Below are 144,179 nucleotides of genomic sequence, written 5' to 3' on the forward strand. Positions count from 1 at the left end.
TGTAGGGCTACTTATAGGAAAATCCTTCATGGGTATGAAATAAAGAAGGCACGAGCAGTAATTTTCTGTAGGTGTTCTGTAATGGCTCTTAGAAAGAGATAATGCGTTCCAAGTACGCCGCAGATCTTGCCTCCAAGTGCAAGAGTTTTAAATCATTGTTGTTCTACAGCCGAATTCACAGCCCAGTGTCAGAAAATTATATCAAATGGAGCCCACTACAGCACACCCACCACCCAGCACCAGCAGCTGCCATCCGCATCTATCACCTCAAAGTTTTCATCACAACGATTACCATGTTTCTGTCCTGGTGCTTTGTCTTTTTCAAGCGATGTAAAGACCTTGTGAAGAGATGGATGTAGTTTTGCTGGGCACAAGGCGGTTGAAATATTGGCATGAGTTCACCTCTGCTGATTGCTATAACTTCGCCGTATGCATACTCCAGCAAGGTATTTCTCCAGGATGAAAAGGAAGAAGCATTTTCAGCGCACTCTAGAGGGATGAGCATTAACATTAAAGGTTTAAGAGAATTTGGTAATCCTGTCTGACCATTCAGCAGTTTTACCTGGACAGTTATCATGCTTCTTGTCTCCTCAATCTCATTCAGTGATAAGAGACGACATAAGTATTTTAACATTTGTATCATATACCAATATTAAAGGCAGAAGAACATCTACCGTTTTCTGAGCTGTAGTCATTTTAGAGGAATCTGCTTGACATTATTTCACAATCTGCTGTCTGGAACATTATGCTGTGTATTTAACAATCTTTAAGACTTTCTAGAGCAGGCCATTATTTTATTAATTTAAATTCCAACAATGAAAGCTGGAATATCAATCTGTCCTCAACCACCATTGGCGCCGCCTCCCTTTCTGGCTTGGGAAATCCCCTCAGGTCGGCCAGCGCCTCATGCAGATATGCCAGGTGCTCATTAGTCACCGCAAAAACAAATAGACATACACAGACAAAATAAACGCCTAGCTCCTTGTTGAGCCTACCTAAACATAAAACAGATTAAACCCTAAATAGATAGGTCTAACTAATAAATAACACAACATACAGCAAACAATGCAGTCTGTAATCTGTATCTGTTATCCAAAAGCTAAGTCCGAGTTCGTACCGTTATTGCAATCCTTCACGTGGCCTTAAAAGCCGTATCTGATATCTGATCTGATATGTCATTTGTAGGCTGTCATCCAAACAGTTGTCCATAAAGGAAATTGCACATTGGATCCATTAAAACCACACCAGATACACAGCCGTTCCACTGGTTCTTTACCTCCTCAACAAAAAAAAATACACCTCACCATAAAGACCCAAAAGCAGAATGCATGGTTCAACATTAAACTATTTATTTGAAAGAGCAAATCTTTGTAAATAATGTAAGTCATATGTCTGTTAAACTGTCCTTAACCACCTTCAAGGATAATTTTAGCTACAGCAATAGGCCTACCATTCGTGCCCAGCTTGAAATGCAATCAAATTGATGCATCACTGTTGTACGACACTGACAAAGATACACACACTCGTCTTTTCACGTATGATGCATCAGATGCTCTTTTAGTGCGCCTCTTCAACAAATTGCACAAATCAAATTGTCACTGCCTCTCATGACAGATATATGTACTAAAATCACTCCAATATTCTGCTTAAAAGTTTAATTATTATAAATGATTAAAATTAAACTGTACCACACTTCATAATCTAATTGTTCTCCTGCTAATTACCAGTTTCCCATTGAATAGGTGCAGTTTTCCAGCTTCATCCTGCATCTATTGTTACAGAAAGTATTACAACAATAATGTATACAATTATTGTACCACACATGCTATGAACATTATGTTTATTTCATTATTTTATTTTATGTTTAGGTCACTAAAGAAAATGTATATATGCAGTTAATATATCATAATATCCATAAAATAATTAATACCATCAATCCTTGTTTTTCAGGTTCTTAATTTCACATGCATATATCTGCTTTCCATGTACAAATGGAGTTGGTATCAAATATAGAGAAGAACTAACCTGTTTATTTAAAGTAAGCTTATTTCAGAAACATCAATGCCTGTCAAAGAAACAAAGCTGGCAAATATATACAGAGCTAAAATTCCCAGCAAAACTAATCTAATCAAAAAAAGACAAAAAAAATTATTTGTTGCAACAGAATTAAAACTGTCACTCAGCGTCTTCAGAAAATTATGATAATTATAATCATCATTATAATCATTTTCACAAGAGCCGTAAGTGAACATCTCCCAAACATGGCGAGATGTTGCCATTGTAGCGTAAGCACTCAGACCTCAGAATGCTAACCACTGTCTCAGCCACTTCCCCCCCAACATTCAACACACACAGCGAACAATCCTACTTCAATAAAAGACTGATCCCCAGATGTATTTTCTCATCTCAGGAGGGTGACGTTACTGTAACAGACTTAGTTCTTAGAGTTTAAGCATTCTGATAGACTGTGGAGGAGTAATGTGTAATTACTTATTAATTGAGCTGTTTCAGTTCAAGGGATCTGGAACACATTGATTCAGACCACATTACTAACAAAGACATCTGAAGCTTAGAACTGAATTAAGTGGAGACATAAAATAAGTTAAAATGAAAGTGCTAATCACACTTAGAACAAGTAGGGTGTGCTGTTGTTTTGTTTGCCTTTTTTGGCTGTTATCATTAGTTGGAATCCTGAGGAGACTACAAAACCCCTCCTCCAAGACTCCAAACCCCAGAAGCCAGCAGGGCTCCTGATGGCCATAGCCCCGCCCACCACTTCCCCTATAAAAGGAAGAAGGAAACGAAACAGGGGGTGCATGCTTGGCTGGGGTAGCAAGGTGCACAGGAGGGTGAGAAGACAACGGAGAGAGGTGAGAGCGAGAGAGTGGAAGAGCAGGAGAAAGAAGGGTGAAGTTCAGAGTTGACGGATTCATTCTCCCTCTTGAACACCGAACTGTCTGACAACCCCCCACTGGTAACAAACTTTGATTACGGACTGTGACTACGAACCTGCCTTATCCCTTTATACTTCTGTCTGCCCGGTGTTCGGCTCTGCCGTCCCGGGCATTTACTGTTATTGTTAGTGTTTCTTTTGTAGTTAGGGATTATTTGTTTAGTTAGTGCTCGGACAGAGCTAGGTTTTGTTTTGCCTTTTTGACACTGTGCCTTCCATTAAGGGAAGCAATAAAACAGCAAGCCTGTTTTGTACCCTCTGCCTGCCTCCCTACTGTGTGTTTCAAGACCAAACCCCGCCTACATACAGCACTTTCTTGTGACGGGCCCCCCAAACCCGTTACAATATATATATACCGATCAGCCATAACATTATGACTACTGATAGGTGAAGTGAATAACACTGATAATCTAGTTATCATGGCACCTGTCAGTGGGTGGGATATATTAGGCAGCAAGTGAACATTTTGTCCTCAATTTGATGTGTTGGAAGCAGGAAAAATGGGCAAGTGTAAGGATCTGAGCGATTTTGATAAGGGCCACATTGTGATGGCTAGATGACTGGGTCAGAGTATCTCCAAAACTGCAGCTCTTGTGGGGTGTTCCCAGTCTGCTGTGGTCAGTACCTATCAAAAGTGGTCCAAGGAAGGAAAAGCGGTGAACCGGCGACAGGGTCATGGGCAGCCAAGGCTCACTGATGCACGTGGGGAGCAAAGGCTGGCCCGTGTGGTCTGATCCAACAGACAAGCTACTGTAGCTCAAATTGATGAAAATGTTCATGCTGGTTCTTATAGAAAGGTGTCAGAACACACAGTGCATCGCAGTTTGATGTGTATGGAGCTGCGTACCCGCAGACCAGTCAGGGTGCCCATGCTGACCCCTGTCCACAGCCGAAAGTGCCTACAATGGGCACGTGAGCATCAGAACTGGACCACGGAGCAAAGGAAGAAGGTGGTCTGGTCTGATTAATCACGTTTTCTTTTACATCATGTGGATGGCCGGGTGCGTGTGTGTCGCTTACCTGGAGAACACATGGCACCAGGATGCAATATGGGAAGAAGGCAAGCTGGCGGAGGATGTTACTTTGACACGTACCAACTACCTAAGCATTGTTGCAGACCATGTACACCCTTTCATGGAAACGGTATTCCCTGATGGCATTGGCCTCTTTCAGCAGGATAATGTGCCCTGCCACAAAGCAAAAATGGTACAGGAATGGTTTGAGGAACACAACGACGAGTTCAAGGTGTTGACTTGGCCTCCAAATTCCCCAGATCTCAATCCAATCAAGCATCTGTGGGATGTGCTGGACAAACAAGTCCAATCCATGGAGGCCCCACCTCGCAACTTACATGACAAAGGATCTGCTGCTAACGTCTTGGTGCCAGATACCACAGCACACCTTCAGAGGTCTAGTGGAGTCCATGCCTCGACGGGTCAGGGCTGTTTTGGCGGCAAAAGGGGGACCTACACAATATTGGGCAGGTGGTCATAATATTATGGCCGATCGGTATATATATATATATACACTCACCTAAAGGATTATTAGGAACACCATACTAATACTGTGTTTGACCCCCTTTTGCCTTCAGAACTGCCTTAATTCTACATGGCATTGATTCAACAAGGTGCTGAAAGCATTCTTTAGAAATGTTGGCCCATATTGATAGGATAGCATCTTGCAGTTGATGGAGATTTGTGGGATGCACATCCAGGGCACGAAGCTCCCGTTCCACCACATCCCAAAGATGCTCTATTGGGTTGAGATCTGGTGACTGTGGGGGCCAGTTTAGTACAGTGAACTCATTGTCATGTTCAAGAAACCAATTTGAAATGATTTGACCTTTGTGACATGGTGCATTATCCTGCTGGAAGTAGCCATCAGAGGATGGGTACATAGTGGTCATAAAGGGATGGACATGGTCAGAAACAATGCTCAGGTAGGCCGTGGCATTTAAACAATGCCCAATTGGCACTAAGGGGCCTAAAGTATGCCAAGAAAACATCCCCCACACCATTACACCACCACCACCAGCCTGCACAGTGGTAACAAGGCATGATGGATCCATGTTCTCATTCTGTTTACGCCAAATTCTGACTCTACCATCTGAATGTCTCAACAGAAATCGAGACTCATCAGACCAGGCAACATTTTTCCAGTCTTCAACTGTCCAATTTTGGTGAGCTTGTGCAAATTGTAGCCTCTTTTTCCTATTTGTAGTGGAGATGAGTGGTACCCGGTGGGGTCTTCTGCTGTTGTAGCCCATCCGCCTTTAGGTTGTATGTGTTGTGGCTTCACAAATGCTTTGCTGCATACCTCGGTTGTAACGAGTGGTTATTTCAGTCAACGTTGCTCTTCTATCAGCTTGAACCAGTCGGCCCATTCTCCTCTGACCTCTAGCATCAACAAGGCATTTTCGCCCACAGGACTGCCGCATACTGGATGTTTTTCCCTTTTCACACCATTCTTTGTAAACCCTAGAAATGGTTGTGCGTGAAAATCCCAGTAACTGAGCAGATTGTGAAATACTCAGACCGGCCCATCTGGCACCAACAACCATGCCACGCTCAAAATTGCTTAAATCACCTTTCTTTCCCATTCAGACATTCAGTTTGGAGTTCAGGAGATTGTCTTGACCAGGACCACACCCCTAAATGCATTGAAGCAACTGCCATGTGATTGGTTGGTTAGATAATTGCATTCATGAGAAATTGAACAGGTGTTCCTAATAATCCTTTAGGTGAGTGTATATATATATATATATATATATATATATATATATATATATATATATATATAGTACTGTACAAAAGTTTTAGGCAGGTGTGAAAAAAATGCTGTAAAGTAAGAATGCTTTCAATAGATTATGATAGATTATATTTAACAATAAACAAAATGCAAAGTGAGTGAACAGAAGAAAAATCTAAATCAAATCCATATTTTGTGTGAACACCCTTTGCCTTCAAAACAGCATCAATTCCTCTAAGGACACTTGCACAAAGTCAGGGATTTTGTAGGCATATAGTTAGGTGTATGATTAAACAATTATACAAAACAGGTGCTAATGATCATCAATTCAATATGTAGGTTGAAACACAATCATTAACTAAAACAGAAACAGCTGTGTTGGAGGAATAAAACTGGGTGAGGAACAGCCAAACTCAGCTAACAAGGTGAGGTTGCTGAAGACAGTTTACCATCAAAAGTCATACACCATGGCAAGAGCAACAAGACACAAGGTAGTTATACTGCATCTCTCCCAGGCTGAAATTTCAAGGCAGATAGGGGTTTCCAGATGTGCTGTCCAAGCTCTTTTGAAGAAGCACATAGAAACGACTTACAACATACATGCAAAACAAATGCGAAAATACAGTTCATTAAAGGCATCAACCATTACAAATTCAATTTACATAAAACATAGCAATTCAAAATATAATACATTTTACAACTTCCAATTTACACAGGCAAGTACAGTAAGTGAGGTCATACATCCTGGACAGTAAAAGCTAAGGGAAAAGGAGGAGATGAAGTGGTGGTCTAAGTCATGGAAGACTTGCGGCCGAAAAGCCATACCTCCGACATGGAAACTAGGCCAAGCGACTCAACTATGCATGAAAACACAGGAACTGGGGTGCAGAAAAATGGCAGCAGGTGCTCTGGACTGATGAGTCAAAATTTGAAATATCTGGCCTTAGCAGAAAGCAGTTTGTTCGCCAAAGGGCTGGAGAGTGGTACACAAATGAGTGTCTGCAGGCATGGTGGAGGTTCCTTGCAAGTTTGAGGCAAATGGAATTGGGGATTTGATCAGAATTAATGGTCTCCTCAATGCTGAGAAGTACAGGCAGATACTTATCCATCATGCAATATCATCAGGGAGGCATCTGATTGGCCCCAAATTTATTTTGCAGCATGACAACGACCCCAAACATACAGCGACAGTCATTAAGAACTATATTCAGCGTAAAGAAGAACAAGGAGTCCTGGAAGTGATGGTATGGCCCCCACAGAGCCCTGATCTCAACATCATCGAGTCTGTCTGGGATTACATGAAGAGAGAGAAGCAACTGAGGCTGCCTAAATCCACAGAAGAACTGTGGTTAGTTCTACAAGATGTTTGGGCCAACCTACCTGCCGAGTTCCTTCAAAAACTGTGTGCAAGTGTACCGAGAAGAATTTATGCTGTTTTGAAGGCAAAGGGTGGTCACACCAAATATTTATTTGATATAGATTTTTCTTCTGTTCACTCACTTTGCATTTAGTTAATTGATAAATATAATCTATTAACATGTCTATTTTTGAAAGCATTCTTATTTTACTTGCCTAAAACTTTTGCACAGTACTGTATATATATTCAAGGTTAAATTATTTTATTCTATACAAACAGAACAACCCTACCAATCAGGAGAAAATAAACAATGCAATCATTTATAAAGTAGTCTATTTTTCATTCATTCAAGCCACAGATCACAAAACAAACATCTTGTACAACACTATCTACCTTCTGCAGTACAATCACTGTTTGAAAAGCACAGTAGGGGGCAAAAACTAGCGCAATATGAATTGGAAGAACAGATATGCAACTACAAGGCGCATATATATATATATATATATTGATGGGAGGCAAGTAAACACTGCTTTATATATATAAAAAAGCTGGATGTAACTTACATGACTGTGACAAAAACAAAAAATGCTGTTGACAATGTACATAAATTTGACACTTGTCATTTCACAGATCTAACATCATTTGGGGCTCAGAATGCAAAACTGTCAATTTCTCATTTTAGGGATTGTTTAAAAAACAATTGATCGTCATTGCCCGTAAATCATCATTTGGAAATCTGTAAACCAAACCTTTAAACATGTTGCTTGACAGCAAAGATTTTCTCTAAGCAAAGGGTTGCTGCAGAAGTTAAAAGTTTGGGTCCCCAAAGGTCAATTTTTAAATACAGTGAGGGAAAAAGTATTTGATCCCCTGCTAATTTTGTACGTTTGCCCACTGACAAAGAAATGATCAGTCTATAATTTTAATGGTAGTTGTATTTTCACAGTGAGAGACAAAATAACAACAAAAAAATCCAGAAAAACGCATTTCAAAAAAGTTACACATTGATTTGCATGTTAATGAGGGAAATAAGTATTTGACCCCTTCGACTTAGTACTTGGTGGCAAAACCCTTGTTGGCAATCACAGAGGTCAGACGTTTCTTGTAGTTGGCCACCAGGTTTGCACACATCTCAGGAGTGATTTTGTCCCACTCCTCTTTGCAGATCATCTCCAAGTCATTAAGGTTTCGAGGCTGACGTTTGGCAACTCGAACCTTCAGCTCCCTCCACAGATTTTCTATGGGATTAAGGTCTGGAGACTGGCTAGGCCACTCCAGGACCTTAATGTGCTTCTTCTTGAGCCACTCCTTTGTTGCCTTGGCTGTGTGTTTTGGGTCATTGTCATGCTGGAATACCCATCCACAACCCATTTTCAATGCCCTGGCTGAGGGAAGGAGGTTCTCACCCAAGATTTGACGGTACATGGCCCCATCCATCGTCCCTTTGATGCAGTGCAGTTGTCCTGTCCCCTTAGCAGAAAAACACCCCCATGTTTGACGGTGGGGATGGTGTTCTTGGGGTCATAGGCAGCATTCCTCCTCCTCCAAACACGGCGAGTTGAGTTGATGCCAAAGAGCTCGATTTTGGTCTCATCTGACCACAACACTTTCACCCAGTTCTCCTCTGAATCATTCATATATTCATTGGCAAACTTCAGACGGGTCTGTACATGTGCTTTCTTGAGCAGGGGGACCTTGTGGGCGCTGCAGGATTTCAGTCCTTCACGGCGTAGTGTGTTACCAATTGTTTTCTTGGTGACTATGGTCCCAGCTGCCTTGAGATCATTAACAAGATCCTCCCGTGTAGTTCTGTGCTGATTCCTCACCGTTCTCATGATCATTGAAACTCCACGAGGTGAGATCTTGCAATGAGCCCCAGACCGAGGGAGACTGACAGTTATTTTGTGTTTCTTCCATTTGCGAATAATCGCACCAACTGTTGTCACCGTCTCACCAAGCTGCTTGGTGATGGTCTTGTAGCACATTCCAGCCTTGTGTAGGTCTACAATCTTGACCCTGACATCCTTGGACAGCTCTTTGGTCTTGGCCATGGTGGAGAGTTTGGAATCTGATTGATTGATTGCTTCTGTGGACAGGTGTCTTTTAAGAGAGTGCTCCTAATCTCAGCTCGTTACCTGTATAAAAGACACCTGGGAGCCAGAAATCTTGCTGATTGATAGGGGATCAAATACTTATTTCCCTCATTAACATGCAAATCAATTGATAACTTTTTGGAAATGCATTTTTCTGGATTTTTTTGCTGTTATTCTGTCTCTCACTGTTAAAATACACCTACCATTAAAATTATAGACTGATCATTTCTTTGTCAGTGGGCAAACGTACAAAATCATTAGGGGATCAAATACTTTTTTCCCTCACTGTATAATACTTTATAGAGTTAATTCATATAATCTATTGTTAAATAAACTCTTAAGAGTTGTCTTGCAAACAGTGTTGACTAGTGTTGATTTTTACATCCAGACTGCAATGTCAACAATTACATTGTTTCTGTATGGACTATTATGTGTGATACATTATTTTGAATTTTATGTAATTACGAAGGCATCACATCAGATTCGAGTCCTGCATGTTGTAATATGAATAGAACAGTTTTGCAGATATTCTGACATAAAGGCATGATCTGGACAATTCAAAGATCACAGATCCTTGTAATGACAAAAGAGCCAACATTTTTGATGTAGCAGTGGTGTATGTGGACTTGTGTTCCTAGGCTGCTGGGATCCCAGCTCCGGCACAGTGGAGCTGCAACTCATCATTACAACCTGTAAGTCCTTCTGTAATGTCTGAATGTATGTTAGCTAGCGCATGTTCTAAGCCACTGGTTCTCAATCCTGGTCCTCGGAGACCCCATGCCCTGGTGGTTTTCGTTCCAACCGAGCTCTCAATTACTTAATTGAACCCTCAATTTAACTAATTTGCTTCATTTGACTTTTTAAATTGTGTAGGTTATAAAAAGTCGGAGATTTCAAGTTCCATCTACGGTTACATGAAATCTACAACTGTTTAAAATAATGTAAGATCTAAGCTATGGCAAATTATTAGTTCAATTAGGGTTACATTAAGTACCCTACTATCAATGACATAATTGAGAGCTCAGCTAGAACAAAAAACAGCAGGGAAGATTGTCCCCAGGACCACAATTTTCTGACTTCTTGAAATGGAAACAAATTTAACTCCATGTCATCTAGTAGTGCCATATGAACCAGAAAGAAAAGCCAAATAGTCCAGTGGACCAGATGATGGATTCTGTGCCACCATTTTTAGAAAGGAAGAAATCAAATGGCATCACTATCTGTTCAGACCTGTTAATACTGCCTGGGAAAATCCTCTTCCCCCAATTGGATACTTCAAACATGACGTGCCCGCTGAGATGTTTGATCTGATGTCATACATGAATGACTGAAATGCCTGACAGAAACATAAAGAGGTTACACATGTGCATCAGTGTATAAAATCTATGACTGACATAGCCTGCATTTGGTAATCGGGGCACTGAAGTTACCTGGAGTATAGAAGTCCTGGAACTCCAATATGATTATTGTTCTTTTTAAAGGACACCCTTTCCCACAAGACATTGTTGCAACTTTGCTCAGACTTACATTTTGTCAGTAACGTGGAGTAACCAGTAGGGGGGGGGGGCAAATAAATATATGAAGATCAAGCTTCCAGAGGCTGAAGAAGTACAGTGAGGACATGGGTAGGATGGACAAGCTTCTCCAGCTAATCAGCATATACAAGCATAAAGTCCCATAAGTGGACAATACGTTTGATCTCTCACAGTTTGAGCTTGCTGTAGTTGACAGCTGAAGTCATGACAAGATGTAGGTTGTTATGGTAATCTATAAAAACAAGTGTTGGACCTTCTGCACCTCAGAATGACTGCGTCTTTATATGACATGGAAAAAGCTTTTATACTGTGACAAATGCAAAAAGCACACCAAAAGTATTGTTTCAATGCTGATCAGTGCAAATAAAACTCCAGCCCAACTTGGCTGCTTCATATTACTACCATTACTACCACTACCACTACTACTACTAGAACTAGAAGATTTACAGTCACGGTCAGTTGGCACAGTCAAGCTCCCAGTCTACTGTTTCACCAGTTGGATAAAGCAGGTCTGAGGCTTATCAAACCTTTCAGAGTTTAATGGAGACTGAACATCTGATGCATTCAAATGTAAATGTAACCAATTTTTTTCCTTCGGGTATGGGAGTTAAAAAAACTAAAGATAGCTCTGAATCTACGATGAGTGTAATTTTCTCTCCACTGCCAAACACCAGTTTGACCAGTTTCAAAATGTTGTGGGCTTCACAGTTTAATGATGATTTTTCAGCCAGTGACTTGAATAGTGACAACGAAGCCAGACTTAAAAAAGTTAGGTCAAAAGGTGACTTGTCTTTAGCAACACTAATTTCTCTTAATATTACCACTCTACACTCACCTAAAGGATTATTAGGAACACCTGTTCAATTTCTCATTAATGCAATTATCTAACCAACCAATCACATGGCAGTTGCTTCAATGCATTTAGGGGTGTGGTCCTGGTCAAGACAATCTCCTGAACTCCAAACTGAATGTCTGAATGGGAAAGAAAGGTGATTTAAGCAATTTTGAGCGTGGCATGGTTGTTGGTGCCAGACGGGCCGGTCTGAGTATTTCACAATCTGCTCAGTTACTGGGATTTTCACGCACACCCATTTCTAGGGTTTACAAAGAATGGTGTGAAAAGGGAAAAACATCCAGTATGCGGCAGTCCTGTGGGCGAAAATGCCTTTTTGATGCTAGAGGTCAGAGGAGAATGGGCCGACTGATTCAAGCTGATAGAAGAGCAACTTTGACTGAAATAACCACTCGTTACAACCGAGGTATGCAGCAAAGCATTTGTGAAGCCACAACACGTACAACCTTGAGGCGGATGGGCTACAACAGCAGAAGACCCCACCGGGTACCACTCATCTCCACTACAAATAGGAAAAAGAGGCTACAATTTGCACAAGCTCACCAAAATTGGACAGTTGAAGACTGGAAAAATGTTGCCTGGTCTGATGATTCTCGATTTCTGTTGAGACATTCAGATGGTAGAGTCACAATTCAATAATGATTGTGTTGATACCCAGACATCTGGGGTACAATGGGATGATTTAGAGCAGCGTGTCACATCTTTAGATAAGTCTGTCCCTGAGTGTCAATCCAGGTTTCTTTAACGATGGTTATGGCAGAAGATGCAATTAAAAAATGGGAAATGAAACATTCAAGACCCGCTAATTTTAAGGTGTAGCATTATGTTGGGTGTATTTTGATAAGAGCATTTTAGCTCTGAGCTGAAGCACTGATCTAAAGAAGACCTCTCCCCCCAAAGTTATCAGATTTCCTTAAAGTGTGGAACTGGTTTACATCAAAGTGACAGTTTTGGGTGGATGGCACCGAGAATAGGCCAAATAGTATGGAATCCTGCTGTGAGATGTCTGGGGAAGGGGGCCTGTAGGTAATAAAACTCTTTGAAATGGATGAGAGACGAAATCCCGACACAGAGCTACGAACCCGGGCCAACCGGCATTTCCAAAAGATGGCATGGATTGGCATCAGTCATAAATCAACCCCCCCTCCAATAGGACACTGGGGGCTGAAACCGAAATCCAATCTGAAAAACTCAAGAACCAATCACCTATTGATCTGACAGGCGTATAAAAAACAGCGCACGGTCTCTCTCTCTCTCTCTCTCTTTCACCTGAACCAGAAACTCGCTGCCACAGTTCAACCTGTAGCTCTGTTGCCCGAACCGGAACCAGAAACCAACCAAGTCTTTGCCGGCAACAGAAGAGTTAAACTGGGAGAAGGAGATTGAGCCGTACGAAGAATTCTTTTAAAGGACTTAATTAAATAAAGAACTTTACAGACTGCGCCTGCCCGCCTGTGCCCACCTGATCAGTGGAGTTTTACAGCTGGACAATTGACTATGTCGACTGTATACGAAAGTGTCAGTCATTTAAATAGCTTTTTGAGTCTTAAGAAACTCGACCCTTGGAACCAAACAGGGCCCTGCATTCCTCAAAGACTTTGTCTTCAAATAAGTATGGTGAGAGACCCTGCTTGCCCAGAAAATTTTGTGCACAACCTTGGAGCCTTCAAACCAGTGGAAAACCTGTTTGGAAAAGACTCTGTTTCGCGAAACCCCAACTTCCAGGTGCATCGACTGAGTGGAAGTTCTTGGACAAAGCCGAACCGGACTGCCTTTGTTCCAAACCACACGGACCTCGTGCCGTGTGCTGTTATCTGAGCCCGAAGACAGAGAGGCCTCTCTGCGACGAAGTTCAGATAAGTTTAACAGTTTGGAGTTTGTGATTCATGACATTTGAGAAATCAATGAGAAATGTTAATCTGTGATTCATAACTCTAGAATGTGTAATATCATTTAGTTTTGCTTAAATATAAATGTGTGTTGCATTAAACTGTTTTGTTGATAATTTTAGAAATAAAATCTGTCAACGCCGAGAAATATCTTCTCATTCCTGTTTAACTGTTTAGTCTGAAATTGACACACGTTAATAGACATTAGATTATTGGTGGCCCTGCCTATCCTTAATCATTGAATAATAATCAGTTAAGGGAAATTGTGGTAACAAGTAATGATAGGATCTTTCTCGGCACCTAAACGTAAATGAGACTGATATATATATATAACGAGAAGTTACCTGACATAAATACTAACCTGCGTAGTTATTTAATGTCCAACTAACAATACTAATGAGAGACTCACCTTCGTCTTACTAACCGGTAAGTCATATGTGATCCCATGGTCTTTGATTTGGTCACGGAAGTGATTTTTTTTTTATCTAGAGTTGAATTTTAATTAGTTTTTTCCTTTTGTATAATTAGTGTAGTGCTACATTTAGTCTTTAATTTTGAATAAATTTGACAATTTATATCTTTGGAATTGGTGTCTGCGTCCAATTATTACAGAAATTGAGTTCTACAAGATTCCAGGATTCATGATAAGGTGATACTATAAATTCACTTCTTTAATTTAAATTTATAAGTGTACCTTATGCTACAAAGATGTTAAGAAACAAACTAAAGTGAAGGTTGCAATGGTCAAGGTTGGCAAGAACTGTTCAGACTACTGACATTCATGTTCATAATGTAGGTTTACTCACTTCTAGTTTCTCTGCTATGCCTGCATTAGCCCAGGCTTCAGTCCAGGCAACCTGTAATTCCAAAGCACAAAAGCCAAAAGATTTATTGATAATAGCTAATGATGCTATTGCTCAAGGTGCACAAGCTCGTTTGCAGTGAGATTTACACAGGATAGACCTCATCAAAGCGCACTTGGCACAGTCATTCAGGCAGCTGTGCTCGCCCAGTACGCCTATAATAAAAAATATTGTTTCAAGGCTGATCACAGCAAATAAAACTCCAACCCAATTTGACAGGGATTTTTCTTTTGTTCACATTAATCTTTTTTTATTATTTTATATACAGTCATCCCCCTATTTACATTGTCTCTTCTTACATAGTTATACACTGACGTCAGCAACATTGCACTGAGCAGGTGCATGGGAGGGGACCCAGAGCTTCATTCTCCAATCCAATCCAATTTTCATGATGGCTTCGAGTAACTTTTTTATGAAACTTTATGAAAGTTGCTCATTTTTTCGAATAAAAATAGCAATGTAAAAGATTAGGACAAAACAACCACTCTACTATAATAAACAATTAACAAATTCATTTAATTTGTAAATTTCTGTATCACTTAGCCTTACTCCTCTGTGAACCATTTTAACAATGTCTGCATCATTCTCTGGTATCTCATCGATCTGGATATCGTTTTTTTATGTTTTCAGCAACAGATTCAAACTGAAACCTAAGGCATTTCATGTTGTACTTTTGAAAAACATGCAGCTGTATGGCTTAATTAGCATTATGCATAGTTTTAGGAAACAAAGACAAAACCCAAAGTTTTGGTTTATCCACAACATTTATATAATAAGGAAAACGTGTACCTAAAGCATTTTAATTAATCCATTAATGATTTCACTTGCAAACTGTGTTTCTATTTTACAGTGGGCTTCAGTCCCACATCAAAATGGGACTTTCCTCATAAGGTAAGGCCACTTTCAGAAGCTTTTCCTTCCATTGTGAGAATTACATAAAACATTACAAACAATTTTGAAGACTTTCTGTTGGGAGAGGGTGGATGGATCAGTGGTGGCATCACATTGGGCTTTACTGCAAAAACAGGAGAGTGGAACATGTGGCTAATTTGAAAGGCACTGCCTTTTCCCTTTGCATCATGTCAGGAGTCCATAGAAACACATTTGGGTTTCTGGCCATTTTTCATTGAGCTCCACACCAAACCTAGTAATAGAAAAGCTTATATACATTGGTTAAAGTTATTTTTCCAAATACCCACTGTTTTTAATTAATACCTATAACACCAACACATCTAAGTCATATGAATCTCTAATCCTAAAAAAAAAAAATGTAGGTCGCCACGGCTTGTTATATGCCTTTATATGTGGTTTATTACACAAAAGAAAAACAATCACTATTAGCTGACAGATTGTGAAGGAAAATGTTGCCTTCCTCATCTGAGTACTAAGTCTTGCACACCATGTCCTGAATTATGTTTGTTACATATCACACACTCACTCATCCCTGTGTCCTTCACAAGCAAAGCAAATAACGTTGCTGAAACAGATGTATTTTCTTTAATTAATAGAAGAGAAGGAATTTATTCTTACTCCACATGCCTTCATTTTCCAACTACAGCTTGTCCAAGGGATTAATCATAATTGTATGGTAGAACATGAGTCAGAGGCACATGTGTTGCCAGATTGTGTCCCATCCTTTTATTTGTTTGCATTTAACTATAGAACATAACCCCGGTCAGCCATGGCATTACCAATGTCATAATTTAATTACAGGTACAGGTGTTGCTACGTTCCTCCTTCTGGTCTTCGTGAAAGATGTTTCCACATGAAAGTCATTATTTTGTTATAGGCTATGGGTCCTGCAGACCTAACCTCTGAAGCAGTTTTTGACAGTTCCAACTTTGGGTTGGTCACTTTACATTTTAAAAGGTGAAGTGGGGTTTCAGATACTGCATTCCTATATTTCCTATAGGAATGCAGTATAATAAAAGTCATTGTTAGCTTACTGACATCTAAAAATTGTATAACCGTTCTTATCATTCATCTTCCCCAGTTCTTCTTCCATTTTTTTTATTTTAAACTATCCCTCATATTAACCCCACAAGCCATGAACAGAAACTGCTGTGTTTGTATCCTACAGATGCAGCATACTGGTTAAGCTTCCCCTCTCAGAGTCTTAGCTGTGCAGAAGGTGATATTATAGGCTGAAAAAAAAAAAAACTACCCACATACCAGGTGGAAAAAAACATGTAGTTAAAGGCTGTAGCATGGTAAGCCTGTAACACAAAGATCTGCAATAAACTGATGAAGCGTTATAAGTGTCAATCTATAGAATATGGTCCCTCTTGCTGAAATAATCTCCTTTAATGTAAGAAGGCTTTTTCTGTAGCTATTCTTGCTGGAATCTTTAACACTGTACACTGTTTTATTTAAAAATTTAAACATTTAAACCAACCAACCAATAAGAATGATTGTATTTCCGTAAGCATTCAAAATGTTGAGTCTCCTTTTTGTATGCAATCAATTTGGGTCAAGCAAAAACAGGACCTCCAGTGGTGTTTGGGGTTCCTGATTTGTTTGTGTCATTAACTTGCATGAAGGTTAGCCTGAACCAACATATATCAAGAAAAAATGTATGTTAAGTATCCCGCTGGGAGTCATAGAATATCATTTTACCAGAGGCTAAAGATTACAGGGTTTGCTGTTTCTGAACACTGATCTGAATTTATTAATAGTGCTTGACATAAACCTCCTGCCGGTGTTTGAAGTTATGGCATCAACCTCAAAAATCAAACTCCACAAATGGCAAGAGTGTAACTTTGACCAAATTAAATGTTAAATACAACAGGAAAATTGCATAAAAATAAACAAACAAACAAACAAGAAATATTATACACACACACACATATATATATATATATATATATATATATATATATATATATATATATATATACTGTATAAACTAGATAGGTAGATGGGTAAATATTGTAATGGTTAAATGTTGACAACCATACAAAAGATGTATGTATTTATTCATTCATTCTTTCTCATGTAACAGATTCATAAACCTTTCTCTTGATGCTACTGTTTAAAATATCCTTGCTGTAACTGTTTAAAGAAACATAAAAACAATGTCTGTAATATTGTATACTGTATTCTGAAAAGGGTACACAACAATACAATATAAAATTACAATTTTTAATATATAAAATATAATATTACATTAATTTTAAATTAAAGCAGTAAAACAAATGTGTCTCTGCAAGATTTAAATAATTGTTCAATGAAAACTGTAAATGAAGGAGTAAGATGTATGCAATTTATGTCCCCACACAGCATGATGCTGCAGAACATGCCTTTGCGAGCATGTGTACAGTCATTAATATCGAAATCTTTTGAATTAATGATCTGCGATCATTCACAGGGATAGCGAAAGCACTCAACAGTGGAAGGTACCTGGCACTCATCACGAGCAAAAGAATGAATCCGAATGTGGCGACTCAGAATCATATTAAATGGATCACATTCCCAGCACACACTCTTTGAAGACGAGCAGGCTACTTAGCATGAACTGCTTATGGCAACAATGCTGAACGGCTGCCGGGAGTTTTCCAATGGAAAAAGGCAAAAAGATTAGAAGTGCCTTTAATCCAACAAAAGGGATTATATGAAAAGAAAGTATCCTGTGGAGGTGCAGAAATAAATGATTAAAACTCTCTTTAGAACATTGATCTCAGTCTTTAACCTAAAATCACTACGATTACAGCGGACAGACATAGGCGGGACTGCTATAGGTGAGATGAAACCACTGTTTCACAGGATTTCAGAGGTATTCCAGTTGGGAAGAAATGCAAATCAATGTTAACAGAATGCAGATCAGCACCTACAGACACCTACTGTGTCTAATTCACCTTTGCTCTTGAACTTAAAAACATGTATATATGGTCTGTTGCTGTACAAGCTCTATTAGGCTTGTAACTAAATTCCTTAAAATCCACTTTGTTTTTAAACTTTAAATGCAAAGCAGGGCTAAGCCCGATAAAGTTTACTCTCTCCCACCACATATATAGCGAACACTAAAACCACGATTTCACAGTGAAAAACACGAGAATATAACAAAATAATTCCAGAACCCCTGTCATAAAATGCCATTGCCCTGACCCCAAAACCCATTAATATGGCCTTCAGGCAAAGAGATATTAGCAACCCTAATTGAGGCTATCTAGGTTAACTCTTTAATGCTTTTCTTAGAGACCTGCTCTGTTTTGTGTATAATTAAGATACACAGGTTTTAGAAAAGGCTGAGGAACAGAACCAAGATTGTTTAAAACACACATGAGAGTTCAGCTTTAAGCAAGCAAACACATTTTATATAAATCATGTAAAGGGAGTTGAGGGGGCTGGAAAAACATCACAATCAAACCATACCATATAGATTAGGATTAGACTTTTATCACTTACCACCCTTCCAGTGCCTTCCCTTAGTTCTACTCTGCTTGGCAAGAGTTGGTCCACAAAACAGGAGAAAGAGAAACAAAAGAAGTTCAAATACAGAAAAAAATCCAGTTTTTGCCCTCGAAAACATTTCCAAGAGTTACTTGCACGAGATCTTCACATCTTTATTTTCCCCAACTCCACTCCACATTCTCTTTGGAAGATGTCATTAATCACTGAGAAATAAGAGCAGGGACTTGCTTTGCCATCCTCAGCTGTTGAGGTAATATCTCACTGATGTAGCCTGAAGGAAAGCCACATTTCTCACTGATCCAGCATCGCCCACATAACATCCAGCCGGTGTGCTACTGTGACTGCTGCTGCTGCTGCTGCTGCAAAATTATTTCCTGCTCTCTACTTCGGGTTTCAGTGGGAATACATCCTTCAGCTTTCGCTGTGAGCAGGATTGAAAACATCCACTGTTTATGTCCAGAAGTGGAAAAAAAGGAAAGCAAAATAAATAAGGGAGAGGACGTCAGGATTGTAAGGAAAAAGAAGAGACGCAGTTGCAATGACAGCTTTAATCCTCACTGCCTGATCCTAATAGCTGTGCAACCAACCAAATTGCTCTTTAAAGAGTAATAAGGCTTGAGCAAAAGCCAGTGTCAATGACACTTAGGTAGGTAGCGCTGGCTTAAAAAAAGGATATAGGAAACTGTGAGAGAGAGCCTACACATGCTGCCACATGGTCCCAGTTCAGACTGTGATGTGCTGAACTGAATGTGCACTCAAGAGTTTTTCATGTTAATCACGGCTGAGAATTACTAAGAGGATAGACTCTCTAGCTGGGATGCTCCCACTTTTAACTGTGTCAGTGCTTTCTTGTTGCTGTCAGTAAAAGCTTTCCCCAGGAAGTGTTTAACCCTAACAATACCGGTTGTTTCAAAACCTATAATAAAAAAAGCTTCTAATTCCTTTTGGAACCATTTATGATTTCCTGATGGTTATATTTTCCCCTTCATAAGGCAGTTTTCTTTTTTTGTCCTCTCCTGAACACTTCATGTTCATGAGTAAAGCATGACAAATAAATAGAGTGAAGTTTGCAGTCAGAGGGTACCAAGCAAGCTTCTCTCTTCACCTTCACCAATTCTGAATACCCAATTAAGTCCATCTAATTTCTTACCCAGGTAGGGTCGTTATGTTTCAGGTTAAATTGATGCCACAATCGTCTTTCCTCAAAAACATGCATTTACTGGAATCGACACATAAAACAGAATCTAGTGAGCCCTAGCTTTTCCACAGCCCCGCTGGAAAGGTGTTTTTAATCTTTAAATGCTTCCTTCATTTAAACCTTTAACAGCTGGCAAAATTGGAAAGCAGGGTGTGTGACAACACACACACATCCCCTGAGACACGTGCCTTATCAAATTTTATCTAATTCTGTCTGTATTGAAATCCTGTTTTCATGTCCCCAGGAGGACAGACACAGTCTTTACTGGTGATGCGCAGGTTCACAGTTGCATAGTACACGGATGGTCATCCAACCTAATCCACCGCACAGCTAGGCGGTTGGGCACAGTCTATAAGAGCAGTGGATTATTCCAGATTAACCACTAAGGAGCGCAGAAATTATTTTTATATCTACAGTAAGAACAGCTCCCTATTGCTCTAAGTAGTAAACCATGTATGTGTATTATAGAATCCCATGTGATATTGAGCACAGTTTAATATAAGGATTAGTTTCATATGGATGCTATCTTCCAAAATAGAGTTGAATAAAATAAATATTCTGCAGTTCTTCAAAAATTAAATAAATTCTACTTTCTACTTTGATGGTCTGCAGCACCTATAAGGTAAGCAATGGAAATGATATTATTTAGCTCCTAACCAGTCATTTAAACCCAAACCTGTCCATGACAGAGAAAATGAAATTGCTTCCATTCTCTTTTATGCTAAATCAAGGGTGTAGGTTTGGTTTGAACATTGGTGGGGACACAATATTTCACTCACAGGTGAAGTCGGGAGCAATATGCCGTTGAATCGTCCACTGTGCCCCAGTTTCAGAACCTAAAGCCAAAGACAATCAAATTAGCGTTTTGGTTTTCAGGCAGTACAAGCAACAATCTGGATAGAGTTAACTCTTTCTGGAGTGGATACAATCACTCGTCATTTCAGATTCATCACAATTATTGTTAGGGACAATTCAACATTCCCTTAATATTGGTAAGGACATGTCCCTACCCTCCCTACTTAAATCTACGCCGTTGTGCTAAACTAAGCCACATACCATACATACAGTAGGCTACTTGTTTAGATGTATTTATCCAAAGAACAATGTTATAAAACTTTGCATAGCAATAGTAACAGTACTACATATTCAAAATTCAGAAACAACTTTAAGGTGTTGAATTGAAAAGCAATAAAATAGAATTAGAGGAATATTTTTAAATGTTGAAATACATTGGAGATTTGTAAAGCTAATGGGTGATCATTTTTCAAACAAGTTCAGAGACATCCATGATTTAATGTAAATCAATCTGCATTACACCTTTAGTGCTGCCAATGCCTTCCCTTTCTCCTGCATGACAGGAGAAATGACTCTTAGATAGCACTAAGTAATCGCTAAACAGCTTCACTAAATTAGCTTTCTCTCTTTCACATATTTTGTGTGTTTTTTAATGTGTGTGTGACATATTTGACTGATATTTTTCCCTTTCATTTAATCTCCTTCCCTTTGTATCTGGAGAAGTTGTAGCTCTTTTTTTAGTTTTGTTATAGCAGGTGTCTAAAAACATGTTAGAATACTGTGAAGTCATTATGTAGAGTTCATAAACCAAATGCCTCACAAGGGTGCAGCTTGTGCTGGCTGCCTAATACACATGCTGTAGCTTTAATGTCCTAATTACAGCTTCTAAAGGAATCCATGATTAAGTCCATAATTTTCATACGCTGTGCAAATTAATAATCAGAATCCACACAGAATTTTGATACATTCTCTTCCAGTTAGCCGCACACAACAGGAGACATCACCATAACCAGACTCCAGGTTTAAACAACAACACAAAAAAGCAGCTATGCTTTCTTTTACATTTTGTATATCAGTATGCTGATATACAAAAAGAGAAATATGGCAGCACATAGGCCTACACCATTTTCAAAATCTGATCTGATTGGTCAATATAATCCACGTGTATTAACATTACTAATGTAACCACTTTTCAATGCATCAATGTTTGTAAAGTTAGAAGTAATATATCTATATATGATATATCTATTTTAATTAATGATCTTGATATTGAAGATCAGTACTATTTTCAACAATGTTATATCGCTCACAGAGCTGTGCATTTTCCTAAATTTAAAGTAAACAGGGACAGGGAAAGTAAACATTACAAATTAAATCTGATATCTTGACTTGGATTAAAATATTGCCCAAATCATTAAAAAGAGTAATACAAAAGTGATTTACACTATGGATAACCAATGTACATATAACTAGGCAATGAAATACAACCACTCATAAGAGAATTGTTCCCCTTAAATAAATACAAATCTACAATTTTATATAAATCATATCATAAATCATAACGTGATACATATAGGACAAAAGTTGGAGTGGTATAAATCATTTACTTTTCATGTAGTGTTCCAGTTAACATTTAATGGTTCTCAGTACCATAACTGAAGTACTATTGCGGCTGTATGGCATTTTCTCCCATGATACTGCTCTTCATATGTACAAGGGAAATCAAATCTGTATTTAGAGTTAATTTCTAACAAATGTCAGTATTGTGACTGGCCCAGTTTCATATTTAAATGTCAAGTATATGCAACAAATGCTACATTTATATTTGCATGCATGTTTGCACTGTATGTATATATCAGGACCAAGAAGGTGATCATCATCTTACTACATAATGGCATTTTTAGAAACACAGCAGTTCATGCTGTAGCTTTGAGTTTGATAGGGCATGCAGTTTTTCATATTAGAGGAAGTCTAAAGGGCCTTAAAGGAATCATTTCCCCACTTGGCTTAAGGTAATGTCATGTATACCCGGGTTTTGCTTAAAATTGCATATTTACATTGGTATGTAAACTAGTATTTTTTTTTAAGATGATCTGATCTATAGCAGAGTCACTTCTCAGTTCATTGTAGCAAGGGAGGCTCACAGAGATGGAGATCCACCTTCCTGCTCGATTATCAGGTCACTCTACAGCATTGTACCGTTATTTCCCTTAGCAAGGGTTCTGTGGGATTCTCTCTTCCCTCTTCTGTTGTAACTTACCATTCTCACTAAATATCCCATCAAAAACACCTGAAAAGATTGCTCAAAGCTTATTGCTCGGAAATGAACAAAGGAAGGTAGAGTCCCAGACTGCTGTAAAAGCCTGTTGGTGGAGCGTTGTTCCCTAAGGCATGTGAAACAGTGCTGAACATCATTTCTTCTCATCTTACTTCGCAAAGTCTTTCCAGAGGGTGTTTTTTGCAGGAATAGTTAGCATAGCCAATCTTTTAAGGAGAAACCACACAAGAAAATCTTGTCGAACATGGATTTGAAACAAGCTTAGAAATAAAATATCAGGGAAAGACATGAATTACACCGAATATATGCACTATGTGGGTTTATTTTATGGTGTCAAATGACTGAAATTATTGCAGAACTGATGTGATTGAATACATGAAATATCAACAGTTAAGTCACAAAAGTATTTGTGCAGGTGGTTATGATTATTTGTATTCATAATTTTCATATGGAAAACATTGTCATGTCCACAGTTTTTGGTGTACATGAGATTGCTTCATACAGTCCTTGGTTTAAATGCAATAGTTCATACTGAACCGAATTGTATTACATGAAGTTATTAAATTAAACAAAAAAAAGTATATTCTTCTTTGAATTAAGATTATTATTATAAAACACGAGACACGACAGCAGAGAAGGAATTGAACACATCATGTTGTTTTATACAAAGATATATATAAAAAATTGAAGCACTAGCACAGAAATCAGTGGAGTAAGCAGACTCTTGGTCAGGGTTCAAAACAATGAGGTGACCAGGGGCAGGGTCCTCTTTCTGTCGGGGTCAACATCACCATCTGGGAGGTATAGTCATTCTGGGCAGGAATGTAGCATCCTTTCGTCACCCTGTCCCAAGCAGTATTACACTCTATATATTTTTCAAGCAGTAGATCACCCTTACACTCTTCTGTCAGGTCAATACTAAACCTGTTGCAATATTCAGAGACAACATAGCTGAGGACTGGGACACAACACTTTGGGAACATGGTCATGTTCACACTGAATCACACTGGAGAGCTTTCAGGGATGCTATACAAAAGGAGAAATTACCTTTCAAGTGTAACAGGGATTAAAATTTTTACACACACATTTCAGATACAGGGAAATTAAAATGACCTAAATTACTAGAAGTTCAATTGGATACCTAATGGAACTGCTTTAGCAAAGCCAGTACAACTGCTTCAAAATATAATTTAAAATCTTAAAACATTAGCTAATAATTCCTGTCCATCTTCCAACATTAACTAAGTTGTTCCCACACATCAGGCAACTCATCAAAGTCCATGCAAAATTGAGATGCAATAATAATAATAATAATGGCAATAATAAAACACAAATAATTAAGAGAACATAAAATAGATAGACCACTTCAAAGCAAATCTATTACAATTCAATTAGTTTTTATTAGTTGTTACCTCCAAACCCAATTTCTCCAGGAAAAACGTAGACAGATTAAGAATCGCTTGGCACATCGAATAAACAGAGCATTTTAAAATGTTTAAACACACTTGAGGTGGATAGTGACAGTGAATCTTTTCCTTTACAATGCCAGTTATATTAACAAGGCTTACAAAAATATTGTCTTAAAAAACAACTCAACCAATGAGATTTTCACTCAACGAGCGTCTCACATGCAGAATTCTGCCACCGCACGCTGACTGAGTAGTATATTACTCTTAAAATGTGCGTTGCTCTGTATTAACCCATTGCACTTGAAAAAGTGTTCTTTTATTGGAAGGCATTTATTGTAAAATCATCAGCGTCAATAGATCTCCAAGATTAAATTGTGAAATGGACATGGATTAACAAGGCTTTTTGCAGTTTTAAAGGAAGGTAAAAACAGCAGAAATAAACAATGAAAGTAAGCAAGCCTGTTCATACACAATGCAATGGTCTGAAACCCTAATGCAAGAGTAAATACAGTTACTGTATTAATACCTCAAACTGGAATAACAATGTGAGTGAATGACAAGATAATGTCTGAGAACAGGATAACATTCTTCACAAGTGTGTTCTATGCAGAATCTTATCGTGTTTCAGTAATTGAATGTCTATTGCTACTTGAAACTTTAGTGTACTGTTCTCAGACAATACTGTTCACAGGATATGTTTATTGTGTTACCGTTCCTTGATCACAGCCAATACAATTGACGGACAATTCCTTTGAATTAGATTCTAGTCAAATTTAAAAGTATTACAGTGACTGTGTGTATTTTAGTAGTAGTAGTACAGGAGAAGTAGTAGAGGCTACAGGAGAAGCTAAATGTTGCTACAAGTAAGATTTATGTATTGTAGATATTGTTTTCATTTTGGGCTGCCAAGTCAATGTTTTCCTGTTTATTTAAGGTATTGAATTTTGTTTGATTTTACTTGAGAGCCTTCTGCCTATTTAATCTATTTGTCTTCGATCATGATTAAACACGAAACTGTCACGTTACATGACTAAACGTTTAACTGTGAAGCCAATGTGATGTCTGGTTTGTAGAATTAAAACAAATGCACAACATGCCATATAGCTGGCTCTGGGTTGGGAGCCATACTGTGGGAGACAGAATTGGGTGTCGTAGTGAAATTCCCATTTTTACAGAGTGTGTGGAAGCATTAAAAAATTTAAATAAACGGGTGCCTGGCTAGGTTTAAGAGGACAGGATTCAAGTGCAGGAAGTTTTAATAAATCTGTGCATGTCTTATTTAAACCCCATCTGGAACACAATTCAGCGCTCCCAGGCATAGAAAGGATATAGTTGCCGTAGAAAAGGTTCAGGGAAAGGCAGCTAATCTAATACCTGGTTTAGAAAGCCATGAATTATGATGATAGATTAAAAGAACCAAATCGCTTTATCCTAAGCAGTCAGGATGTGAAGAGGGATCTAATTGTAGGCTTTATGAAATTAAAACGAATAAATAAAGTCGAAGGCTGGGTATTCCTTCAGAGTTACTTCTTTAAATAGAACGGGATAAAAGTAAGCTTTAAAAAGTAGATTTAGGACAGATGTAAAGAAGTACTTTATCATTCAAAGAGTTCTTAATGTTTGGTATAGTTTACTCAACCGTGGGGTTGTTAATATATATATATATATATATATATATATATATATATATATATATATATATATATATATATATATATATATATATATTACTATTACTAGTATTACTACTACTAAAGCCTCTCACTGGGAGTCAGAACCGATCTCCACAAGCACAAGGTGCTGGACATGTATACAGCAAAGACATATTTTACATGCAATTGTATCTAGTTTTAATCTAATGGATGTACTATATAATGCTTCTAAAATATGTCTGTCAAAATAGCAAGGTCATGTAAAATATTTTTGAAGAGTTTGGGAAACTAAAATAAAAATAAAAAAGAACCAAATTACACATATAGAATTAGTGAAATAACAAAGAAAAAATAATAAACCTTCGATTCTGATTCATATCCTGAAGAGCCCAGTACACAATTTTTTTAAAGTTACATCAGATATGGGCCTGTGTTGCTGAAGCTTCTCTAGAGAAATACCCAATTCAAGGACCGCTACATAAATATAGGCTGATCTTGAAAATGGACCTGTAGAAAACTGTTATTTTGTATCACTGATGAAAGAACTTAAATGTATAATTCAGAAAAAAATGGATATTTCAATTCAGGCAGAATAACCTTCGTTTGCAACTTAAGTTATATAATACAAAAATGAATTTAATTGAAAATTATTGTGAAGGGTCATGTGTTGTTATGGTGTTTCTAGTAGAAATCCAGCATTATTCTCCATAGTGGAGACAATTGTGTACAGTCCCCTTGGGTGCTAAGAAAATTATATTTCCCATAATCTCCTCTTAAAGTTCTTTATTCCCCCTTTCTATTGCTCCATTATTGACATTTACAACAAGAAGACATTCGTTTTTTCAGTCAATTAATGAAATTCTGTTAGTCTTTTCCTCCAACATGCTAGTGTAGATATATAAAAAAATGCCTAAATCTATTTCTTTCATTACTTTTTGTCTCTGTGGAACAACTGTGCTAATATGTTATTGGAACAAATTAATGTATACATTCCAGCCAATAATTGACTGTGTTTTAGGTTTTGAATAAACAATGAAAAGCCTAATTAATATCAGATTGTGTGAAGGAATATAACTGTGCTATGATTATATCCTTCAACCTGCCAATTAATTGTAGGGGGAAATAATTATTTCTGTTTCATTTTATATTGTATTGTTAGTTGCCATGTCTGACTAGCCTTTTGCACTTCTAAAGGAATTGTCTATTTATATATTTATATATTTCCAGAAGAAGATTATACTTGCATTAAAAAAGTATACTTGCAAAAAGAAAAACTACTTTAAAGGACTACTTTAAACTGGTTTTCAGCAGTCATTCAAGTCATCACACTTGATGTTGTCTAAGTTAGGTCAGGGCTTACAAATGTCCCAATGTATCTCATAGTTGCTAGCTCAGATTAACTGAACTGCAATATGCAAGAAGCTTTTGGGTCATTATACTTACATAGAATGGCACTAACTGTAAGACACTCCATTATTCTTATTACTGGATTGCAATGCATTCCATTAAGAGGAAATCAATGCTGTCAGGTGACATATTATAAAAATACTATTAACAGATGTGTCTCCTAATAAAAAAATACTATTTTATTTATCAATGAGGGACAATGTATTCAAAACCTCTGTGCTGAGAGAGATATACGAGACAAATTCACTACAGGCTTTTAGCTGACAGTGGATGAATAAGAACTGAAGCCTCCCAAACTTGTCGTAGATCCAGCAGTGAGTCAAGTAGAGGCATAGGAGAGAGGCAAATCGGCACTTCACTCGGCCCTTCTGGGGAGCTTCATCTGCTTATCAGCGCAAGACAACAGCTTTGGCTGAACCAAGCAGCAAACTTACTTCATCACTGCTGTGAATCTGGATGCCGTCTGACTCACTTGAATGTTAACTCCTGATAACCACTGAGCGCAGTATGCATCTAGGGCACAGGCTCGGGGCTGCAGCACTTAGAGACGCACAAGGGTTTCTGGCAGACCCTTTTAAAAATTAACATGGAGCCCATAAGCAGCACTGATGTATTCTAGAGGATGCCTTTTTAAACTGGGAGCATTTTCAAGGACCGTGCTTAAACAGGACTCTCACAAATGTGCCATAAAATACTGCACCAGTTCTTTGTACAATCAAGTAGTATTAAATCCAGTCCGTAACAAAGGTAGAGTTAATTGCTTCATGGCTTACGTTTTGTTGCTGGTGATACTGCCTCTAAAGGTATAATTCATACTTTTTTTATGCACCTCAACTAAAAAATTATCTCTAATTTGTCCTGAACCTATTTTGTAAGTCCTGTGTACAGATTACCATGAGTTAAACTGATAAAAAATACATGATGCCATGGGGGGAAGGGTGGACTAGAAACCGTACCTTAGTGCAAGAAACCTGATGTTCAGATTGAGAAACTGAGCTTAGATAAAGGGACATGTTACTGTTGAAAGATACAAGTGCCTGATTCCAAGACACTAAATCATACCTTATTTTCTTGCAATACTGGTAGTTTAAGAATTGGGTATTTAATGCAATATGTCCCAATTCAGTACAAAATTATAATCAATAACAGGAGCAAATTGTTTATAAAAATAGAATGCGAAAAAGACTTGACATTTAAAAAATCAAAAATAAAACACGTGTTTCTATTCTACTTGAGGCATTTTGCTCCAGTCAAATGTACCAGTTTTTTTCTCACTCTCTCATTTGCATGAGAGAAAAATGATTTTCATGAGAAACTCTACTGTCCACACAACCCCAAGACTGGGACTGATATGTATATTAGCCATGTGTAGCGTTTGTGTGCTGTTTTTGCGACAATGTGATTTTTAGGTACAGAGGATTTACACAAGAGAGTCTTGGCAAGATATTCATGGCTGACATTTTGTGAACATCATTTTATAAAGCTGTGATGTGGCTGGTAGTTTAATAATTTGTTTTCCAAAATGTCATGGATAGGTAGACTTTGATAGTAGTGAATCATATTTCAACAAATGTATAATTATATTTGAATAAGCAATAATAATTCACGTGGGTGTATATATAATAGAATTGTCCAACAAAGCTTTTATATTTTTTCATGGTTGAAAACTGGCAGACATGTAATTATACAGAACTGTGCTTTGACATTCCTTGTGTGTGCTGTCACAACTGTTTTGATTGGGAACTCTGGATGTTTTGCTTTTCTTTGCATAGTTGAGGTCACAGGAAATGTTCAGTTGATCGGGTAAACAGGGTGTCAAAGGGCAATCCAGGAGTCGTGGTCAAAAGGAATCAGATGTCATGGAAACAGGCAATCAAAACAAATGGAACTGCTCAGAAATGAAACACAAGGAATACAAGACTCCATGATGAGTGTGAGCCAGGGAGGGGTTTAAATAGAGAGGCAGATGACCAGAAGATGGGAAGCAGGTGTGTGGTAAGTGATTGGGGTGATCAAGATGTGCTTTAAGTGTAGACTTTCATGTTTAATTTGAGGGTAGTTACATCCAAATTGGGTGAACGGTGTTGGAATTACACCCATTTTTATATGTGGTCCCCTCAATTTTAGGGGCACAAAAGTAACTGGCAGCACTGTGTAGTAGTGGTTAGGGCTCTGGACTCATAACTGGAAGGTTGTGGGTTTGAATCCTGGGTGGGGCAGGATTAGATTGCTCCAGTAAAATGCCCAGCTGTATAAATGTAAATCACCCTGAATAAGAGTCTCTGCTAAATGGCAAATAATGTAATCTAACTGGACAAACTAACATAATCATGAATAAAATTGGTGGCAAATAATTTGCAGTCATTGAGTCTGGGTTTCTTCCCTGGTGATGCTCTGTCTTTAGTTCCTGCTTGTTCTTGGGGTGTTTTGCAAGTGAAATGCTGCTCAATTGGATTCAGGTCAGGTGATTGACTTGGCCATTGCAGAACATTCCACTTCTTTACCTTAAAAAACTCTTGGGTTGCTTTCACAGTATGATTCAGGTCATTGTCCATCTGCACTGTGAAGCGCCATCCAATGAGTTTTGAAGCATTTGGCTAAATCCGAGCAGATAATATTGCCCTTGTTTCCTTTCAAATCCATTGTGGTGGCGTACAGAGCCAAAATGATGACAATTGTGTCACTGTCCAAATATTTATGGACATTGCTGAAACACAGTATCTAGACTAAACATTGAATACAACGTTGGCCTGAATTATTTGAAAGAAAATAAGTAATTTAATGCACAGGCGGAGGTTCGGACCCAGCACCTCCAACACCGCAACACTGCTCCACTGTATATCTCCCAACTGAAATAGTATTATTATAATTAGTAGTAATAATATTTAAATTTGGAGATACCATGTGATTTATGACATGAACAACTGAATGACTGACAAATGTGTGCAAGTTAAAATATCCCTTTGTTGCTGCTCATTGAAGGAGTTTGCTTATGAATTTAGAAATGGACAATAATGGGAAGATAATAACATTTGCCATGATAATTATTTCACAGTTGTTGATAATACTGCTAAATTAAATGGATTTGGACTAGTCCATGGACTATGCACTTTTCTATATATAATCAAGGTTAAAGAGTGAAAAATATACAGCTCTGGAAAAAATTAAGAGACCACTTAACATTGATTTCTAAGTGGTCTCTTATTTTTTTCCAGAGCTGTATATTGCAACCGACTGTGTTTTAGGAATGCTGTACACTGGAGTGATGTCAGTGACTTCCTGTGATGTCACATTTGACCTTTTACATAGTTTACAGACTTCTGGTTTAACTTTAATTATTAGCTCTTAGAACTTTTAAATCCTCAAGCAGCCTACTGACCTGCAATGTATAGTCGGTGAAGCCACCTACATTACTGTACTAGTTAGCTAATCAGTGTGTGCTGGAAGGTCAGGTGAGGTCATGGTAGTTACAAAGATACAGAGTAGCTAGTATGGTATTTTTTTGAGGATCACCTGCAGGAGTGGATTAAATCTGTTCCTGCTGTTACAAAGATGGGCATCAGCTGACCTTCAGTTGCAGCAGAGGATCAAAACCTTCTGCAAACCTCATGTGCAAGTGTATTACACAAAGAGATTGATTCCAGCTCATAAATCAATTGTAGAAATAGCACTGGAGCTGATGCACAAATATCTGAAGTAACATTAACTTTAAGGAAATATATTATTATTTATTGACACCATTAACCTAATAATATTACAAAAGTCAACTTGATAAGCGTAAGTTTATTGGTAAAACAAACCTATCATTATTTTGCTATATATCAATTCAATGTTATTTTATAAATAAATGAACCCTGGGTCAATTGCAATGAACTGAAAGCAGCATACTATCAAGCATTGGACTAATTAGTCTAACTCTTTCTACAGTCCAATCATTTTCATACCATAATAAGTGGAACAACTAAACATTTGAAAATAGTCAATACTTGGTAGAACCACTTTTGTCAGTAATGACAGCAATGCATCTTTTGGGGTAAGTCTCACCAGGTTTGCACATCTAGATTATACAATACTTGGCCATTCTTCTTGGCAACATTGTTCAAGATCAAGTTGGACAGGGATCGTTGGTGGACAGCAATCTTCAGGTTTTTCCACAGATTCTTAATCGGAATCAAATCTGGGCTATTACCCGGATGATGTGCCAAATAGTTTCATCGGACCACAGCATCTTTTGCCAACACATCTTAAGAGTCTCACACAAGCCTTTTTGCAAATTCCAAGCGGGATTTGACATGAGCTTTTTTCCCCACTCAGTCCATTGCTGGGGAACTCACATACAGGGCATTTTACATAGGCCAATTAACCTAACGTCTTTGGGCGGTGGGAGGAAACCAGAGTGCCCAGAGATAACCCACGCAGACACAGGGAGAACATGCAAACTCCACACAGACAGGCACCATGAGCCCGAACTCAAACCCTGGACCCTGGAGCTGTGAGGCAGCAGCACTAACCACCACGTTACCATGCCACCCATTCATCTTATTCATCTGTAAGTAAAATGAGTAATTGGTATTGTAGTAATATTGGAAAACAAACCAGAAACAAAGTATTGTTTTCATATTCGATAACAAATTACATAACTGTACCTCTTGAAGAACAAGGGTAATGTAAAAATGTTTTTCAGATATGTTGTCTCACTCAGAAATTAACATTTTTCAACCATTGATGCCATCTGGAATCTGCAATTAACAGTCAATTTACATTTCACTGCAGTGACAGCTCAAATCTCAATTAGGCCACTTTTCAGGTTTATATTATGATTAGGTCTTATTGTAAGCAATCTCTGTTATGGAAATAAAAGTATAGCCTATCACCTTTTAATGTATTTCTTTATAATATATAAATAATCTAAGAATGTAATCATTAAGGATTTAATATCAATCCACATAACAGTACATTCCAAGTCACATGTTGCAATACATTTTAATTTTAATTCATGAGGACTTGTATATTATTATATTTTTTATTTGTTTACTTATTTGTTTACATTTTTTATTTTATTTATTTGTCCTTCATGCCACATGATAAATAAGTGATGAGAGTTAATTTAATATTTTTATTGAGGAAGACAAGTGTTAGTGTTTTTGCCTGAAAGAGGTTTAAAAAATACATTATAAAAAATATACATATCATGAATCATTAACCAAGTTACTATTTAAGTAAACCCAGACTTGAGTGAAATACATTAAACTTTAACCACAAGACTCATGAAGGCTTCCCCTAGTGCTTGTGTAATTTGACAATATTAGCATGTTATCAAGGTGTTCATACACAATTAGCCTTGATGACTATTTTAATGGTAATGGTTTAAAGGGCAATGAGGCACTGATTAAAAAGTCTATATAGTGATTGAAGTCCACTAGCATTGTAATTTGATGAAAAGAGATACAACACAGACCTATGCAACATTTCCAAGATATGCTGTGTCTGAACTCAATTTGCAAGTTAACCCTGATAAATAGTTATGAAGGACATCTCAGTTCTGTCTGGTAGATTTTTTCTAGAAAACACACACGTATGCCGTGTTAAAAGGAAGGGCAATAGCATACAATACCTTAAAAATTATTACTACCTGAGAGGTCAAGGCATTTGCTTCTATCTCGGTCACCAAAGCCAAGCTTTGATCCAAATTAAGTGACACTTTGCAATAGAAACAAGACAGAACTGGGATTAATTAAAAATAAAAATAATGATGAGGAACCGTAAAAATGTATTCGGACAAATGTTATGAAAAATTATTGTTTTTGTTTCATGCCTTTGTTTTGCTTCGTGATGAATTACACTACGGCACTGCAAAGGTATCTGCTTTTATATTCTAATCTACACTTATATGCTTGTAGACACATTGCACACTGGATGTCTTCATTATTAATAATAATACGTGGACAAAAGTTAAGCCCCTGAAAATAACTCACTCTCGCTGATTCAGATCCCAACAGTTAAAGGTAGGGTATGCAATCTTTTCCTGAAACATTTTTTGTTATACTGGTTGAAAGTCTCTTCACATCCTGATAGCAATCAATAATTTCAGTGGCCTAAATGTCGCAGCTACTATTTTTAAAAACATAATAACCGTAAATAAGATGTTTACGTTCGTTATTATTGTAATGTCTAACCTATGAATGAGACATGCATTAATCTGAAACTGTTGCGATCGATTCCACCCACACGTCTCTCCTCCTGGCGCTGAGACTCTGCTCTGTGTGTGTGTGCGCATGTGTGATAGAGGGGGCGTGGCTTTGGAGACGTCTCTGAAGCGAGGGCGGGCTCTATGCTTTCAAAACAAGCTGCTGACTGCTGGCCTCTCAGGATTGCATACCCTGGCTTTAACAGCTCAAATAAGCTGAGGTGGAACTTCCAGAAAGCTTATTGGATAAAATACAGTGATACTCTGAATCGCAGAATTCCAAGAATCCCACTACATAATGTCACTTTTCTCTCTCTACTGCTTCTCAGCACTATTTTGTATGAGGCTGATCTCCACTAATGAGGGTCAGGGAACAGGTGACTCTACAGGCAGAGTGTGGGGAGGGGGCAATGCCCTATTTGATGTAGGTACCCCAAATTCAGTGATTAGGCTCAAAAGAAAAAAATCATACGTGAATAATAAAACCAACAATTCAAACCAAACCACAGGCATTCAAACAATAATCATAAAATAATAATGATAACAATATGAATAATAATAATAATAATAATAATAATAATAATAATAATAATAATAATAATAATAATGACAACAGAAAACCAAATGGAAAAACAAACAAAAAGAACAAGCAATTAAATAATTAAATAATTATGTGATGAAAATTAGCCTTGTCACCTCTGTGACACTAATATCACTGTGGAGCCATCAACAAAGCCACCTGCTTGACAGTTTCCCATGGCTACCAACCCACCTATATACAATGCTTGGACAAAGAGAGTGCCACACTCTTAAAAGAGTACAAAGCATCAGGGGACCCTGCCATAGCAGACCATCTCATTGAGTGCCTGAACGCTGCCTGCTGCTCTAAATAAGAAGAGACCGCAGCAAAGTTTGACTTCAAAGTTTTCCTCAACCTAACAGCAGCTTCTTCCTAAAGTTGTCACGGTCCCTCCCCAGCTGGCCAACCAAAATCTTCATCACATTATTGTGCAATAGACATTTCGGAGTTCACCTCAGAGAGGCAAAAAGGCTCATGGAAGAGACAGACCAATGGTCTCCTTCAAGGCTACACTGTTCAACCTCTACACAAATGATCTCCCAAAAACCACCACCAAATTCATAGACAAGAATACAGCAAAACTCGAACAATACTGTTACATAGGGCAACTCGAACCAAACTCCACAGAAACTTTCAGCTTCATGGAGCACCTGAGGACAACTGCAGCCAAGGTCAAATCCAGAAAGAACCTTATTTCCAAACTACCGGGCTCAACACAGGGCGCTGCTACCAACACCCTCTATACACCATCACTCACACTTTCTTCATTAGTAGCAGAATAATGTGCACCTGTCTGCACACAAAGTCAACACAAAGATAAAACCTGTGATCACACACTGTGATCCACCCTGCTGCCCTGGCTCCCTTTCCATTGCAAACATTACCCCCCTTACATATCTGCTATAACCCACAAAATGATTGAAAACATCTACAATGTTCCACACCTTCCACTTCATGAGGAACTAGAAATAAATATGTTTTTTTGTTACCCAAAATAAAACAATGTAAGAGATGGCATTACTTAAAATATTCACAATATTGGCACATTCCTGCATAAAAAGTTCAGTGCCTGTTTGGTCCCAATGGTCATAAGCTTATTTACCTGCTCTCCTAAAATATCTGAATTGTCAGACTCTTTGCTATTATTACCAGCATTTAAGTGGGGATAATCTGTTTTTAGCAGCTAACCAGCAATTTGTGTTTCAGGATAAATATTTAATTAATTAATTTAATTAATTGTAAATTAGAAGCCAGAATTTTTATCTTGCTCCCTTTCTCAAATGCATCCATTTGCATTGGTTTTATTAATTTCGACTATATATCCCGGCTATGCGGTATCCCAAAATGGTCCGGTACAGGGTACTGGCAATAAAGTACCTGATACCTCTTGCCACAACACACTCTTCTGAAACTTGACTGTCTGTGCTTGCAAGTTGTGTTGACTTACAATTATTATTATTATTATTATTATTATTATTATTATTATTATTATTATTATTATTATTATTATTAATAATAATAATAATAATTTTAATATTATTTCTTGTCAGAAGAATTGCAAATCAAAAAATACAATTACAGTTTCAAAATTACAGAAAAACATAAGTAAAATATACAGTTCATATAAAATGCAAGTCATACATCCTAGTTCTAATAGCTAAGTGCAGATACAAGATGCACTGAAGTCATGAGAGCTAAAGGGAAGGGGGCATACGAGAATTCACGCTTTGAAGTCGCTGAAATGGCAACAGCCAGCTCATTAGGTGAGTTTGTATGTATCATTGACCGTGTTTTGGGCATTACAAATTATTCTGTGCTGCATATTATTATTTCTGTGTTGTTCCATCAATCAGTTTTCCATATGCACATAAAAGAGTTTGTAAATATTAATTAGCAAAATGTGGTGATTCGTTAAACTTTTGAAAGTCCATAGACCCAATAGGTCGGGAAATCTTTACCTGAGAGCATTAATGTTAGTATTTTGGGATTAAAGAAGCATATGCATTGATGTGTGGAGGAACTGCATTCAAGTCAATGGCAAGCAGAAAATAAAATCTTCCTATTGCAAGTGATGGCTTACCAGATGCTGAAATAAATAAGAGACCAATTAACATTGATTTCTGAACTTGGAGTGGTCTTTACATTTTTTCCAGAGGTGTATATTTTTTAAAGCAAACCATATTTAGCAAACAATGCAGCAGCATTTGGCAGACTCTGTTGCCACATGACACAAACAGTAAGTTGCGAGAGACAGAACATTATATCCATATCCTTAAAATGCAGAGTAAGCCTCTTCCTGTACAAATACCTCAGCCGGTATGTTGCATTTCCCATGCAATTTTTAATTTTAGTCTGGTTTAATTACTGATTTGCACTTCTTAATTTAATGATATCAAAAGACCAGCTGTTCATCCTACATCATGCAGATGAAAGAGAAGTTCAGGGGTTGATATGCAAGTAAGCCATGTGTACACTTCTTCTGTTGCTTTTGAAGAAAAAAGAAATAAAATGTAGTGTACAGGGAGTATAAATGAAACTACACAACACAGATATTGTATATCACCAGGGCAGACATGTAGGATCATAGAGATCTAATTGTATGTATAGATTACCAAAGCCATCTGCATTTCCCTATGTTTCAAGAGATTGACCCTCCAATGTTAAGTGCTCCAAACTGCATTATATATATATATATTAGCATTACATATATGTTCAAACTAAATTAGCTAAATTCACTTTTCTGTGAATTATTATAACAAGACCGATCATAGTTTTGATGACAACTAATTCTAATGAAATTAGATGTTTGTGTTCAACAATACTAAAAATGTAAAAAAAAAAAAAAAAAAAAAGTATTGTAATCACTTAACCTTAAAAGTATTGTATTCACTTAACCTTGAAATTATTCAAAATATTCAGGTTACATGGCATTACAGATAAACGAAGACTTCATGGTGCGTCATATTTCAGCGTGGAAAATAACCAAATGCCATTTACGGTGGAAGTGCAATAACCATGCCAACTTTTACAGCCTGGACAAAAACTAGCACATGCCACATATAGAGCAGTACCATCACCTTACAGAGTTTTACAGCTCAGACAAAAACAGATAATGTCAAATACAGCACTTTGCCAACTGCACGGCAACAATAACAGTAGCTGTCCTATGGTCATCCCATTGCAGCACATTAACTCTATTAAGACCCAACAACCATATGAAAAAGGATACATTCCTATTGAGTTTTTTCATGTGTGTTTTGTTTAACAGAAGTTGCTTTTGACCTGCCTGGTGTACTGCATAGCAGTTAACTCACTGTTGAAATAGTAGTATCTGAGTGTTTACATACATTACATAAACCTTGGGCTTTGCTTTTCTCTTTTCAGAAAAGCCATCTTTTCCCTACAATGCTTCAATAAAGGATTCTTCAGGCCAAATGTATTAATTCAGAAGATCTAAGGATTGGCTAACATTTGTATTTCACTTTGCTAAGAGGTTAAGAATAGCAATGGGCAATAATTTGGCATGAGTGTTCCATTTTCAACCTATCCATATAATTCTGTCAGAATCAACCTTTTGGTCAATTTTATCAATCAGTCAAACCTAGCACTAACTAATATTGTTCCTATATCTTGGCATTTTCCATTATGCAAACTGCAGCCTTCTCTGATCTCACTGGGTTCCACTGTACACAGTCACTCATATCAACTTTTATAATTTTCACACTTTATTAAAATGATTGTATGTGTTAAACTAATTTCTTCTGAAATTCAGTTAATTCACAGACGAACATATCAATGTGCGTTGGAAAGGGTTTAAGTTGTAGGCCTCTTTTAGGGTTATTTTATCATATTTATTATTATGGTGCTAAAAGAGAGAGAGTGTGAATTACCTACCTGTGCTTTGTGTAGAAGGACATTAGATCACCAGGCTATTGAAGAACACACACAAGGTGTTTGCACACAAGGTTCCCTTTCATCATTTATTGAAAATAGAAAAACGCATATTTACTACAGCTCTGTTCCTTTTTAAAACCATATTTATAGGCATTTATATTTCAAATATATTTTTGTATATTACCCATAGAAATGTGATACTATTACCCTTCATGCATATAAAAAGGTATTGATGACAATATTGCATGTTAAATGTGTAATTGCATTACACATAAATCCCTTTAAAATACTGATTTTACACAAATATAAATGAACAAAGAATTCTGGGAAGGGTCCCAGTAGTTAGAGAGTGCAGAGTAATAAGAAGCTGAATGACTTAGTGATGGATGTCGTAAAATGTGGCAGGGTGCTCTATTTACAATATGTAATAAAACTGCCACAGGCAGAATTTATAATGGCATTTGCCCTAGGAAGCTAAACCCTTTTGCCAAGGGCAAGTTAATAACCTCCAGTCCATTTGAATACATTGACAGACAGATATTTCGGCTAATAGCAAATTTCAAGCATCAGCATCAGAGACCAAAAACATCACAATAGGTAATTCTACAATTGTACCCTTAATCTCAAACAATACAAATCCAACTCTCCACTCTCCAACAGGAAAGAGATTCAGCATCTTCAGTAAACAAGATACAGATAAAAGTTAACATGCTTCTTGTTTTAAGGTATTGTTTGAATGATAAGACAACCTTGGACAGTTTCATGAATATGTTTTCTGGTGTGTTTGTATTGTATTGTATTTTTAACTCAGAAAATTACATTAAATACAAACAAATAAACAGGGAACAACCTGAAGCCCCATACATATTTCAGACCCTGAGGATCTATTTTTAAAGAATCCCTGCTACTGGACATCTATGGTAATATCTACAAAAAGCAGTGCACAATTTACCATTTTACATAAACTAAAACATGCACATGATACCCTGTGAAAGTCACACATATGAAGCCACAGGCAAAGCAAAATTATTCAGAAGTGTTAAAGTTAGCTAATATGTTCATCATGCACTAGACACTTTCACATATCTTCTTTGATATATGCCTAATTTATATAATGCCAATTTCATTTTTGTTATATGTTTTTGTTATCACATTCTTCTTTCAATTTCTGTGGCATTATGTTGTAAACAAAATATTTCAGTATAAATCTTAGTTTAGTTTGTGCCTATAATTTTAGAACTATATAATATTTGATGTTTTCATCCATACCACTTTCTGTAAAGTTATACAACTTTTCAACCTCAACTGGGTAGACAGAAGGGCATTCAAATACCATATACTTATCACCCTCTTTTAAATACAAATTGAATAATTTTACAAAGAATTACAAAATTATTTTGTAATACAGTTGGCATGTTATAACATTGTTATAATTGCAAGATGTGATTTAAAATAATGACATTTTAATTGGAAAGCAAAGCAACTAAAACAACATCTAAAATAAAATAATAAAATAAATGAAAAACATAAATGATTGTACTTCACTTCTTAAAAATATGATTCACTGTATTAGATGTTTTGAGGTCAAAATTAGATTGAATTGTTTGCCAATACTTCAAACTGAATTTCTAAGAAGTACTTAAATGCTGGGCTTTGTGTTGCTGTAAGTGGAAGCGGTCACCAAGGAGTAATTGTTTGGAAAAATTACAATTGCCACTTAGAGAGCAGACTAAAGACCATATGTTGAGGACAGATCCCTGAAGGTCATTGTATTCATCAGTCTGAAGTGCTGGAAATGTCACTGTGACTTAAGCATGTCACAGCCATTATAAAATGAAGACTGGAAGTGGGAAGGAATTTAGAAATCAGATTCCAACAGTTATTAGGGTTTACTTTGGACATGCAAGGACTAAACATCAAACACACACCAAAGATGTCATATCAATCACTTTGTCTATAGATGTAGGCAAGACACAAATGGCACTATTTATGTTTGGAAACCCTAACACATTTGTTTAAACAGTAAGAGGTACCACAAACAGACTTTGCCCACATATATGATTTAGTGCCCACCCTGCTGTGCTGGACATGGGCTGAACTTTAGGGGTGTATCCTCATAAATGTACAACTGTAGCAATTTGGCAAACCATCAGCGTGTGCTAGCATTTGCGTTCAGCAGCTGTCAACCAATCCAATGCTGATCTTTTACAGCTTTTGAAGGCTTGGAAAAACTGTGAAAAAAGCTGCAAAAAACAGAAGGCCACAAAGAGAGATGCCAAATATATTTGCATTTGTGGATTTCTCTACACTTCACATCTTTTTAAATGTTCCACATCCCCTATAATTTTACTGCTAGTAATGATACAAAATAATATTGGCACTTGCTTCAAAGTAAAATAATGTGTAGCTGTATGGTTGTTTTTTATATTAATATTTTGCTTCTAAGAGTTATCCATATTTACACAAGCAGGGGCAACACAAACATGTTTAATCCAAAATAAGTATAATTATACAGTAGAAATGTTATTAGTAACAGTTAATGAAGCTGTAATATGTAAAATCATCCTAATCTATATAACACATAAATCCTCCATTTAAAGTAGCCTGTCTAACAACAAATATAGGCTTGCATAATGGTATGAGTGAGTAGGTTATACACACATAACGACATCTGCAATGCAATGTGATGTGCATTATACACTAAATACTGACACATTACCATCTGGGTGAAGTTCTGAATGTGCCTGAGTGTTAGATATGATATCTCCTTTGTAGAACAGCTTAATATTTTGTATGTATTTATTTATTTGGGGTGATATATGCTGTTGAAGTTGGTCAGATTTATTGACAGTACTAAGTAATCAATTTACTCACGCATCTGCACATCTGATCTTCTCAGAGACAGTGGTGGGGGGGTAGATATGTATCCATTGAAACTGTCTTAGAATTATATTCATAGATGTAAATATACAAATTGTGATGTTTGGCTTTCCAGTATGTGGTAATGTTGCAGTAAACAGCACGTTTACAGGCTACTATCACTTTAAAAATGTACTGAACCTTTGAGGAAGGAATGAAAATATATATGAATTACTATGGCAAAACTATCAGATTTTATGGTATGTTTGGAATGTAACTCAGTGTGATGTTTATTATACTATTGTACTCCCATAATTTTACACTTTATTGCATGACTGCTGCCTGTTTTGCCACACAATCAGATATAATCTGTCTGCACAATCAAATGTAGCACAATCAGAGTTATTATAGTTATATATTATATATTATAGTTTTCACAATTTTCATAATGTATTTATATTCACAGATCACAAATGTAAAGTTGTAAATGTGCTCTATCATTTTAATGTATTTAATGTCAACAGCAAAATAGGAATATTACTTTAATTATCAATGGTGATATTTTTTCATGATGTTAAGGAAATGCCTTGAGACATTTATAATTTTTCAGGAATGCTTTTGTACTTATTATTGCAGTATGATGACTTTGGTTTGGTCTGAGTCTTTGAGGCAAATTCTGTCTGAAGTGGAGGCTGCTAAGTGACTAAACTGGATAAAAGCCTTGATTGGGATTAGAGTTTAAACTCTCCAGAGAACTCTGGTTTGAATGTAGATTTTATCGTTTTTAAAATTGGACAATTGATATGATTGGATTGATGTAAAATGGGCATGTATAAACTTTTGAGTGCCAGTCTGAATGAATCCATGGGGTGGCAGTCAAATCTGTACTTGCACCCTTCCTTAACTCAATGCCATCAACTGGAATCTTCAGTTCTCTGTCGGCTGAATCAGTGTTCAGCAAATTCTGAAAAGCTCTCAGAAACAAATAACAAATGCATTCCAAAGTATAAAAAATTTCCAGTGAGAAACACTGTTTCAAGTAAAGGGTGTGAATATGTTTTGTATGTATACAGTATATATATGAAACAATTGATATGGTATTGCATTGTGTACTGTACATTATATGGCAAACAGTTAACACCTCCACTAAGGTTAAAATACTCAGAAGGTGATTCAATTTTCTCAGCAATTGAACCCCATGTGTTCTTTTTTGGTCCTAGTAATATGCTCTGTCAATGTAATAAATGCAGGGATTCAAGCTTATTAAACTTAGTAGCTGCTCAACAAGCCATCATCCATTTTAGCAACCCAGTAACCACAGCAATGTAGAGAGTGTTTGGGTCAAAGTTCTTCCAAGTATACAGCGTGAAAGCAAAGATCTCAAGTCATTTTTCCCTTTTACGATAGTTGAGCAACAGAGTACAAACCAGCTTTTCGATGCACCTTAAGATATATGTGTGTAATCTGTAGGTCTTACAGAACTCTATAGATTGGAAATAATGATTGCTTGTCAAATTTGGTTTTCACTCTTAAAATATTTTGGTGTCTAAGCCTAATAGGTTGTGTCTCTCATTGTATAAGATATGTTTGGGTGAGAGGAACGGTCCTGCCTGTACAAACTGCGTGACATTATTTCTTATAAAATAAGAGAAAACCTCCACATGACTTTAATTTATTTTAAATCACACACATAAGGATTAGACTCATACATATCTTTACAGTGGTAAAAAAAAATTATATATATATATATACATATACAGGTCTGGAAAAAATTAAGAGACCACTGCAATTTTTACTTAAATCAGCATCTCTACATGTACGGCAGCCATTCCATTCCATTCATATTTGTATTTGGAATTTGGGAGAAATGTCAGTAGTTTATAGAATAAAACAAAAATGTTCATTTTACCCAAACACATACCTATAAATAGTAAAAACAGAGAAACTGATAATTTTGCAGTGGTCTCTTTTTCAATTTTTTTCCAGAGCTGTATATTTTCATTAAATATGACAATCAACCCCTCTACTCCCCATCTAAAAATGTTTTGGTCCAGGATCCGCTGTAACTGACCTACAACAGTTGATCTGTGTTGTGTTTTCATGAAACTATTAAAATCAAATGTACTTCCTGTGTTACATCACTGATAACGGAAGACATGTTAAATCCTAATCATTCTATGAATAGCATGACATTCTGCTGCAATTGTACTTCAAAGTTTTCATACCAGTTAAATGTAATTAGTATGTGCATTGCACAGTATTAAGTGCATTCCTCACATAGTATATACAAATATACTCCCCATATGAGGCTGATTCAACCTAAAATAAGCAGCATTAGTGGTTGCTGGGGGGGCAAACAGTGAGACAAAGCTTTTTCCAGGGAGGCTAACTGCCTCCAACACCCTCACAAATGTTCTCCATTGTTAATTAACAACCTTGTTCTAACCCATCTATACTTAGAGCCCTTGTAATTAAATGTTTCTACTAACCAACAACAGGAACTCCTCTGAGAAGAAAATACCCTGTTAAATTACCACATCTGGTGATATTGTAGTGTGATCCCGGGAGACACAGCCATCGGACAGCCAGGTGGGTTCTGGCCTGCTGACCTCACTCCGGCCCACAAAGCCATCCACCAGGGCATTAATTTCACTGGTGGAGAAAGTGATCTCCAGCAGGAAGAATGACCAGGTTCAGAACAGTACAGCTCCTGTCTTCTGCCTGGTGAAGAGGCTAGAAGCCAACAGGAGACCAACAAGGAGCAGCTGAGAGTGTTCCTCCTAATTAGGGGGAGGCTGATATAAGCAGCCCCTGTGGTCTTCTAGTCAGTTGGGCTTCAGTGCTGATTGCCTTTCTACAGTGTTGGGCCACCTGGGAGGTGCTGAGGCTGGTCATTCTTCCTACTGGAGATTGCTTTCTCCACCAGTGGTGCCCTGGCGGATGGCTTTGTGGGCCTAAAACTAAAAACCCTATACTCACACACAAGTGAAGCTCAGCAGAGACACCAGAGAGAGTGCATTCATACACCCTAACCCAAAGACTATTTATTAACAACCTCTCAAATGGTTGTCGAGGAAGGGTAGAGTGGGGAGGGGAGTTCACCTGGTGAACAAACACAATTAATTAAATTGAGCATTAATTCAAACAAAAAATGCAATAATCTGTAAAGTGAATAACATAATAAATATAAACACTACACAAATTAAATGATTAAAATCCCAATTGTAACCCAGTTACAAAATCAAGATAATGTAGAAGAGTAGGACTTTAATGACCCTTTGGAATTGTTTAGAGTTGCATTCCATTATTGATTTCCTTATATATGTTGCTTTATTTTCATTTTTCTAAATGTTTTATATCATTTCAATTTCAGACCATCCTCCCCTGTAATTCTAACTGAACCACAGTATCATTAACAATCATATGAAGGAGAAGAATGAGATTTGACTCTTTGATTTCAGTGAACTACTACAATACATCAATGCCACCAAGTGGCTTCAGGTTGTGAGTCATTCTCGTTAATTTGAATATTTTCACTTACTACTTTGTTGCCAGCCAATTAATCAATAAATACCTTCTAGCACCTGTTTTTCCTGACTGTGTGTTTTTACAAAGGAGTGTTATTAATTACAAAGATAGATGATCCCCTTTCCTATTTTTTCAGTTTATTTCTAAATCAATTTTTTTAACACATACAAACTAATGAAAAGCACTCTTTCAAAAAGGACATTCCCTTAACTTTAGACTATTTGTAAAAAAAGTTTATACAATGGCTTAGCAAAAGTTGTTTTTAGCAGAACTCTGCCTTCATCAGGAAAGTACACTATCTGAGCTCAGATTATTGTTATTTTTTCTGAATTGGAATTCCAATATACGTAATTTCTCAAATTTACATCAAAACAGAAAAATATTATCACCAACTATATATAATGAATCATAACTATATATGATTTGGCTCTGGCTTCCCCGTGACCCTCACCAGGATAAGCGGTTTCAAAGATGGATGGATGGATGGATGGGTATATATGATTTACTTTGTGCAGTAATGAAGTGAATATATAACATGAAAATACACCTTCTTGAATTTTACACAATAATCACCTGAAACAATATCTAGCAGAGGTTCCTTAAGTGTAGCTCCACAGCATTGCTTGTTATACAGTCAAAGGTGTGACATACCAAACTGTCTTAACTCAGTTCATCTGGAATCTCACAAATATTTTAGTTTTCTCTAGGGTGAAAGGGTGTTCAACAAACTCTCAAAAGATTTTCATATGTAAGTATAGTTAAAATAACACCAAATGAGATTGTTTCATAACATTTATTCTATTTCCAATTACACTATATTTATTCCATAACAGATATACACCTTCACCAGTTAATTAGTGTCGACATTCAAGCATAAAGTCACACTCCTTCTGTTGTGCTTGACACTTCAATAGCACTTTTGATCACTACAAATTGAATAAGCATAATAACTCAGTCAATATCTAATTTACTGGCTCACAGCAGGTGAAAGATATGATTTGTAGGACTAACAATATGAAAGAGCCAGGCATAAATGTAGTATATTTTTCTTTCTTTCTTTTAAAAATACAGCTATTGCCCTCAAAAAGCAGAAATATGTTTTTGTATAAGGCTAACTTCTTTACTGACACTATCAATGATATGTGCATTAAGCATAATATGTTTTGTTTTCTGTTTGCATTAAATTCACATATGGATATGAAACTGAGTCAAATTGATTATAATTATGATTATGATTTTCTATGATGGAGTAGCACAGGTATCAGAGTGCTCTCAGGGGTCACCATATACTGTGAATTGGATTTAATATGCTATAGCATCTGAAATGAAGAGCATAATTTACAAAATTTAAGAAATGGAGAAATGTGACTCTACATCCCTTCACGCCTAATTCAGATCTAAACCTTACAACTGAAGTTACAGAGCAATTAATTTGTATAATACATTATTTTATAGAACACAGGATCATTCCATGTAGAACCTCTCCTATACATTCTATACATTCCCTTCTGTTCCTCCTGAATGCCTTATTGTATGTAGAGCATAGTGATAATTATAATAATAATATAAGGGAGTCTTAGGTTGCTACAAAATTATAAAAATTAAACACAAAAAAACAAACAGACCTTACACAATTGTCTGATTCAAAAGCTATCCTGGTATTCTCACCTAGAGAAGCAATTCTATCCCCAAAATATTCAGTTTCTTGTTCACCCTGTATTACATTTCTTTTGAGATCTCTCCACTGTGGCATCAACAAATATTTGAACTGTTGCTTCTCATTTTATATATAAAAAAAATCCCCTATAGTACCTAAGGCGCAATGTATACTTTGCAAACTCTCATAACGAAGATGCAAACTGTGCTATGTTTGCACTCTGACTGAGTCAGCTTAATACGTCCTGCCCTCAGAGTAATCCAGCTGTTTATTTATTGATGTTTTTTTTTTTTACAGAATTATTTGGAATAACTATTCCACACTGCCTCTCTCCTATATATCTAACTACATAATGGATACATCCTGATGGCAATCAGTACATACAAGTGTGAAGTTGACCAAACTCACCTGTATTGCCTAAGAATCCATAGGCATAGGTTTAAGTGGAGAAGAGGGGGACAATATTGGAATGAGCATCATTAATTTGCCTATAGGTGTAATTTAAGGGTGCTACATGTCTCCCCCACTTCAAAGATGCATTAATTCATATCCTTTATTAAAGACTATGAATGTAATGTGTAATTTGCTGTTTATAGCAATTTATAGGAATTTGTGGCCCGCTTTTTTATGCTTTCTTTTGTGTGTTTTTTTTAATACCAGGAATCCTGTTTAAATGGCTGGCAAAAGCAAGTCCGTGCCTGAATTATTCATTCTTTCATTTGTAAAAAAAAACATAAACAAGTTATTTCACTTTGACAAGAGTACATATTCTTCATTTCCATCAGTGTTACTCACAATACTATCAGAACATAAAGTAATTTGAAGAAATACAACTGACTGTTCTAAACAGAGGGCTGGTTGGCAGAGAAGACAAATTTTAATCGAATGGTTTATGTAGCTGTCTGCTCTGACTGCAAAAAAGAGCAGAATAAACAATGAATCAAGAGAAACATCATTAAGTCTTCTACACCATTTAATATATAAAATGCCAGCTGCTAAGAAAGCCCTTTCTGACTGCAAGCTAATCAGTGACACCAACATGCTGTAGTCATATGCCAGCTGCAGATGAAGCCTGCAGAAAACCCAGTCCATATTAACATATTTCTTTCTTAAAGGTTTAAAGGGCTAACCATAAAAACAGTAAATATCTTTACCGCTCTTGATTTCATCTCATGAATTTGTGTACAGATTTAATTTTGTCTTTATTCTGAAGTAGATTCTTTGTCTAATGCTACATGTTTGTGGTTAATTAGAAGGTAGGGATGAGATCCAGAGACATAATTGTCATGTATTCACCAATTCTCCACCAGAGCTCGTCATCACCTGAGTACTAAACCCTATCTCTCACATTCCCCAGCACCATGATCAATCATCCTATTAAAATTCCTCAACACCCATGTGCACTTGTTCCATTCTCTTCCTCCTCCCATTCACTCCCACCAGCACTCACAGCCTCTGTAACCTGCTTCCCCCTGCTCAGCCTATATATACCACTTGTTCCCACATACACTCTGTGAGGTCTTTGTATTCTCTTTGAGCTGTATTGTGTAGTGGTTCTAGCCTGTGCCAGTTTATTTGTGTTTTGATCCTTGCCTCCTTCTTTGACCTGTGTTTTGGATTTCCTGTCCTACTACTTGTGCTTGTGACCTTGGCTACGTGTCCTGGATCCCCTTCTTGACACTGTTTGCCAGCTCTTGACCCCTTGCCTTTGTCCCTCTGTGCAGCCGCACTTGGGTTTACTCATGCCCACAGTCATGTGTTACAATAATGATAGTCTAATTTTTTTCAGGTTTGCCACCATGCAAGTAATGTAATTATAGCATCTTTTTGAACTACTTGATGTGGCATCCTTATCTGACTATTTCATTTGTTTTGGATATGATTCTGAATCAGTATCACACCTAAAATGTACCTCTAGATTTCTTACCTAATATTCTGTATTCTTTGTCTATTCTATCTTCTGTCTGCATTAAGATCCTAAGTGTCTGTTTTGAAGGGAATTCCACCAGAGCCCTTTGGGAAGGCTATGTTCTTTAGACTGAATTTTACTAAAACTCCCAAAATACAAGCAGAATACATTTGGCTACTTGTCATCTCACATTTAAGATATGCATTTCTGCTGTAGTAAACAGATTTTCATCTGTTCTTAAATAACATTCAACCACAATAGGAAGATAGGATATCATGTTTGACTTTGGACCCAATACCAGACCTACAGTAGGTTGATAAAAAGCAGTTTTCCACTTAGTATGTGTACACTCAAAGAAACCTTTCACTATGTTTGCTGTACCGAGAATGTAGAAAAACCTTCTATATTAAAGGAAGCTGGTTTTTTTTTTGTTTTTTTTTGGGGGGGGGGTGTTGATACTGCTGCATTCCAGCTAAATAAGATTTGTGATGCTTTGTACAGTAACTCACAGCTGTTGACCTAATGGTGTTTTCTGTGCTCTCACTTTACTGGTCATGAATTTTATGCAGTCAAAAGGTTAGCATCCCAATCACAAAGAGCTGCCAGTGCGAAGCTGACAGATTCAAGTGCTGCAGTAATTTCTGAAATACAGTCAATTTCCTCCTCGGTGAACTATACTTCCAGCTCCTAATGAATCAATCCCTCGTGTTTGTTCTCCCAGCTCTAGGTCCAAGCCAGCTAACCACTTGATCAACATTACACTAAGTTCAATCACCTTCTTCTTCCACATGCCATCCACTGCAAGGGACAGTTCTTGGCCAGGTAAAGAGACGTTGTTAGGAATTTCCACAGACACATATAGGCTTGGCTTGCAAGCTTTCTTTACAGCACAACTGAAAGTCTGGTCTGATGTTATCCAGGACTTCAGCACCACAAGCCAAGTAGCATTTAGCTTTTTGAGATGTGGGTCTTTTAAGTGCTTCATGGATTTGTATGCTTTCCTACATGTGTATAAACTGCCTGGACTACAATGTCTTCACACCGTTCTTATGAATTGCTGTCAAGATGACTGATCATTTAGTCATGTCTGGACTTCCCCTTGTGGAAGACAATTTCCTTGTAGGATGCTGATGATTTTGTTGCCAGCCTATTTTAAAATAGGCTCTGCCCCTTTTAGGAATAGCTTTCTGTTCTGCCTTTGCTGCTCTCCTCACGCAGGTCTTACTTAAAACTCTCTAGATAGTCCTCAGGACCATCAGCTTGTCTTGTGTATTTGTTGGCGAGTGGCTGAACACTAATAGTCATATTTTCACTGCTCCAAACCCCTGCTGTATCTCATGCTCATGGACTTTCTCTTTATCATTTTCTAAGCATTTGATTTTTTTGTTTTTGTTTGTAAAATATTAAGCTCATCCACCTGCACCTAAAGTGACTAAAGTTGTGCTTAAAAGCATACATTATAACTAATGTCTTCATTAACGTGATGAGTGGGTCAACTTACTTTCACAGGATTTATTTTTGTTTTGTTGTGCATTTGTTTGTGTGGGCATTTTGCAGAGGTAATAGTATGCCATTATGATTCAATACCTTATTGATACAAGGTTAAGATTTGGTACAAAATAGGTCACTATTAATTGTTTTAGCCATTTCATAGTTTGAATCATGTATGACATACAAATAGTTGTAGTAATATAAATATTATTTTTGATAATTAAGTGAATGTTAAATAAATTATGTACTGAAGGCTTCAGTAGGTATATCAGTATGGTTATGCTTGTTTGATTAGTATTGAATCAGTCTAGAAGATGTGCTGTATCTGTTATGTGATTTCTGGTTAGTAAAGGGATTTAAAAATGAAAGCCACAGCCTATTTCATTTAATCTGTATAAGCTTTACAAGAGTAAGGGTTGTCTCAAGAGTCCCTCTTTATGTATTACATTGCAGACTACAAAATATATGTGGTACTTTATTAATTTATTTGGTATTGTGAATTTACGTGCTGTGAAAGACATGCCACTGCATTATGTCTCATTTTAATGAGGGGGCTGCAAGCAGTACAGCGGCTATGGTTGAGATGGGAAAGTTACCTTTAGCTGAGGGTGACGGAGGGTGAGACTTGAACGGATCTGAGAATGCCCTTGAATGGACACTAGAAGTGATTGTCCATGTCCCTTAAAGAGCCAATACCTGATCATCATGCGTGCTTAACATGTCAAGTATATGACAAGTTCATGTAAACCAGCAACAGTTGTCAGAAAATGTTTTTTTCAGGTATTGTAACAACCACACAATCATGCCCCAAGCAGTCAACTGCAATCCATTTTAATATTCATGTAAAGTTTGCTTTAGTCAGCGTCTAAATAAACAGCCATCTACATTAACTTAGTTTGTTGTGAAAGTCTTCAATTACATTATTGTCAACTTTATTGCGGGTCTCCGGAACTATATTTAGAATCCAGATGGTGGTCTGGCTTTAAACTCTTCTTACACTGGGTGAGGTGCACTTTCAGTGGCAAGACAGGCTGTTATAAATGGGCAACAGATTATTATTTTTTTCTGTACATGAGCAGGTCTTTTTTAAAATATATGTATTTTGGGATTTTCAAACTGTATTTCAGTCAAGCAAAATGCAGGGCACTACTGATCATCAGTGCCGAAACAGTCAGGTGATGATACAGTGGTGAAGAAATACAAGAGGCAATCATTTATATTTTGATTTTACATTACCTTTTCTTTACCCTTGCATGTGAGCACTACAGTGCTGACCTACATTTAACTATGCTTTGATCTTAGGTAAATTGCAGTTCTAGTATTCCTACAGCTAATCAATTTTTATTTATTTTTACAATATTAAACAAGTTTACACTCTGCTCTGCCACATCCCTTAGAGGGAAAACTTGTATCTGTAACATACTATTTGGAGGTGCAAATACTATGTAAATAGAAGGGGGATCAAAAACAAGATCAGCTGATGCAGCAGAGTCTTTCTGGTCAAGCTTCTGTCCCGCAGCCAGTACCGCTGTAATGAAAATGCAGTAAACCCCCACAACCAGGATTCCCTTTCTTAGAACCGAATTCCCAAGCTGCAAACACTACTTGTAGGTTCATTTCAGACAGAGATCAATTGCTGAACACAATGGTAATATACTCCTTTAAAAAAAGAAAAAAAAGAAAGGTTCCAGAATTCCAAATATGCCCCTGTGTTGTGTTTTTTTTTTTTTTAAGTTCAATCAATATCTACACAGCTGACAATTTGTTGCATGAGCAATAATTTGATCCCAGATTAAATGTCAGGGAAGGAAAAGAAATTAGTAAAGAAGGATGAAAATGAATATTCCACAATGCTTTCACAGGTTGATAATTGTAATGTAATTACAGACAGCATTACAAATTGGCTTCTGCTGGAAGGTAACTAGCAGATGATAAATCACAAGCAGTACAGCATATTATTTGCTATGTAAGCCCTTCACCATCAGCTAGCTAAAGGATCTGCACATCTCAAGGATAGAACTAATCTGTTAATACAGCGGAGAGAAAGCCCCTTGACTTTTGTAGCTGACTTACAAAGAAACGCATATCTATGGCTAACTTCAATTGTATGAAGTTCTGTCACAGATAACATATGTGGATTCAGTGCTTAGAATTAAAAACCGAAGGAAAATCTGCATTAATTTGTTTGCTATAGGTATTTCGCTACAGACTAATTAAACAATAATGTCAACATAAAAATGTGGCCCCTACTGCTCATCTACGTTTTTCTTCTAACTTCTCTTTATTGTTACTACCCAATAATGCATATACATGCACCTCTCTCATGAGCTGCTGCTTCCATATGAATAGCTCCCCTCTCTTATAAGAGAGAGAGAGAGAGAGATTAATGAACTTTGATTTTGGATATCAGATTGGATTAGTTGCTGTCTGTCATGTTGTCTTATATGTGTTGTGAGGGACCTGTTTTTATGTTTTAGGTAGCCTCAAATAAGAGTTAAGGATTTGTTTACATTTTGACTGTCGTTGGTTTAGCACAAGGAGCGCCATACATAAGAAATATTCGCATTTTTGCACCGCCCCCAGCTTTGTGTTTCCTATTCCCCATCTTATGAGCCCCAGGGACTGCCGCACCCTAGGGGACATAGGCAATTTTGCTGCCGTTGGTCTGTGGAGGCCGATGAGATGTGACACCTCTGGTCCCTCTCTGGTATGGGATGTGTCACCAAAGGCAAGTGTTCACAGCTGGCAATTTACACCAGGTTGTGGCAGATAGCTCTCTCAACAGAGCCCGGGTGGGATCAGTGGCTGCTGGAAGGGGTCCTGGCTCAGTATCAGGATCAGGGGGACTTACAGAGAGTCAGCCACCTCCTGAAATGCTTCAAGTGATAGAGCTTCATCCCCTCAGTCCTCCAAGCATGCCAGGACCAGGGCAAGTGTCTCCAGAGCAGAGACAGAGGAAGGCAGGGCCAGAGGAAGTTGAAGCAGAAGTGGAAACTTTTACTTTTTATATATAACCTTTTCACATGTACAGCATATCTACAAGCATATATAAATGTACAATCTAATAATAAGTTGCTTTTTGAACATTTTGCATTAGAATCAGCTGCCATCTGATTTGTTACGGATTGACACTTATTATTGCGAAACACCATTAAAACCTGGCACATACTGGCAAAAATACGTAATGAGGAATTGAAAGGTAATTGAGATAAGTGAGTATTTCTAAGAGGATGATTTTGATTTTATGGTTTGTTTTTGTTCTGTTTGGCTTCTGTGCTGCTTTATACGAGTGCTGAGTTACATCTCATATTTGTTCCTGTAATAAGGTGTTCAGTGAATCCACGCAAAAAACTAAATAAAACTGAGCTTCTGAATCGATCACTGTAAATGAAATACAGGCATAATACAAATGTATTGATAACACTTACATTACAAGAAAGATAGATAGATCAAATAAGCTTTTTCCCCCCCAAACTTGAACAGCAATAAACACACTGGAAGAACAAATGCCACTGAGAGAGAGATACTGATACCTTTGCAGTGTAATTCAGCACTAAACTAAATAAACTAAATCAGAGACAAAACTAAATAAGAGCTCCTATAAGGTGCTCATTGAACACCAACATAACATATAAAAATGAGCTTCTTGGGTCTCATGATGTTATTGTTGAACATTTTGCATATGTGCTGAGTTACTCTAAACGCTGTGAGGTTATCTTTCAAGTCGGAAGCACTGCCCAAGGGGGAGGGGTTTCTGCGCACTTCCGTAGGAACCCGATTGAAACATCACTCCATCAAAGCTGCCATTGGCCCCTGCGCTTGTCACTCAGAACAGGTCCCTTCCACTTCCTGTTCTATAAAACGTGATGTCAGCGCAGGTTCGTCCTCTTTTGCCATTTTGCTGGACTCAGGAACATAAGCTCTCTGTGTCTGTGTTTGTAACAAACATTCAAACTGCTTATTTCAGCTGGCTGGCTCACTTTATAGTGTTGTTCACCACCGTTTTCGCTACACATCGTCTCTGTCTTGTGTGTGTTTAGTTATTATTGATAGCTACTCCTGATTCTGTCCCATCCGCACACCGGAGGTCCGGCTGCGCTTTCGGTTTCAGTTTCGTTCACAAGAAGAGCCTTTTAAAACTGATAGTCGTGTTTATATAGTGATATATATATTCTGACTGCTTGCTGTGTTGGTTTTTTATCCACAGGGCTTTTTCCTCAACAGCAGGAGCGCTAGCAACGGCAGTAAAATCCGTGGCCCAGAGCCGTGGTGTGTCATAAGAGATCTTGCCCACGTGAGGTGCTCCTCCGCCGGCTTGCACCCGCACTATAGCCCGCAGCTGCGGCTGTAGGAGATCTCGCTCTCTCAGTTCGCTGAGAACGAGCACTGCTAGCCCTCCCAGTCTGTGCATGCATGCCTCGGTTTTAGATCCCGCTACGGCTGGTGGTCCACTACCCTCGGCCCCCGGGGACCCTGGACTCCGCGCCACCCTAACCCTTTTAAGCCTACAGGCCTTTGTGGCGCTTGTATCCAGCACCTGGTGCTTGGTATACACAGTGTTCAGTCCGGCAGCAGCAAGGTTGCGTGTGGTTGGTGTCGCAGCGCCCCCGTGTAAATAAACATTGCTGGGTGGAGACGCACTTACAGCGGCGGGCCCGCTAGGCGCTCCACTTGTTGCAGAGGCGTTCCAGGCATCCTGCACTGGCGTCCCCACCTACTCCCGCGGCTGCGCCGCTGTCGCTCCCGCACCTGCCACGGCAGCTGCCCCCCGCGGCAGCTGCCCCCCGCGACAGCTGCGCTGCCCTTGTCTGACGTGCCCGTGGTGCGTGCTGCCATGGCCACGTGTGCCCCTGCACGTACACACGAATGACAGGGAAGAGCGGTAGAGCGACACCCACAGGTTCCCTCCCCCTCTTCTGAGTCTTCGCTGGCCTCCCGTGCCATTGGCGAAGGAGGTCAGGCTCAGCGGACAGGGAGCGCGATGAGGCCATCCTCGCTCTCAATAGCAGGATGGACCGAATCTGTGCTCTCCTGCCACCCCCCCCCACACCATGACACTCCACCATCGGCTAAAGCCACGCTGGTGGAGACTGAGGGGAGTCTGTCTGCCCCAACCCAGGAGGACCTGGGAGGAGGACCGCCTGTCTCTGGGTCCTCACGAGGACTCAGAGCTCGAGGCGGAGCTCATGGAGGAGGAGCTGGTCGCTCCCACCCCTCCTCCTCCGTTGAGCGTGGACACCCCTCCTGCTATCACGGGACAGGACAGGGAGTCTCTCCAGCTCCCCTGGCCATCTGATCCTGCCCCGCCGCACTCCAGACGGGGAAAGGGCAACTGGGCAATCCCTGGCAGCCATTGTGGCAGCGCGCCGCCAGCTTTGGCTGTCCCAGGCACGGCGGGTCCGTGAGGCGGACAGGACTCGCCTCATGAATGCCCCTATTTCACCAGGCTTTACCTTCGGCCTCTCTGTGGAGGAGATGCTCACACGCACCCTTCAGGAGAGGGAGCAGTCACTGCAGCTGGCCCAGGTCTACCCTGTAGCACCCCAGGCCCAGCAGCACAGGCAGTCTGCGGCAGCTCACTGGTAGGGAGGTCCCCCGATCGTGGTTCCCAGGCCACAGCCCAGGTCAAAGCCCAGACCACCTGCCGATCTCCGCCAGCGCATCACCGTCAGGCAGGTGCCCCCCCAGGCTCACCGCCCTGGCCCCCAGGGGCCCACGGCGGCTCGTGATAGGAGGGGACCGACCCGACCCCACCCCCTCCACCACCCAAGCCCTATCCCTGAGGCATTCCAGCAGCCTCTGGCCCACCCCCACAGTTCCGCTCCATCAGAGCAGTTCACCTCCCAGGCCTGTCCAATACGGTGGCAGACCTCCTCTCTCGAGGAGGCCCCCCGGTCTCAGAATGGCGCCGACAACTGTGGAGCCGGTTCGGCAGGGCGGACGTGGATCTCTTTGCCTTAGCAGAGTCCACCCACTGCCCACTATGGTTCTCCGTCTGAGACAGCTCAAAAACCCTAGGGATCAACGTGCTAGCCCACACATGGCCGTGCTGTCTCCTTTATGCGTTCCCACCATTTCCCCTTCTCCCGGTGGTCCTGGAGAAGGTCAGGAGAGAATGAGCGACAGTCCTGCTGATAGCCCCACGGTGGCCTCACAGATTCTGGTTCGCAGACCTGATCGCCCTCCTCCATGGAGAGCCTTGGCAGCTCCCAGTGAGAGCGGACTTGTTGTCCCAGGTGCAGGGCACGCTTTGGCACCCCAATCTGGGCCTCATCCAGCTCTGGGCCTGGCCCCTGAGCGAGAGAGATTGATTGCCTGTGGTCTGTCAGACACGGTAGTTGCCATTATTCAGTTGGTGAAAGCTTCCTCTACGAGGTTGCAGTATCCCTACCACTGGCGGACGTTTAACACCTGGTGCCAAGACGGTGGTCAAGACCCAATTAATTTCCCCATCGGGGTCATATTGCAATTTCTACAAGAGCTGTTGGACCAGGGCAAGTCCCCGCCCACGCTCAAAGTGTATCTGGTGGCCATCTCCACATGTCATGTTCGGATTGATGGCGAGCCTCCTGGGTCTCATTTTCTGGCTGCGCTTCGGCCTCCTCGAACCCTTTCAATACCCACATGGCATCTTGATGTAGTGCTGGACGTACTTTCACAAACCCCATTTGAGCCACTGAACTCAGCTGAGCTGAAGCTGGTGTCACTTAAGACTGCATTTCTGCTGGCAATCACCTCTGCAAAACGCGTAAGCAAGTTACACGCCCTGTCCGTACACCCATCGTGTGTCCGTTTTGCAGGAGATGGCTCCAGGGTCACGCTACGGCCTAACCCTGCGTTCCTCCCAAAAGTGCTGTCTCCATTTCATGTCAACAGGCCTATTGAGTTGATGGCTTTTCATCCTCCTCCCTTCGCTTCAGCGCAAGAGAGTCGGCTTCACCTGCTCTGCCCTGTGTGGGCCCTCAGGTGGTATTTGGAATGCACCAGTAGCGGCTCCTGACCATAAATTTAGGTGGGGCAGATTCTGCTATATGATTAACCTACGATTGATTGACAAATGACTGAACACATGTAGAACACTTTGGGCAGAGATCTAGTGTCCTTGCGTAATTCAGCCTGCGGGTGATGCTCTAATGTTGATTAGCAGGCTTGACATACATACATAGAATGTTATCTCAGAATGCACACATTAATGTAGTATTTATTGTGTTTGAATATTAATTTAAATGGTTATGAGGGGGAAAACTTCAGGAGAAGAAAACAAAGCCAATTCTCAGAACAATTATCAAGTAGCCTAACCATTAGCGCATGGGGAACTGGGCTATTTAACAAAATAAACACAAACAAACTATTTACAGGCTATTTTTTTACCTATCTTTTTTTTTTAATTGATTGTTCTTTTGCAATTGTTTCCCTTCTGGAATGCAGAAATGTCGTACAGTGAGGGAAAAAAGTATTTGATCCCCTGCTGATTTTGTATGTTTGCCCACTGACAAAGAAATGATCAGTCTATAATTTTAATGGTAGGTGTATTTTAACAGTGAGAGACAGAATAACAACAAAAAAATCCAGAAAAATGCATTTCAAAAAAGTTATAAATTGCTTTGCATGTTAATGAGGGAAATAAGTATTTGACCCCTTCGACTTAGTACTTGATGGCAAAACCCATGTTGGCAATCACAGAGGTCAGACGTTTCTTGTAGTTGGCCACCAGGTTTGCACACATCTCAGGAGGGATTTTGTCCCACTCCTATTTGGAGATCCTCTCCAAGTCATTAAGGTTTCGAGGCTGACGTTTGGCAACTCGAACCTTCAGCTCCCTCCACAGATTTTCTGTGGGATTAAGGTATGGAGACTGGCTAGGCCACTCCAGGACCTTAATGTGCTTCTTCTTGAGCCACTCCTTTGTTGCCTTGGCTGTGTGTTGTGGGTCATTGTCATGCTGGAATACCCATCCACGACCCATTTTCAATGCCCTGGCTGAGGGAAGGAGGTTCTCACCCAAGATTTGACGGTACATGGCCCTGTCTATCATCCCTTTGATGCGGTGCAGTTGTCCTGTCCCCTTAGCAGAAAAACACCCCCAAAGCATAATGTTTCCACCTCCATGTTTGACGGTGGGGATGGTGTTCTTGGGGTCATTCCTCCTCCTCCAAACACGGCGAGTTGAGTTGATGCCAAAGAGCTCGATTTTGGTCTCATCTGACCACAACACTTTCACCCAGTTCTCCTCTGAATCATTCAGATGTTCATTGGCAAACTTCAGACGGGCCTGTACATGTGCTTTCTTGAGAAGGGGGACCTTGCGGGCGCTACAGGATTTCAGTCCTTCACGGCATGGTGTGTTACCAATTGTTTTCTTGTTGACTATGGTCCCAGCTGCCTTGAGATCATTAACAAGATCCTCCTGTGTAGTTCTGGGCTGATTCCTCACCGTTCTCATGATCATTGAAACTCCACGAGGTGAGATCTTGCATGGAGCCCCAGACCGAGGGAGACTGACAGTTATTTTGTGTTTCTTCCATTTGCGAATAATCACACCAACTGTTGTCACCTTCTCACCAAGCTGCTTGGCGATGGTCTTGTAGCCCATTCCAGCCTTGTGTAGGTCTACAATCTTGTCCCTGACATCTTTGGACAGCTCTTTGGTCTTGGCCATGGTGGAGAGTTTGGAATCTGATTGATTGATTGCTTCTGTGGACAGGTGTCTTTTATACAGGTAACGAGCTGAGATTAGGAGCACTCCCTTTAAGAGAGTGCTCCTAATCTCAGCTCGTTACCTGTATAAAAGACACCTGGGAGCCAGAAATCTTGCTGATTGATAGGGGATCAAATACTTATTTCCCTCATTAACATGCAAATCAATTTATAACTTTTTTGAAATGCATTTTTCTGGATTTTTTTGTTGTTATTCTGTCTCTCACTGTTAAAATACACCTACCATTAAAATTATAGACTGATCATTTCTTTGTCAGTGGGCAAACGTACAAAATCAGCAGGGGATCAAATACTTTTTTCCCTCACTGTAGCTTGTAAGCAGGGCCAAACCCCCAGAATTTTTATAAATCAGTTGTGCTTGCCATCTTCTGGGTGACGTTCGTTTCATTTCTCCCCTCTCTTGTGACACTGGCACATCAAAAACGCAGCCCCTCCCATAGAACTATATTCATCCAATCTGTTTAATATGGACTGTGTTGGCTCAGAAATGCGAGCACCTCAACTCACTATCCACATGCGCTAGTCGTCAGCCTTGACTGGTTCTGTTGGTTATGGTTATGGTTTAAAATGGTCTGGAAGGAGCATAGCCTGGTAGCAAACATGGTGATCATTTGTGTCACGGTAACACAACTCACATTGTTTGCCCATCTTGACAACTCTGCATCGACTGTGATGACAAGTAGCTTGGTCGGGGCCCGTGCCCAGTAGCAATGAGCATGTAGTGTGAGCAGGTAGGTGATACAATCGTCTCTGCCACTACTGCCCGTTTGTATAAATCGGTTGATAAATATAAAATTCTAGTGATCCGTGTCATGTTGCTACAGGTTGTTTGAGAAATAAACACAAGTCAGCGTCCTGGACCTTACCCCCACAAAACCCATCCTGTCAGCTACATCTGAGGTGTGAACCTGAAAAAAGTTTGGCCATCAGCTGCCACTGCTTGTCTAAGGATAAGCAGACTAGACTTTGCAGGTGCCTCAAGGTCAATTCTAGCAGCTCACTTAATAAATAAATTAAATTATATTTTAATTATTATTTAATAAATAAATGAAAAAAAACACATAAAACTTGTTTCAAACAACACTATTGCTTTCACAAGCTGCAAATGTACACCATCTTGGAACAGGAAACATTTGTTCACATGAATTAATTTGGACAAAGCCTGAAAAAAATGGCTACTGCTGTTAGATGGAGGTTGAAGAAGAAATGTTGATGAATTAGAAAATTAAATGGCACTTTAACAGTGACACATTTTCAACAAGCCATGCATTTCTCAAGATTAGCGTGCACTTCTATTGTGAATTAAGCTTTTAGCAGGAGCAAAGGAACATTTGCGTATTCCTTTACCTTCTTTTTCCTGAGTATTTTTAATTACAAGGCTTACAGAAAACAGGCTGCAGAATTGTCTTTCATCTGTCTTTTAATATGTTAATATTCTTAAAAATCTACTACAACAAAAACAAAAAATAATGACTTTGTAACATCTGTAACACTTACAGGTATATACTTTTAAATTTAATTATAGCACTTTTACCTGATTAACACAAACAATATAAAAAATGGCATATACCTACTCTTGTTCAAATTGTTTATTTGGATTGGTAAACTAAATTAAAATGGGCAGTTATTCAACTCAACCAAACCATTAACAGGCTGGGAGACTGCTATTTGGGAGATTGAATATGCTGCCTCTTTCTCTCACTCTGCTTGGAGGGCTTGAGTCTCCTATTGGCAGCAATACACCTATCAGTAAATTATTTTGTCTGCATCAGTAACTAGACTGTCCTGTATAGTAATTTGTCTGGTGACTTAAAGAAATGAGATTGGGGAAATATATACTATCAACTTCTAGATGACTACATTGTCTTTATTAAAGCTCTTTTACAACATGTTGCAGGAAAATGCAGTTACCTGTTGTGGCAGAATTAGGTTCACTGGTTGAGTAGTGCATGATACAGAGAATGTGTGTGCTTCAGAAAGAAAGAGTAAAGCTTTTTTCATATCAGAATTGATAAACAATGTGTCGCTGTGTGTCACTGCACTATTGCTTGTCACTTGAATGTCCTCAATCTGCTCAGAAAATGTTAAAATGCATTTTAAGAATTTTAAAATACCAAAGGAGTTTCTTTAATTTGTTCATGATCCATTTAATGTCTCTGCTGATGTGCTTTTGTCTTCTGATTAAGGTGCCTAGAAAATGTGTGTAGGTTAACATCCTAGCAGGAGTCAAATATTCACAGAACCAGTCTAAAAATATAGGGGTTATTTTAATATTTCCATTTGAGAAACATTCCAGTTGGTCTTCTTTAAAAACATTTTCCAGGGCAAAATTGTCTTTTATCGTAGCATTAATGAACAGGACAGAGAATTCAAAGCATTGGTATTTTCCAAATATTCACAGGATTCAAAATGTGTCTGTACAAGTGCATTACATGGTTTTAACATTTTAACATTTCAGCTTTTTCATGCTGACTGGTGAGCAGGGGGAAAAATGCTTTGATTAAACAGTTCTCTAAACCTGGAGCAGCAGCAAATTTGACTGCATCGATTGCACATGATTGATATTAGCATGGAAGGTGGGGATCAATTTTGTATTAGAAATTTATGTTCACAGGTGGTATTGAGCAGTACGCTATAGAAATCGATGTATTAACTGTGATAATTTAAGTATAACATTAACTAACCAGGAAATATATTTTTATCAGCCAGGGAAGGACAGAGGATTGCTGGAAGTGTTCCACAGGCATGAATCGGACCAAAAACAGATTGAGATATTGCTCACCCTGCCCATCTGTGTCAGGCAGCACTAAGACCAATAAAGAAGATGGATGGCATGTGGTCAAAATCAGCTGACCCAACAGAACCACACGGATGGGAGATTATCCTGTTTGAACACGTTATTATAAAACCTACTGCTTTTCTGGGCAAGTTACACCCAAACACAACTGGAAGCGCTGCCATTGGTTAGAAGCGTTCAATTTGATGCAGACCCTGAAATCAGACAGCTTGTGTAACATTCAAAATCATCGTAATTCCATGATTGTAAAAATAACATACAAGTTATAAAACCTGTGCGATTATAAATATAGTACGCTACTTTAAAAGCAGTTGAGGCAGGACCTCAAAACTAATTCCTATCCATTTACTAGCAGCAACTACAACTCTTCAATAGTAACACCACCGAAAAGCATTGACAAATATTTCCTGCAAAGTGATTGGCTGCATAAACTATGATTGACAGTAACTCAATGACCTTTGAATCCTGTGTGGGCATAGCTTACCCAGAAAAGCAGTGGGTTTCAAAATAACAAAACAGACTCAGAATCAAATATTAGGCTAATAACAGAGTACATTATAATATAAGTGGGCTCACTGCCACAATCTAAGTTCTCTCACTCTCTTCCTCTGTAAGATTGTAACACTATATAGCCAAACAATAAGTACTAAGTACTAATACAATATAAAATACAAAATACAAGTACAATTGTGGACACATTAATATGAAACATGTCATTTGTGATGTGTTTTTTAGATATTCTAGATGACAAATACTCAAAAAATAGTGATTCTTTATCAACACGTTCTTTCTTCATATGGATGTTTGGTAACACTTTACAAAATTACAGTGTATTAACATAGTAGGTACATTAACATAAGAACAGTGTAATTATGCATTTGTTAACATGTACATTGAGGGGGATGTATCCCCCTGTCCCGTCCTAAACCTACGCCTATGAGTAACTAAGATGTAGTTACTGAGAACCTACCATGTTAATACACTATAACTAGAGAGACCTATTGTAAAGTGTTACCAGATTTTCTTATTTTTATTTTTATATTTATTTTTAGGTCTATCAAAGGAAGAGCAAAAGGATGCTGGTGATTGCAAAAGATCTTGGGCTCCACCCTCCATCCTTCATCCTCCATCCTCAAGTAAAGCTCTTCAAACTATGTATGTAATCTGTTAACAATACTTACTAATGTTTTCCAGAAAACATTGTAAAATGTATATTTAGATTATATACAAAGGTTGCCCCTTCAGGTGTCTTTCACATAATTTAACCTTTTCATATATTGGAGAGACAACTGTGTAATTGAGCTCTCCCATGGCTGTTTATGTATTGACTCGGTCACCGTTCTCATTGAAATTTAAATACTGCTAGAAATGTAAAATAAATATATAATCCTATAGCAGTAATGATTGTGTCATGGGTGGTCTGCGACTCTGCCTCCCACCAATAGTCAATGCCACCCCAGTATTTAGGAAGAGTTTCTACCTACTCCCCCACAAGTGTGGCACATAGCTCAAGCACAACCACGCAGCAAACACAAGTAACGTATGAAAACATAGTTAATTTCCCTTTTTTCTTTTACAGATAAATTATTTGTAAAAAGGGTCTCGGTACAAAGTCTACATTTAATCTGTGAGGCTTAAACCCCTAAAACTAGTAGAAAATCAACCCCTTTATTACAAAGAGACAGATAAGAATACCTGTTTAAAATGCCTCAATGTGATGGGATACAATAGTCATAAACTCACTATCTTATATTAAGAAATGCAGTCAAACCGAAAATAAATAAATTGTTAACACACCTCGTTTCTTAACTTCAGCAAACTGAAATCTTAAATTTTCCCCCGGGTTTAACAATCTCTGATAATATGTAAGCATTTTGTAATTCACAAAATCATTATGAATGGTGTGAACACTTTCAAATACAATGTTATTTGCAATAGATTTGCTGTTCAGTACTCATACAAAGCAAAGTGGGATCACTAATGTGAAGCACATAGGAATTCATTGTGATCAAAATGATGGCTGGAGATTGTTTAGCTTTTGTTCTGTCGGAATGAAGGATTGTTTTTTTTTTTAAATAACCTTCACTATAGAAGAATAGCTTCCATTGCTGGATTACATAAAACAGTTACTCTGTCTTGACTTGTTTACCCACAGTCATGTTGTATGGCAGTCAAACGACTCCTGTCCAATGTTCGATTAGCATATCCTGCAACCCTGTCACCGTCCTAAGCTGCCTTACCAAAGACATGCTTTTAAAGTCAAATTATTAGCAACCATGATTGTTGTCCTTTTTAAGTAAGTTAGCGTAACAATAATGCTATTTAAAAAGTTGTATACCAACAGTTATTAGAAAAATAAGGGAATTATCCCAAACACAAGTAGGTGAATGTGTATTGTAAAAACAATGAATGATAAAAAAAAAAACAATACTGATGTGAAAACTAAAACAGGCTAACTGAAGGATAATTTATAACTAAAAGTTATATATACAGTGAGGGAAAAAATAATTTGATCCCCTGCTGATTTTGTACGTTTGCCCACTGACAAAGAAATGATCAGTCTATAATTTTAATGGTAGGTGTATTTTAACAGTGAGATACAGAATAACAACAAAAAAATCCAGAAAAACGCATTTCAAAAAAGTTATAAATTGCTTTGCATGTTAATGAGGGAAATAAGTATTTGACCCCTTCGACTTAGTACTTGGTGGCAAAACCCTTGTTGGCATTCACAGAGGTCAGACGTTTCTTGTAGTTGGCCACCAGGTTTGCACACATCTCAGGAGGGATTTTGTCCCACTCCTCTTTGCAGATCATCTCCAAGTCAGCTCCCTCCACAGATGGGATTAAGGTCTGGAGACTGGCTAGGCCACTCCAGGACCTTAATGTGCTTCTTCTTGAGCCACTCCTTTGTTGCCTTGGCTGTGTGTTTTGGGTCATTGCCATGCTGGAATACCCATCCACGACCCATTTTCAATGCCCTGGTTGAGGGAAGGAGGTTCTCACCCAAGATTTGACGGTACATGGCCCTGTCCATCGTCCCTTTGATGCGGTGCAGTTGTCCTGTCCCCTTAGCAGAAAAACACCCCCAAAGCATAATGTTTCCACCTCCATGTTTGACGGTGGGGATGGTGTTCTTGGGGTCATTCCTCCTCCTCCAAACACGGCGAGTTGAGTTGATGCCAAAGAGCTCGATTTTGGTCTCATCTGACCACAACAATTTCACCCAGTTCTCCTCTGAATCATTCAGATGTTCATTGGCAAACTTCAGACGGGCCTGTACATTTGCTTTCTTGAGCAGGGGGACCTTGTGGGTGCTGCAGGATTTCAGTCCTTCATGGCGTAGTGTGTTACCAATTGGTTTCTTGGTGACTATGGTCCCAGCTGCCTTGAGATCATTAACAAGATCCTCCTGTGTAGTTCTGGGCTGATTCCTCACCGTTCTCATGATCATTGAAACTCCACGAGGTGAGATCTTGCATGGAGCCCCAGAATGAGAGAGATTGACAGTTATTTTGTGTTTCTTCCATTTGCGTATAATCTCAACAACAGTTGTCACCTTCTCACCAAGCTGCTTGGTGATGGTCTTGTAGCCCATTCCAGCCTTGTGTAGGTCTACAATCTTGTCCCTGACATCCTTGGACAGCTCTTTGGTCTTGGCCATGGTGGAGAGTTTGGAATCTGATTGATTGATTGCTTCTGTGGACAGGTGTCTTTTATACAGGTAACGAGCTGAGATTAGGAGCACTCCCTTTAAGAGAGTGCTCCTAATCTCAGCTCGTTACCTGTATAAAAGACACCTGGGAGCCAGAAATCTCGCTGATTGATAGGGGATCAAAGACTTATTTCACTCATTAACATGTAAATCAATGTATGAATTTTTTGAAATGCGTTTTTCTGGATTTTTTTGTTGTTATTCTGTCTCTCACTGTTAAAATACACCTACCATTAAATTTATAGACTGATCATTTCTTTGTCAGTGGGCAAACGTACAAAATTAGCAGGGGATCAAATACTTTTTTCCCTCACTGTATTTTCAGAAGATAATGCTGTTCTCTTATTACTGTTGCCATACAGTGCCTTGACTAGCACTTTGAACATTAGCATCTTTGGCTTTTAGTTGATGTGCTTCTATTATACAGACATTCACCTTCACAGAGATTATATATCACTTTGTTTTTGTCTGTAGAACCATCGGAAAGTGTTTTTAAACGGAAACAGACATTCATTAATCCACCTTTTTTCTCCATCATGATCACATCTGTGGATCAACTACGGATGCTCATAGCATTCAAAATAGTGAAATGTGATTGATTGCATTATAAAACATGAACAAGTTATTCATTTTAAATGAATCGCATGCATTAATGCTTTAACGCTGACAGCCCTTATATATACTGTATAGTTATATATATATATATATATCTTTCTTTCAAATAATAGAACATTGTGTTTCTTGTATAATGTAGTTTCCATGTAAACTAATGAACTTTCAATAAGGAACAAGCACAGATAAATGAAAATGTCCACTTAAGCACCATGGCCAACTGAATAATTACTAGTGGGCTCACCTGTGAAATTTGCTGCTCTCCTGTGGTGCTGTGATTTATTGTTAGTGTTATATAGATAGTTACGATGAGTGAGTGCTAGGAATTGACAGACAGATCACCATATGAGGCGATTTGGATTCTGAAGGCTGTACGCTTAGTGCTGGGGCCTGGTATGTATTTGGCAGAATGACAGAGCAATTAAACTTGCGTTAATCTTACCCTCTTGTCTCGTCAATCAAAAGGAAGGTGATTTTCCAAGTTCTGTTTCCTTGCAGAGGCTTTCCACTGCATGAACATTGCAGTCACTGAAAACCTGCAATCCCGAAGCATGCTGCTGCTAAAAACCGAGAAACTCAATCTCTAGTCACACCACAGAAAGATCCCAATATCAGACTGAAAATGTTAAGAAATTAATCTAATTTTGGAAGACAAAGAAGAGCCATTATTTCCAGGGTAAATACTCCGGGTATGCATTTAACAAAGTGGAAATAGTTATTCTTGTTCTTACTGCAATTGTGTGTATGTATACACACCTCTGAAAGTGTCTTGCTAAATTACTCAACTAAGAACAATCTCAAATTAAAAACAAAATACTTCCCATTAGTCAGAAGGAATGTTCCTGTCAAATGAGAACACTGTCAAGTAATGTAGTTGTAATTTGAGATTAGTGGGAGAATCAAAGTTGTGATTTGGTTGAGGATTAAAGGTTAATAAAGCAGACTGTGGAGATTGCAATATTGCCTCATGTTCTTCCTTCATCCTCTGTACTATGGTAGCTTTACTTTCCAGGATGTATGTCTGCACTTACTGTACTTAACTGTATAAATTGGAAGTGGTAACATTTATTATATCTTGAATTGCTTTGTTTAATGTAAATTTGAATTTGTAATGTTTGATGCCTTGTACTTAACTATATTCTTGCACTTTGTACTGCACTTATGTTGGAAGTCACCCTGGATAAGGGCATCTGCCAATAAATAATAATAATAATAATAATAATAATAATAATAATAATAAAATAATAATAATAATAATAATAATAATAATAATAATAATAATAATAATAATAACATATTTGACATGCAAAAATGCAGGATTTTCCTTGGCTCTGCATTTGTGTTTCTATTTGTAGCCTCTATTAAGTCCACAGCAAAAAGTGCACTCCAGTTTGGTTACAGTTTTGATTTAGTCTAGGCATTTATCAAATTTTGGTTTCCTAGAGAAGCCACCCTATCACTAGTCACTGACAGGCAGGCCATGGGAAACTTCTGTTCTTACTTCCTTCGCAATTCCACTTATCTTTCAGATCGAAAAAGCCTCGCTTCATTCAGTCTTCATTAATAGACTCAGACTGGTAAAATCCAATCCAAGCTTCTGCACTGATATGAGATATGTTTTGGGGGGTGTATTTCAGTGACTGATGAGCTCTATAGTAAACAATTGACAGAGGAATTGTCTCAGTAAACGCTCAATATCTGCACGTAATAACCAGAGCACGACCCCCTTGCAAAATTAGTTTTGATTAAAGGGGGGGTGTATACTCACTCGGACATGTCTCTCAGTATTTTTCTTGATTTCTGTACACCCCTCAGGTGTCCTCTCTGGCTTTTAAGTTTTTCTCTTGTTCCGCACACTTAATAATTGAAATGCAGCAAAATTTCATACACACCCTTGAATAGACATGCCAAGAGTTTGCATTTTAGTGGCTTTATCATGTAGATCATGAGTGGGCAACCCTGTTCCTGAGGGAATCCAGCAAATTGTACAGGTATCTCAAAATCACCAATCACTGGACACCTTCAGCACATGGAAGTTTTACTAATTAAGTAAATTACCCACCATTGGCTCAATTAAGCAATTCATTATCAAAAACCAGAAGGCACTGCGGCCCTCCAGGACCAGAGCTGGCCACCCCTGGTATACAATAAATAAGTATAAAAGTATAAAATATTCAGTAAAATTGTGATCCATACATATTTAAGATAGAACAATATTAATTTCCAGTAATACATATGTACACTGGTCAATATAGAAAACATACAGCATAATTAAATATAGGCTTAAACTAAATGTTAAATAAATTATGAGTATACATTCCTTTCAAGGGACTAAGGTTTATATTCAACACACACTTGTTACTAATTTATAACATCTCAACTGAGATAAATGAAATGACTGTGCTTTAAAATGGTACTTCCTGCTGCTTTTACCAGTAAACATAAATAAACTGCACAGGAGTGGTTCTAAGTATTAGGTAGATCAGGATAGTCTGGGCATTTTTACTAATTGACTAATGGATGTAAAAAGTTAAAAGGAGCCGACTGTTTTAATCACTTTTAATTGCAGGTGGGATATTTCATTACTGCCTTGAGACTTAAATACAACAGACAAGGCTTGTTTTGGTTTGTTTTTATATAACTTACCCCACTAAACAATTTTAATCAGACAATAAAAAACATACATTCAGGCCCTGTTTGTTTAAAGGCAATAATGGCACCTACAAAGACATGACAAAACACACTAAACGAAAAACTCAAAGAACTGAGACTGAGGTTACAATGCTGATATACAATGTCACCAAACACTATTCTGTACTATTTAAGATTAGTATAGTTCATTATTATTGTTATTGTTGCTGTTGTTAGATGGATAGATAGACAGACAGACAGACAGATAGCCTTATGTTAAACTAAAATGTTTTTTTCCTAATATTCATCAATAGGATAAAGCCCTTATGTGCCTCTGACACCACAAAAGGTAAAAGTATTTTTTTTTCAGTCAGAATGCGTGCACCTTTGGGAATGCATTTTGTTTTCTTTTTTTCCTAAACCTATCCAACTGACCAAGATGTGCGTAACTCCGACATTGTTCCCCACCTGCTCTCTGTCAGAGTGTACATAACAGTTAAAGGGTGAGTAACCCCTTCACCAGTGTGTAAATCCAATTTAGAAGCCCATAAACTAAGTTAGAATAGACCCCCAAGTGTGTGACTACAAATAGTTCAACTTTTTGACTTTATTTATTTAGTTTTGTTGAGCTGATATAATTTAGCTGTCATAATACCTTTTATAGCATTAGGCTATATTTGAAGTCAGAGTTCTCCTTTAAAGACTTAGTTGTTTTTTTTGTGTTCCCCTGAAGTGGTGAATATTTAATGGGCTTGAATTAGCATTATTATTTCCACACAAAAGACACGAGAGTTACAAGCTCTACTTTCAAAATATAAACCCTGTGCTTCTCCTCAGTAAGCATACATGTACCGTTCCCCTTCTCTCATTTTTCAGAGCATCTACAAATGTAAAGATTAGATGCCATTCTTTTAAAGGTTTCAGCTAGCAAAACACCTTGACATGCCTTGCAGCGCTAAAGGTCAGAACCATTTCAAAGAATTCAACCTTATTCACATAAACAATGCAGCATTTCTTCTTTGTTTTCAGATGTTACCCTTTCGGCTTATTTTTCCAGTAGCAAAGGCAAAAGAGAAAATGTAAGGTCTCGTCTCAAGTGCTGCATCGACATTATCAATCATCCACACAACCTATTTCACAGTAAGTTATACACAGTGCTTATATTATTTTTGTTGCCTGCATATTCAGCTTAGCTGATTTGGATTGCAGTATACTGCAATGCAGATGGCTTTAGAACTCTAGATAATTGTTGCATCATCCCTTAAAGATGATAATCACAGGTACGTCAGTAATGTTATTATTCTTTATTACAATTAGTGTATTTCTTAAATTATGGAGGGAGATCATTGTTAACATATGAATATGTGTAAAATGAATTTGTACTGGTAAAAGCAGGTACAAATAACAAATACAAGTACAAATCAGAAAATTATGAGTACAAATTGCATATTTGTAAGTTACCATTAGCATATCTGTGAGTTGGACAGAGTGTTAAATCACTGTCAAAAATACGTCACAAGGTTCACAGGCAGAGATTGTGGATTTAATCGATGAGGATTTTAACAGCGCATGCAATCGGCAATGGAACATCAGTGTTGTGACATTTGAATGCTCATGTGAAATACCAATGCTAATGTTGTTTTCCTTAGTGTATTCATAATTCTTTACAACCAGTTAGCAACATAGCCTATAGGCTGCGACTGTATATTTCATACTGATATGCTAACACACATGGCTACACAGGACAGATTTAAACAACACAAATTGGCACTTTTAATTATGGAACTACAAGTTTATTTCTCCTGCAGAGAAATAGTAAAGGAAAATATCTGGGATACTTATTGTCAGTGTAATCAGGAAGTCATACACATTTGTCATTTTTGTTATCACGCTGCTCAAAAAAGAAAGGTAACTGATTTAACGGCAGCAGATATCTAGAAATTAACACTTTTTTTAACAAATACCACCAAGTGATGTAATTGTTTTATAAAGAAAAAATATGCAATATGTCCTGATTTCTAATTTTGAAAATCTGGTCAGCCTATCAAGCGGAAATCTTGCAGACATTTTGTAGAAACTTATGGAAAAAAATATGGAATAACAAACAAAAAACAAATAACAAAAATTACAAACTAGCCTACACAAACAAAAATATTAATTGGATGCATAAAAAGTATTACACTGACTATTAGGCTAAATGTCGATTGTAAAATACAATAATTTTGGAGTAGAAATTTTTAAAGTTTCTACAAAATGTTTGCAATGTTTCCACATGAGAAAGTAAAATTCCCTAGAAGACTGGAATGTTCAATTTGTATGCCCTGTACAGTATTATACTGTTGTTTTACAATTAGCATATAGAATTGGCATTTTGACGAGATTTAAAAGCACACAAAACTGCATTAGCATCAGCATATTGTATAAGCATTCACATGTCAAAACACTGGTGTTCCATAGCTGAACGCATGTGCTGCTAAATCCTCATCGATTGTTCCACAATCCACAATTTCTTCCTGTGACCTTTGTGACGTATTTATGACAGTGATTTAACGCTCTAACCAACTCCAACTATCCAAATATGTGAGTTGTACTCATAATTTGGGGATTTGTACTTGTATTTGTGACCTGCATTTACAAGTACACATAGATACATCTTTTTATGCATATTAATATTTTTGACAGAGATCTCCCTCTATATTAAATTGTCTGAACTGTTGGCAAATGTAGACAAAATACCATTCAGTTATCACATGATTAAACCCATTTCAAGTTTCAAAAAAGTACCAATGGAAACCAATTTTAGGCTTCTAAGCACAAAGTGCTTTTCTAATCTGAAAAGTTGCATGCAACTTCTAGTTATCTATATTTTCTTCTTGTAGGGGTTGACTATAGGCTGGTTCTGCACTGACAGCAAATACTATGTTTTCTCTGCTTTTAAATATGAACTGTGTAATTGCATCCCAGTGTCCATCAGTTGAGCATGTCCATAATAAAATCACAAGACATGGCTATATAGCAATGGTGGCCAATCCAGTTCTGAGAGATAAACAATCTCACAGGTTTTGTATGGCTTTCTAAACCATCAACCATTGAAAACCTTGAAGACATTCCAAAGCAGGAATATATTTTGTAATTGTTTACCCAAATATATGGCAAGCCAAATTATCATTTAGAGATATCTTCAAATATTTAGAGATATCCTGTTTATTTAGAGATATCTGCAAATCATTTAGAGATATCTTCAAATGCCTTCCTGTTTATTTAGAGATATCTGCAAATCATTTAGAGATATCTTCAAATGCCTTCCTGTTCATTTAGAGATATCTGCAAATCATTTAGAGGTATCTTCAAATGCCTTCCTGTTCATTTAGAGATATCTGCAAATCATTTAGAGATATCTTCAAATCTGTGGGTTAATGACAATTCGTCGTCCCCATCAATATATATTATCCACACACACAAATACACACACACACCTATTTTGTATTATTTATTATAATTAATGTTTTTACTTGATACATTTATTTGAAACAATAACCCCAATAACTACATTTTATACAATTAGTCACGACAGCTACACGCTATATAAAATAGGGTTAATGCAAAAGCCATATGTCAGGTGGTGCAGTGGCTAGGGAAAGGCACTGTAAACCTAGTAATCTGGGTTAAATTCTCATTAGGTATATATAATTTTCCTACATGTACATTATTATTATTAAAATATATAACTTCCTGCAATTAAACAGTATCAAAGTAGAAATAACAATTGAAAGGCGATTAATAAGGATTTTAAATAATCCTAATTAGAATTGCGTTTCAATAACATGGTTGAGGGAACATGAACTAGTAGCAAATCAGACAGCAAGGCAAATCCACTCATTGATATCCAGTTAGAGTGAATATCTCTAAATGATTTGCAGATATCTCTAAATGATTTGCAGATATCTTGAAATGATTTGTAGATATCTTGAAATGATTTGCAGATATCTTGAAATGATTTGCAGATATCTCGAAATGATTTACGTGTAATTTTAAGTCAAATATATGTATATGTTAGTGACAGTTTGGCAGATTTGGTTTACCAAATTAACATTTAGAGATATCTCTAAATGATTTAGAGATATCTGCAAATTATTTAGAGATATCTTTAAAAAGCACCATATTAAGATATCTCTAAATGATTTGCAGATATCTATAAATTATTTAAAGATATCTTGAAATGATTTAGAGATATCTCTAAATATTTGAAGATATCTTGAAATGCATTTAGAGATATCTCTAAATGATAATTTGGCTTGCCATACAAATTGCATTGAGGGTGGCACAACGTTAACGAAGTGTCAACAGGAGGGTGCTTATGAAGTGCAGACCAGGTCGGGGGGCGCTGGTGAAGTGCCAACTGCGGGAATCTACACTACACGAGTGCGATGTACGGTTTGCCAGCTTTGTCAGGTTTATTCAGCTGCTTGACAGCGAAGCGATTCCATTCCCTTTTTTTTTCATGAAAGTTGGAGAGACAAGGGGGGGGTGCAGTGGGGTGGCCACTCCTTCCCACCCTGGTCCCCCCCTTGCCAAATAATACACAATATTATAAGCGGAATTTGACCTCACTGTACAACTTTAGCATTACTTCCCTTGATTTCAGTCCTACACTTTTAAGTATCCTGAAACACAAGCCACCATCTTTTTTATTTTTTATTTTAACAAAAGCATGTTTGACTTGGCATTAATTGGCACCCTCAGATCTCTTTCTTCATTGAACCAATTTCTCTTCTTTAAACATGGCCATGGCCGGCACTTTTAAAACCTGTTTCTCTGTTTTAGAATCTTATGGAAGAAGCCAAATTGTCTTTATAAAGGAAACTTATCATATTGGTTAAAGATACATCCATACATCCCCTCCAGACCACTGCGCTCCTCCAGTGCCAGAAGACTAACTCTGCCTCCTCTCCACTTCCTCCAGAGCTGCTCCTTTTCATCAATGGTCCCTAAGTGGTGGAACGACCTGCCCACCGAAGTAAAAACAGCAGAGTCCTTGACCTCAGTCCGGCGCTTACTCAAGACGCATCTTTTCCGACAGTACTTGTAATATTAGTCCTTTTATCCCTGCTAGATAGCACTAGATAGTTTAATTATGCTTCTTGTGTTTTCGATTTTGTTTCCCTCCTTGCTTCCTTTCCCGTAGCCCTTGACTGTGACCCTACATCTTGACAGCACTTAGCTTTTACCATCTAGGATGTAGGACCTCACTTACTGTACTTACCTGTGTAAATTGTAAATTGTAAATATTTTGAATTGCTATGTTTTAGTTCAATTGAATTTGTAATGATTGATGCCTTTTACCTGTATTTTTGCACTTTGTTTTGCACTTATGTTGTAAGTCGCCCTGGATAAGGGCGTCTGCCAAGAAATAAAAATAATAATAATAATAATAATAACAAACAGCACAAATTACAAAACACAAGACCAACCAAAACCTTTGAAGTGGGAGAGAAATTGACTAATTGACTAAGATCAAATATACTGAGGCACTTTAGAAACACCCCCACAGATTTAAGATGCACATTAGAAAAGACTGTGTTATTTGTGTTGTACTCATTTCAGTATTTGAAAACAAGCTACAAGTTAAAAAGTCACATAAGTCACAATCTGTAGGTCACTTAGTGCAATCAGTTGATATAAACTTATGCAAGTTATCTGTATCCTTTTGTGTCCACCATTACCTTCAAAACATGGAACATGCACAGTTTAGACTGCCAAAGATGTTCACATCAACTTAAAGGGATTTCCTCCATTCAATCTGCAAAGCACATTTCAATAGTAATTTTGTATTTGCAATTTGTGATTGTCTGGTGTGTCAAAGGTTTTACTTAATCCAGGCAAAGATCTACTTAAATTGTAAATCTGAACCCATGCTGACTGCCTCCTACAATGCTTCAGCTTTTCGCATTCATATTTTATTGAAACCTTTATTAAAGTTAACATAATGGTTCAGGTAATAGATGTTAGAATATAATGATTCTTAATAACCAGGTCCAGTTTAGTCCTTTGTTTATGACATTTGCAATTTTCCAGTTGGTTGGTGCAACTCTAGCATTTGGTTCCAGTTGAAACACCCTAGCTGGTAGCCTATAAATAACATTGCTAATTTCTTTGAGTATCATTATGATAATAACATCTATTAATTTATTTTAACACACTAGCTACTTTAATATAGACAGAGCATAGTCTTTTATGAAGGATACCAGTGTAGTGGTATACCATTAATGTCATACAATGTCTGTTACAAAAAAGCAGAAATGCAGATCACCCATCATTCATTGGTCCTGAAATGGGAAACACCAATGAGTAAGCTTCATTATGGATGTAGATGACAACCCATGAAACTGACCTGTCCAATCACCACAGGCAAGGCAAGCGTGAAGAGAACTGACAGGAGTGTGTAGGCTGCGTCCTTACCACTCTCTTGCCCTCCCTGAGTGGCACCTTGATATAGCGCTGGATGCCCTTTCCAAGGCCCCCTTTGAGTTGCTGGTTTGTATGAAGTTTGTGTTTCTGCTGGCTATGTGTCTACATGCCGGTTTATCTGGGCTAACGCTACGCACATTTGCCTCACAAATACGCAGAAAGATGTCTCCTGGATGGCTGTGAGTCGGTGTCTCCCCACCCGAGTGTTCATGCACAGAAGGGGCCTAGCCCCACCTCCGGGGACGGCCATCTCCCCCTGCTGGAGCCCGAGTCCAAGATCTTTTAACTATTTTTATGAAAGATTGTTTTTAAAAAATGACTTTTAAACAATGAATTTTAACTGTTTTTAAAGAATTAGTTCATTTTAAATGCACTTGTTTTGTTTGGGTATTTGGTTGGTTTTGTTCTGTTTTTTTCTTTTGTCAAATACATTGGCCGTTTGGTTATAATTTTAAATGCATCGGACTGTTTTGGTTTGTTTTTTATTTTATCGTTTTATTTGTTTTTTGGTTTGTCCGGTGCATTTTCAGTTATTTTCAATTTATGTGACCATATTGTTTATTGTTTATTTGTTTAATGGATTTATTTGGCAGTATTGCCCTAATCACAAGTTTATTTGATTTATTGCACATGTTTATTTGAGTTCATGTATTTTGTTTATCACTGTTAGATTTTAAATGTTTTAAGTGATTGATTTAAAAAAAAAAAATCATAAGTATTAAAATTTGTTTTGAATGTTTTTATTATTGATTGTAAAATACTTAACCCAATAAAACAGTATGTGTCTACAACTTTGGCGACAGTTGGAAAACAGATAAAGTGGAAATCTTCCTAGATTTCATGCAGCTCAGATGCAGTTCCCTGTGTAATATGCAGAGCTGTGTGCAATGGATCTGCCCATGCCTTGCTAATACTACATTTAATAGTATTGAACTGCAGTGTAGTGCAAGGGAGTTACAAACTATACATATTTACGTATTCTTTTTTTTTTTTTTTACAATTGATAGTTTCATGTTTAAACTTGTTTTTGTTGTGTGAGATATTAGTAAAAAAAAAAATCTGCAGGGTTGAAAAGAGTTTATTCTGGGTCTTGTTTTGCACAGCAATGCCATGGGATTGTCGTTAATCCCAAGTGTATTACATCTAAAAACAACCCACAAGAATCTGGCTCCATTATTTGATTTCACTTCTAAACTGTTGAAAATCCGCTCCATGTTTTACCACAACATAAACAACGTATTGCAATCAAAATACTGCAGTGTGCCACTGCATCTAAATTTAAGTTAAAAAGGGTTAATACAGGGGACCAGGTTGGGGAAAGGCCATGCTGAAGGACGGAGCACAGATAGGGTATAACAGGTGGAGGTAGAGGAGGGGGGTCTCTGAAGCGGGAAAGCAAGGCCTGTTGTAACAATAAGAGGGAATAATTATAAGTTCATCAGTTCTGTTCTACTGGCAAACCCAGTGATCACTACAATATATTTCAAATGAAAAATAAATGAATACAAACTTGTCCTGGGTGTACATCCACACACCTCTGTGCCTCCTTGGTGTGTATTATGACAAGCTATAATGTTTATAGTTGAAAATGAAACCTACACTGTATCTTTGGCTCATGATATTCATTCAAAAATGTATATATTAGCCAAGCACAGAGAGAGAATATTTATGTGATGGCTCAGAAAAATACTTAAAGGAAAATTAATCAAAACGGTTGGACTCCTGACAGTCCTAGTATGTAAAATAGGGACACGGCAATGAGGAATTTGATTCATATGCATTTCAGGGGTAAGGGTAAGAATGAAAAAAAAAATCAAAGCTAGAACAATGATGTTGTTTATGGATTATGTAAATGTATTTTTATGTTAAATTGATTCAGTTTGGAGACCTAGGCTGTTTGTTTTAATTTTTCCTTTCTACACTGTGCTATTTTAAGAAAAGAAAAAGTATTTCACAGCTGATGTTATTATTATTATTATTATTATTATTGTTATCATTATTACTATAAACATCAATGGCTTTAAAGACATTAAAGAGCACCACTAAACATAACCTGAATTTTCTATCTCCTCTGTTTTGGTATCCAGGAAGTGATCGAGCTAAATTGTGTAATTTGTGTAAGAAAGCAGCACTCTGTTTAGCCTTTTCACAGCTGTCATTTATTTTTTATTTTTTTATGGTGAGTGTTAAAGTATTATAAGCTGCTAATATGAAAACAATAAGCACACACACTCTCCTTACCCTTATGGACAAATGTATATTGTTAATCTATGGTAGATGATTTCACCATTTCACAGCAAAATATGTTCTAGGAAGCAAGTTAGATTGTGACAACACTGTGCAGGGCTTGTTTACATTCATTTCTAGATTTTAATTTGGGATGTTATCATTTTAAGAATACGAATATATACAACCATGTTGTGCAAATGGTGGAAAAAAATTGTGAAGCCTTTTCATGCAGTGTATGAATTGACACTCTATGCTCAGTAAACAATAAAACTCGCGGATAAGAAGCCGTGTCTACTAAACAAACTGTAGTCAGGGAGCTAAATAAATAATTCAGAAACCCTCTCAAGCTTTCCATCATGGGTATTTTATATGATTTTGCAATATATAAGACATCATCTGACTCTACAGACTTGAGTCCCTCAGAGAAATAATCTTAATAGTGTATAGTAAAGTTCTATAGGCGTGCAACAATGCTATCTGTGGTAGTGTGTCTGAGGTGACTGCAATGTTTGGAGTCTTTGAAATCCTGTGTGGAAAAAAAAAGAGCATTGAGGATGAAAGTGAAAACATAGCTGCAGCAGCACATATATATATATATATATATATATTTATGTACAATGTCACTTGTTAAAAAATGGTGAAGTGAGCACTTGCCTCCTTAAGATGTCACTTCAATTTCAAGAAGTTTGGATCTGCCAAAAAGCACCTTTTTGAATACATTGATGGTATATTTGGCACAAATAAGTGAAACTTGTCTGGAAAACAACATCATACCCACCAGTCCTGTTGCCCTAGATAGATTCCAAATGGATATTTTAGGCATATACTTTATGGCACCCTATGTCTAAGAAATAAAATAATAATGTCTAGCAGCTCAACTTTGGTCGGAAATGGACTTTCCAGCAGAATAATGATCCAAAACACACATCCACATTTATTACCAAATTGTTAAGGGAGACCAAAATCAATGTTTTGATTGGCCATCACAATCGCCAGACCTCAAGCCAATGAAAAATGTGTGTTAAGACCTGATGACAACAGATCATCAGTGGAAGTTACACAACCTGGAGGATTTGAAGAGGTTCTGTGTGGAGAAGTGATTGAATATGCCTCCTAACTAAAATTAAAAGTACTGAAAGCCTCCTGATATGTAGATGAAGGTATTATAAGGTTTAACAAAGCACCTCTTCCATGTCATCAAAGAGACTGGATTAAAATCCATTGTTGGGGAATGACTAAAGTTGAAGACCAGATATTTTGTAAAAATATATGCAATGAACAAGAAGGAACATGCCGCAAATCGTATATTTTATGGCAAAAGAGGATATCCTGTCTATGTAACAATAATAGACAGATATCCTGTAAATACACACAATATTTTCAGTTATAAAATTAATCACATTTTGATCTTGCTAAATCAACTTTAGTTACATTACAACAGGCTTACGATGGTCATAACAAGCACTCTGAACCTTCATTTTTCTTATGATGAAAGCACATAATTTGAAGGCTGCAGTACCTATAAAATCCATTGTGTTCATCTTTTCAGCTATGACCCATCACAGTGATCTCCCGATGTCTGAAGTGCCATTTAGTAATTATATTTATTTTTACATTCCTGTAAATCATGAGTATCTTTTTCTTCAACCCTCTGTAATGTCTCTATCTATCTACTTGACAGGCTTCCATTTTTTATTTGTTTGTTGTAATTCCATTGATAGGTACATAAAACTGTATATACTGTAACACTGTCATTATTTTATAGCTGTCTGCATGTATATTTAATGAGTATGATGGGACATCTTTAAAATTGATCCAATTGGTTCAAGATTTACAGAATATTCAATGGAGAATTTTATTTAAAGTCCTGGGAAGGATAGATAGATAGATCCATCTCCTTTCAAGGTGCTCTGCCAGAGAATATTCATCCACTCAAATATAGTTCTGCTAGCCAAAATGTTTTATAGTTTATAGTCTGCATAGTTACTATCCTCTAACCATAAGATGGTAATAACCTATGACCTTGTCTGAATGCCTTGTTATCAAATGCTAATTTAATAAATGTGTGGAAATTGAATGGATATTGATGTGCTCATAATTATATATACATGTTCCTATTTTAATAGATTTATCTGCTGAATACCACAAAAAAATAGGTCTCCTCAAGCTGATGCAGATAAAGAAATATTATACACATTACATAATTACAATGAATATAAACTACATAACATAATTCAATTAATACTTATACAGCCTGCAATGCTAATCCTGACACTGAAGGAGAAATGGCTTTGTGATGTGTATGAAATAAAAAATATCTTGTTAAATACTAGGCCTGCTGCAAACAAGAGTCAAGAAATGAGAAGACTGGCATGGAGAACAGAAAAAGAAACTTAAGTACAAGTAAGGGGATGTAATGTTAACTACAGAGAGCTTTAGCCTTGCACTGCAACTTTTTAAGGTCTTCTGGGGGAGTGCAGAGTGACGGGTGCACACAGGCTGAGAACCTGCCAAAGCAGATTTAGATAGCGCTGGGAGATGCATCCTGACAGGTGCACCCTGGGGGATTCTACAGGCAGGCACAAGCTGTCATCACAAACTCCAGTGTATTCCTTTAAGAATCAGCGATATTAACAGACTGGTGAAGAGAAAAGTCATTTAAATCTGATTCTTCATAACCTTTTGTACATATACATATATATGTGTGTGTGTATATATACACACGCACACACACATAATACATTTTAATAAAGTATTGCTTAGTTTGAATATATATTAAATGTCTGAAAAGACAATGCAACATTTTACTGAATACTGATATCAACCCCCCCATCCCCCCTGCCCCCCCCCACCTGTTAGCAGTCACATCTGCACATACTCTGCATAGTTGGTATAGTTAATAGTATGTCACATCTGTTGTTGCACAATTGTTCCTAATTATCTCCTAGAGCTTATTTATGCTGGTAACAATCTTAATTTTAAAGTTTCTGTGAACCCTACAGTATTTCAGTGGGCTTAACATCAGAAGTCAATTTAAAGCCATCATGTAAACAGCGTGCAATTCAGTATTGACTCAGAGGCACAGTTTTTGGTTAGAGAAAGGACTGTTTAATTGAAAACAAAAAACAGGGGACAAAAAACAAAACAGATACCATGTATAGCTAAGTAGAACCAGGGTAATCTACTTGCCCTGTCGGAGTGTTTTTCATTCTGCAATGTCATGTTATAGCATCCGGGACACAATTTGTCTATGTTTTTTTGTTGAACATGATCACGACTGTAAACAGACAATGGTTTAATTAAAAAACAACAACAACAACAACAACATCAATTCTATGGTCTCACCACTTCCATGACCTTGGGCCGGATGAAATCAAAACTTTGACCCACCCGCTAATAGAGAACTACAGAACTGTACTCAGTTGCGGCTTCATTTTTAGTAACATGCCACTTTCTTCTAATCATAAATGTAACCGCTATGATGTACAGGTTTGTATTTTGCTGTTAGCAGGTGGGTCAAAGTTTTGATTTAATCCGTCCCCTTAACTCATTGGAAGGATTATAGTAGTTTGATAGGAGATTAAAAAAAAGTGCAATAAGCATTTATGTGTTCTTGCAGATCATCAGAACCAAAACAAACAACAATATACACTATACTTGTGTGACAGAATTCCCAGGCTATGCTGAGGTATGGGAGCTAACAATGAAAAATATTTTGTTGAAAACACTTTACAGTAAACTTATAGAAGCTGTTTAATACAGACTTCCACAATCAATTACAGTTAAGACATTTGTCTGATGTCAGGTGGACTAGTAATTTTATAACCATATTCATTCATTGATATTAATATGAAAAAGAGGACAAAGAAGACCATAAAATAATAGATTAGACTTCCTTGAATTTAACAAAAACATCTATATATTGTTTGTATTACATGTATGTATTATTATATTCACATATTAGAAAATCACTTAGATATGAAAATGCAAACGTTGTTTAAAATGTCAACCGTTATTCATTAAGAGCCAACAAACAAAAAATAAACAAAGCATTAAAGCTGTTCTGAGTAAGCAGTTCACACAGTGGCCTTATGTCATGTTTTATGTCTTATGTTTTGTAAAATGTATTTTGCAGCTAGACTGCACTGGGAGAAAAGCTTGAGCTGAATCTTAATGGACAAAGCCCCACAGTTTAATGCTAGAGTGTTTATTTGTGCTGTAAATGTGCTCTCTGTCCCATTTACTCAGAAAAGATATGACTCACTATTAATATAGTTGATTATCACAAGGCCAGCTAATGTGACCTCTTAAAAGAGTTCCAATAAATCCACACTGAGAGAGCAGTGTCCAGTGAAATTACTCCAACTCAGCTTGGCCTGTTTTATCTTATATCAATTCAGACCCCCTTGTTATGTTGTTTATGTTTATTGTATTTATTTGCATCATGGAAGCAATACACTACGTAATTTGCATGAGCTTGTCGTCTAAACACACGTTAAAAGCCCAATCAAAGGCAATGGGTGGAATGAAAATCTCCACTGCAGCTGCCTCACAACACTGCCTTTCATTTTAAGAGCAGTGTTTTCCACTACATGTAACTTACACTTGAGTTTAAGCCTATGTACTGCCCTCTTGTGGACATGAGTCAGTTATTATATTTATATATAATTTGTCTGTAGACAGCCCTAGTTATGGCAACCATCTGCATGTTGCAATTTACAGATCCAAACACAAACAAATAAAAAACAAACCTAAGAGCCACATTGAAACATAACTTGACCCACTAAGCTAACCTGTACACAGTGGTGGCTTAATGTTTTACTTGTGCTTTCTTCTTTCTTCTGTCAATAAATGAATGGTAGAAGCACAGGTTTGTAGTTTTCTAGTGGCTGGGTCGAAGTTTTGGTTGAATCCAGCCCCAAAGCCTTCTTTAAGTAGAAAACATTACTTCCGCTAAGATAATGCGAAATGTGGCACTTTTTCATTAAGTTTTAATCAAGAAAAATATATTCTAAAACAGTGTTCCAATTGTTCTGCTGCTTTTTGTTAATCTGTTACACGACCTTGCAAGTTTGTGGATCTGTGGAGGCATAAGATAAAAACATTACATATCTGATGTGTTATAGCCAAGAGGGTGCTGTATATGTTAGACCAAAAAACTCTCAGTGCCAAGTTGTGGTGTAACAATTCAACAGTATAGTAAATATATATTGAGACAACCCTTTTACTTTGGATATCAATGGATAACATTACAATGGATAAGCACCCTCAGTATCACTGGAAAGCTCAATGAATGGAAGCCATCCATCAGATTATGAAACATGGAAGCAGATGGAAATGTCCTGCATTATACTTCATGTTTTTGTTGGAAGGCAATTTATATTGTGTTCACATTTGCACCTTGCGTTCAGATTACAACATGCAAGAGTTGATTTCCAAACTCATTCACACAGGTATTTAATGAGTTTGAAAATCTTGTGTCCTGTGTCAAAGCTTTCCTCTCCTCTCACAGTTATTTAATGCCTCTATGAATACACATTGATTAATACAGAAGACAAGAAAAATATAAATACCCACTTATGCAAAGCATCAGACAGAATAACGATAAGTTGCGTATGCAACCCCGGTTATCTGAAAAAGGAAGCACTGCCCAAGGGGGAGGGGTTTCTGCGCACTTCCGCGGGAACCCGATCGAAACGTCACTCTATCAAAGCTGCCATTAGCCCCTGCGCTTGTCACTCAGAACAGGTCCCTTCCCACTTCCTGTTCTATAAAACGTGATGTCAGCGCAGGTTCGTCCTCTTTTGCCGGGAGCCTGGACTGCTGCGCAACCTTGCAACCCTTGGGCAGTGCTTCCTTTTTCAGATAACCGGGGTTGCATATGCAACCTATCGTTATCTTTCAAGTCGGAAGCACTGCCCAAGGGGGAGGGGTTAGTGTATAACAAAACCTTCGCAAGGGAGGAGGCAGCGAGCTGATAAGGGAGCCTGCCCCGAGGTGCACCGCTAGGGGACCTCGACAACACAGCTCCAGACAGTAACCTCAGGGGCCCCGTAGGGCCACACCTGAGCCATCCAGGAGCGAGGACCGTAGTCACGCTCTACCGGGAACTGTCTGCAATCAGCATATACAAAGCGGGGCTACAGAGGTTAACTCTTACGCCCTCCGCGTACGAGAGCAAGACCGACTGCTCTACTAGTGCAGCTAGGAGCGAGGCCGTAATCTACTTGCACAATGTCTGGCGCGGGCAATCAAGCACTTGTGCGGCCTCCATGCAATATCATGGCAGTGGACCCCTGATCCAACAGGAGAAAAATACAATATAATACATAGCTGGCTATTCAACAGAGTAGCCGAGCTGAACAATATACAATACATACATATCGCATGACAGCGCGCAGCACAAGAGCATCCAACTCAACAAAACAGTACAGAGTGGAAGAGCTCCATTGTGCTGACAATTTAGATTTCGTACAAACTATATTTCGTACGAACTATATACACCACAGGGCGCAGGAACAAAGTCATGCGCCGCCCATGGAACACAGGAGCAGTTGACACCTGCTGGTTAGACCAGCTAATGCAGGGCAACATTAGCTCTACTGTGTTAACAAAGGAACTATATACACAGCGAGGCAGCGAAACTCAAGCGCCATCAGCTGGGAACAGCGGCAGTGAACTTCATTCTACAATTTTAGAATGGAGCCACAGTCCTGGTGTTTAACACATAATACATATATACACATATATACGTCACAGGGTGCAGGAGCTGGCTCATGCACCACACGTGGAACACAGGAGCAGTTGACAACTGTTGAATAACGCAGCTAACGCAGGACAACTACAGCTATGTACACAGCGGGGCACTGGAGAACTCAAGTGCCCTGCGCTGGAGGACAACAGCAGTGGTCCCCTGCTCTATGGCATAATACAGCCAGAGCGGGCCACAGACCTGCTGACCAATACACAGAGCGGGGTAAAGGCCAAACGCATGCACCACCGCAACACAATTACAATGAACGAACTATATACAGGGCGGCCTCATAAGGCAACATGCCTGTAGGCCGCACGACATGCCCCGGGAACACATCGACAGGGCTGTCTGTACATCCAAGAGCAGCTCGTGTGGGTGCTTGACTGGAAGGCATAGTCTGGTGGAAGGGAAAGACACAGTTCACCAGCTCCCTCAGGATGCACTTACAGGGGCAGACTGGGAGAGGAAAGGCAGGAGCCAGAGCCTGCGCCTACTGGGGTCAACTGCAGCCAACACCGGGTTCCCAATGGAAGGGACCGGTCCCGTAACATCCAACCTGTAGAACTGGGCAAATGTAAGCGGCAAGCCCCAAGCTGCAGCCGCACAAATATCTGCCAAGGGGGCACCATGAAAAAGGGCCCACGATGTGGCAACGCCTCAAGTCGAGTGGGCCATCAGGTGATCAGGCACCGGGGTCCCGATAGACTTGTAGACCATGGTAATGGTGTCCACAATCCAATGCGAGAGGTGCTGCTTTGAAAGCGCCTGGCCCTGTGTCCGCGCTCCATAAGACACAAACAGTTGGTCTGAGTGCCGAATGTCCTTAGTGTGTTCCAAATAGCACCTGGAGGGCCCACACAGGGCAGAGCAGGTGAAGCCGACTCTCTTTCTCTGAAGCGAAGGGAGGAGGATGAAAAGCCATCAACTCAACAGGTCTGTTGACATGAAATGGAGACAGCACTTTCGGGAGGAACGCAGGGTTAGGCCGTAGCGTGAACCTGGAGCCATCTCCCGCAAAACGGACACACGATGGGTGTACGGACAGGGTGTGTAACTCGTTCACGCGTTTTGCAGAGGTGATTGCCAGCAAAAACGCAGTCTTAAGCGACACCAGCTTCAGCTCAGCTGAGTTCAGTGGCTCAAATGGGGCCAGCACTACATCAAGGCGCCATGCGGGCAGTGAAAGGGTTCGAGGAGGCCGTAGCCATCGAGCTCCCTTTAGAAACTGCACAGCCAGAAAATGAGACCCAGGGGGCTCGCCATCAATCCAAACATGACATGTGGACAGATACATTTTGAGCGTGGACGGGGACTTGCCCTGGTCCAACAGCTCTTGTAGAAATTGCAATATGACCCCGATGGGGCAATTAATTGGGTCTTGACCGCCGTCTTGGCACCAGGTGCTAAATGTCCGCCAGCGGTAGGAATACTGCGACTTCGTAGAGGGAGTTCTCGCTGACTGAATAGTGGCAACTACCGTGTCCGACAGACCCCAGGCAATCAATCGCTCCCGCTCAGGGGCCAGGCCCAGAGCTGGAGGAGGCCCGGATTGGGGTGCCAAAGCGTGTTCTGGACCTGGGACAACAAGTCCGCTCTCACTGGGAGCTGCCAAGGCTCTCCGTGGAGGAGGGCGATCAGGTCCGCAAACCAGAATCTGCGAGGACACCGTGGGTGTAGAACCGTCTCGGAAATAAGTGGAGAAGTCGCGGAGATAAAGCAAACAGAACTTTAATCAAGCCGGCTTGGAAGCCCCACGTCAGGAATAATTCCTTCAGTGAGAACTTAATGTTTACAAGCATTGTTTAAAGTGCAGCTTTATAGGAAAATGACGTAACATCTTATGGCCATTCATCCAATCAGAAGGTATCCCACGGTCGTCATTTACCTAGTGTCAATCGCTCATTAACAGAAACAATTTCTGCTTGAGAAACGATTAAGTCATAAACAAATTCTCAGCAGACATCTGTAGGCTATTTCGGCACTGTGTGATCTTTCATTACTGACAGGAGTTTCTAACAAATCAACCTTGTTGACCCTTTACTTGTCCTGCTAAATCTAATCTGCTCAGTCTGTATGCAAACTATTTCTAATGCTAGTATTAATATAAAACATTATATAATTATCACAAAGCACTTTCTTCAACTTCCTATACAGAGTCTTCAGTGGGGCTATCAGCAGAACTCGTTCTCTCCTGACCTTCTCCAGGACCACCGGGAGAAGGGGGAATGGTGAGAATGCGTAAAGGAGACAGCGCGGCCACGTGTGGGCTAGCGCGTCGATCCCTAGGGTTCCTGAGCAGTCTTGGACGGAGAACCATAGTGGGCAGTGTATGGACTCTGCCGAGGCAAAGAGATCCACGTCCGCCCTGCTGAACCGGCTCCACAGTTGTTGTACCACAAGCGGATGGAGGCACCATTCCGAGACCGGGGGGCCCCCCCGAGAGAGGAGGTCCGCCACCGTGTTGGACAGGCCTGGGAGTTGAACTGCTCTGATGGAGCGGAACCATGGTTGCGCCCACAGAAGCAGATGGCATGCTAGACAGTACAGTCTGCGTGACCGGAGACCTCCTTGCCTGTTGATATAGGCAACCACCGCTGTGTTGTCCGTCCAGACCAGCACATGTCTGTCCCGCAGGACTGGCAGGAAATGAGACAGTCCAAGGAGTACTGTTTGTAACTCCAGGATGTTGATATGGAGGGCCCATGCGGGCTCCGTCCACCTGCCTTGGACTCCACGTCTGTCGCAGACTGCTCCCCAACCCTGCTTGGAGGCGTCTGTCGTCATGACTGCTCGGTGGTAAACTGGCCCCAGGGGCACACCGAGGGTCAAATTGAGCGCCTTCCAGCACGCCGGAGTGACTGTGACTCGGCGTGCTCGATCGCGGCGAGGGTGCATCCTGAGAGACCTGAACCACCACTGCAACGGCCTCAACTGGAGGAGGCCAAGTGGGAGGGTCTGTGATACAGCTGCTAGGAGGCCCAGCAGCCTCTGGCAAAGGGACACCCTGACACGAGCTTTCAGTCAGAAGAGGGAGAGACACGTGTGTATTGAGGCAACTCTCTCTGGTGCCAGCATGGCGAGCATGGCAACGGAATCGAGGCGCAGTCCGAGGAACTGTGCCTGCGGAGCTGGTGTCAGGCGGCTCTTCTCTCGATTGACCCGAAGGCCCAATTCGGAGAGGCGGCCTAAAATCAGGTCCATGTGAATCCGAACCTGCTCCCTCAAGTGAGAATAAACCAGCCAGTCGTCTAGATAATTGAGGACGCGGACCCCCTGGCAATGCAAGGGGGCTAGCATGAAGTCCATGCACTTGGAAAAAGTGCGTGGCGCTAGCGACAGGCTGAAGGGGAGAACAGCAAACTCAAACGCTTGGCCCTCAAAGGCAAAGCGGAGAAACTTCCTGTGCGCCTGCGCAATGGGGATGTGAAAGTAAGCATCTTTCAGATCCACCATGGTGAACCAGTCGCCGGGCTTGATGGCCTGGGACATGGTGTGCAGGTTGAGCATCTTGAAGTGCAGCACCTTGAGGTGGTGGTTCAGGCGCCTCAGATCCAAGATGGCGGCAGCCCCGGCGGGGGCACTTCGCGGATTGATCGCTTCTCCAGGAGAGCGGCAATTTTGACGCAAAGCGCCGCACACTGCAACGGGTCCCTCACTCACGTCCACACCATGCCCTGGAAGTGGGGTGGACATGTCTGAAACTGCAGGGAGTAGCCAACTGATATAATTTGGTGTTATAACAGTGTTGCCAATTGGAGAGTTACTGGGGGGTGTAAAGGTGGGCCAGAGGCTGCTGGAACACCTCAGGGGCGGGGCTAGGGTGGTGGAGGAGGCAGGGTCGGGCCGGGTCCCCTCCTACCACAAGCTGCCGTGGGCCGCCGGGGGCCAGGGCGGCGAGCCTGGGGGGCACCTGCCTGCCAGTGAGCCTCCCCTCTCCTGGCAAGGTTGGGGGCTGTTGCCGGATGGTCCCAGGTAGCCCTCAACTATTCGAGGAGGTCAGGCAGCAGCGGGAGGGCCCGTGTGGGCCGCTGCGCACGCTGACCCCTCTCAAACCTGGAGCGCGGCGGGGCAGGATCAGAGGGCCAGGGGAGCTGAAGAGACTCCACAGCCCTCTGGATGACTGCCCAGAACTCCCTGTCCTGTCCCGTGGGAGCAGGAGGGGCGTCCACGCTCAACGGAGGAGGAGGGGTGGGAGCGACCAGTTCCTCCTCCATGAGCTCCGCCTAGAGCTCTTAGTCCTCGTGAGGACCCAGAGACAGGCGGTCCTCCTCCCAGGTGGCTGGTCTGCTGCCCTCCTCCTGGGATGGGGCAGACAGACTCCCCTCAGTCTCCACCGGCGCGGTGTGAGCCGGCGGTGGCAGAGCGTCATGGTGTGGGGGGGGCTGCACCTGTTGCGCTGCTTGCGCTGCCTGCGCTGCCTGCGCGGCCAGGAGAGCACAGATTTGGTCCATCCTGCTGTTAAGAGCAAGGATGGCCTCATTACGCTCTCTGTCTGCTGAGCCTGACCTCCTTCACCGACGGCGCAGCAGGGAGGAGGCCAGCGAAGACTCAGAAGAGGGGGAGGGAGCCTGGGGGTGTCACTCCACCGCTCCTAATCGTCGTTCGCAGGCACGTCAGGCAGGGGCGGCGCGGATGTCGCGGGGGGGGCAACTGCCGTGGCAGGTGCGGGAGCGACAGCTGGCGAAGCAGCGGGAGTAGGTGGGGACGCCGGCACAGGAGGCGCGGCTGTCCCCAGCACTACCATCCTGGAGGAGGGAACGGAGGGGCTCGGGGAGAGGCGGAGATCCAGCGCCCCCGAGTCCCCCCTGTCACTCGAGTGGGGAATCGCCGGGCGCGGCGGCAAGTGCGGCGGCGCCTGGTAAGATGGCGGACCTCCGGGCGCGCTGCAGCGGACCTGGAAGTCACAGCCAAATCGCGCCCACTGTCGGTGCCCAGATGGGGCATAAGACTTCCCCACCCCAGGCAAGGTGCAGTGGCCGCAAGCGGCACAGTGGCGGGGGCAAGAGGAGCTCATCACCGAGTGCACACGCGCGTGCACAGGAAAACGTGGGGGCACACAACAACTGGAACGCCTCTTCAACAATTGGAGCGCCTAGCAGGCCCGCCGCTGTATGTGCGTCTCCACCCGGCAAGGTTTATATAGACGGGGGCAATGCGACACCAACCACACGCAACCTTGCTGTTGTCGGACTGAACACTGTGTATACCAAGCACCAGGTGCTGGATATAAGCGCCGCGTAGGCCTGTAGGCTTAACCACACCATGTGTGCTGGGGTTTCTGGGGACACCTGGTGACGCGGAGTCTGGGGTCCGAGGGTAGTAGACCACCAGCCGTAGTGGGATCTAAAACCAAGGCATGCACGCACGGACCGGGAGGGCTAGCAGTGCTCGTTCTCGGCAAACCGAGAGAGCGAGATCTCCTACAGCCGCAGCTGCAGGCTGTAGTGTGGGCGCAAGCCGGCGGAGGAGCACCTCACGCGGGTGAGATCTCTTACGACACACTGCGGCTCCGGCCGGGCAGCCGGGATGCGGATTTTACTGCCGCTGCTAGCGCTCCTGCTGTGGAGAAAAAATCCCTGTGGACAAAAAACCAACACAGCAAGCAGTCGGAATATATATAGCACTATATAAATGCGACTATTATTTTTAAAAGGCTCTTCTTGTGAATTAAACTGAAACCGAAAGCGCAGCCGGACCTCCGGTGCGCGGACTGAACAGAATCAGGATTAGCTATCAATAATAACTAAACACACACAAGACAGAGATGATGTGTAGCGAAAACGGTGGTGAACAACACTATGAAGTGAGCCAGCCAGCCAAAATACGCAGTTTGAATGTTTATTACAAACACAGACACAGAGAGCTTACGTTCCTGAGTCAAGCGAAGAGGCAAAAGAGGACGAACCTGCGCTGACGTCACATTTTATAGAACAGGAAGTGGGAAGGGACCTGTTCTGAGTGACGAGCGCAGGGGCCAATGGCAGCTTTGATAGAGTGATGTTTCGATTGGGTTCCCGCGGAAGTGCGCAGAAACCCCTCCTCCTTGGGCAGTGCTTCTGACTTGAAAGATAACTCCAGTTTACATAGCTATGACACACCATATTTGTAATTATGCAGTTCATAATAACATGAAACATCATAATATATTTCATTTTTTTAATCTGTATCTATAATTATGTAATGCCCCATTTCCATGCCCCAGATGCTTAAATGGGTGTTTCCACTGGCTTGGACACATTATGTTGCAAGATAGAATCTCAAGAGCGATGTGCGATCATAAAGAAATTGAAGTTTTATTAGTAGTATGTAGAGAAGTCGACATACATAAACAATTAGTGGTTACAGTTAATATCCAAGTGTTTTAAAAAATGTTCTCCTCGACCATGATTTAACAGGACTCCGGTACAATGCTGTGACAAGTTTTAAAAAAAAGGCTAAATGCAGAGTACAAAAAACGAAGGACAATAATCGTTACGTTAGCGATTTTATGAACAACTGGACTGTTTTTAGGCTGTCATCCTTTGAATGATGTGCAGGTCTGTTGTACAACAGCTCTGAAGAGACAATCAGTATGGAGAAGACAATTAAGTTAACGTGTGCCCATTTACAAGTTAAATAAATGAAAAAGAAAATACGTTTCATAAATACGTTAATATGTTAACCTCAAAGTTCATAAATATGCTCTTATTAGGAGTAAAGGTGCTGTATACTGTACCTGTGTTTACTGTAATGAGATTACTGAAATGTGTATATTTTTGTCAAACTTGCACTTAAGTTTTTAAATTTATTAATGCCATGACTGAAATGTGTACACATTAGTTAAATTATATCCTGCTATATTGTAGCTATACATGTAAAATGTTGGCTATACACATTTAGCTCTTCCTAATATAAAACGGACCCCTAAATTGTATTTATTACGCATTCTTCAATCATGGAAAGCAGAAATAAAGTAGTGTTGTTTTTTGTCTATGTTTTTAAAAGGAAATACAACACTATCCCACAATCGCTCTGGGACCTCCCACAATGGCCAGGTTTTACAAAAAGTGATATCTATCTGTACTTTGTCACCCAACAAACACAAAGATATTTAAGAAATGCAATTAAAATTGAACTGTCCGTTAGCTCTGCCAGAAAAATAGCTTACAAAGGAAAAAACTGATCTAGTTGGTGCAGGAAAAGAAGAGGGGAAAGTGAATGTAGTGTACTCCAGGATAGGGGAGCTGTACATTTCTTATATGTTTGATTTTTGCTTGATGTATTTGTACTAAGGCCTAGACCAAATCAAATATTTGATCAATACGTGAATTGTTAGTTACAAATTTGTACCCAGTCACAGTTTAATTTATTGGCAAATGACACATTCTACTACTTACAAATAAAAATGTGCTTGGTGATTTGCTCTGGGCCTAACTGCTTTTTTTTTAAGAAGCAAAACATATATAAGACTCCTAAATTAAGTTCCATGGAATAAAAATAAAGGCTTGTTTCAAAAGTGGAAGCTGTAAAAGGTATATCCTGAGAGAATACAGAATGATTAGTGGAGAAAAGGAATGGCGTCAGCAGTATTGTGAGACTGAACCAAGAAAGTGTTAAGTGTTCATGAATTAAATCATTTTATAAAGCTGAGATTTTGTCTGTGAGCTTAATTTATGAAGAGAAGTAGAATGAAAAGTGTATTTGATGTATTTTAAATTAATTTAATTTTAAAATGTGTAATTGGTTACATTCAGGTTATAAACATATTCAGGCATTGCAAAAATCCTACATCATGATGAAAATAAAAATGACCCAATAATTCTATTTCACAAAGTTTGCTACTAAACATGAAGAGTATTAAGAGCTTTTGTCTTGCTGTGTGTGTATATAGTGCTGAATTACACTGCAAAGTGATATCTCTCTGTTACATTGTGTGTTTTTCGCTGTGTGATTTGGCTTATTCTAGCCATCTATCTTTCTAGTAATGTTATTGTAATCAATAAATGTTTATTTTGTCTGTATTTGATTTACAGTGATTAATAAAAATGGTCAATTTTATTTTGTTTTGTTGGTGTTCAAGGATGTTTTGCAATGATTAGTATGTGTAAATCTATAAAAAAATCTAATGGCAGCTTATTAGATTCTACACATATATGCTTGTAGATTGGCTACACACTGATTTTCTGCAATATGAATAATCATATGCAGGGAAAACCTTAGCACTTGAAAAAAAATGGTGGTGTTTAGAACTCATGCGCAAAAGGGTTAAAGTAATAATAATGTCAATATAAAACTTCTAGTAGTATAGCAGTTAGTCAGCCCCATGTACATGCCCTTCCTTCCATCATGGAAGAATGCATAGTCAAGGCTGCTCACATACTGTAGGGTACAGCTATGTACCTAGCTAACACACATGGCTAATGTAACTAAACCAAAACTCACCAGTCTGATTCTGATGCCTCCACAAATGGATGCTTCCACTTCTAATGTTGCAATGGATGAAGTGCTGTTGTGAAACCTCAAGGCAGTAAATTCTAATCAAGTATTTTTTGTAATTGAATTACTCGAGTTCCTCGATGAATCGTGACAGCCCTAGACCTAAGTAGAACTAGAACTTAAACTATAAGTTCTGGGGCCTATAAGGATAAATTACCTTTTTATTGTTAATTGTTATGCTTTTCTTAATGTGTGTTCTATATCCATGTATTTGTATGTGTTTTATTGTTATAATACAGGACTCAACTGTAAAAGAGATCTAGGCCTCAATTTGATTTCCCTGTTAAATTTAAATAAATACATATTTTTTAACATTTTGAACAGTTGTTTCCTCGAGTAAAAAACAATCCAACAATGTTTCATAGTCATTGTAACTTTATATTGGGAAGACAAATAGCTAAACATGGAAAACGTGAAAGCATTCATGATGGTTATAAACATAAAATCAATTGCCTTACTTTGGATCAAGATCAAAGAAAACAACAATTTATGTTCAGCAATTGCCTGTTTTTTTAACAAAACTGTTCTAAAACAGAACAGACATAATCATCCTTTGTCTCTTCCCCCAGGTCTCCACCCTGCACACTTTCCTTTAATATACCTAGAGACTGGTCTTTGATGAAAAACTAAATTAAACATATTCTCAGGTTATAGGCTAAGGATCTTGCCTGCAGCAGAATTCATCAGAAGAACTCCACAGAGGCCCTTTCCAGAAAAGACAATTCAATCATAAGTATTATAGGAGTGAAGAGCTGAACATTTACTTTTGATGGGTTAGCAAATGTATTATTTGTGATAACTGCCCCCCCCCCAAAAAAAAAACAACACACACAAATTACTGTTATATATCATTGCAAACTGCAATAAAAATGTCTCTACAGTTGACTTGAAGTGTGGATTGAAGTGTGTGTAGCTGTGAGGTGGGAAGCTGGGATGTTGCACATACCTTGAAACAGGGTTGACCAACCCTGATCCTGGAGAGTCTTCTGGTTTTGTTTTATCCAAATAATAACTGCTTATTTGAGACAGTTGTTGAGCTTAGTTAGTCACACTTCAATCTATCCAGTGAATGATGATTTAGAGAGACCTATAAACCCTGCAGGATTGTGGCTGTCCAGTCACCACTGCCTTAATAATTGAAAACATGTTGGGCCAATAAAACATTTGAAACAGTTTCTCATGCCAGCCAATTCATGACCACACAGCTGGAGGACCCCACCCTGGCAGTAGCCTGAGAAAAGGTGAGGGCCTGAACAGGCAACCCCTCAAATCCAGAGGACCTCATCCTCTACTCCTGAATTGAACTAAAGGGGATGTGACATACCGAGCATGGCAGAATGACAAGGAACTCACAAAGCAACTGGTGCTCTAGCCCTGCCAAGAATGTCATGCAAACAGTCATAAACATTGGAGGACACCTAGATGTTGATGAGACCAAGAAACATTTCCTAGAATATTGCCATGGGACAATACTGTAGACAGTACCTTTATTTTGCAATCCCTAGGAAACTCCCTTTGATTGAATTGGCATGGACCTCATTGGGCCACTCATTAAGGCTACCAGGAAACACCAATATATCTGAGTCATGGTGGATCATCGTTATCCTGAAGATGTTTCACTTGTGAAGTAACAATTAGTTCGGAGTAACAATGTGGCATTGTAAGTGTTCAACTTGACTAATACAGTATTGCCTCCACTATTTACACCCACTTTTTATCCCCCAATAACAACAAGATGAACTGCCCTATCCCAGTTCCACATTGATGTTTTTAAAAATTCTATCAAATAGACTTAAAAAGATAAATGTCAAAAACACATCTGAGATCCTTATCCTAAAGATGATGGTATGTACCTATTATCAGTCTTGTTTTACATTGATGGAGAGGGGCTCCGTTATTTCACTTCTGCAGTGTCCTGGGAGAACCCATAATACTGATCCTCATAAGTGGTTCTTTCTTCTTCATTACTGCCTGAAATTGGTGCAACAGAACATGTAATGAAATTCATAAGACCAGCATGATTCGTAAGCATCTCCAAGGAATACCTTCATTAATGTGCTAATGAATGTGCCTAATCCCATCAAATAATGTGCATTAACCCATCCTACAGTTCTGTCCAAAACAAAAAAATCTCTACTGACCTGGAATATGTAACAAAAACATATGGGGCCCGTTGCAGTTTTGGACTGGCAGACCTCAGCAGAAAGTAACAACATTGAAAGCAGTTTCACTAAATAAAAGTGTTTGAAAGACATTCGAAAGAACGATGAACATTTCTTTAAAGTTAAATTATATTTCCATCTGAAGATATGTATAAAGGAAATGAACATAAGTGAAATGTGGTAATATTTTATGTTGGCAATATACCTTTAGCTTTAAATACTGCACTGTAAATGTACTATTTAATCTGCTCCACTGAATTGAATTTCTTAAACACATTAAAAATAATATTAACACAAAACAATGTTGCAACAAAATGTCAAATTTGACCTTCAAAGATTGCAAGGGCTCATTAGTGCTAATTTGCATAATGTATTGCTGATGTCAGTGTAACTTTATATCACATGTGGTATGACATATTTGAGAAGTAATGCATGAAAATGAAATACATCATGCATAATAAACACATTATATAGAATAGTTATAGTTATCTTTTAAGTCGGAAGCACTGCCCAAGGGGGAGGGGTTTCTGCACAATTCGAAAACATTACTCTATCAAAGCTGCCATTGGCCACTGTGCATGTCACTCAGAACAGGTCCGTTTCTACTTCCTGTTCTATAAAACATGACGTCAGCGCAGGTTCGTCCTCTTTTGCCATTTCGCTGGACTTGAGAACGTGAGCTCTCTGTGTCTTGTCTCTGCACTAGACTATTATTATTATTATCACTGTTTATCGGTTGGTTGGCTTCACAGCTGTATTGTTGCCACCGCTTTACTAGTGTGTGTTAGAGGTCTTCTACCGTATGGGTTCGGGTCCATATTTTAAACGGTCAGCTGAGTCCAAGTCGGGTCCCATTCTTGTACTTCGGGTCCCGGGTCTGTTTAACACTGTATGTAATACCTGAGTCGATCCGAGAAGACCCGGCCATGATCAGATTGAGTCCAACAGCGCCAATGATGATGAATCATGATGTGGAAGTACTGTGTGTGTTTTGTAAACTAAAGTGTGAGCCGGGAAATAAGGTATATTATATTTCTATATATTATTTTTTATATTTTACTTATTTGAATCTGTTCCTGGCACAGTGAATATTGATTGACGTAAGTTTAATTTTGTTGCGTATTCCTGTTTCTATTGTGTAGTGCAACAGCAAATGCAAACAAACAGCAACAAAATCTGACAGGGACTGTAACATAAATGTTGTCTCTCTCTGACGCTCAAATTGCGTAAAAAAAGCATATATTTCAGGTTTCTCCAGCTAATGCGCATGTGTGCAGTGAGTCAACCAGAGCTTCTGCAGTGACACAATGACCAATTGACGATTGGCTCTTTTATTTAGAAAGCAGGACTTATTCCGCCATATTGGTGTTTGACAGATGGCATAAACCGAAGTGCATTATTGGCGTCAGCATGATTTGTGAGATATCGTGGTTGGAGTTTGTTCACTTTGTATATCTACAATCTATGGCAGACACGTCTCAGAGAGCAGAGATAACAGCAAATTAGTAATGCTAACGTCAGTGGCCATGGCACTGAACGAGCAGTTGTTATTATAGTTCAAAAGGGCAAACAGAGGAAGTTATCGTATAATGCGAGATACAAAAAAACTGCAAAGCTGCAAAGTCGCGTTTGTCACCCGCCACCGTGACAGCAAGTGGACTTTTGAAGCTGAAATAATGAGTGGATTATACATGCTCTTTCAATAAGCAAGAGAGGAACAACATGGATGGTATTTTACCAACTTTCTTGGCAAGGAGGATGGATTGTATGTGTCACGGTCAGGTACAGGAGAGAAGGCTACTAACGCTACATTAGGTAAGACACAAAGTTTTATTTTCACAACTTGTAAATTAACTTGATAATAAATTAGCTGTGGGATCTGTGCCGATCGGGTTCAATTGGGTCTGTGTGTCCCGGCCAGGTCCGGGTCCAGATTTCAAATAATAGACGGGTCCAAGTCGCTTCCGGGTAGTACATTTACGGCACTTCTCGGTTCTGCACGGGTCCGGGTCCAAACTTTCAAATAATAGATGGGTCCAAGTCGGTTCCGGGTAGTACATTTACGGCACTTCTCGGTTCTGCACGGGTCCGGGTCCAAACTTTCAAATAATAGACGGGTCTGGGTCGGTTTCGGGTAGCACATTTCCGGGTCTCTTCGGGTTCGGGCACACATTTATGGACCCGTGAAGCCCTCTAGTGTGTGTCTCTATTGTTTTATTAGTTATTTTTGATAGCTGATCTGATTCTGTTCCATCCACGGAACAGCTTGATGTGTTGGTTTTTTGTCCACAGGGCTTTTTCCTCCACAGCAGGAGCGCTAGCAGTGGCAGGAAAATCCAAGGCCCAGCTGCCCAGCCTGAGCCTCGGTGTGTCTTAAGATCTCACCCACATGAGGAACTCCTCCGCCAGCTTGTGCCCACACTACAGCCCGCAGCTGCAGCTAGGTGCTGCACTTGTCACGGTGGTGTTTCAGTTGTTGTGTGCCCCCTGGTGCAAACACTGACTGGTGCCCCCACTGCACGTTTTCCGCAGAGCGGAAGTAAATCTCTTTGCCTCAGCAGAGTCCACCCACTGCCTGCTATGGTTCTCCATCCGAGACCGCTCAGGAACCCTGGGCAACGATGCCCTAGCCCACGCATGGCCACGCTGTCTCCTTTATGTGTTCCCACCGTTCCCGATGGTCCTGGAGAAGGTCAGGAGAGAACGAGTGCCTCGCAGATTCTGGTTTGCAGATCTGATCGCCCTCCTCCATGGAGAGCCTTTGCAACTGCCAATGAGAGCAGACTTGTTGTCCCAGGTGCAGGGCACCCTGGGCCTCCTCCAGCTTTGGGCCTGGCCCCTGAGCAGGAGCATTGATTGCCTGGGATCTGTCAGATACGGTAGTAGCCACTATTCAGTTGGCTAGGGCTCCCTCAATGAGGTCACAGTATTCCTGCCACTGGTGGACATTTAGCACCTGGTGGCAAGACGGTGGTCAAGACCCAATGAATTGCCCCATTGGGGTCATATTACAATTTTTACAAGAGCTGTTTGACCAGTTCCCGTCCACACTCAAAGCGGCCATCTCCGCATGTCATATCCGGATTGATGGCGAGCCCCCTGGGTCTCATTTCCTGGCTGTGCAGTTTCTGAAGGGAGCTCGATGGCTACGGCCTCCTGCCCGCATAGCGCCTTGATGTAGTGCTGGATGCACTTTACCAAGCCCCATTTGAGCAACTGAACTCAGCTGAGCTGAAGCTGGTGTCACTTAAGACTGCGTTTTTGCTGGCAATCACCTCTGCAAAACGCGTGAGTGAGCTACACACCCTATCCGTACACCCATCGTGTGTCCATTTTGTGGGAGATGGCTCCAGGGTCACGCAACAGCCTAACCCTGCATTCCTCCTGAAAGTGCTGTCTCCATTTCATGTCAACAGGCCTATTGAGTTGATGGCTTTTCATCCTCTTCCCTTCGCTTCGAAGCAAGAGAGTTGGCATCACCTGCTCTGCCCTGTGTGGGCCCTCAGGTGCTATTTGGAACGTTCTAAGGACATTCGGCACTCAGACCAACTGTTTGTGTCTTATGGAGCGCGGACACAGTGCCAGGTACTTTCAAAGCAACACCTCTCGCATTGGATTGTGGACATGGCCTACGAGTCCACTGAGACCCCGGTGCTTGAACACCTGGTGGCCCATCTGTGTGGCTGCAGCTTGGGCCTCGCCGCTTACATTTGCCCGGTTCTACAGGTTGGACGTGACGGGACCGGTCCCTTCCACTGGGAACCCGGTGTTGGCTGCAGTCGAGCCCCAGTAGCCTACGGGCTCTGGCTCCTGATTTCCTCTCCCAGTCTGCCCCTGTTAAGTGCATCCTGGTGGAGCTATTGAACCGTGTCTTCCCTTCCACCAGACTATGCCTTCCAGTCGAGCACCCACGCGAGCTGCTCCTGGACTTGCTAACTACCCTGTCGATGTGTTCCAGAGTCTGTCATGCAGTCTCCAGGTACGTTGCCTTACGAGGCCGCCCTGTATATAGTTAATTCATTATTGCATTGTGTTGCAGTTGTGCAGGCGTCTGGCCTGTACCCTGCTATTTATATATAACATGTGTAAACAGCATGACTGTGGCTCCGCTTTAGCCTGTGTAGAATAGAGCTCACTGCCGCTGTTCCCAGTTGTTTACTGTCTCGCTGTGTACATAGTTCCTTGGTCAGCAGGTCTGTGGCCTGCTCTGGTTGTGTGCTATAGAGCAAGAAGGAAGGCGTAAGAGTTGACCTCTCTAGCCCCACTTTGTATGTGCTGATTCTAGACAGTTCCTGGTAAGAGCGTGATTGTGGTCCTTGCTCCTGGGTGGTCCAGGTGTAGCCCTGTGGGGCCCCTGGGATTACTGTCCCGAGCGGTAACCTTGGGGCAGGCTCCCTTATCAGGTCGCTGCCTCCTCCCTTGTGACGGTTTTGTTATACAGTAACCCCTCCCCCTTGGGCAGTGCTTCCGACTTGAATGATAACAATAGGTTGCGAATGCAACCCCGATTATCTGAAAAAGGAAGTACTGCCCAAGGGTTGCTTTCGCAACCTATCGTTTTTATATATATTTAGGCTAAGTACTGTACACATATTTGATACATATTATACTTCTCTACATAGAGAAATAGACATCTCGCATTGTGAGCACCTTATTGCAGTCAAAGAAAAGGACTGCAGCATACTTTTTTTAAATACCACTACTATTACTACGACTAGGGTCTTTATCTTTATATACAGTGAGGGAAAAAAGTATTTGATCCCCTGCTGATTTTGTACGTTTGCCCACTGACAAAGAAATGATCAGTCTATAATTTTAATGGTAGGTGTATTTTAACAGTGAGAGACAGAATAACAACAAAAAAATCCAGAAAAATGCATTTCAAAAAAGTTATAAATTGATTTGCATGTTAATGAGGGAAATAAGTATTTGACCCTTTCGACTTAGTACTTGGTGGCAAAACCCTTGTTGGCAATCACAGAGGTCAGACGTTTCTTGTAGTTGGCCACCAGGTTTGCACACATCTCAGGAGGGATTTTGTCCCACTCCTCTTTGCAGATCCTCTCCAAGTCAGCTCCCTCCACAGATTTTCTATGGGATTAAGGTCTGGAGACTGGCTAGGCCACTCCAGGACCTTAATGTGCTTCTTCTTGAGCCACTCCTTTGTTGCCTTGGCTGTGTGTTTTGGGTCATTGTCATGCTGGAATACCCATCCACGACCCATTTTCAATGCCCTGGCTGAGGGAAGGAGGTTCTCACCCAAGATTTGATGGTACATGGCCCTGTCCCCTTAGCAGAAAAACACCCCCAAAGCATAGTGTTTCCACCTCCATGTTTGACGGTGGTGATGGTGTTCTTGGGGTCATAGGCAGCATTCCTCCTCCTCCAAACACGGCAAGCTGAGCTTGATTTTGGTCTCATCTGACCACAACACTTTCACCCAGTTCTCCTCTGAATCATTCAGATGTTCATTGGCAAACTTCAGACGGGCCTGTACATGTGCTTTCTTGAGCAGGGGGACCTTGCGGGCCCTGCAGGATTTCAGTCCTTCACGGCATAGTGTGTTACTAATTGTTTTCTTGGTGACTATGGTCCCAGCTGCCTTGAGATCATTAACAAGATCCTCCTGTGTAGTTCTGGGCTGATTCCTCACCGTTCTCATGATCATTGAAACTCCACGAGGTGAGATCTTGCATGGAGCCCCAGATCGAGGGAGCCTGACAGTTATTTTGTGTTTCTTCCATTTGCGAATAATCGAACCAACTGTTGTCACCTTCTCACCAAGCTGCTTGGCGATGGTCTTGTAGCCCATTCCAGCCTTGTGTAGGTCTACAATCTTGTCCCTGACATCCTTGGACAGCTCTTTGGTCTTGGCCATGGTGGAGAGTTTGGAATCTGATTGATTGATAGCTTCTGTGGACAGGTGTCTTTTATACAGGTAACGAGCTGAGATTAGGAGCACTCCCTTTAAGAGAGTTACCTGTATAAAAGACACCTGGGAGCCAGAAATCTTGCTGATTGATAGGGGATCAAATACTTATTTCCCTCATTAACATGCAAATCAATTTATAACTTTTTTGAAATGCATTTTTCTGGATTTTTTTGTTGTTATTCTGTCTCTCACTGTTAAAATACACCTACCATTAAAATTATAGACTGATCATTTCTTTGTCAGTGGGCAAACGTACAAAATCAGCAGGGGATCAAATACTTTTTTCCCTCACTGTATGTGTTTATCCTTATCTAACAGCCAGGTATAAAGAAAGGACAGGAGGTGCCGATGGTGAGCCAGAAGGACAAAATGAAGTTCAGGGCTAATTAATAATAGTGTTCTACACTGGACACCTAGTCACTGCCTGATCGAAGTTGGGCTTGGAGAATTGAAAAAAGTTACTGTGGTGTCCTTCAGACTGTACTGTAATAGACCAGTTCTTGGGAAATTGAAAGCTTTAAGCATCAAAACATCAATAATGTCACATCAAAATAATTGAGGAAATTCAATCTATACCAAATATAATAATCACCTTTACAGTCCTTAAGGCATGTGGTTCAAGGCTATCTTACTACATGGTCCATGAAGGCCAAATAAGTGGCACATGTAAATGCAGCCACTGATCACAGCCACTGTGCAGTCATCTTACCCTTTGAAAGTAACAGAGTAGATTAAAGGTAACACTTTATAACATAACTTGATTGCAATAGCATTCTGTTATTAAACTGTTCAATGATCAGTAAGAAAAGTAGGCTAGAGAGAGCAAGTCCTTGCAAAGGGTGCACCATAAATGGCAAGAGAAAAAAGCAGCTGAGAAAGAAAGTAATGTCAGTGCCAGAGCTAACTGACAGGGAGCAACATGGAAAATAGAAGTTTAGGGGGAAGAGCTCAAAAGCTGCACTGAGCTCTGAGGATAATTTAAAGCCTTGTACTTCTAAGTTATATAACTAAATAGAATACAATTGCAATCATAAGTGGGAACATTTAAGATTATATGTGATAAATAACAATAATATAAATATGAATGTATGTATTAATTATATATTAAATTGTAACGTACCACAGGGCACGAGAACAGGGGACCCAGTTGCGGTGTGTGGTAGAGGTGGTCAAACAGGCGTGGGTCGTATACGGCAGAACAGGGCAAACAAAGGCAAGGCAAAGACGTGGTCGTGATCACAGGCAAGGGTCGGGTGATCAGGCAAACAGGCAATCAGGGGAGGATCAAGGTCGTGGTCGGGAAGTCAAGCGGGAGGTCAAGGATACAAGGCAATAACTAGGCATGGGTAGACTGCTCGGACATGCAGTAAATAATGAAAAAAACTTTGCAGTGACTGGGAGTGAGTGAAGGGTTTAAATGTGGAGCAGAGAAACAAGAAACAATGAGTAGGTGGTGATCACAGAAGTGCACAGGGGTTCCAGGAATGTTAATTGAATAATAGGATGAAAGGAGCTGGGAGAAGTGACTGAAAAGGAAGGGTGATGGCGACATCTAGTGGGGATAGAGTGTAAGCGCTAGATGGTGGCTGTGACATAAATAAAAGTTCAATATTAACAGTCACACCTCTATGTCATTATAAGTCTTAAGTCTTTGCAGTGTCCCTTCGCATACTGCCACTCAAAAAGTTTGTCACACACTGTTATACTGTTTATAGTGACAGAGCCTGCATTGTCATGCAAATCGCAATCTTGTAATATGCCAGGCTTTAAGTGACAAATTGAAAATGGGCATAGCTGAATTACAGCTGTGATGTTACATTGACAAGTCCTCACCATTTATGCCCAGATGCACTTGTTGTACTGCTCTGAATACGAATCAGGCTCTGAGGGGAAACTTAACTCCGATGTGCTTTTATTAGCACCTACTGCCACAATTATTATATTTATAAACATAGACTAAAAGCATGATGATACCAATCTTTTATGACATTGATTCAGTTTCCTTTCTCTGTCCATATTCATGTATGTATGCTGATTGTTTTATGTGGTTTTGTAATTTTACTGTAATTGAGCTGCTCAAAGCATGTTCTAGGAGAAATCTGTGTGACAAATGGGGAGTCTGGATAGCAACACAGTCCCTAAAAAAATCCCCAGCAAACTCGTATGGTAAAAAAAAGGTAAGCATTACCCATGGGTTACTGTGCATTACATTTGACTGAAACTTGCATGAAAATGCATTCAGAGAGAGCTGAAGGGAGCGGCATAGCATGAGGGGAGACCAGAGTTGAATAGAGATAAAAACCTCTATGTGCACCTCTATAATGATATACTACAAAGTATTCTCTAAAATGTGATTAATAAAACAAATGGCACCTGAGCTCAACACTAACAAGAAAGTACAATGGGTAGTTTTAAAATGCAACTTTGTATTTAAAAAAATATTTCTCAGGAGTCCTTTCAATATTTATTTACAAAATAATAGTTTCAAGGATTGATCTTGGTTTTATTTCATTACAGCCAATTCCAGACTGCCATGAGGAAAATAATAAGGAGAAACCGTCAGATATATGGACTAATTAATAGATTGAAAAATTCCAAAGACTTACAGATAAAAAATTAATCAGTTGCTGAAAGGATTTATAATGCCAGACAATCTCCATAAAACTCTCGACTTTCATAATTGAATCATTTAATACATAAAACAGAAGGCCTGCAATTTCAGGAAGGAACAAGTAACTTATTTCAAAAATCATTACAGGAAAAAGTCCAAAGGAGTGCAGATTGTCGAAATGTGCTCTTAAAGCCTTTGGGTTTTTAAGCAAACGGTTTAGTTAATGAACAGGAACCATTAACATTTGTTTGGAGAAAATGCAGAACAGCTGCTAATGAACTAAGGAGGGGAAATTGTTACCTTTAATGTCAGTGATGATAGCAGCTGTATACGTACAAGCAGGGAGCATACTGTTAGAGTGAAACAATGCAAAAATGCCCCACAATATGACGAATTTGCAAAGAAAATTGCTTGTGTAAAATCAATTATACCATGTATACTTGTTCTCAATCTGACACAGGGGGTTGATCGCTCTTCCAAGTCTAGGTGAGTGATGTCACTGTAACAGACTCGTATCATGAGCCTTGTTACACCTTGACTTTGGTATGAAGATTTTTTTTTTTATTGTATACATAGAGAAGTTTGTTTTTGTTTTATCAGCTGAGATGTCACAAACTTATTTTCAAGTCAATACTTATTCATGACATTTATTATCTCTGCTGCAGTAACTCCATTAAGCTTGGAGGGCTAAACTTAAAAAGAGAACAATTGAACATATTTCAAGTCATTAATTTGTGTTTCAGTAGCCCATGGAGCCTAAACATTTGTAGTTACTGCTTCACACTTTGTCTGTTCTCACAGAAAACTGGGTTTGCGGATTTATTTATTTAAATTGAAGTTGAAGTGCTAGTGTCAAAGGAGTGGTTTGAACACTAGTCCTCAAGTTTTCAGAGGCTAATACCGAGCAACCCTGTTACACAGAAAACATTAACAAATTATACTGTATTCAGTTTTATTCAAAAATATCCTCACTCTTCATTTGAAACAATGGTCACTTTAATCAATGATAGTAATGTACACAACGGAGGTCTCTATACTTTTGGATAGTTCACATAACTCCTGTGTGAACAGGCTAAATAAAAGGAGAACTAAAGTATTTGCATAATGTTATAATAATGCGTAAAACGAGCAGACCATAAGAGGAGACGAGAGACCTGCAATCCCCCAAAAAACTAAATAAGCTTTGCATTTAACTGTTTCAATCTAAAAAGAGACAGAAGGCATAATTGATTCTTCATGTAATAGATTGTTTTACACAGTGGTATAGGTCTGACAGCAAATTATAGAACTTAAAAAAAAAAAACTCAATAAAGTTTCAAGCATAAATGCAATAAACAAACTTCACTGGCGCCGTGGGGGTGGAAGACATTGTGGTGCCATGAAAAATAGCATTATATACCCAGCTGTATGTCAGTCCTGTGATTGGCTCTTATAACCTACCTTTATAGCACTCCAGGTTGCTATTACAGAGTGTTCATGCTGTTCTATTACAGGGTCTCACTTTCACCCCTGCAGAATGTCTATTACAGATATATTTAATATAGGGTTATAATAACTCATTTTCTCTTACAAGAATCCTAAAGGGCTTGTTAATACAGAAATGGTGAGATGGATATAAAATGTTATAAAAGAATGACATGAAATTCAGTTTCTTTGGGGTAGTGAGAATACAATTTAGCAGTTGGTACTGTAGATGTCAAATGCATTTTATTATTTAAAGGGGGGTTAAGTGGCAACCCTGATTCTCTGAGTACAAAGAATCATCATTATGGGAAATGTGGGAGGTTCTTGATTGATGTCAAGGCCACTGATAGGCCCTTCTGTGTGGTTGAGAGGGAAGCCTGCCCCTTTCCCCTGATTCTTTTCCAAAGCCCACTGAACAATCCTCATTTTTTGCATGATAAGCCATAGGGCATTTGTTGAATAGTATCAGAAATCCTTTTCAAATAACAAGCTGTGTTGAGCTACATCTGAACAGCTTAAGGCTTCAATACATATATCATTGGTAGATGTGGATGCATGATTTTGAATCTGGAGGAGATGAATTAAGAGAGTGGTCGATACTGGACAGTTAATCTTCAAGATGCAGTCAGCTTGTTAAAGGCCTCCTTTGTCCTTTGATGGCATGCCCTCAGATTTGTGAACAATTGAATTCAATGGGTCTATTTTCCATTGATGATTATATGAACTAAAGTATTTGTATTATATTTATCTGTAGTCAGAGTTAGTATATCCCTGACTTCCAAAAGGAACTGAATGTTTTTTGTGGGATAACTTGCTTATTATTATTAATTTATTATGCTTATATTATAATTCTAGTATGTCTATAATAGTATATTATACCTATTATACTTGTACTAGTGTAGTCGGGTTCAATCCTGTTGTATTTAGATATAAAATTGACTGTAGTTTTGATTTTCTCAACCTGAGGTCACTTTAGTGCTCGTTGATGAGGGAGAATATCCAATTAGGCTGTTAATTAGCAACACGGCTGTAAAATTACCTATGTCTGGTCATTTAATCATTTGTAATTGTCCTCAGCATTTCTTTAAGAAGAACATGCAGTGTGCCTGCTGTATCTGCAATTATTTCAGATACAGATGGAGAATGTCCCTAACGGGTGCTCCAATGACAGGGGAAGGGAAATAGAAAACCTAATTTTACAGCCGAAGAAGCTGAAGGACTCGGTCATGCGGCTCTTCATGTGTATGAAACGGCTCTACAAGAGCAAAGGCTTGGCAGATTACAGGATCCTCCAAGCAAGAGGTAGCGTGGGGAAGGGTGGCAAATCAACTACATGAAGTGTCACAAGCTATGGGGAATTTGGATGAAGAATAAAAAGGTAAGCATATAGTTTCAGAAACATCAAGTGGTTTTGAAATCCACCTATGGCATAAAACCTTAACCCAGCGGAAAAGCCTGCAGAAAAGCTTGGTAAATCATCTGATAACATGGTTTATATCTGACTCGCATCTACTAATTTATTTTTGAATCTGCACTGCTTCACACTGCCTGTACAACTCTCAAGTCATAGAGTTCAGTGTTGTAGAGGATATATAAGTGCTTTATATGCAAGTCCACCATCAAATGTAAATGGCTTGACAGTAAATCTGGACTTTTTGAGAGGAATGAGAGTTGGGAACCACTGAAGAATATCTCCACCTTTTTAATTTCCCCACTCTACCTGCACTGCAACCAATTCAAACAGCATATATGCAATGCATACATTAAAGGAGCTAGTGAATAGTTTGTATATAACCATTAGACAACTGTTAAACCATGTGGAAAGATGTGAAGACTTAAATAGCTACAAGTCTAATTATTCTGTAGGTGAATTGAAAATTTCACTTACTTGAAGTGACTCAGAGCACCTTCATTTATAATCATTCCTCTAAACGAAAACAAATTAGACACCCTTTATGCCAAATACAAAAATGTCTACATACAGCACCTATAGAAACTCTACACCCCCTTGAACATTTTTCACATTTTGTTGACTTAGTGCCTCAGAGTTTCATGTTTTTAAATCTATACACAATACTCCATACTGTTATTTTGAAAATATATATTTATTAAAAATACAAAACTGAAATGTCATCATTGGATAAGTCTCAACCCACTGAGTTAATACTTGAGGGAGCAATTACAGCTGTTAGTCTGTTGGGATGGGCAATATATGACCATTCTTCATTGCAAAACTATTCAAGCTCTGTCAAGTTCTTTGGGGAGTGCTGATGGACAGCAATCTTCAAATCATGCCAAATGTTTTGATTGAATTGAGGTTAAGGCTCTGGTTAGAAGCTCAAGGACATTTTTTAGCCACTCCAGTGTGCTTTGGGTTGTTGTCATGCTGAAAGGTGAACTTCTTTCCCAGTTTCAGCTTTCTCATAAAGGGAAACAGATTTTGTACTTTGGTCCCTTCATATTCTCTTGTATCCCTATTGTTGTGATATTGTTGTCATTTGCAAACTTTGACCAGTCTTGGCCATAAAAGCTTTTGCAGAGATGCCATTGGCCTATTGGTAGCCTCTCTAAAAAGTCTCCCTGTTGCTTGTCATCCAATTTGGAGGGATGGCTTGATCTAGGCAGGGTCTTGGTGGTGACACACACCTTTCACTTCTTAATAATCTTATTGACCATGCTACAAGAGATATTCAAAATATAATCTGGTTTATATTATTAAAAAGGAAAATAACATAAACAGTATCAATCCCTTCATTATTACACAATTTTTCATTGGCGAAATTGTTCCGTTTTGCATTGCCTGGGTGATGTAAATGCTCTTACGGCACCTATCCCCCTGTATTGACATGTATTCTTATGGGGAAAATCCCCCATTTTAAGTCATTTTGCTTTACATTGTGCTTCTTTGGTCCCTAATCCCTGACATTCACTGGACCTGTTTTATTTCTCAGAACTGACTGTGTTGCTTATAAAACGTACACAGTGTACAGTATACTTTGACAATATAATTAATATATTCAAATCACTGTCATGAGAAACAGGTAAAAGAATAACAGTAATTATATTTAGTTTACAGAACATTTTCAGGAAAAGTTTAAAGTGTATGTTAAATGGTATAAATCATTTTGCCGGTAATGGCTTGTGAATATTATACGATTTGTTAAGGGGGGAACCATTCTAAATTATACACAGAATTAAGTATTCACCTTAAACAAAACATAAAATATAAAAGATCCAACTATGCTATTCTAAATGTATTCATTGTATAATATCTGAGTGCTGCAGTAAATTGCCGGTGCCCCCCAATCGGACTTTTCAGTGCAATCCTCCTTCACCAGGAGACTTTCCTTCCTCATGTTCCCATTCACATGTACCGGCGCATTCCAAGTTTAGCTTAGTGTAAGCACTTCTTATAGACACTAGGGACTGCTTAAAAACACTCACTTGTTCATGTGATACACAGTTCATCTGAGCTGTGTGAGTGCTTGAGGGAACAAACATATAGAATCAAATTGTTCTTGATTTCAAATACTGATGAAAAGCATCAATGGAAAACACTTGTTCCAGTAACAAACCCAGCTTTTGACGTAATGCCAAATAATTTACCTGCAGTGAACAAAGTGGTCTGGACATCAATGTGAGACTAATGGGCTCCTCCAAAGTTCTCCCATAAACATAGTGTTCTGCACATTCGTACCTGCTTATCAGGATCCCTGCTGGTTTCAATATCCTTATTTTGTATTTTAAATCATGCATTCTGTAGTTCAGCTTTTAGTGATGAATAATGATGAAAAAACTGTATCTAATTCATCCCGTCTTTCATGCTACAGTGTACAATAATATAGGACTAATAATAGTGGGACCACATTCACAGAGGTCCCAGGAAAATGCCATTAGAAATCGAGAAATTATTATTTAGAAGATTAAATAATTTCTAGTAAGCGTTTAATACACATTTAATACATTTCCCTGAACAGCACAGACTAGACACTTCAAATATATTTTACATTACTGCTGAAACACTTTGGTCATATACAAATCTGCATGTAGAACCCAGGTAAAGAATTGAAGTCTTCAAGCACAGAGGATAATGTATTTATTTAACATGCCCAGCCTGCTGAGCGGAGTCTCTCTGAACAGCAAGATATTTACAGCTTTTATACAATGCATGACATGTGGTTCTGTGGTCAGGGTCCAGTCACATACTTTCCAAGAAGTGTTATCTCAAGTTCAGGTCTCTGGCCCTTGTAATATTCATGGTTGTCTTCCTAGGGAAGGTGTGGGATGTAGAAACCAGATGGCTTCCTTCTATATACTGTACCATGGTCATCATAGTAACTGTTCATCAAAAACTATGATGTGACCTCTCCAGCCTTAAGATAAGTCACAGAAAACCTTTGAAGCAAATACTGGGAGTGACTTCTGCAGCGTCAGCACTCATAAAAACAGTATTTCTGTCATGCTCCCCTAGCGCTCCCCCTCTATCCCCACTAGGGGCCACCATTTCCCTGCCTTCTCCCTGCTTTCGTCACTCTGTCAATTAACATTCCGGTCACCCATGTGCACTCCTGTTCTATCCCTCTGTTCCCACGACCACGTCTTCGCCCAGCCCTTGTTTGCCCTGATCCGCCGGTACCCGACCCACGCCTGTCTGACCATCCAGCGATCCAGCACTGCACTTGGGTCCCCTGTTCCTGAGTCCCCCAAGGCAAACGTGACAATTTCTTTCATTTTTGTATTTTTGTTGTGAAAATTGTTGGGGTACTGTTGTTATACACCAATCAGCCATAACATTATGCTTCCTTGGTGCACGTTAACACTTGGTGCACAATGCAATAGTGCTCTGCCATGATGCACAGTCCCCCATTGGGACTTTAAGAATCTCCTGAAATGGAGAAAGGACAACCTCATTTTTTAGTTTATTTACTATGGGAATTGATGTGGTTTTAATTTGGGAAAATTACAAGATGATTTGGAACATTCAAGGAAAATTAGGGCAAAAAAGGTGTCTGTAATTAAACATAAACAGGACTATGAAATTATGGAGTTTATTCACCATGCTTCTGTTTATTTTCTTGTATGGGCTGTAAGTTTGAGATCTTATCTTTTCATTTGCAAATAATGTATAGTTCTTAATATAACTGAATGTCACCTGTAGTGATTATTACTCCTGAATAACGTGCATTTTATGCAAAACACAAGTCAACAATGGAGAAAGATATCAGGCCTGTAAGGACAATCCTTTCCAACCAACTAAAATTTAACATATACATGGTGTGACTGCCTCCCATGGGGAACATTTGAGAAAACAAAGAGGGGACAAACATGAATTGTGACAGAATGTAATACAGGGAAATTATTTCCTAGGGCTTCATACACTAAACAGTGATAATGTGTTTTGTAGCTTACCACCGTAGATGCTTCTTAAGTGGGTCTGGTTTCCTGTTGTGAAGTACTATAGGTCATTTACGTCCAGCCCATGACAAAAAAATTATTGAGATGTTTTTTTTTCTCCACTGTTATCAAACCAGGCAGGAAATATATTTTCATTCATGATCTGCCACTCATAAGTAATTCTAGTCCATTACCACTGTTAAGTGAATGATGTGCTTAGACTGCACACTACCTTATTGACTTTAAATTACTGCTTTACGGAAGATTTATAATTTAATTAATCTGTGGTTTAATTTTACATACATAGAATAATCTAGACAGTGTCTGAAAGTGTTGAAAATGCAAATAATACATTCTTCATGTTGCTCAGTTCTCCCATGAGTTTGTTTCTTTGTAGTATTCCTTGCCTCTAGGTCTTGAAGGTCAAATTCTTGATTAAATCCTCTCATAATAACAATCGTAGAGTATGTAGAATTTGTTTATATGGTATCTGGTGACAAGCTGAAATCCACCTCAGGTCCACCTGTACATTGCAACTGTTGAGGTGAATTTTGTTCAGAGGGTTTCCAAAATTAGGTCTAAAAAAATACTAATTTTAGCACAAGATAAATAATTATTTAAAGCAATTCAATTAGACCCAACCACATCAAATGAGAGACAAAAAGCAGTGCACCTCCCTTGGTAGTTTCTTATGTTTATCTAGCTTTCGACACACTTTCATTTCCTGCAGAGGGGAAATTGCAGTACACTACATATGGTCAAACTGATGTTTGCTTTTATTTTTTCAATTTATTTCCAATTTATATTGGCACCCCAAGCATAACTAATGCATACAGCCAGAATCTTATCCAACGCGGTAATAAGCATATGCCACATTCATGTTTAACCTTGCTTTCATCAAAATGGCCCCCTCTGGTTTTTAATCGCTGTTGAGCAGAATTATGGAATGCTTTCCAACAATTTCAGCAGAACTTCCCTTAACGGCTGGTAGCATGTTTTACACAGATACTGTCTCAGCTCTTCCCTAATGTGTACAATCTATGGAATAGCAATGTGGTCCTGAATATCTCTTTAGATGTCAGCTACTGACATGTCTCATAACTATTCACTCGTCTCTGAGTATGCACGCTAACGGCAAATGTTTTAAACAATGAAAGGTAAGTGTTAGATCTCAAATTCTAACAGCAGCTTTGTGGTTTGTACTGCAATAAACCATACACATTTGATGATACTTATTACTGTTACAAAAACCTTGCTACAAAATATCCTTTGGAAAACTGATTTAAAGTAATTTACTTTTGTTGTTTAAGTATTTTTATTCAGTAATGTCTGAGTAGCCTGTAAACATGTATGATTTCAGGTTCAGTGTAACCAACCCAAAATAAATAATGTACACCAATCAATATACTCAGCCACAACTTTTAATCCCACCCATTAAAAATAATACACTTTATTTATGAATTGAGTTTAGAAAAGTATAATTTGTAGGTTTTTCTTACTGTGAAGTCTCACTTTTATGTGTTTCATGTTTTGCTTTTTAACTATTGTTTAAATGCTTAATGCATATTAAAATATGAAATGCTGCAGCTTCTTAGATTGTTATGGAGATCACATGGTATATTTTGTTTCCTGCCAGCACTATCTCCAGTGGTTAAAACCCCCATGCTAATGTAATCAAAGCAAATATGTTTACCAAGGTGAAATGAGCAAAGAAACATCTGTAAGCCTGTCAGAAGATGCCAACAGGTAGGCAAAATATAGTTATCAACTTCTAAATATTAAAATGAGGCTTAAATTGAGTGATCACTCATCTGCATTTTATACTATATACATTCATTTTATATTTATGTCATATTAGGACTTATTAATGTAACTAGGGGAACACCAAAGTGCTGCATAGCATTAATTGGAGATGGCAAGCCAAAAATTATCAATCAAATATATATGAACATTGTATCAAGGCTGCAACCCCCAGAAGAGGAGTACAAGGCATTGTAGGGGGGACAACCTAGCGGATATTGGCTGGACTGTGTGGATGAGTGGACAGCGTCGACTTAAAGTTACAGGGGGGCTTGATAATGGTGTTTTGTCGGACTTGCTTAAGATGGCGTTAGCGGGGGGGTGGCTTGGTAGGAGTGGTGCTGATGGTATTTTCTCTGCGGTGTTAGTGGGGGGTGCCAGTATTACATTTCCACGGCATTGCTTCCTAGTTCTTTGATTATAATATTTTTAGGGTGGCTGTCATAAAATATAGGGGGGCTGAAGCCCCACTAAATAGGGTCTAGTGACGCCACTGGTTTAGCGTCAGTGAATTGTTGTTATGTAAGAGTATGGCATGAATAAACAGCAGTTTAGAAATTGCTGACTTGAGGGTTCTTTGTTATTGAACTCAGTCAAGTAAAGTAAAACTTTCACAATACGTTCAAAACCATACCTGTCTAAACTTAATGAAGCAGAGACACATCAGTTTTATGTAGTGGGGCAAAAGCATGACAACCACCCCATACACACACACAAACAGATACACACTGCCAGGGGTCCAAAAAAAATTATGATATTGAAGCCAGTGTTTGCATTTAACTTATCACAAACAACAGAGAAAGACACACACCCAAAGTGCATTTAACTTTTCAACATTCACATTACAGCAAAATACATCAACTCAAATAAATCTAAAATAAATAACTCAAAAGTGCATAAATTCAAACATCAACATTTTAACTGTATGGTGCAGTATGTGTGAGTGAGTGAGTGAGAGTGAGGGTGTCATAGTGATGGTGTGTGTAAATTTGGCTGATCCAGTCCCAATTCATTTAACTGAGTTGGGTTCTCACACAATCGGAGTCAAATTCATGGTCAGGGGTCATCGCCAAAGTGGGGGTTCTTAAGCAGGTGTATTCGTCTACTTTAATTTGTTTCTCTTTCTCTCTTACCCTCCTTGTCCCTTTTCTAGCGGTTACTGAGATGCTCTGGTGGGGATGCATGGAGATTCATATAAATATAGCAAAATTTTGTAGACTGTCCTCCAGGTGGTAACTGCATATAGGTGTGAAATTCAGCTCTACATTTCATCATGGACATTTCATCACTAGCAACAATTCCTCAATTTGTATATTCATCACCAATTTGCATATTCCCTTACAAATGACATACTCTTTTGATTTAGAGTGAATATATCTTAATGTCCTACAATTCCAAAACAGCATTTTATTAAATCCTATAGTTCCCCAGGCAGTACCCAGTCTGTTTCTCAACTCTTCAATTTCACCCCTTAGTTGTAATGTTTTTCAACTCTTTAATTTCACCCCTTTTTATTGAATAATGCATCACTCTATCGGCTTGTTTACGTGGTGCGTTCACGTTTCGCAGACTTTCCTCATTCTGCACAGAATATGACCATTTATTCAATGAAGGTTCAGACTTGTGACTGAAAACTGTGTAAATGATCTAATATTCCAGTAATACATATTGGGAGGAATACTTATATATGAACTGTTGTGTATTCAACAGAAGAAAAACTAAAAGAAAAGAGAGAAATTGCAAAAAACATCTATTTACAAAATTACAACATTAGTGTTTACACTGTACAGCTTCCATTTTACTCCTCACATTCTAGAAACATCCACAGATTTATATATACAACATATGGGTTACTGCCTTACATCACACAATCATCTCAGTAACCAATAAAATATGAATAAGGTTTTCTGCTCTATTAACATGCCACCCAATAGCAGGCAAACGTGTACCTTTTAAAATAACATTTAGTGTAACCCTTTGTATGCTAAAAATCTTTATACACTACATGAACCAACCTGTAAACATAATGTGCAGTACAACAGGTGAATATTTGTTGCAGGTAAGGGTAGTCATTTAATGACAGTCCAATAGCACTGTACTAATGTCATTTTTATAGATGTGTGCACTAATTTACTTTATCACTTGGTTTTCCCTTATTATTGAAATTTATATATTTTTTTTTGTTTGATATTTATATAATGCCCCTATTCTAACACAGGTATAGAAGCATTAGTTAGTGGGTATTTACTAGGCACATTCAAGCCTTAATATCTCTAATTCTTAAAAAGGATAAAGATCCTACAGACTGGTAGGCCTATAGCTAGCACAGTTTAATTCATGTAGACTGTATAATATTGGCTATGTTTCTTGATTTAAGATTCTTAACTTTAAGAATCAATATAAAATAAAATAAATGTTAATAACACACAAAAATGTTTTTCTGCATTTTTTTTACAGTGATACATACATATACATAAATACATATAAGCAAAGTTATTATTATATTCTAATCTACACTAATATGCTTGTAGATACATTGTACACTGAATGTCTGCAATATTATGAATAATACAGAGAAAAAAAATCAAATAAATGACTAGACTGACTTGCTTCTCCCTGTCATTACAATATGAGACCAAACAAAAATAAGTACATAAAGTACTTAACAGAAGTACATAACAAAAATAGTATCAAACCGTGTTGTATTTTTGTATCGAAAAAGCATCACATATTCGGTATAGTGTGCAGCACTACTAAGGAACAATGCGCTGTAGCGTTATGTTGGGTGTATTTTGAAAAGAGCATTTTAGCTCCGAGCTAAAGCACTGATCTAAAGAAGACCTCTCCCCCCAAAGTTATCAGATTTCCTTAAAGTGTGGAACTGGTTTACATCAAAGTGACAGTTTTGGGAGGATGGCACCGAGAAAATGCCAAATAGTTTGGAATCCTGCTGTGAGATGTCTGGGGAAGGGGGCCCGTAGCTAATAAAACTCTTTGAAATGGACGAGAGCCGAAATCCAGACACAGAGCTACGAACCCGGGCCAACCGGCATTTCCAAAAGATGGCATGGATTGACATCAGTCATAAATCAAGCCCCCCTCCAATAGGACACTGGGGGCTGAAACTGAAATCCAATCTCACAAACTTAAGAACCAATCACCTATTGATCTGACAGGCGTATAAAGAACAGCGCACGGTCTCTCTCTCTCTCTCACCTGAACCAGAAACTCGCTGCCACAGCTCAACCTGTAGCTCTGTTGCCCGAACCGGAACCAGAAACCAACCAAGTCTTTGCCGGCAACAGAAGAGTTAAACTGGGAGAAGGAGATTGAGCCGTACGAAGAATTCTTTTAAAGGACTTTATTAAATAAAGAACTTTACAGACTGCGCTGCCCGCCTGTGCCCACCTGATCAGTGGAGTTTTACAGCTGGACAATTGACTGAATACGAAAGTGTCAGTCATTTAAATAGCTATTTGAGTCTTAAGAAACTTGACCCTTGGAACCAAACAGGGCCCTGCTTTCCTCAAAGACTTTGTCTTCAAGTAACTACGGTGGAAACCCTGCTTGCCAAGAAGATTTTGTGCACAACCTTGGAGCCTTCAAACCAGTGGAAAATCTGTTTGGAAAAGACTCTACATTCGCGAAACCCCAACTTCCAGATGCATCGACTGAGTGGAAGTTCTTGGACAAAGCCGAACCGGACTGCTTTTGTTCCAAACCACACGGACCTCGTGCCGTGTGCTGTTATCTGAGCCCGAAGCCAGAGAGGCCTCTCTGCGATGAAGTTCACATAAGTTTAACAGTTTGGAGTTTGTGATTCATGACATTTGAGAAATCAATTAGAAATGTTAATCTGTGATTCATAACTCTAGAATGTGTAATATCATTTAGTTTTCTTAAATATAAATGTGTGTTGCATTAAACTGTTTTGTTGATAATTTTAGAAATAAAATCTGTCAAGGCCGAGAAATATCTTCTCATTCCTGTTTAACTGTTTAGTCTGAAATTGACACACGTTAATAGACATTAGATTATTGGTGGCCCTGCCTATCCTTAATCATTGAATAATAATCAGTTAAGGGAAATTGTGGTAACAAGAAATGATAGGATCTTTCTCGGCACCTAAACGTAAATGAGACTGATATATATATAACGAGAAGTTACCTGACATAAATACTAACCTGCGTAGTTATTTAATGTCTGACTAACAATACTAATGAGAGACTCACCTTCGTCTTACTAACCGGTATTGTAGTCAATGTGTTTATAACCTTTTTTGTTTAACGATATGTGTGTTATCATATGCGATCCCATGGTCTTTGATTTGGTCACGGAAGTGATTTGTCTTTGATTTGTTGATCTAGAGTTGAATTTTAATTAGTTTTTCCCTTTTGTATAATTAGTGTAGTGCTACATTTAGTCTTTGTTTTTGAATAAATTTGACAATTTATATCTTTGGAATTGGTGTCTGCGTCCAATTATTACAGAAATTGAGTTCTACAAGATTCCAAGATTCGTGATAAGGTGATACTATAAATTCACTTCTTTAATTGAAATTTAAGTGTACCTTACGCTACAGCGCAGATGGCACAGATGGCACATTAGCCATGTACAGTATAACATAAGCTATCCAGTATAGTCCTTCAAGGTCACATTAGGTGTTTTCCCCAAAATAAAAGCCATGGCCATTATGTAATGGTAAATAAACACTACTTAAATACTACTTAGCTAATATACTACTGCTATTAGTACAACTACATTGTGTTGTATCTGAAACATCATTACCAAAAGCTACGTGAAAGCACATCATGCCAGGAGGATATTGCTCTCGAAAGAAACAGAATGCATCAAAACCCAGCGGTTTTGTAGGTCAGGTGTGCACCCATACAGCTCCCCCCCCACCATGCGCATTATGACACTTGGCATTTTCTAAATTTCATGTATCTACTCCTCAACTTGATGCTTGCCAATATTGCTCTACATTTTATCTGTACTTATTCCTGCACTTCAATTTGCCTTAATTCCAATTGCTTCATTATTATTGATAACAAGTCCTGGTTTGACCATAGTGCAATCCCACTGAAATACCTATTAAGACATTTCTGCTTTTACTTGAACTACCCCTTATCACAATTTTGCACTACTTTAATTAAGACATACATTTTAGGTTGTAAAATGCTTTGTAATATTTTTTTCTGGACTAAATGAACAGACAGCACTTGTTTCAATTCAGACTTCATCGTGTCATGCCCACTGTTTTAAGTTAGACATTAATTATCATTGAATGTTGTATTTTGTGAAATAAAAATTACTGTTTGGCAGTGGATTTGATATACATTTTAGACAGGAGACCCAAATGTTCATAGATCATGGCACAGTAATGTGTTATACACATTTTGTCAAACAATCCAATGTGACATTTAATTTTACCATTTATAACTGACATTCAATACAACAACGCAATAGTCATTGTTTAGCACAATTACTTTTCTAAGAATTTTTGACTCCATATAGGTCCATATTTCACAAACAAAGGCCCTCAAATGTATATCTTGTATATCTCCTTTTTCCTAGAAGGGAGTGAATGAGGTCACTAACTGTGACCAAAAGGGAGGCCACATGCTGCAGTAACAAGTGTCTGTCTGACATAGCACACATGGATGCACATGGAAGATTTCTCTCCCAGGGGTGTGGAGTGTAGGACTCGTGCAAGAAACAAAACAAGGATAAAAATAACAGATATGTAAGATTCAGATACGAATCCTGATTTTTAAAAAAAATCTGCAGATTGAAAGACTTGCATTGACATCTTTGTATCCCCTGGAACTAATTGGAAAACGTTGTGAATTTAATTAAAAGGCAGCCTAAACTGGACATTTCAAGACCTGAACAACCAGTAGATAATGCCATGATTTAAATTGGCCAACAAAATAAATATAAAGGTAAGGAAGGATTACAACTAAATTAAATAAATGAATGAACAGAAGGAAAATAATAAATTAATCAATTACATTGATCATTGGATCGCTCACTTATTAATGGAAACCAAACGAGCACGATGGATCGAATGGCCTCCTCTCATTTGTAAACGTTCTTATGTTCTTATGACACATTGAAAACATAATTAATATAAAATGCCATGCAATATCAACATATTTTCTCTCTGTGCACTAATTATGTTTTTTGTTTGTATGAATGTTGGGTGCAACCTTTACTTCAGTTACTGTAAGCATATACTGAGATACATTTTTACATTTGCAGAATGTGCTTTGTTTATATTTTGGCATAACCGCAAGAGGCTTCTAGACAAATCTAAAGCATTTGCAGGTTGTTTTTTCATAAGTATTGTCTTGAATTAATACCGCTAGAATGTGACCACTCTCACAGCACAACAAAACAAGATCTGCAAAGAAGGGTGTTTGGCACCGCAATTCATTTCAGATTTGATACCATGAAAGTCAAGCAGGGCGAAATCCATTTGCAGTAATGCCGCTAATGCTCCTGTGAGCGATTCACAGCACAAACTTGTTTGGCCCATAGTCTTTTTCTTTCCCCAGTCTAAACAATTTTTTGTTTGTTTAAGTCTAGCTAGTAATAACGGAACTACATTGCTTTAATGATTATGTATGATAAACACTACACTGATATTAATGTGTATTACAAATCACATGGAATGGATTGTTACATTCTATTGAGAGGTAATTATATTATATGCAAGTATAAAATTGTATTGATAGCGTATAGGCTATTTTACCTACATACCCTACCCTATTATTTATTTTAATAGCACTTTAATCAGGAGTTATACATAGTTCCTATTAAAAAAAAAGAATAATCAAAACAAAATTTAATTTGACTTTTCTCTGGTCATGTTTTGTTTCAATCAACCTAACAGGGAATGATAGGTCTGGAAAATCAATTCTGTCAAAGGACCAAATCAGTAGCTTTAATAACACAAATGAGCATGACTGAGCACGGAGACTGTGACGTACAGATGTAAAGTCAATTAGAACAGCTGTTTCTCCTCATCAAGTTGATCTCCTCAATACGCTTCTAATAACGACATTCTTACACCACATTAGATGGGACATACAGTTGCCCTGAAGGTATTTTATGGTAAACATCATTACACTAATGACTCACACAGAAAATCCTACGCTCTTCATTTCCATCATATTTTCCCACTTAATGGAAGCTATTACTTTTCCTTGTAAAACATTTTCTAAAACAAATACATTCATTTTATATGAATCCCCCCCCATTCCTGGGTACATTACTGTACCAGTACTATATTTGAATGACTGTGTTTCCTATATAATATTTGTTATTGTTAATTTGTACATATAAAGGCACTGTTTCCACAGACTATTTTTAGATTAGCAACCAGATGGCTACCCATGCTGGGTACAATGTGAAAAAAAGGGAGGGGGGGGGATCTCAGTAATTCTTAACAAGAACATATCATAAATGCCAAGTGCAAGGGCGTTGTAAGCCATTTACTTTTCTTGTATGACTCGTGTTTTGGGTCACACTAAAAAAGCTGTTTTTTATGTAGTATTATAATTTCAGTACTTTTGCATATTTATCTATCTTAAAAAATACACTGTGTATAACTTCAATATAAACTAGTAAGAAAGTACAGTGCATGTAAATATTAATTTCCAAAAATGTCCTAGAACACATTCAGATGCCTGTCTTGGAGCACAAGAAACACATATCAAGGATTGCTAATAGATTCTTGGCATGTTTAAACACAATTTCCCTGCTGGGCACTCTGTCATCTGAATAAGGGAGTAACTGCAAAGAAACTTCAGAAACTTTATGATTTTGGAGCCATCATAACCTGTTTTTTTTTTCCTGTGGGAATTTACCACAGACAGAAAATTTAACTCTCTCTTTGCAACAGCAATGTTCCATTTGATTTCTGAAATGTGCTTGAAATGTGCTTTCCTGCAGGTAACCTGTGCAACTCTTGTGCTACTGCTCAGTTCATCACAGAGGCCTTAAAGTGCAAAGTACATTTTTACTTGAATTACAAGCTACCTTGAGGTGGACATTAAATAGATTCTTAAAAAAAGTAATGGTTAAAGAGAAACTTGCACTGGAATCAAAGTTAAGGCAATAGATTTTTACATTTCAGAACATTACTATGGCTTTAGAGGTCATAACCAATGTACTAATTAATTACATTGTCTGTCTTTCCATCATGTGCCAAAAGGTACTGGAAACTAGGCAAGTGGATGAAAACAACTTCTGTACTGTTAATAATTTAATAACATTTGCATTTTACATATAATTAAAAAACGATCATGCCAATAATGTAATAAAATTGCTGAGCAAATAATGTATCAAGTAATTATATATATATATATATATATATATATATATATATATATATAATTATTTTTTTAATGTATAATGTAATAACCTATGGCATCTATGGCATACAGTGAGGGAAAAAAGTATTTGATCCCCTGCTGATTTTGTACGTTTGCCCACTGACAAAGAAATGATCAGTGTATAATTTTAATGGTAGGTGTATTTTAACAGTGAGAGACAGAATAACAAAAAAAAACAGAAAAACGCATTTCAAAAAAGTTATAAATTGATTTGCATGTTAATGAGGGAAATAAGTATTTGATCCCCTATCAATCAGCAAGATTTCTGGCTCCCAGGTGTCTTTTATACAGGTAACGAGCTGAGATTAGGAGCACTCTCTTAAGGACCATCGCCAAGCAGCTTGGTGAGAAGGTGACAACAGTTGGTGCGATTATTCAAAAAAATTTAAGAAACATAAAATAACTGTCAGTCTCCCTCGGTCTGGAGCTCCATGCAAGATCTCACCTCGTGGAGTTTCAATGATCATGAGAACGGTGAGGAATCAGCCCAGAACTACACAGGAGGATCTTGTTAATGATCTCAAGGCAGCTGGGACCATAGTCACCAAGAAAACAATTGGTAACACACTACGCCGTGAAGGACTGAAATCCTGCAGTGCCCGCAAGGCCCCCCTGCTCAAGAAAGCACATGTACAGGCCCGTCTGAAGTTTGCCAATGAACATCTGAATGATTCAGAGGAGAACTGGGTGAAAGTGTTGTGATCAGATGAGACCAAAATCGAGCTCTTTGGCATCAACTCAACTCGCCGTGTTTGGAGGAAGAGGAATGACCCCAAGAACACCATCCCCACCGTCAAACATGGAGGTGCAAACATTATGCTTTGGGGGTGTTTTTCTGCTAAGGGGACAGGACAACTGCACCACATCAAAGGGATGATCGACGGGGCCATGTATCATCAAATCTTGGGTGAGAACCTCCTTCCCTCAGCCAGGGCATTGAAAATGGGTCATGGATGGGTATTCCAGCATGACAATGACCCAAAACACATAGCCAAGGCAACAAAGGAGTGGCTCAAGAAGAAGCACATTAAGGTCCTGGAGTGGCCTAGCCAGTCTCCAGACCTTAATCCCATAGAAAATCTGTGGAGGGAGCTGAAGGTTCGAGTTGCCAAACGTCAGCCTCGAAACCTTAATGACTTGGAGAGGATCTGCAAAGAGGAGTGGGACAAAATCCCTCCTGAGATGTGTGCAAACCTGGTGGGCAACTACAAGAAACGTCTGACCTCTGTGATTGCCAACAAGGGTTTTGCCACCAAGTACTAAGTCGAAGGGGTCAAATACTTATTTCCCTCATTAACATGCAAATCAATTTATAATTTATTTGAAATGCGTTTTTCTGGATTTTGTTGTTGTTATTCTGTCTCTCACTGTTAAAATACACCTACCATTAAAATTATAGACTGATCATTTCTTTGTCAGTGGGCAAATGTACAAAATCAGCAGGGGATCAAATACTTTTTTCCCTCACTGTATTTGTTTTGTTTGATATAGTAAAATATTTTGGGGTATTCAAATATATTAGTTCTAAATTCAAATAAAGTCCCAAAATGAGTCCCTATGAATGTTAATAAAAAGGCAGCATATTTAAATTTTACATTGCAAGCATTACATCTCCACTATGTTTAGTGCGGTGAGCTACTGGCACAAAATGGCTGCCATGCATCATTCCAGTGGTGAGCCCCCTACCCATTGTAAAGGCATGCTTTGAGCAATGCATGTGACATAACAGAAGCAGGGTTCAAGTAGTACAAAAGGCAAGTTTTTAGTGTTATCACTAATAAGGAAATACAGTGTTTTTGTAACTATTCCACATCATGCATTACAGCTTCTTCTGAGTATGTTTTTAAATTATTATAACCACATTACTAACAACATATTGTCTGAGCTAAGTTATTTCCTTGACATGAATACGGTCACACAGGTTCACATATACATCAAGTCACCATAAAGTAAGGAATGTACATATAATGACTACTTTCAACTGACTATTCAAAACTGGACATAAAAATCTTACAAACAAGCCAATTCTCTTGGATGGAATTATTTACTAGGCCAAATTATACTACACTGAAACATAACAGGCTGTTATTGATAAATATTTTCTCTACAAAAAGCAGTGTAGCTCATTTTTTATTATCCAAAGCAATTATGAATATGAGCAAATATTCTGAAACATGTTTCCACAGTATCCACTTGAACTAAATGCGAGATCAGCATCTCCTGAAGAACAACATTTTCGACATTTATGTGAGTATTCAAGCCACTCTGTTTTTCTTGCCTCCAAAATCACGATAGAGATACTTTGAAAGGATTATCAGTGCTGGATTTGCCATGACTAAATCAACAGTGTAACTGCTGAGGCCTTGACGTTGCTGCTCCATCGCCACCTGCTGCCGGTTATTGTGTGCTTGATTTCTTCAGTGGCAGCTGTTGAAGCAGCAAAACTACTGCTACTAGTACCAGATCATTGTTTTTCATTAGTTTTAAGCCATTATCGTATATACTTTTTCAAAGCCAATGGAAAAATGCATTTACAATAAACAGTATAATTCTCTACGTTTCTATCTGTCTTCATCCAGTGACGCAGTGCAATGAAGTCTCTGCCTTAGAGAGGCACAACTAGAAAACTACACTAAGGCGACTGCATGGACGTGTTTTGAAAATGTTTATTTCTGTTAGTAGTTCCTATACATGTCACAGAAGCAATTACAGCTTTTTTAAACCTATTATTGTGCTTCACTAAATTTAAAATCGAAAACTGGCGGGCACTGGCTCTAAACTTGTCCTGATCATTGTGCCAGCCCTGCTTTTTTGGAAGCACTGTTCAGAGGTCAATATCAACCATTGCCTAGTATTGAGTATTTTGTTAAATATCTCCAAATCAATTATGTCAGTGCAACCAGAATGTGAAAATCTACTTCTGGAGGTTTTTATTTTTGCTTAACTTTGATTCCAGTGTAAGTTACCTTTAAAATGCAGGTTTTACCAAAACCGAGTGTCATTATTACAAATCATTTTTAAGGCATTTTTTACTTTTTCTGTGCTGCTCATATGACTAACTGTAGGTATTCCTGCAGGGTTAAGCAGTTGTTGTCGCTGTTGTAATTTGTTTGTTTTTTATAGCACCGATAAATGCATCTCTGAAATACTCATATAAATGGTATGGTAGCTGTTTGATTTATCACCACTGTCATGTCTTTATTTGTCTGTGTTTGTTTATGGGAGACATCACACAAGTTCCCTTGGTTTAACATTTCTGTCATACTGAATGTACTTATTGCATATTTTGTATGGTTGTCATAATTGTTCCTAATACCTAGGGGATATTTTAGAATTAGTGAACAGCTGTCCTGTTAATTACTGAACTGATCTTTAGATACATTTATCTGGAGTAGCTTGATTGACAGTTGGAGGCTTTAGACTGAAACCAGGCTTGATAGGTCTGTGACAGGTTGGCCCTGTCATGGCACAACTATTGGTGGCGGCTGGGTTGTCTCTCATCGGCATCGGCAGCTGCATCTCATTGAGGTGCTCTGTACCAGGTAGTAAAACACACCTGCTGCGATGCTGCCGACAGCAATCAGCGCTGTCACCACAGCTGTGACTCAACTTATTTAGCCTCCCTGTCATATCTTTCAGACAGATCTCACATCACCTCAGTCTGTTTTAAACCTGGGAGTGCCTGACGAATCATTGCTGTGCCCAATTGTTTTGTTTGCCTTTCTTTTGTTAGTTTATTTTGTTCAGTTTTTTTTTGTTAGAACTCCTCTTGGAGTTTGAAGGCTGCTCCGCGAGGAGGATATTTTATTAATTTTTTTCAACAATTATAAACGTGCTGAATAAAAAGCACCTGAACCCTCCATGTCTTGCTCTCCATTTTGCGAGGTCATTTCTGCTGGCCTTCTGCTGGGCCTCACACAAAACACGTCTGTCAAACACTAAGGAACTCTACTGAAGCAGAAAAACATAATGATATGTCCATATTTTGTGAAATATCCAACCTAGCTAATGGAACAATGAATCATAAATGTCTGTAAATATGTTATTCAGCGTCCACATCCCAGCTAACACACAACATTGCCACAATGTTGAATTATGTTGCTACAAGCAATTCAACATTGTGGTAAAGTTGTGTGTTAGCTGGGTTATGTATAGGCCTAGTGGTGCAGATGTAACGCACCGGCTACAAAACTCATAGTGGTTACATTTATCACTGGAAGAAACTAGCCTCTAAAAATAAGCTGCAACTGTTCATTGGAAATCAGCTGTTTTCGCCGCTATGTTGGAGTTTCTGTGTGAATGCAAGTCTCCTGTTGTGACGCCTGATTCAGACATTAGTGTGAGTCCTTATGTACAGGTGTGCCGCCCATAAAGACTTTCTTCTGTCATAGTGGAGCGCAAACATGTTTTGAGTAGTTTTAGCTCACTGAACATAAATGTAATATGAGCACATTACAAGTGACATAACCTTCCGAATTAGTAAGAACAGTTGTTAAGCCACACACTTGAACATATGTGCTTGATTTTCCTGGCGGGTGTAACACAGTGTCGGAGCTGCGGGTTCGAGTTCCGCGCGGGAGCTCCGTCCGCGATTATTTTTTTCAAAATTGCCATGGCACCGTGCCCCCCACCCCCCACCCCCCAAACACGCCACTGCTGGATACGATGTTGTGATATAAACGCCTATTACAATGTTTATTATCCTCACTTGAAAATTAACAGTGATGTGTACATCAGTACAAAGTACATCAATTTAATATCACTCGATGCCATCTACCATAAAAAGCAATAAGTACAAACTTTATGCTCGGTGTCTCAAGGTGCAGTACTGACAGCAGACCCTGCGGTGCAGCGCGCCTGCGCACTCGACATATCTCTCCAAAGAATGTGTGCACTGTGGCCACAATGACAAAATATGTAATGAAGAAACGTGTGCAATGTTTACACATACATGTTAAATATAAGACAGTGTTACACATTATTTCCATACATAAATACTCTTTAAAGTACACCTTTGTCCGTCTCTGTGTGTGTATGTGAGAGATAGATCCGACCGCACCGAGCCTAGCTGCTTCATGTGTGTCAGTGTAACATGTATAGTTATCACTTCCACTTCGTATAATGTGCCTGAGATAAAGACAAAACGTTGACCACCCCCTAGATGATTATCTGTTCAGATTATATGTTTCCAATCCTAAATGTATCCACTATATTGTGTAAATTGGCTTTTAACGGATTATTTATTTATGTATTTATTTATTTAGTGTGCAGTGCACAAACCTCATACACTGGATGTGTTAGTTTGAAAGTTACGCAACCATATATGCCTGTACATATTCCATAAATATCATCCAGACGTCTCCATGCTTTACCTATTTGTGTAAATATTAATAATTGCAAATTATTGTATGTTTACGCTACAGCCGCTTTGACAGCAGTGTCACTGGATGCAGTGCTCGTCTCTTAAAAGTTGCGTTCAGTATATATTATAACAGCAATATGAATTCTAACCTAATATAAACCGATACTGGCCGGCATTACCGTTGCCCTTCTGTTGGATATACCCGTCTGGAATAAGCTGTTTCTCACTGGTGAGTGCATTGTCTCACTTTAAAACTGAAAGTAACACAGCGCACCTTTCTGTTACGTGTAAAACTAATGCCAAATGTGTCATGCATGGAAACACCCCCCTTATATATGATATACTAGGCTGAATATACATAACGTTGTAGTGAGTAGGAGTGAGGTTTAATGTTTACTCGATAGTAGGCACTACTCCCACGAAAGATGTAAGGAAACCATTTTTAAGACATCAAATAACATCGACATCGAACAACGAACAAAGCAACAAAAGAATAAACGAACGAGTGAATTAAACAAGTCATCAAAAAATACGTAAAAAACATAATCGAAACACTGACACATTGCTGAACAAACTATAATATAAAATGACATTCAATAACAGCATATTTTCTCTCTGTGCACGAACAATAGGCAACATTTCATTTGTGTGGATGTTGGGCGCAACATGTAATTTGTCACCCGCACTGTACACCTGTATTGCAGTTACTGTAGCAATAATCAGTTATTTCCACTGGACACAGAGAAAAGGTAACCACTCCTACTGTATTGTTGTTAACCAGCCGCTAAAAGCAAACTACACGACTGTACATCATATAATTTACTTTAAAAATTAGAAGAGAGTAGCATCTAACTACACATGAAAGCGCGACTGAGTACAGTGGTGTAGTGTTGTAGTAGCGGCTGTGTGAAAGCTGTGTTTTATTCTCTCGTGTTGTGCCAGAAAGCAGCTGCGAGAAGGTCGTTTTGCGGCGCAAATGGGGTTAGATTTAATACCGCGATAGTTTAGCAGCGCGATTTCCATTCGCAGACATGCGCTAATGCTTCTGCGAGCGACTCGAACGTTTTTGATTGAATCCTGCCCTTATACTAAAATTTTTACATTTTTTATGCATGTCTTACTGTAACATACATCGTTAAATTCTATTATCCTTCCAATTTAAAAATAGCAAATCAAACATTGTTTAACAGTCTTGCTTCTCATAACTAAAACCTTCCCTTCGTACTCTTGTAAAAATATAAGCTATACATGTCTCTGCATCAGCTACAGCATAAAGAAAATGTGTTTGATTTCAAGGTATGTTTTGAAAGGCATCCAGTGATGAAAATAAAGTTATGTCGCACTGTTCATCTGTCATATGTACCATAATTAAGACCATATAGCCTGCAGATGTTTTTACTTACTGCTATGATGTTAATCAAAAATGTTCTTGTATTTCATTGACTCACTGGTACCGTGGGCGATATAGAATAAATCATTTTCAGTAGGTTCAATAGGTGTATGCAATAGGTTTTCCATTTAATCTATAAACATAATTCCTAGGATCCTCTGTCAACAAATTCAGAAATTTGGTCCTTTGTCAGCAAAATATTAATTTGTCAATCAGCCGTTTCATTTATAATTATATTATAATTATAATTTATAAATATTTTTGTCAGAAAAAGGTAATCTCCTGTACTTCCTTTAACTTGTTGTTATCCATTGCAAACTTTTTGTCTTCCTTCCTCCTCCCCACAATATTCCTGATATAGCCCTTATATCAATTATTCCATTGAAAACATTCGGAAAGTATTCGATTGCACACTTCTGCAGGTTGAACATAAGGTTCCATTTGTCTTGGGCTGAGTTTTAACTATTTATAAGATTGCAGTACATGTTGTATTATATTACACATCTCCTGTTTGATGCATAGGTTGCCACTGCATCATTATTCAAGCTGCTGGGATAGAAATGTTTCCCTGTTGTTCAGTTTCTTTTGCTGAAGGCAACATGTCAAAATATTAACTTACTCTGCAGCTACCGATTTTTGTACACCTGACATTGATTAATATTTCACACACTCAGACAAAAAGTGATTTTTAAACTATTGCTTTCTCCAGTCCCTCTCTGCCCACTTGGATAAAAATGAAAGAAAATGAGTTAGAGTATTGGTGGTTACAGTGGAACTTTCCTGTTCATTGTATAGTATTTAAATAAATTGAGTCCAGCAGTATAATATTAATTACAACCTAGGCATAGAGATTAAGTAGTTGTGGCCCTCTTTGTAGTGAGAAGACTTGCCCAAGAGGAAACTGTAAAGGGGTGGTTAGAGAGATGCAGAGTGACAGATGCTGGGTAGATGCTTCCATAGAGGCCAGATTTGTGGAATATCTCAGCTATTGTTGACACATGGACAGTTTCTCCCATCTCAGCCACTGAACTCTGTAGGTCTTTCTGAGTTGTCAATGGCCTCTTGGTGGCTTCTCTGACCAATGCCCTTCTTACTCGACTGCTCGGGAGGACGGCTCTAGGCACATTCTGGGTGGTGCCGTATACCTTAACAATTCTTGACTTCTTAATTATTGTCTTGACTGTGCTCCAAGGGATACTCAATGCCTTTGAAATCTTTTTATACCCCTCCCCTGATCAGTGCCTTTCCACAAATGTATCCCGGAGTTGTTTAGAAAGCTATTAAACTCATTGGTCTTCATGGTAGTTTCTTTGCTTTGAATGCACTAATCAACTGTGGGAGCTTGTAGAGACAGGTGTATTTAATCATGAAATCATGTGTTCCACTTTTATTGCACAGATGGACTCCATTCAACTTATTGTGTGGATTCTGAAGGCAAGTGTTTGGACCTGAGTTGATTTAGAAGCGTAATAGAAAAGGGGGAATACTTGTCCAATGAAGACTTCTCAGGTTTTATTGCATTATTCCCCACATTGCAAGTGTGGAGTTGGCTGTGTCAATCAAAGGGGAAAAATCCCATTTAAATAAATCAAAATTTCAGGCTGTAACGCAACAAATTGTCCAAGGGGGTGAATACTTCCTATACAGTGTATATGTTGACATTGAATTAAAATGAACTTAAATGAACAACATTGGTAGCTTTTGCAATTGCTTATCAGTGTATCTACTTATTTATGGTATATCTATAGATATTACATTACAATGCTATTGAACTACAACTATCATGTAGAAAAATGTAAGTGATTATCAATTGAATATGTGTTTAATATTAATTTTGGCACATTACACAATTAGAGCATTACTGAAAAAGGTTATGGATAAATTGAACAATATTTTAACTAAAACAAGAAACAATATGCAAGTCAAAGAGTAGAGAGGTTGTTACAATGTTATGTACTGCCTACAGTCAAATAGCCTACAGTTAATGTGACAGTGAAGGGTTGTTTTGCTGGGGCAGGAATAGGAACTAGTAAAAGCACAACATATTTCCATTCTTCAATGTCAGGCAATAGCCTTAGTGAGGTGGTGGAGGTGAAGGACAAAAGAGCCTTTCATCTAAATCAGTCTCTCACAATCTGGTTATTCTTCTCCACGTAAATCTTATGTAATTGAAAAGAGTGAAAAATAAGAAGGTGAATATCATACCTACATTCCAGGAGATAATGAATTAATATTAATAAACAAGGCTGAATGGATAAAGTTGTGCCACAGAAAGCTTTTAAATACACATTATGTCACCACAGGCATGATAACACATATATTTAACAGTTTGTAAGCCCACTTTTGCCTTTGATGTCTTCTGCAGACCTTAAATGACTATTTCCTATAACACTTTGACTACTGACCTGTGCCATTCCACCAAGAGATATTGTCTGTAGTCACTTCCTTCTGGCGCAGTTCCAGTTAGTCTCAGAGATGGCAACTTTTTTGACATGATGCATTTTTTTGTACTGAAAATAGGGGTTTCCAGGTACAGTCTAATCTCACAGTGCACTTACATCTCAGAGGGCATTTTAATCACTGCTGGCCATAGTGGTCTTCACAAAATAAGTATGCCCACACCCTCACCCTGTTATAATTGTCCTGTTATATTGCATCCAGACATGCATTGGACACAATAACTCTGACAATAACAAAAAGATCACCTGAGTATTTAAAGAGAGACATGAGCAAACAAGGTTGAAGCAGAGTCAAACAAAGGTGAAATCATTTACAGCTTGAGATCATTTACAACACTTTAGGTATGTTCCTACATTCTTTTCACATTAAATATGCACATTAAAATAACCCATTCTGGAGCACTTTCCTGCAAATGGATGCATGTTCCAATGATAAAATATTCAGGTACATGGGTCTACACATACTATAATATTTTCTCCAAATTGTTATTGACATACCCTCACCAGGATAAGCGGTTTTGAAAATGGATGGATGGATGGATGGATGTTATTGACATATTATATTTCATAGTCGATGCCCATATCCAGAGCAACTTATAATTGTTAAAATACAACTTTTTTTTTTTTAAACATACAATTACCCATTTATCCAGCAGAGTTTTTTGTTTACAGGAGCAGGTTCCTTCTTCTGCATTTCAAAGCAAAGACTCAACCATGAGCACAAAGGAGCTTTCAAAGGAACTCCAGGACAAAGCTGTTGAAAGGCACAGATCAGGGGATGGGAGGGAAAGTGCAAAAGGCCTTCAATATCCCTAGGTCCACAGTCAAGACAATTACGAAGTACGGTACCGCCAAGACCATGCCTAGATCAGGCCGTCCCTTCAAACTCAATGACCGAGCAAGAAAAGATTAATCGGAGAGGCTACCAAGAGGCCAATGGCAGCTTAGCAAGATTTACAGGCTTTTATGGTCAAGACTAGCAAAGTGTGCATGTGACAACAATATCCCAAACACTTCACAAATCTGCCCTGTATGGTAGGGTCCCATTTGAAGTATGCAAAAAAAACACTTTTTTGAGATTCTGTAGCCATGGGGCAAAAAGTTGAGTGGTCTGATAAAAGTATTTTGGAAACTTTTCAGCTAAATGCAAAGTGTATGTTTGACGCAAACCCAACACAGCACATCATCAAAAGAATACCATCCCTACTGTGAAGCATGGTGGTGCAGTATCATGTTATGGGGGTGTTTCTCATTGGCAGGCACTGGGGCACTTGTTAGAAATAAGGCAAAATTAATGGAACAAAGTACAGAAAAGTTCTTGATGAAAACCTGCTTCCCTCTGCAAGAAAGCTGAAACTGGGACAGAAGTTCACCTTTCAACATGACAATGACCAAAAGCACACAGCCAAAATGACACTGGAGTGGCTAAAAAACTAAAAGGTATACGTCCTTGAGTGGTCCAGTCAGATCCCTGAAAATTTGTGGCATGGAAGATTGCTGTCCATCAACACTCCCTAAGGAATTTGACAGAGCTTGAACAGTTTTCTAAAGAAGAAACGTCAAATATTGTCAAATCTAGGTATGCAAAGCTGGTAGAGATCGATCCCAGCAGAGTCACAGCTGGAATTGCTGCTAAAGGTGCTTCCAAGTATTAACAATTAAGGGGTGTGGAGTCTTATCCAATTATGATATTTCAGTTTTGTAGTTTGAATATATTGTATTTTTTCACAATAAAAACCTTTTCCCCTTAACAGTGTGTAGTACGGTTTGTAGAAAAGTATATATATATATATATATATATAATCCTAATTTAAATGCATGAAACTCTGAGGCACTGACACAACAAAATGTGAAAAAGTTCAAGACGGTGTAGACCTTTTATAGGCACTGATAACAAATTTAATGAGAAGAGTATAGCTTCCAGTCACATATGATTTCTCAAAAGACAAGGGATAAATGAACAACATTGTTTTTATTTTCTCGCTCATACATGTCTATCACCCTGTCATAATCTGCAAAAGCTGTCTTGGTGCACATATAGCAGTGCATTGAACTGATCTTCTGTCATGGTTGATCTGTATACTTTTTTGGCAAATTTCAGAGCTGAATTCACCTTCAACCCTAGCACTGGTCACAAGAGTGGGGAGAAAATTGATCAAGATTGTGTAAATATTATCCATTATAAGTCAAAGGGATGTCTAACACGAATCTGAAATGTATTAGTGCAATACAAACTTGCTTAAAAAATCCAGAATTTCAGAAATGTTTGCTTACATATCTTTTTGATTAATCATTTCTTCTCTTTGTGGCAGAAGTTTTCTGCCATATGAATTGTGGTCAGGTCCAAGAGTAACTGAGAAAGTCCATAATTAGAGACTCAAAACAATGGGTAAGTGATGTTGTGACTTGTCAGCAACAGGCTAGGAGGTAGCTCACCGACCTTCCTTGTGATCTAGTTTGCTTACATTGAACTTTATTGAAATGCTAATCACAGACATTACTGCTGCTGATTTTGATCATTTGTGTAAATGAGTAATGAATCAAAGAAAGAAAGAAAAAGACTAAGAAAACAATTAAGGTACGGGCCAATTCATCACTACTACTAAGCAATTTTGATAATTATCCTACAAGTCAAATAAATATCCTATTATCTGTGTGTGTGTCAGATCGTATACTGTCGGTGCCATCAAAATAAATGTGTATTAGGAGATCAACTTGACTGTGCACATAACTGTTTTAAAGATATGCTTGAAATAAAATAAAAAATGGGAAGAAATAAAATCCCCAAATAATGTAATGGGTGGGGATTCTAGGTTATTTGAAACTTATTTGATTTGACTGAGAAAAGGTTGTAGGTTGCAATATGTCTAGGTCAAGGGGTGAGGAGGGATTGGGAATCAAATTTCAGTAACAACAAAATATTTCTATATATAATATTTACATTTCTAATCAGCCTGCGGGGAAAGTGACAGGTTTTCAAATTACCCAGGCCACAACAAGCCGGCGAGAGGGAACAACCTTCGCAGATCTGTCAGCCTTCCTGGAAAATGGCAGTGATAATCAATAGTTTCCCCAGCCACTTGTTAAAAATGCTATTTCCATCTCGACTTTCTGAAAGGGCCCCTTCACACAGAAAACTACATATCATTCTCTCCTGCTGAATGCTGAAATGAAAAATAGGTGCCCACTGTCACAGAGCTATATTGATTATGAGTGAAAATGTGATCATTTTGTATTAACTTGCCCCTCAGCACTGCATTCTGTCAAGGCAGCTGAAGGAAATTAATGTTTTCATATCACAGTTAAGAAAAATATGGGCCGTTGTTCATTTTGCCCTCTAGACAAAGAGGTATATGCCACTCACTGGAAAGGTAATGGCTTTCAGAGGGAATATGATCCTGAGAATTATATTAAAGCCATTATTTAATACAAATTTTTTAGGATATTTATTATTGCTGACAAAGCTTTAATGAAGCTACAGAATTGGCATTTAAAATATAAATTTGTAGTAATTACATTTTGTATCATAAAGCTACATTAAAGGTAGGACAAAATGACCCCAATTACATATTTTACTCTAAAATGGTTTTAATTATTTCATCTTTATATATTGATTTCCATATTTAAAAATGGACTTAACTTGTTCTCATCTGAGATGGGGAACCTAAGTGTATAGTATTAAAAGAAACAATAACTGGAAACCATATTGATTAAAAGCAGGAATGTGTCTGTGTTACCCATTTGTACATATGTTGTTTACCTGACAGATTATACACACATAATACATGCTATGTTTAAACTCAAAGTCATTAAAAATACAATTCTAATATACTATGGAAGAAAATGCCAGAAATCACTGATGTTCACTCATATTTAATGCTGAAAAAATCATTCACAATATTCTAAATTTCATAGTTCCTAATTTTGATTTCTTTGTTTTATTCCATAGTCATACTTAAGGACTCTTAAACAAATATAGTCAGAACCGGGTCAATTATAATTCAACGAAAAGTAGCTTACAGTGTATCTATAATTAACAAGATTGACATTTTTTGGGTCACTGTTTGCCTTATTATCGATGTATATCAAATATAAACTACAATTATAATTGTACTGTAAGTGTGATCATGAATTGTGAAATTAGGTTTTAACTGACCCCGGTTCTGTTATACTGAATATTTAGTGAACACACATGTGGGTTGTAAAATGTCCCTAATATTCAGATATTAATTTCAGACATCATTGTTCTTTGTTTTTGATGGAGTTTTGAAGTATCCACTCATGACAGCTGATAGTTGTATAATGATGTGTGTGTGTGGAAAAAAAATGTACTAAAAAATTGATGGATCTTAAGGGGAACTAATGTAGTCCCTACAATGATTGGTTGATATGTACTTGTGTTAATAGAGTGTATAAGTAAAGTATGTTAGATTTTTCTGTTCTATTCTGTCACTTTAATATCTTTTAAAACTTAAAAGTGCAACCTTCACCACAATCATGCCTATGAATAACCCAAAGAAGTTGTTTCAACACTTACCAGATACCAGATAAATCTAAACCTACAAGAGCACAGGATTTGTCTTACCCAGAAGCAGCTATAGGTAATAATTACATTCGGTGGTCATGTGACCGTAGGGAGTCATGTTCACCGGGACACACCGGTTACTGCATCTTCTGTAACTACGTTGTTCAGGCTCATCCATCTCATTTATTTGAGTGAGTAGTAGGCTAGATGGATTAAGAATAGGTTCATGTATAGAAAGTTTCTGGTATTACCAATATAAATGGGCAAATAAAAGTGTGAAAAGTGAAATGCAAACAAGGATGTAAGTGTATTCATCTTTGTTAAGTGTTAGGGCTTTCACAAATATAAATGATAATATAAATATAACGTGTGAGAAGGAGGGCATGAGCTGTGACCCAAATGTATAGGGGGGACTCCAGCCAAAAAGTTTGGGAACCGCTGGACTAAGACATGTTTACATACCTAGAGCGTGTTTCAAATGTGATTTATGATATATGTTATAATTAAGGGCTCTCTAGCTAAATTAACCAAAGTCATGATAAAGAAATCAACACATTTACAGTGCATCCGGAAAGTATTCACAGCGCTTCACTTTTTCCACATTTTGTTATGTTACTGCCTTATTCCAAAATGGATTAAATTAATTATTTTCCTCAAAATTCTACAAACAATACCCCATAATGACAACGTGAAAGAAGTTTGTTTGAAATCTTTGCAAATTTATTAAAAATAAAAAACAAAAAAAGCACATGTACATAAGTATTCACAGCCTTTGCTCAATACTTTGTTGAAGCACCTTTGGCACCAATTACAGCCTCAAGTCTTTTTGAGTATGATGCTACAAGCTTGGCACACCTATTTTTGGGCAGTTCCTCCCATTCTTCTTTGCAGGACCTCTCAAGCTCCATCAGGTTGGATGGGGAGCGTCGGTACACAGCCATTTTCAGATCTCTCCAGAGATGTTCAATCGGGTTCAAGTCTGGGCTCTGGCTGGGCCACTCAAGGACATTCACAGAGTTGTCCTGTAGCCACTCCTTTGTTATCTTGGCTGTGTGCTTAGGGTCGTTGTCCTGTTGGAAGATGAACCTTCGCCCCAGTCTGAGGTCCAGAGCCATCTGGAGCAGGTTTTCATCAAGGATGTCTCTGTACATTGCTGCATTCATCTTTCCCTCAATCCTGAATAGTCTCCCAGTTCCTGCCGCTGAAAAACATCCCCACAGCATGATGCTGCCACCACCATGCTTCACTGTAGGGATGGTATTGGCCAGGTGATGAGCAGTGCCTGGTTTTCTCCAGACATGACGCCTGCCATTCAGGCCAAAGAGTTCAATCTTTGTTTCATCAGACCAGAGAATTTTGTTTCTTATGGTCTGAGAGTCCTTCAGGTGCTTTTTGGCAAACTCCAGGCGGGCTGTCTTGTGCCTTTTACTGAGGAGTGGCTTCTGTCTGGCCACTCTACCATACAGGCCTGATTGGTGGAGTGCTGCAGAGATGATTGTTCTTCTGGAAGGTTCTCCTCTCTCCACAGAGACACGCTGGAGCTCTGTCAGAGTGACCATCGGGTTCTTGGTCACCTCCCTGACTAAGGCCCTTCTCCCCCGATCGCTGAGTTTGGCCAGGCGGCCAGCTCTAGGAAGAGTCCTGGTGGTTCCAAACTTCTTCCATTTATGGATGATTGAGGTCACTGGGCTCATTGGGACCTTCAATGCTGCAGAAATGTTTCTGTACCCTTCCCCAGATCTGTGCCTCAATACAATCCTGTCTTAGAGGTCTACAGACAATTCCTTGGACTTCATGACTTGGTTTGTGCTCTGACATGCACTGTTAACTGTGGGACCTTATAAATACAGGTGTGTGCCTTTCTAAATCATGTCCAATCAACTGAATTTACCACAGGTGGACTCCAATCAAGTTGTAGAAACATCTCAAGGATGATCAGTGGAAACAGGATGCACCTGAGCTAAATTTTGAGTGTCATGGCAAAGACCATTTTATTTTTAACAAATTTGCAAAGATTTTAAACAAACTTCTTTCACGTTGTCATTATGGGGTATTGTTTGTAGAATTTTGAGGAAAATAATTTAATCAATTTTGGAATAAGGCTATAACATAACAAAATGTGAAAAAAGTGAAGCGCTGTGAATACTTTCCGCACTGTAGGTCTGACTAATCAGTAAAAGATAAAATAATTATAATGAGTATGTGTGGCCATTCAATAAAAATTAAAGAAATGCTGTGTTAAGCTCTACTTTATTATTTATCCTGGCAAAATATCAAATGGAATGTTATATCATGGATTAAGTAAGATACGTTTTTTGGTGGCTTATACACTCCCCCCCACAGTGATTTTAATAACAGAAAAAAGATGAAGAAAAAGAAAAGCCTCATTAATTGTACAATTTCCTAAAATTAATTAAAATAATGTAATGTACAAATATATATTTTTTGTAGACCAAAACAGCGCAATGCTTCCAATAAATAGTAAATCACCATATTTATGTCAATAGCGGATTAAGTGATTTGGTTTTCTTCTATTAGTCACCGGGGGTGGGGTGAAGAAACCAACTAAAAATGGTCACGGAGTATGATTGTTCTTGCTGTGTTACTGCCATAGATAAACATACCATAATAATAACAATAATCAGAAGAACCAGCTCAGAACTTTCTAATAACAATAATGAGATTCAAACCAAAACTAGCATGTAGTTTGGACCTGGAAGGCCTCCTGTTAGACTCTTTTCTGATGCTTGCATGCACAAATGACTACAGTTTGCAACTGAAAACTACTTTGGAATATATTCTAATTAATTTGGATTAAAACAGAATTAGAATAAATGTGAGAACTATACAGTGGCTAATATTTTGCCCTGATTCACATACATATACGAATAACTGTAACCTTCCCTTAAAACACCTATAATACATAGTGATGTAGATATTATTGTAGCTTATTTGCATGTAGATATCATGGTATCTTATTATGGTAGCTTATTGCTGCCACAGAGAAGGAAAAAAAAGGATTCTGCCAGCAAAGTAACTAACTAAAAAAACTAGGGGTGGGTTTAATGAATTTCACATATTACTGTACTTTACATTAGTCAGTACACTTTAAAAATTAATAATGGTGACATCAGCATCCAGCAGTGATTTGGAGGAAAAAATGTTGGCCCTTTGACCCCAAAGAAGACCAGTTTTGTTTGAGTTTGTAACTTTATAGATGCATTTGAATGTAGGAACCTGATTTCATTTTTTTCACTATTTAGTGAGTAACTAGGTGCATTTGAGACACACAAACTCCCATTAAATTAAATCAGGGAGATTTTCCTTCCTGTTTAAAAGTCACCAATTGGATATAAATTAGGTAAAGGTAAATTTTATCAGGGTTCTCCCCACTAATTGCTAGAAGTCAGAAAGCTGCCAGGGAGCAGAACATTTGCAGGAAACACAATTTATGTAATCTTCCAATGGATTTTCAGATTTTCATCTTTACTCTTGCTATATTTTTAAATTTGTTTTAGAAGGAAACCCATCCTTAATATACACACCGATCAGCCATAACGTTATGACCACCTGCCTAATATTGTGTAGGGCCCCCTTTTGCCAACAAAACAGCCCTGACCCGTCGAGGTATGGACTCCAATAGACCTCTGAACGTGTGCTGTGGTATCTGGCACCAAGACGTTAGCAGCAGATCCTTTAACTCGTGATTCATCAGACCAGGCCACCTTCTTCCATTGCTTCGTGGTCCAGTTCTGATGCTCACGTGCCCATTGTAGGGCCTTTCGGCAGTGGACAGGGGTCAGCATGAGCACCCTGACTGGTCTGCAGCTACGCAGCCCCATACGCAACAAACTGCGATGCACTGTGTGTTCTGACACCTTTCTATCAGAACCAGCATTAACTTTTTCAGCAATTTGAGCTACAGTAGCTCGTCTGTTGGATCAGACCACACGGGACAGCCTTTGCTCCCCACGTGCATCAATGAGCCTTGGCCGCCCATTACCCTGTCGCCAGTTCACCGCTTTTCCTTCCTTACACCACTTTTGATAGGTACTGACCACTGCAGACCAGGAACACCCCACAAGAGCTGCAGTTTTGGAGATGCTCTGACCCAGTCATCTAGCCATCACAATTTGGCCCTTGTCAAAGTCGATCAGATCCTTACGCTTGCCAATTTTTCCTGCTTCTAACACATCAACTTTGAGAACAAAATGTTCACTTGCTGCCTAATATATCCCACCCACTGACAGATGCCATGATAACGAGATTATCAGTGTTATTCACTTCACCTGTCAGTGGTCATAATGTTATGGCTGATCGGTATATATATATATATATATATATATATATATATATATATATATATATATATATATATAATGAATTACCGTCTCTTCCTATCTTAAACATCAAATCTGCAGGAAATTTTCTACAAAGAACATTACATTTTGAGTTTGAAACAGTTACAGTTTGAACTGAAAAATGTAATGTAAGAAGTGATTTAAAAATCTTTCCTGCCAACACTTCTAAGCAAAACTCTCTGCAGATGCTTTTTAATTATAGCCCACATATATAGTCCCAAATCCTCTGGAGCATAATGTTATTGAAGGTGTTTTCTATGAGAAAGAGGAATAATGAATAATGACCTATAGAACAATAACCTATGGCATTATATTAATAACTGGGATTTTTCTATTCCTATTATATATCCAATAAATCTGTAATATTCCTCTCCGACATCCATTCAGTCAGCCTTTTTCCCAAATTCCCTTTAGGGCATAAAGTTTTCCAGGCTTCAGTTATTTCTGTGGCATTTTTTTAATAAAATTTTAAGAAGGTGTGCTGAGCAGGCATCATGTTTATAGCTGAACACTGGTATAATAATGCATATACTAAGTTCATTTTTCTTTGGCTTTTGAAATCACTATTTTGAGGTTTCAATAAATAATACATGAAAAACAATATTGGAGGTGAGTCTTAAAACTCGTCCTATTTATGGAAATGTAACATGCATTTTCTTAAAATGTGTGTTTCATTTAGTGTTTTCCTGTATAGAGCTTTGTGGAATTAATAAAAAATTATGCTCTTCTTTTTTGTAGAGAGATTTGAAAATTCCCCATTCTTATCATTGCAGGACACCCAGCAGCCACTCTCATTACTTTGAAAATAAGTTCTTTAGTTTTGGCTTTGATTCATTAATTCTTCCTGACACTTACTTGTGGTGTATCAGTCTTTCACCTGTCAGTGTAAAAGTCAAATTCCACAGGAGCAATATACAGTGACAAACCATCCGAATCTGGAGTCTCAGAAATGAGTCATATGCAATGTCTTACAGAGAGATGGAGCTACCCAACAATCTCTTTCCCTTTTTCATTTCTCCATCACTACGTAGCCTAAAAATATAACCAGTGTGCAATAATAACATGGCCTCGGGGGGGAATGTAACAAAAACTCAAAAGGTTTCTCTCAGTAGAAATGAGAGAACTAAAACAAGTCTTAGTCACCAGCTGATTCACCCAAGTAGCTGCCATCTTACAGCACTGTGATTGAAGGTGGTTAAGATGCACTGACACTGAAACATTTATAATTCAGTAAAAATGAATACAAACTCTCATTTCCTTCTTCGATTAAACAAAATAAATATATGGAGAATCTTAAATGAGAAGTTGTAACCGTTACTGTTATTTGAATTTGAGTAAATACAAATAATAGAATAGCAACATAACATAATTATTTGCTTTCAAACTTTGTGGTTGTGAATAAAATTATGTTAATTAAGTATTTCCTCCAGTTAGTGATTACTTCACATTTCCTTTAGTGTAAATTATATATATACAACTTTATTACAGTAGTGGTTGTATTTGCGTTTACATTAGCAACCACTGTTATTACAACTGTGGGTGAAAATGCAACAACAATGTACTACAAATATAATTTAATGGAAATGTTATTTAATGTAATTGAAGTGTGATGTAATCCTAACCAGTATGCCATAAATAGTTATTTAAATCAACAATGTACAGTCTAGCCCCATACAAATATAGCCTAAAATAATCCTAGTCACTAATCAATATTTTAATTCCCTGCAGATGTCAGCATATGAATGTCTTCTCCAACCTTTTCTGCTATCATTAATGAATTTGAGATTAATGAATCTTATTAGGCTTAAAATTTTGCCTTTTCCCAAAGCAGCAACCCCGTCAACTGCCTGAGGCACAGTTTGCAAGTGAAAGTCAAATGACAAAATGTCAAAGATCCTGATCCTGATCCTTAAATAACTTCAAACAGTATCTGAGTGTGTGTGGGTAGGTGCACCACTACTGAAATCTGCAAGGCACTGTATATATCACTGCTTGTAAAACACAAGCCCTTTGAATGAACTCTAAAGTGACAGACAATGTATGGGTGAAGTCTAGTATTCTTTCAAGTTGAAAATAGCTCCCAAAAGTGAGTTTTGGATATTGGAAATCATGACAAAGCTGCCAATTGGCCCCTGTGTGCTGTGCCGAGTTTGGCCCTCCCCTGATCACAGCTCTTGTACACAGTGCACTGGCTGTACTTCCTCGTTGCTGCCATATTGTAATTGTAAAGGTTTCTAAAGTAAAAATATCCTTGTCTATCTTCATCTGTCTTTAATTTCACATTCCACATTTATTGTTAGTTTCATAGTTAGAATCTGCCTTTATGTCATTTTCTTCTGGCTACTTCTGTGAATTAACAGCATTTTTGTTGTTAAAATTAAATATAGTGTACGGCAGGGAAGCCCAAACTTTTTTATCATGAGAGCTACTTTTTGTAATGATCTCTTCCGGCGATCTCTGGTGCCTTGAGGTGGTGATGACGGTCCTCGGTCCCGTGGGTGTTGATGGTAATTTAGCTTCGGTGGCGGGGTGGGGGTGGTGTGATGACGGTAGTTTAACATCTGTCCGGGGGGTTTGACGGCAGTTTAACCTTGATCCGGGTAGGGGTCTGACAGAACATTATTCTATTTCCAAAAATCTTCTTGCGATTTACTGGCAAGCACTCCGCGATCGACCAGTAGATCGCAATGGACCAGTAGATCATGATACATGAATTTTATTTTGATTAAAAAAAGTATATATAAATAGTTTTAAATCCTGTCAATACGTTTCGGGTGTTTTATTGTTTAGTCTATTTTTCTATAAGCTACGTCATCATGTTAACACGACATGCACTAATTTCTGCACAAAATTACCAACCTTAGGCACCCGTGGGCAACCAGACACCCACACAGATCTATTCGGCAACAGATTATGGGAAATGATGTCTCTAAGTAAGAGTCATTCTTATCTGATCATACAGGGCACTCTGTATGGCAAGCCAAATTATGATTTAGAGATATCTCTAAATCATTTAAAGATATCTGCAAATCAATTAGAGATATCTGCAAATCATTTAAAGATATCTCATTTAAAAGTACATTTAGAGATATCTCTAAATGATTTGAAGATATCTCTAAATGATTTGCAGATATCTCTAAATCATTTAAAGATATTTCCAAATAATTTAGAGACATCTTCAAATCATTTAGCGATATCTGCAAATCATTTAGAGATATCTTCAAATGACTTCCTGTTCATTTAGAGATATCTGCAAATTATTTAGAGATATCTTCAAATCACTTCCTGTTCATTTAGAGATATCTGCAAATCATTTAGAGATATCTTCAAATCACTTCCTGTATGTAGCCCAAGATTATCACTTCCTGTTAACTTGTTCATTAATTTCTATGTAACTGAATAAGGAAACAGGAAGTGATAATCTCAGCCAAAGTACAGGAAGTCATTTGAGGATATCTCTAAATGAACAGGAAGTTATTTGAAGATATCTCTAAATGATTTGCAGATATCTCTAAATGATTTGCAGATATCTTTAAATGATTTAGAGATACCTTCAAATCATTTAGAGATATCTGCAAATCATTTAGAGATATCTTTAAAAAGCACCTTATTTAGATATCTCTAAATCGTTTGCAGATATCTCTAAATCATTTATAGATATCTTTAAATGATTTAGTGATATCTTTAAATATTTTAAGATATCTTTAAATGCATTTAGAGATATCTCTAAATGATCATTTGGCTTGCCATAGCTCTGAGCCTTGGCACTCGAAGTAGGCCTCGACAAAGCCTCGCTGGTCTCCATGGAATACAAGACCATCTGTAGCCAGATGAGATCTACCCAGGAGACCAGCAGAATATAAGATTTTCCTCCCAAAACCTGCAGAAATATCTGGGCTAACGCTATGCATATTTGCCTCACAAATACGCAGAAAGATGTCTCCTGGATGGCTGTGAGTTGGTGTCTCCCCACTCAAGTGTTCATGTACAGAAGGGGTTTAGCCCAGGTGGACATCTACCCCTACAAGGGCTGCCTGGGAAAGGAGACAGAGGAATGCCCCTTTGCATGCAGGCTCTGGCTCTTGTTTTCTCCATTCCTCCACAGGTTCGCAGTTCCTGCGCGGACGACCGCCCATCAGATCCTATACGGACTGGCCATAGGACTCGCAACACCAACTCTGAGGTGCTGGTGGCGTGTCGTCTGTGCCTTAAAACAGGCCCTGCGGGAGGGATGGAACATCTGCTTGTTCAATAAGCAGCAGCCAGACCCGAAGACCATCGCACGAGGGGCATGAACCTGGTGAAAGATCACGTCAATCTGGAGATCCATCAGAGGGACAAGGAGGAAGCCTTTAATAATTGGAAAATCCATGATCGGGGGGAGCTTAAAATCCCATGATTCGATCCCACCTCCAGGGATGGATTCTTCCCCTGCTGGAGCTTTTATCTCTTTTTACTAATGACAATGATTGTTTTTAAAACATTTAACTTTTAATTTGTCATCCTGATTTGTTCTTGTTTTGTGGTGGTTTTGTTCTGTTTATGATTTATCTGGTGCATTGACAGTTTCTTCTTTGAAATGCATTAGATTGTTTTGTTTGGTTTCTTGATGATTTTTTTAATGTTTTTGTTAACTAATGAATTTACTGTTAATTTTCAATGCACCAGATTGTTTTCATTAACCTTAAGATTAGTTGAATATTCACTTTTTTGGCACTTGATTTAATTTAATGTAATTATTGCTTTATTCACTTGTGACTTGGTTTTGTTTACAGTTCTGTTATGATTAATATCAGGATTTTTAGAAATGGATTTAAAAAAAATAATCATAAGAATTAAATGTTTTGTATGTTTTCATTTGTAAATGTAAAATACTATACCAAATACCAGTATTTGATAATACTATTGATAATATTATCAATAATTTATCGCACATGCTTATATTAACTACAAATGTGTTTCTTTTGCATAATCGTTATGTAATTTACAAATATAGTAGTTATCAGTGACAGAACGTGTGGGGGGGCAAAGAGATAGATTTCAGAGTTGGGGGTGCAATTGCCCCTTTTGCCCTATTGTTTAAGCGCCTGTGGTTGTGAGTATGTCCCATACTCCATTTTGGGAACTATTCCCTGTGATCAACAATAGTGGATGTCATTGTCTACCCATGTCTTAAATTTAATTTTAATGGACAGGTATATTTTTAAAAATAACTATTTGATAAGTATAATAAATTAGGAGCTGAATCTGAATTCCATCTTTCTATAGTGTTCCCATTATCATTATTATTTAACTTTTCTTCAGTTGTTCTGTTTTTCTTTTTTCTTTTCTTAAAGAACCATGTCAACCTGCAATACATGCCCCCTTCCCCCAAAAATGAGAACCCAAGAAAGCAAACTTTAATATCCCGTAGTTTTGCAATAGAGAAATAATGTTGTTTAATACTCTTGTTTTTCTGTCCCATAAGTTCTGTGGGACTCTTTAACATGCACAATGCTCAGTGCTTCTCTCTAGCATCCACCCAGGAGAAAGGGTTGGTGAATGAAGAGTCCCTCAGCTGTCTATCAGAGGCCTGTGACACCACTTGAGATACTTTTATCTTTAGCAACACATCCCAGAAACACAAATTCAAGGGGGGCTTTCCACCCTCCCCAGTGCATTTGAATAATAAATGGGTCAGCAGTGTTCATTAAAGTGTTAATTAAGGATTTTATTTTGGCTCCAACCCAAACCATCAGCAGACAGTAGCTGGAGATTCCCTTTCCCCCTCAGCCTTTTCTTGGATGAAGAGTATAGTTAATTAGCAACTAGATTTATAAAATACTACAACAGATGTTATTAATGTTATTTGCGGGGCCTGCTTTAAAATGAAAGGGAATTATTTTTGTATTGCATCAGTCTAGAGCAGAGGACTATACAGTGGCAGACTGGGGTGACTTGTAGAGCTGCTACAATCTACTGTCTTTAAACCTGAGACTTCTCTGATAGCTGAAGAGAGAAGAGTTACAAATATGAGAGCTTTGACTTCTTCACCACTTTGGAATTTTCTTTTAAACCTTTTTGTAAAGTGGTTACAATTGAGATGATTACTTTGTTTGCATGTGTAGCGTTATGTTGGGTGTATTTGGATAAGAGCATTTGGGCTCTGAGCTGAAGCACTGATCTAAAGAAAACCTCTCCCCCCCAAAGTTATCAGATTCCCTTAGCTCATCAGCTTGGAACTGGTTTGCATCAAAGTGACAGTTTTGGGGAGGATGGCACCAAGAAGAGGCCAAATAGTTTGGAATTCTGCTATGAGATGTCTGGAGAAAGGGGCCTGTAGGTGATAAAAACTCTTTGAAGTGGACGAGAGCCGAAATCCCGACATAGAGCT

The sequence above is a fragment of the Amia ocellicauda genome, chromosome 3 (assembly GCF_036373705.1).
Source record: "Amia ocellicauda isolate fAmiCal2 chromosome 3, fAmiCal2.hap1, whole genome shotgun sequence".
In the NCBI taxonomy this organism is placed as follows: Eukaryota; Metazoa; Chordata; class Actinopteri; order Amiiformes; family Amiidae; genus Amia; species Amia ocellicauda.